General features: G+C 42.6%; 6 protein-coding genes across 9 annotated transcripts in view; 3 read left to right on the top strand and 3 right to left on the bottom strand.

Moving 5' to 3' along the window:
• Nucleotides 1–29060: 29060 nt before the first annotated feature.
• Nucleotides 29061–45077, top strand: LOC124144234 (isatin hydrolase-like). 3 transcript variants are annotated; one of them, XM_046513539.2, is made up of 4 exons: nt 29070–29265; nt 36807–36894; nt 40892–41083; nt 42524–45077. In XM_046513539.2, the coding sequence occupies exons 3-4, from the start codon at nt 40917–40919 to the stop codon at nt 43185–43187; spliced, it is 831 nt and encodes a 276-aa protein (XP_046369495.2). In that variant the 5' UTR covers nt 29070–29265; nt 36807–36894; nt 40892–40916; the 3' UTR covers nt 43188–45077. The 3 variants fall into 3 exon arrangements, with proteins under 3 accessions (XP_046369493.2, XP_046369495.2, XP_046369494.2); XM_046513537.2 differs by lacking the exons at nt 36807–36894; nt 40892–41083; nt 42524–45077 and adding exons at nt 33412–33602; nt 34262–35580 and having other exon boundaries at nt 29061–29265; XM_046513538.2 differs by lacking the exon at nt 36807–36894.
• Nucleotides 45078–52307: 7230 nt separating this feature from the next.
• Nucleotides 52308–60934, top strand: LOC124144235 (isatin hydrolase-like). Its single transcript, XM_046513540.2, has 3 exons — nt 52308–52574; nt 58457–58641; nt 59930–60934. The coding sequence occupies exons 2-3, from the start codon at nt 58475–58477 to the stop codon at nt 60591–60593; spliced, it is 831 nt and encodes a 276-aa protein (XP_046369496.2). The 5' UTR covers nt 52308–52574; nt 58457–58474; the 3' UTR covers nt 60594–60934.
• Nucleotides 60935–64179: 3245 nt separating this feature from the next.
• Nucleotides 64180–81880, bottom strand: LOC124144236 (multiple epidermal growth factor-like domains protein 10). The gene is made up of 11 exons (XM_046513542.2): nt 81644–81880; nt 78948–79403; nt 76530–76667; nt 76121–76252; nt 75572–75706; nt 73187–73321; nt 72249–72386; nt 69752–69889; nt 66761–66847; nt 65706–65778; nt 64180–64728 (listed from the first exon to the last, which is right to left on the bottom strand). Exons 1-11 carry the CDS (start codon nt 81792–81794, stop codon nt 64563–64565), a joined length of 1749 nt encoding a protein of 582 aa, XP_046369498.2. The 5' UTR covers nt 81795–81880; the 3' UTR covers nt 64180–64562.
• An 11109-nt stretch (nt 81881–92989) lies between these two features.
• On the bottom strand, nt 92990–98021 carry LOC124144237. The gene is made up of 4 exons (XM_046513543.2): nt 97830–98021; nt 95208–95283; nt 94418–94447; nt 92990–94133 (listed from the first exon to the last, which is right to left on the bottom strand). Exons 1-4 carry the CDS (start codon nt 97860–97862, stop codon nt 93508–93510), a joined length of 765 nt encoding a protein of 254 aa, XP_046369499.2. The 5' UTR covers nt 97863–98021; the 3' UTR covers nt 92990–93507.
• Nucleotides 98022–106159: 8138 nt separating this feature from the next.
• LOC124144238 (limulus clotting factor C-like) lies at nt 106160–127251 on the top strand. 2 transcript variants are annotated; one of them, XM_046513545.2, is made up of 16 exons: nt 106160–106316; nt 108824–108977; nt 109869–110029; nt 111958–112047; nt 112435–112593; nt 113333–113404; nt 113762–113878; nt 114832–115021; nt 115660–115776; nt 116523–116632; nt 118586–118646; nt 121183–121388; nt 121874–122160; nt 123017–123314; nt 125491–125601; nt 126213–127251. In XM_046513545.2, the coding sequence occupies exons 1-16, from the start codon at nt 106310–106312 to the stop codon at nt 126356–126358; spliced, it is 2286 nt and encodes a 761-aa protein (XP_046369501.1). In that variant the 5' UTR covers nt 106160–106309; the 3' UTR covers nt 126359–127251. The 2 variants fall into 2 exon arrangements, with proteins under 2 accessions (XP_046369501.1, XP_046369500.1); XM_046513544.2 differs by lacking the exon at nt 106160–106316 and adding an exon at nt 106475–106511.
• Nucleotides 127252–136345: 9094 nt separating this feature from the next.
• LOC124144239 (protein-serine O-palmitoleoyltransferase porcupine-like) overlaps nt 136346–137635 on the bottom strand; it is a 30484-nt gene continuing 29194 nt past the window's right edge. The window contains exon 13 of the mRNA XM_046513546.2: nt 136346–137635. This exon is cut by the window's right edge and continues 346 nt beyond it. The gene's annotated coding sequence lies outside the window, so the exon portion shown is untranslated.

The following is a 137635-nucleotide window of genomic DNA, read 5'->3' as shown; positions in this document are numbered from 1 at the left end:
TGACATCATGAGCATCGATTTCCGCAACTGGGATTCGACATTCATCAACCACCCTATCCCGTTTGTTGCCTCTTACGCCAAGTACAGTCGCCTTTTACGGCAAGCATGGGTTGCTGAAGACCTATTCTATCCCGGATCTTCACGGGTCCCGTCGGCTTAGAAAGTAATGGAGACCAAACATTGTGATTGAAGAAGTAAACACGAGAACCTGTTATTCCATCCTTCACGGTCAGATACGTAGTTGTGACGTCACCAGTGCGAGGGGGTAACCGGGCCTCTCTGACCACAAGGAGGAACTTCCTAATGTAAGTAGCAAGATGGTCTGGTCAGAGTGGCTTCTCCTGACACTTTGATGTGGTGACGTCATCAGCGTCTCGTGACAATAGCGCCGATGTCGGCACACGGCACGACATTTCCCAAACATTTCCTTCAAAGACGTCGCCTCTGTTCACACACATATTTCAGATGATCGTATAATTCCTGTAAATCAACAACCTCGCGATACTGCCTGTTATCTGCAGACGCTCACAGACACGACAGACACTCACAGACACTGTAGACAAGTGGACATGCGCTCTTTGCAGACAGTGTGCAGACAGTTTATCTCTCAAAGCGATCTTCTACATAGATTTACGATTGTCATAGCTCTAAGACTGCTTTGTGGAACGATGACTGGGGCACTGATCAAGAAAGCAAGCTTAGTACTAAGATGGTCGTAACCTTGATTCTGTAAGATGCACTGACCCAGGTCAAGAAAGCAAGCTTAGCATTAAGATAGTCGTAACCATGATTCATTAGGATGTACTAACTGCTTGTACTAGTACGGACTGATGCCGATTTATAGTGCTAGCTCACTGAGATACCATGCCGCAGTTTAACATGAATACCCCAATCAGACACAATATGCTGACTCCGGGCCGACCAGTCCTTGTTTTAGCCCCTTAATGCCGATCGTCAGACAGGGTAACAACAAGTACCATCTTTTAACGGCTTTTGGTATGACGCGGCCGGGGATATATATTAATGTGATATCTTTGTTTGTCTAAGTATCGTCTCATACGGACATCGATCCTTAATTAACCTTGATTTTCAAAACCCGGCAAGCCATAAAACATAAAACATGTATAAAGTGTGTTAATTAAGTAATAATATCGGCAATATCCCCCTCTACAAACAATATTTTGATGTTCTATACCTATCAATCACGGACATAGGTGAAAGTTCCGTATCCTATACCAACACTGCACCGGAGTCCTGCCGGCTATTCAACCAATCATAGTAGATATTCGTATTTTGTTGACCAGTAGAATATGACGCGCGACAAGGATGCAAGCCATCTGGCGATAAATCACCTTGTCGTGTCATTGAGGAAACACATGTTGTGAAGGTTGATTCAGTGATATTCCCTTAACCTTGTAGTGTCAATTTTTTCACATAAGTTAGGTTGTTAGACATACTACGTTAACTCTTGGATGGGTACTTTGAAGTTTGAACCTGAAGACACGAAGCTTTTATGTCTTTATATTTTTTTTATTGTTTGTTTTGATTAAATGCTTGACAACAATAACCAGGCTTGATGTATAAACTTCAGACGCAATCAATCGAAGCCTTTATGGATAACAACTTCTTTATTCGATTGTATTGACATTGCGTGGTTATTTCTTGACTCGGGGCGGTGGGATAGCCGGGTTGTTAAAGCGTTCACTCGTCACGCCGAAGGCCCGGGTTCGATTCCCCACATGGGTACAGTGTGTGAAGCCCATTTCTGGTGTCCCTTGCCGTGATATTGCTGGAATATTGCTAAAAGCGGCGTAAAACCATACTCACTCACTCTTGACCCGTTTTCGGATAAATGCATCCATGTACGGGTTCGAATCTTGGTCTTGACGAGCAACGTTACAACCACGAGGCCACCATACTCCCAACCAACCAATACACGCACGCACACACTTGTACATGTCTTCCCCCGCTCCCGTGCCAATCAGACACCTGCAGTAACTGTACATACATTTACCTGGACGGTGGATACACTGTGCTGCTGGGGGGCACGGGTGGCCCAGTCGTCTAAGGCGCCGCGATTCGCTGTGCAGAGTTGCGTCCCCTGGGCACGCCAGAAACCTATGATTGTGGGTTCGAATCCCGGTTCGCCCCGATTATATTTCTAGGTTGGTCAGCACCATACCTGTGCTCGTGGGTTTCACCGAAGTGGTAAACGTCTGAGACCTGCATCACTTCGGGCTTTCCTCCCACATTAAGCTGACATGCCATGATATAACTGGAATACTATTAAAAGCGGCGTTATACCCAACTCACTCACTGTGCTGCTGATATATGTTCAATTAACCTTGTCATTATATCTCCAAACATATTTTTTATTGTTTGTTTGGATTAAATGCTTGACAAAAATAAACAGGCGTGCTGTATAGCCTTCAGACGCAACCAATCCACATGACTGTAACTCAGTCATACAAAGCCAATCTGCGTGCCTGTTGCTCAATCATGCACAGCAAAATCAATCTGTTATTGCGAAGTTGGGTCGTACGTCATACGTTGCGCACGTGGGGTCGATCCACGTGGGTCGTGATTTAAGGTGAGGTGAGGTGAGGCGAGGCGTTAATTATTGCACTTATATAGCGACGTGCATGTGTGTGTGTGTGTGTGTGTGTGTGTGTGTGTGTGTGTGTGTGTGTGGTCGTAACCTTGAATCTGTAAGATGCACTAACCAAGGTCAAGGAACAAGTCCTTGTACAAGTCCGGACTGATGCCGATATATAGTGCTAGCTCAGTGAGATACCATGCCGCAGTTTAACATAAATACCCCACTCAGACACAATATACCGAAACGTCTATGGCATGCAGTAATTTGTTCTGACACGTCAAGGTACAACTGAAATGTCATTCAAAGCGGCGTTAAACACCATTCACCATTGTCGCATAGCATGCTGGGAACGACGACGGATATTTAGAGACACTGATACTATTACCAAAAGAAGACACGATTACGTGAAAATAATTTTACTGTTTCCTCTATTTTTATTTTTTCACATTTTTTATGAGACATAAGTACAGTTTTGACACTGACATTACGACGGTAGAAAAATGCGCATTCCCCGGAAAGACTTCCTCTTGGCTGTAAAGAAATTAATCCTTATGACCTCATCTCATAACAATGGAAAGAGATAATATGATAAATGCCCTATGACTGTCCAAGGTATGCGTGTTTTCGTGTCACAAGTATGTCACATCACTTGAGGCTGCGCAAAACGCCTGGGCTACCTCAGCCGTGTAGACCCGTGAAGATCCGAGGTAGAATAGGTCTTCAGCAACCCATGCTTGTCGTAAAAGGCGACTATGCATGTCGTAAGAGGCGACTAACGGGATCGGGTGGTGAGGCTCGCTGACTTGGTTGATGCATGTCATCGTATCTCAATTGCGTGATGCCCATGATATCAATCACTGGGTTGTCTGGTCCAGATTCGATTAGCTGTCTGGAATATTGCTGAGTGTGGCGTTACAAAACAAACAAACAAACAAACAAACAAACAAACAAACAACAAGTGTGAAGTTCTATTTATCAACCAAAATCATTCTTCCAACTTTTCAATTTGTAAATAGTAATAACCAGTGTCTTGGTGTTCAAACTGACAGCTGACCTGCTTCAGCGGCAGAGAGATAAGTGATGTAATTTGATCGTGACGTCACCAGGCGATTTATCTTGTGGATGTTTTGGATTGTACACCTAAGTCTAAACATCGTATTGTTGAACAACCTTCATTCGTTAATCAAGCATCACTTAGGGGTGCCATGACCCATGACCCATGACCCATGACCCATGACCCTTGACCGTGGGTTCGAATCCAAGAGTCACACCGAGTAAGATCTTTGTTTTGGGTTCGAATCCCAGACTCGCCCTGATTAGGATAATTACTTCGTCAGCGAAATACCCGTGCTCGTGGGTTTCACCAAGGTGGTAAACACTGAGACCTGCATCACTTTCCTCCCACATTAAGCTGACACGCCGTGATATAACTGTACGACTGGGTGCCGTTGTAAAAACTCACTGCCCTTTACCAACCTGGACGAACACTGAGATCTGCAAACAAACTACAGCTTGCTGTTCCACCAACCAGCAGAACAACATATGGCGACAGAACCTTCCGAAAAGCAGGTGCAACTCTATTGAATGCACTGCCCATTGATGTCAGGGGATCTGAAGATGTCAACACCTTCAGATCAAAACTCAACACCATCCTCTTCAAAAGAGCATACGACTGAGCGCTCTTGAGTAGGCAGTATGTCTGGATAGGTAGCGCTATATAATGCGTAATTTGAATTAATTTGAATTAAAAAGCAACCTCACCGCTATGACAGTCGGAAGTCTATGTTAAGGTATGGGAGTCACGATCACCTTAGCTCTAAGACCGCTTTGTACAGTCTGTGGTTTCTTAGTCTGTCATACAGACCCTGATACAAATATATCAAATACAGCCCATGCAAGTCTTTACTGTTGGGCAAGTCTAGATTTCTGCAGTGCGAGGAGCGTTCAATAAGTTTTGCAACTTCAATATCAGACCAAGTCGCAGAATATCTTTTGCACTTTCATTTTTTAATATAATCTCCATTCACCTCAATACACTTATTCCATTTGTCCTTCAATCTTTTAATACCACTTTTATAGAAATCCGCAGATTGTCCCTCTAACCACGCCTCCGTGGCAGCCTTTATGTCCTCGTCATCCTGGAAGCGTCCTCCACGTAAGGCAGGCAGCCACTGGGGGCTAAGTCTGGGCTGTAGGGTGGGTGATTTAACTGTACAGCCCAGACATATCCCCCCAGTGACTATCCCACATGAGGTGGTGAGGTGAGGTGAAATGGGGTTTAACGTCGCCTTCAAGATTATTGCACTTATATAGCGACGACACACAAGTCCAGACTGATGCCGATTTATAGTGCTAGCCCACATAGGTACAATGCAACATGACATGAATACTCCACTCAGACACAGTATACTGACTCCGAGCCGACCAGTCCTTGTTTTAGCCCCTTAATGCCGAGTGCCAGACAGGGTGACAACAAGTACCATCTTTTAACGTCTCTTGGTCGGGGATCGAACTCCGGACCTTCCGCTCTGCGGGCAGATGCTCTACCACTAGACCACGGAGTCGGTTCCTTTCCAACATGAAACTGATTCGCCGTGATATAAATGGAATACTGTTCATGAGTTTAAACCCAACTCACCCACTCACTCACTCACTCATTCACTCACTCATTCACTCACTCACTCACTCACCCTTTGAATAATTTCGACCCGTGAAGATTCCGGGGTAGAATAGGTCTTCAGCAACCCATGCTTGCCGTAAAAGGTGACTATGCTTGTCGTAAAAGGCGACTAACGGGATCGGGTGGTCAGGCTCGCTGACTTGGTTGATGCATGTCCTCGATCCCAATTGCGTGGATCGATGCTCATGATATCAATCACTGGATTGTCTAGTCCAGACTCGATTATTTACAGACCGCCGTCATTTAGCTGGAATATTGCTGAGTGCGGCGTTAAACAACAAACCAACCAACCAACTTTGTATGATTGACATTTGATATCGGTTAGTTTTCATTGTCTGGTGTAACGTAGTACACACTCATGTTGTGAAGGCCGAGTCCATTTCTATTACGCATGCTTATCAGCTTCAAGTTTCACTGCGTCGTTGTTGATTTACACGCTATTCACTTCACAAAACTCGTACATGTAAATCAGTTCCAGCCCGTGGCAGCCGGTGCCCTCTCCTATACAACTGTGATATCAGCATGCGGAATATACAGCCATTGGTCAGAACTTCTCTCCTCGAGAAAGATACCTCAATATCCGGGTTCAGTAGAACGTGAACTTATTCTCCCTTCTGATTGGCTGTACGTCAATGGGAGCGCGCATCTGATTGGTTAATCAGCAGGAAACAGAACAGTAAGCGAGCACGAAAGCAGGAGAAACACGTGGTCACACTTCTGTTTCCGTGTTTGTGTGAGTTATTTCCACTGTTGTGAAAAGGATTTGTTTCCGTGTTTCTCATACTGAGAATTAATCACCAATTTTCAGTAAATGTTCAAGTTATTATGGCAAATGATTGAGTAGGGCGTGGCTCTTGCGTGGCTTCATATAAACAAATACAGATATTTAGACTACCGCGCTACAGGGAATGACGAAATACTTGACCCGAGTGAATTGTCTTTGTAATATATTTCAAAATTATTTTGATAAAATATTACCTTGGTTTTTTTTCGAAGATATCGAAGAAAAATGTATGTTTCTCAATGACAAGTGGAATGTATTTTGCTAATATGGTCTATAATGTCACTACCAGTGAATGGTGCCATTTTCAAGAATTTTAACCAATGCACTGATAGGACGTCGCGTTTCCGCGGACTGCTATTCAAACAACGAAAACTGAAAAAATACATTGTCTTCTAAATTTCTTTAAAAAATAGTTATGCTTTGAAAACACAAGAAATCCACCCACCCACCCCGAGTATATCAAATGGTCGGTCCCTAATGCATGCATTAATTAATATACAGCTATTGACAACCGCCAACAGTGTACAGCAAAATCCCCATTACCCCGAAGTCATTGGAACATCGACTGTGTTTCGAGCTATTTTGAGACAAGCACTGTGCTAAGACCTTGTACCCAAGGACCATTAATATAAAATAATCGTTTAAAATATATATTTTTAATCTCACAATAAAGGCATTAGCGTGACAATGGGCTACGAATACTGAGTAATATCAGGTTTTAAGGTAATTAAAATAAATTTAAAGAAGTATTTAATTTTAAAAAAAATAATCGAATCTCTTTTTCGCATTTAGCTTCGGCATTACACCTCAAAACACATGCATATTTCCAGATGGCGATTTATATTCCCATTGACACAGTAATCACATGCATGGTCGTAATCAAATGTGACGAATAAAACATGCTTTGTTTTGATGCCTGCTGGGAGTGAGCAGCACCTGCGCAACCCCGCCATCTCGACTCACCAGGAATACCTCGCACATTCCCGCATACTTCTCACTTAGTCATCGGTATTTAAGATAAAAACAAGTCCCACGGATGAAGCAGTCGAGACAATGCCTCAGGCTGAACCGCTCAGTGAAGATCACTCACGTCAGTGTCATGTAAACTATATTAGGGTTACTGACCTGTGTCGTGCCATAATACCTCAGTGCATTGTGTGATCTGGGTATGTATATGTGTGTCTTAATACCTCAGTGCATTGTGTGATCTGGGTATGTATGTGTGTGTCTTAATACCTCAGTGCATTGTGTGATCTGGGTATGTATATGTGTGTCTTAATACCTCAGTGCATTGTGTGATCTGGGTATGTATATGTGTGTCTTTATACCTCAGTGCATGATGTGATCTGGGCATGTATACGTGTGTCTTAATACCTCAGTACACGATGTGATCTGGGCATGTATGTGTGTGTCTTAAGACCTCCGTGCATGATGTGATCTGGGCATGTATGTGTGTGTCTGAATACCTCATTGCATGATGTGATCTGGGCATGTATGTGTGTGTCTTAATACCTCAGTGCGTGATGTGATCTGGGTATGTATATGTGTGTCTTTATACCTCAGTGCATGATGTGATCTGGGTATGTCCCCTTGTGTCTTAATACCTCAGTGCATGATGTGATCTGGGCATGTATGTGTGTGTCTTAATACCTCAGGGCACGATGTGATCTGGGAATGTATACGTGTGTCTTAATACCTCAGTACACGATGTGATCTGGGCATGTATGTGTGTGTCTTAATACCTCAGTGCGTGATGTGATCTGGGTATGTATATGTGTGTCTTTATACCTCAGTGCATGATGTGATCTGGGTATGTCCCCTTGTGTCTTAATACCTCAGTGCATGATGTGATCTGGGCATGTAAACGTGTGTCTTAATACCTCAGGGCACGATGTGATCTGGGAATGTATACGTGTGTCTTAATACCTCAGTGCATGATGCGATCTGGGAATGTATACGTGTGTCTTAATACCCCAGTGCATTGTGTGATCTGGGAATGTATACGTGTGTCTAAAGACCTCAGCGCACTGTGTGATCTGGGCATGTAAACATGTGCCTTAATGCCTCAGTGTATTGTGTGATCTGGGAATGTTTATGTGTGTCTTAATACCCCAGTGCATTGTGTGATCTGGGAATGTATACGTGTGTCTTAATACCTCAGTGCACTGTGTGATCTGGGCATGTATACATGTGCCTTAATATCTCAGTGCATGATGTGATCTGGGAATGTATACGTGTGTCTTAATACCCCAGTGCATTGTGTGATCTGGGCATGTAAACATGTGCCTTAATATCTCAGTGCATTGTGTGATCTTGGCATGTATACGTGTGCCTTAATATCCCAGTGCATGATGTGATCTGGGTATGTATATGTGTCTTTATACCCCAGTGCATGACGTGATCCGGGCATGTAAACATGTGCCTTAATACCTCAGTGCATTGTGTAATCCGGGCATGTATACGTGTGGCTTAATATCCCAGTGCATGATGTGATCTGGGTATGTATATGTGTGTCTTTATACCCCAGTGCATGACGTGATCCGGGCATGTAAACATGTGCCTTAATACCTCAGTGCATTGTGTAATCCGGGCATGTATACGTGTGCCTTAATATCCCAGTGCATGATGTGATCTGGGTATGTATATGTGTGTCTTTATACCCCAGTGCATGACGTGATTTGGGCATGTAAACATGCGCCTTGATACCTCAGTGCATTGTGTGGTATACGTATGTATCCCTCATACCGGTATGTGTATGTCACAGTACCCCAGTGCATTGTGTAATATGTACATCATAAAGGGGGCTTTGTGCGATCTGTGCATATAACCGTTATACCGACCTGTGAATACCTTAATACCCGACTGTAGTAAACGAATTGTATCTCTGATACCAACCTGTATGTGAGTGAGTGAGTGAGTGAGTTGGGTTTAACGCCGCTTTTAACAGTATTTCAGCTATATCGCGGCGTGTCAGCTTAATGTGGGAGGAAAGCCCGAAGTGATGCAGGTCTCAGGCGTTTACCACTTCGGTGAAACCCACGAGCACTGGTATGGTGCTGACAAACCTAGAAACATAATCGGGGCGAACCGGGATTCGAACCCACAATCATAGGTTTCCGGCGTGCCCAAGGGACGCAACTCTACACAGCTAAACGCGGCGTCCAACCTGTATGTAGCTGATCTGTGCATTTATCCCTCATCCCGACATGTGTATAACTTAATACCCGTCTAGTCATAGAGCGTCCGCCCGGAGAGCGGAAGGTCCGGGGTTCGATCCCCGGCCGCGTCATACCAAAAGACGTTAAAAGATGGTACTTGTTGTTACCCTGTCTGGTGCTCGGCATTCAGGGGCTAAAACAAGGACTGGTCGGCTCAGAGTCAGTATACTGTGTCTGAGTGGGGTATTCATGTTAAACTGCGGCATGGTATCTCAGTGGGCTGGAACTATAAATCAGTCCGGACCAGTACAAGCAGCCACACACACACACACACGTGCATGCACGTCGCTATATGAGTGCAATAATCTTGAACGCAACGTTAAACCCCATTTCACCTCACCTTAATACCCCACTGCAGTGTGTAATATAGTCATTCATCACTCATGTGTACACATTTTGTACCAGGGACACTACATATATTTAGGGGGCGATCGGGTAGCCTAGTGGTTAAAGCGTTCGCTCGTCACGCCGAAGACCCGGGTTCGATTCCCGACATGGGTACAATATGTGAAGCCCATTTCTGGTGTCCCCCGCCGTGATATTGCTGGAATATTGCTAAAAGCGGTGTAAAACCATACTAACTCACGCACAAAAATGTAGTGACCGACCCGTGTACATATCACTTAACGTTCGCTTAAAGAAGCCTGTTGCAATGGCCTTTTGGATGAAACTAACTGAATATCCGGACACTGCAGTATTTGTTGCCAGTGTCTACGTATCACTGGATACATGCACTGTTGGAGAGTTTAATATTGGTTCAATTAGGAACACGCCCCCCTCTCTCTCCCATCCTCCCTCCGTCACTCACTACCCCTCCTAATTTATGCACTGGCTGCACTAGACTACACTAATGCGCGTCCCCCCATCTCCCCCTACCCCCACCCTCCTACCAACCACCCCTATCTGCCCTCCCCGTGCACTGGCTTCCCTCCATGCTTCACGACCTTCAAGTACATCCAGCCTCCGCTCCATCAAGTACAAAGCGTGCAACTGTCTGATGCTGCGGCAGCTCGGTATCGCCCGGGACTATTTTCTGCTGATCAATAGAGCGTTGCGCGGTTACTCGGACGAACAGCCATACGGCACTCAGCTGCATCGTTCGTTCGGAAGACCGACTTTTTTTTTTATATAACTGCTGCCGCTTGAACTTCCTCAACCGATTTTCCATCCTCTTCCTGTTAATGCTTCTACTGCTGCGGTACCGACAACACCGTAACTACTACTACTACTACTATTACTACTACTACTACTGCTACTACTACTACTACTACTACTGCTACTACTACTGCTATTACTACTACAACTACTTCTACCACCACTACGACTACGCCTACGACTACTACTACTACGACTACGACTACGACTACGACTACTACTACTACTACTACGTCTACGACAACGACTACGGCTTCTATTACTACTACTTCACCCACCACTACTGCAGTAAGCATCAGCCTGGAGCGCGAAATTTCGATGGTTCAATCCCCGATCGCGTCAATTTTGGTATTTCCTGAATATTCTCCCAATTCCCACGCCCATTATCTATACCCTTTCTTTCATTGCAGATTGCCATATCTCGCCCACTTTTGGATGCGATCGTTCGGCAATTGCGTTTATCTGCGTTGCTCAGTTACATATAAAGGGAACAACACACTACCCTCTTAAAACTAGCGACGTCAAATTTACGACGTGGAGAGCGTATGTTCAGAAATGACGTCGTGATAGAACAGTGTTTTATAATGAAATAAACCACGCCTTGTTCTGTGCGATTTATCGCCTAGCTATCTCATGTAGGATGTTAAAAGATGGAACTTGTTGTTACCCTGGCTGCCTCTCGGCATTAAGATGATATACTATGAATGAGTTGGAGACTCCTTGTAAGGCTTCGGCAGTATCTCAGCGGGCTATCAGTATAAAACCGCACGCACGCACACACGTGCATGCACGTCGCTATAGAAGTGCAACAGACTAGAACGCGACGTTAAACCCCATTTCACCTCCAATCGCTCCTCCCGGCAATTCATCTGCTTCTGCTACTTTACTTCTAATACTACGCCAACTTTTGCGTATTCCAATTGCGTAGATTGATGCTCATGATGTCAATCACTGGATTGTCTGGTCATGACTCGAATATTTACATACCGTCGTCATATAGCTGGAATATTGCTGCGTGCCGCGTAAAAAACCCAAGCAAACAAACAACTTCTGCGACTGCCCATTCTGCTGAAGAAGCAATTTCACTTGCCACATGTGTGATATCCACAACTTATGTCATCACACTGCCAACCCCTAAAACATTAAAACTAAAACAAAAGAATGTCACGTTGGTGCAAAAAAACAGAGGACGTGACCACGTCTCGTGACGTCGTGACGTTGACGTGGTGACAGCTCAGATGAGACAGGGCACCTGCACAATAATCGTGAACGCGAAAAGATATCTGTAGAATTTGTGTATAATAATTACCCCATAATTGCCACAAAGGAATGCATTCCCTCGGGACATCTATTTATAAATGGCAATAAAGATCGCAGCCTAGACACTCCGGGTCGCTCGGTGTGAAGCAGTACATCGTATGAAGAAAAATAACTCCGTAATGATATAATACATAATATTCAAACACGTCAACGTGGCGGCAGTCATCGTGCAGCGTGTACACGCTTTTTGTTAAATAGTTCAAGGGATTACTTTTTCTCGTCGTCAGTTAACGTCTCCGTTGCCAAAGCTGAGAAACTTGACACGTAAACGCACCGACTTGTCAGAATGACAGGAATAGATGTTACAGTATGTCTTTGACTTTGATTTGTTCCAACACCAAAATAACCTTCACCTTACGGGAAGGACTGGACATGCTTAGCCAATTGAAGAACACCTGGTGTCATTCAGTGTTGATGTGTGACAGTATTTGAAATGTCTTCTTAAACCAAGAGGGTTGGCTTCGTGTTACAAGAATTCTTATAACTATCGTGATCACCAACACGATCCATACTTGCACTTATTAACACATGAACATATAAAATGGGTTGCTTTGGCAGATATAAAAAACATGCTCATCATAATTTCAAACATTAGCGACCCGTGAAGATCCGGGATAGAATACATGTAGGTCTTCAGCAAACCATGCTTGCCGTAAAAAGGCGACTATGCTTGTCGTAAGAGGCGACTAACGGTGTCGGGTGGTCAGGCTCGCTGACTTGGTTGATGAATGTCATCGATCCCAGTTGCGTGGATCGATGCTCATGATATCAATCACTGGATAGTCTGGTCCAGACTCAAATATTTTAATAATATTACAGCGTACATGTCAGCGTGGGCGCAAAGTGGTCTGGTCCTAGACATGAATGTCCTGCATTGTGTTGACGAATCAAGAATTATAACCAGGACGAATCTGGGATTCGAAACCAAGATCATCGGATTCTGGTCCGTCTAAGGAACGCAACTCTGCACAGTGCCATGCAGCACCATGTCTCCCGTGTTACAAGGCGAGGTGTGGTGAAATAGGGTTTAACGTAGCGTTCAAGACCATTGCTCTTATATAGCGACGTGCATGTCAGTGTGTGTGTGTGTGTGCGTGCGTGCGTGCGTGCGTGCGTGCGTGCGTGCGTGCGTGCGTGCGTGCATGTGTGTGTGTGTGTGTGTGTGTGTTTGTACTGGATTAATGCTTTATAGGGCCAGCCCACTGAAATTACCATGCCGCCGTTTGACATGAATACCCAACTGAGACACAGTATACTGTCCTTGCTTTAGCTTCTTGTGTCGAGCGCCAGGTAGGGTAACAACAAGTACCATCTTATAATGTGTTTAGGTGAACCCACGACCTTCCGCTCTCCACAGAGGAGGTCGTATTTCAGGGATGGTCGCGAGAAGACAACGGTTATATATACTTCTGTAATACTTATACTGAACATAATGATTATATACCCAGACATGCTTATATCGGAGATGCAAATATGCATATGTTAATGGTAATGATGATGATTGTATTAATAATAATGGTTGTGTACATGTAGTTGTGTGTATCAGTGATATTGGTTATATACACCAGAGTGCATGTATTGGCTGTAAAAGTTGTTTACATCAGGAGGTTTATTTCGATGATGTTGGGTGTGAATAATTAGATGCCTATTAACGTTAGAGCACAGCAGGGTGACACGTATCTGTGATATTTATAACTTGATAAAGTTCCTGTGTTTTATCGTCTACTCGGTTTCCTGTATCCCGCCATTACGTCTTCATCAGTGTCGGGTCATGTTGGCTCCCACTGTCAGTCTAACCCAGACTCACACTTACAGCACTGTATAGCTTCACACTTACAGCTCTGTATAGCTTCACACTTACAACACTGTATAGCTTCACACTTACAACACTGTATAGCTTCACACTTACAACACTGTATAGCTTCACACTTACAACACTGTATAGCTTCACACTTACAACACTGTATAGCTTCACACTTACAACACTGTATAGCATCACACTTACAGCTCTGTATAGCTTCACACTTACAACACTGTATAGCTTCACACTTACAACACTGTATAGCTTCACACTTACAACACTGTATAGCATCACACTTACAACACTGTATAGCTTCACACTTACAGCACTGTATAGCTTCACGCTTAAAACACTGTATAGCATCACACTTACAGCTCTGTATAGCTTCACACTTACAACACTGTATAGCTTCACACTTACAACACTGTATAGCTTCACACTTACAACACTGTATAGCATCACACTTACAACACTGTATAGCTTCACACTTACAACACTGTATAGCATCACACTTACAGCTCTGTATAGCTTCACACTTACAACACTGTATAGCTTCACACTTACAACACTGTATAGCTTCACACTTACAACACTGTATAGCATCACACTTACAACACTGTATAGCTTCACACTTACAGCACTGTATAGCTTCACGCTTAAAACACTGTATAGCATCACACTTACAGCACTGTATAGCTTCACACTTACAACACTGTATAGCTTCACACTTACAACACTGTATAGCTTCACACTTACAACACTGTATAGCTTCACACTTACAACACTGTATAGCTTCACACTTACAACACTGTATAGTTTCACACTTACAACACTGTATAGGTTCACACTTACAACACTGTATAGCTTCACACTTACAACACTGTATAGCTTCACACTTACAACACTGTATAGCTTCACACTTACAACACTGTATAGCATCACACTTACAACACTGTATAGCTTCACACTTACAACACTGTATAGCATCACACTTACAACACTGTACAGCTTGACGCTTACAACACTGTATAGCTTCACACTTACAACACTGTATAGCTTCACACTTACAACACTGTATAGCTTCACACTTACAACACTGTATAGCTTCACACTTACAACACTGTATAGCTTCACACTTACAACACTGTATAGCTTCACACTTACAACACTGTATAGCTTCACACTTACAACACTAATTGGGCACATCCTCTCAAGTGAGTGAGTTTGGTTTCCGCCCATTCAGCAATATGCCAATAGCATCAGGTGGGGGACGCCAAGAATGGATGACACACTGTAGCCAATAGGGAATCGAGCCTGGGACATTGGGGGCCGTCAAAGGGTTGAACGATGCAGTCACAGCTGGAAGATAGTAATCAAATAAGCAATGATCTTCACTACGGGTACGATGAAACACAATCAGCCACTCCCCTTTGCTTTTAGCAGTATTCCAGCAGCGGGGGACGTCGGAAATGGGCGTCACACATTGTACCCATGTCGGGAACCGAACCAGGGTATCCGACTTGACGAGCGAACGCTCTAACCACTAGGCTACCCGACCGCCCCTAATAATACTGTAACTAAGTCATTTGGTGTAATGTTTTCAACAAACTGCAATTCATGGACAGATTTCGGTTGACAAAAGGAACGATTTATTTCTATTCACTTTTAACGTTTTAGCTTTGACAGGCTTGGTGACCCGGAACTATAACGGGATAATAAAAATATAAGATACAACTGATAGTTTTGAAATATTTCTGCAATTTCCATGAGGATATTGAGAGGGCATCCCGACCTTGGGCACTGCTCGGTGCTTATATCTGCGGAACGTATCTACCACGTGTCCAAAACATGCACCCGCTCTGTCATTATCTGTGTTATCTTCTTGGTGGTGGTGAAATCAGGATAGGTCACTTAGTAAATATCGAAATACGAATATTTGTGTAAGACAAGATGACCCACGAGAATGACAAACAAAACATGCACCTCAGGTATTTACCACATAGCCACATGTGTACATATAGATATCACACAGCACACATATATGCAGACATCACCCACTACACGTGTGTACATATAGATATCACACAGCACACATGTATACAGATATCACACACTACACGTGTGTACAGACATTACACACTACACGTGTATACAGACATCACCAACTACACGTGTGTACATATTGATATCACACAGCACACATATATACAGACATCACACACTACACTTGTGTACAGACATTACCCACTACATCACCCACTACACGTGTATACAGACATCACCCACTACACGTGTATACAGACATCACCCACTACATCACCCACTACACGTGTATACAGACATCACCCACTACACGTGTATATAGACATCACCCACTACACGTGTATACAGATATCACCCACTACACGTGTATACATACATCACCCACTACACGTGTATATATACATCACCCACTACACGTGTATACAGACATCACCCACTACACGTGTATATAGACATCACCCACTACACGTGTATACAGACATCACCCACTACACGTGTATACATACATCACACACTACACGTGTATACATATATCACCCACTACACGTGTATACATACATCACCCACTACACGTGTATATATACATCACCCACTACACGTGTATACAGACATCACACACTACACGTGTATACAGATATCACACAGCACACATATATACAGAGATCACCCACTACACGTGTATACAGACATCACCCACTACACGTGTATACAGACATCACCCACTACACGTGTATACAGACATCACCCACTACACGTGTATACAGACATCACCCATTACACGTGTATACAGACATCACCCACTACACGTGTATACAGACATCACCCACTACACGTGTATACAGACATCACCCACTACACGTGTATACAGACATCACCCACTACACGTGTATACAGACATCACCCACTACACGTGTATACAGACATCACCCACTACACGTGTATACAGACATCACCCACTACACGTGTATATATACATCACCCACTACACGTGTATACAGACATCACCCATTACACGTGTATACAGATATCACACAGCACACATATATACAGAGATCACCCACTACACGTGTATACAGACATCACACACTACACGTGTATACAGACATCACCCACTACACGTGTATACAGACATCACCCACTACACGTGTATACAGACATCACCCACTACACGTGTATACAGACATCACCCACTACACGTGTATACAGACATCACCCACTACACGTGTATACAGACATCACCCACTACACGTGTATATAGACATCACCCACTACACGTGTATACAGACATCACCCACTACACGTGTATACATACATCACACACTACACGTGTATACATATATCACCCACTACACGTGTATACATACATCACCCACTACACGTGTATATATACATCACCCACTACACGTGTATACAGACATCACCCACTACACGTGTATACAGATATCACACAGCACACATATATACAGATATCACCCACTACACGTGTATACAGACATCACCCACTACACGTGTATACAGACATCACACACTACACGTGTATACAGACATCACACACTACACGTGTATACAGACATCACCCACTACACGTGTATACAGACATCACCCACTACACGTGTATACAGACATCACCCACTACACGTGTATACAGACATCACCCACTACACGTGTATACATACATCACACACTACACGTGTATACATATATCACCCACTACACGTGTATACATACATCACCCACTACACGTGTATATATACATCACCCACTACACGTGTATACAGACATCACCCACTACACGTGTATACAGATATCACACAGCACACATATATACAGAGATCACCCACTACACGTGTATACAGACATCACCCACTACACGTGTATACAGACATCACCCACTACACGTGTATACAGACATCACCCACTACACGTGTATACAGACATCACCTACTACACGTGTATACAGACATCACCCACTACACGTGTATACAGACATCACCCACTACACGTGTATACAGACATCACCCACTACACGTGTATACAGACATCACCCACTACACGTGTATACAGACATCACCCACTACACGTGTATACAGACATCACCCACTACACGTGTATATAGATATCACACAGCACACATATATACAGACATCACCCACTACACGTGTATATAGATATCACACAGCACCCATATATACAGATATCACGCACTACATCACCCACTACACGTGTATATAGATATCACACAGCACCCATATATACAGACATCACCCACTACACGTGTATACAGACATCACCCACTACACGTGTATACAGACATCACCCACTACACGTGTATACAGATATCACACAGCACACATATATACAGAGATCACCCACTACACGTGTATACAGACATCACACACTACACGTGTATACAGACATCACCCACTACACGTGTATACAGACATCACTCACTACACGTGTATACAGACATCACCCACTACACGTGTATACAGACATCACCCACTACACGTGTATACAGACATCATCCACTACACGTGTATACAGACATCACCCACTACACGTGTATACAGACATCACCCACTACACGTGTATATAGACATCACACACTACACGTGTATACAGACATCACCCATTACACGTGTATATAGACATCACCCACTACACGTGTATACAGACATCACCAACTACACGTGTATATAGACATCACCCACTACACGTGTATACAGACATCACCCACTACACGTGTATACAGACATCACCCACTACACGTGTATATAGACATCACCCATTACACGTGTATACAGACATCAACCACTACACGTGTATACAGACATCACCCACTACACGTGTATACAGACATCACCCACTACACGTGTATACAGACATCACCCACTACACGTGTATACAGACATTACATACTACACGTGTATACATATATCACCCACTACACGTGTATACAGACATCACCCACTACACGTGTATATAGACATCACACACTACACGTGTATACAGACATCACCCACTACACGTGTATACAGACATCACCCACTACACGTGTATACAGACATCACCCACTACATCACCCACTACACGTGTATACAGACATCACACACTACACGTGTTTACGGAAAATTGCTTTCAGTTGATTAGTCATGAGACTGTACTTTGGGATATTAGGAGATTAAACTATTCTCTCCCATATATATTTGAGGTGTTCAAAGTTAGTTAGAGCAAGTTGCAGTGTAACGTCGTATAGAAACTCAGAATTAAAGGTAAGGGGCCCAACTGCTGTTTATGCGGTCTATGTATATTTGTAATAGTTTGGTCACTCTTGTAAGAATCAACATGGTGATAAACCAAAAGCCATTCCAGTAAAGACCCTATCTGGTGTGGGCACTACTGGTCTGGTTGGTACTAGACTAACATCTAGTCTCTGAAATGAACATATCGTACATAAAAAAAAAGTTGTTCAGTTATATTAATAAAAATATAATAAAAAGGAGCCCAGTGACTCTCTTCATTTTCAGATACTGCAGTGATCTGGACTTGCCAAACATTATAGACTTGCATGGGCTGTATTTGATATATATTTGTATCAGGGTCTGTAAGACAGACTAGGTTGGTACCTGCAGCTCAGTCGTCAGGGACGATGTTACAATGTCTTTATCACCTCACAGATGGAGATTGTACGACCGCTTCCATCAGAAATGACTTTACGCTGAAGAAGGTTTGGTTGACCATTTTAGCGAACACCTGGTGTCATCACTGATTTTAAGAGATTCATTTATATAATTTTCACCACCAATTTGCCTCTTACAGCCAATGGATCATGTTGCTTTGCATAAGCGAGACTGGTCATTCTCTGGCCTTGTCCTTTTATATTTGGTGAAATGCTGCTTCCACCTTTACACATAGTTTCTTTTTGTTTTGTTTTTTAACGCCGCACTCAGCAATATTCCAGCTGTATGACGAAGGTCTGTAAATAATCGAGACCAGACAATCCAGGGATTGACATCATGAGCATCGATCCAAGCAGTTGGAATACGATGACATGCATCAACCAGGTCAGCGAGCCTGACCAACCGATCCCGATAGTCGCCTCTTACGGCAAGCACAGTCGCCTTATACAAGCATCAGTTGCTGAAGACCTGATCTACCACTTTTACACAAAGTCATCTTATCTAACGAGTGATGTTTATGTTAAAGAACAAAATTATATGCCATAGTTAAATGTAATAATTCTGGGTTTCTAGTGGCATGAGGCACCATACATGGGAATCTTCATTTAAAGACAGAGGTTAAAGTACTCTCCACAAGGCATACAACGAACGCTGCTTTTCGAAATTCATTTCCTCATGCACTGCCCCAGTTGCTCTAATGCTAGACGGTCCCTGATACAACTAGGTTAGTCTGTCATACACACCCTGATGCAAATATAGCCAATACAGCCCATGCAAGTCTATTATGTTTGGCAAGTCTAGATTACTGCAGTAATGAAGAGAGTCTCTGGGCTCCTATTTATTATATTTTTATTCAGATAATTGAACAATTGTTTTTTCTGTAAGATATGTTCTTTTCAGAGACTAGATGTTAGTCTAACAACTAGGTTTAAAATAAAAATGCCATTACTTCAAAGCGGTTAAGTTTAAACCTGTTTAACGTTATACAAATGAGAAACATAACTATACATAAATATAATAAAGATTGACAATTATACATTATGACGATGATAATAATGTTATTAATTCATATGAATAATGTATCGTGATGATACTTGAGTCGAGTGTCTTTCAATGACATTTCAGAAGCAGTAAAATGGTCAATGTTTCGAAACCTGCTATACGCTAGATGTGCTGTTATTGATGTGTGATTTGGCAGAGTCTAAACTAAGTGTTGAGGCTGTGGTAGTAGCCATCTACATAAATAACTCGTACATTAGCCCAATATCTACTTAAAGATCAAGTACATTTGCTTCAATATCCACATAAACAGCGCGTACGTTTGCGCCAATATCTACATAAACACCACGTCTATTAGGACAATATCGACATAAACATCACGTACATTAGCTCATTATCTACAGAAACATCACGAATATGAGCTCCATATCTATACAAACACCTTGTACATTAGCCTCAATATCAACATAAACACCTCGTACATTAGCCAAGAGACCATATAATATAATCTATTACATGGTCTCTGATTAGCCTCAATATCACACAAACACCTCGTACATTAGCCTCAATATCTACATAAACATCACGTATTTTAAGAAAATATCGGCATAAACATCACGTTCATTAGCCTCAATATCTACTTTAACATCGCGTATTTTAGGAGAATATCTACATACATATAACATTCATTAGCCCCAATATTTACACAAACATCGCGTGTATGAGGACAATATCTACATATATGAATCATAATGTCTTGTCTTTTAAAATTGCATCTGTCCCGTAATGGAACGTTTCTGCAATAAATATTATCTTATCTTATCTATCTTATCTTATCTACATACACATACACATGATGCACATTAGCCAAATATCTCCATAGACACATCGTACATTTGCCTTAATGTCGACATAAACAAAATATCGAGTGCTCCACGTCTTGCGTACTGATATCATCACTGGTGATATTGTTCGTATTACTAAACTAACATTTAGTCTCTGAAATCTTATTTTACACAATATCCTTCTTGACTCTAAAAATAAAAAAGAATTCCCTATGCTGATTTCAGAAATAGAACAGGAACAGCGTCAGATTGAGCTGGCTAGACTTCCTTTTGTATGCATTTCTAGTTGTTGTTTTTTTTCATAAAATAAATATGTTCCACGGTCATGGTGCAGGACTAGTTAGGTACATGCGTAGGAACAAAAAACATTAGGAGCACGCGTACTAACACAAAACATTAGGAGCATGCGTACTAACACAAAACATTAGGAACACGCGTACTAACACAAAACATTAGGAGCATGCGTACTAACACAAAACATTAGGAACACGCGTACTAACACAAAACATTAGGAACACGCGTACTAACACAAAACATTGCAACCGCCCGGGCGTTCTGAACAAAGCCGAGTATTTCGTCGCACATTATTTGACAAAAGAATGTGGCACCTTTTCCTTTCCTGCCTGGTAGTTGGCCAAACAGGTATCTGTAGCCCCGGGGTCGTGAACTTTAATTCTAAAAGTAGCCTCGACTCCAGAAGCCTAACCTGGACTGAAAGCGGTCAGTGGGTCACACAAATCGGACACTGAGATGAGCTGACCATGAACTGACCGGAGGAAGTGTAAACAAACGCGGGATCACCTCTCCTCGTCTTGGTCGTGGTGGCGATGGCGGTTTTTGTGATGAATGTGACAATCATGCCCCCGTGTCCTCGTTGTTCGAAATCTGAAACCGCTCCTAGATTGCCTCGATGGAAAATGATCTCACTCCATGCATACTTGCATCAAAACCATGTTTAGATAAGAAAACATAAGATATATTTATTAAAGAAACATTTCATTGCGGAACAGAGGCAATTTTGTGGACATTAACATAAATCAATTGACATAAACATACATGTAACTTTTAGGAAGTATTTACAATACGAAAGAAAGAAATATATGTACATACATACACATACATAATTTTATATATATGTATCCATCTATTTTTATCTATATATCTATATATCACTATATATCTTGTTCGATAGTTTGGCACATTACTGTCTGAACTTGAAAACATGTTGACAGATATTATTTATGGTGTTGAAGTCATTATTTGCTAAAATATATAAGAATAAATCATTTTCGTCATTTTGCCGAATTGTTTTCTCTTCTTGCACTTTATAGAAAGAAAATGTTATAACATATCTTCAATAAATCAAGAACTGTCCCCGCAGTATGAGATACAATGAGATAATATTTATTGTAGGAAACATTCCATTGCTGAATTATATGAGTTTGATGTTGATTGCGTGCGTGCGTGCGTGCGTGTGTGCGCGTATGAGTAAAGCACTCACTCACTCACTCACTCACTCAATCACTCTACACTAAAACCATTCACCCACTGTTGACTGTTTCATTTGAACAGACCATCACCAATAGCGACGTAGCCTTGACCTGTCCACACGTTTATCCCTCGGCCAGCTGGCGACGATTTTCCGATATTGCAATGGTATTTTACAGGCACATCATTCAATATTGAACAAATCATATATTCTTAAAACTACAAACACCTGGTTTCGGGGGGACACCGCTCTGAGTATACACGGTATATTAACTTAGAATTGGCTTTTTACGGTGACCGTTCAAGCTTTTAAACAGCACAAATACTGGGTGTAACCTGGGAGATTCAGTCCCTGTGGTTAATTGCAAAGCAATCCTAAAAGGAATTCAAACACAACTTACTTCCGGACAATTTAGAGCATTGGAGTTGTAAAGGAGGAAGATTCCTCACCAGATAAAGCTAATAGGATTGGTGATTATGGCGACACCGCAAAACGTCGGCGTGTTAGGAGGGAAACAGCTGACCACGCTTCTCCGCAACGCTGCAAATGTGGAGAAACGACAGCACAAACCATGAACTATAGCTAGGCTACATGTGTCGCCAACAGGCTGGTCAGGTATTTGAGTTAAATTGGCTGGTTGTATACCACGAGACGGAAGGGGGTTAATCTCCAGATGTGTGTGTGGTGTGTGTGCACGTGTGTATGTGTATAAGATAAGATAAGATAAGATAAGATAATATTTATTGCAGAAACGTTTCATTACGGGACAGATGCAATTTTAAAAGACAAGACATTATGATTCATATATACATATATACAGACATACATAATTTACATTTCTGTAGACACATACAAAAACAAAACAATCAATGTTACATATTTGATGATATTATTATACATAAAATGTCAACGGTTGATTATGAAGGGGTATTTATTGTTTGACATGGTAGATATGGAAACAAATGCAGTTGATATTGACTGCTTCATTATTTGACAGGATGTAGTGAAATAATTTGTCTTCATGACTGTGGACATTTACATTAACATTTTATCTGGATAATTTTCCAAAGAGTATATTGCTTTCTTGAGTGTGTTTAATACAGTGAAGTATGTAGTGTTTTTCGTCATCAATGGTTGAATATGTGTGGTTTGTGTGCGCGTGTGTATGTGCATATGCGTGCGTGTGTGGGTGTTGAGAGTGAGTGAATATGGTTTTACGCCGCTTTTAGCAATATTCCAGCGGGGGACACCAGAAATGGGCTTCACACATTGTACCCATGTCGGGAATCGAATCCGGGTCTTCGGCGTGACGAGCGAACGCTTTAACCACTAGGCTACCCGACCGCCCCGGGTGTCGATCGAGAGAGCTGAAGGAGCGGGGAGAAGGAGACGAGTATTGTCACGTGTGTTATGTTTGTTTGTTTGTTTGTTGTTTAACGCCGCACTTAGCAATATTCCAGCTATATGACGGCGGTCTGTAAAATAATCGAGTCTGGGCCAGACAATCCAGTGATTGACATCATGAGCATCGATCCACGCAATTGGGATCGATGACATGTATCAACCAAGTCAGCGAGCCTGACCACCCGATCCCGTTAGTCACCTTTTTACGACAAGCATAGTCACCTTTTACGGCAAGCATGGGTTGATGAAGACCTATTCTACCCCGGAATCTTCACGGGTTGACGTGTGTTATGACGTGTATGATGACGTGTATGGTGTATTGTGACGTGTGTGGTGACGTGTTTGGTGAGAGGTCTATGAAGCCTGCACATCCAGCCGTACTAGGCTTACGAGGCACAATGACATTATATACACTAATAAAACATTACAACATGTATAGGTCACAATGCGCATATTTGAAAATAAAATAAACAGTAATTTGTCCTCGCAAATGCTGAGAGAAGTTACGGCCGCTCCCCCACACGCAAAGTGCAGGACTGTCGCCAGGCAGTGCTTGGTCTTTTACACGTATAACTAGGTGCGTTCCATGTTAAAACTTTGAGTGACCTGAATCACCCTAGATTACCACATGTCTGGCAACCAGGGTTGATTAGATTCAACCTGAGTTAACCTGTGTTAATCAAAGATAACTTATGGCAGTGCCTGATTTAAAACTCACAAAATAACCCTTAGATGCAATATATATTACAATACAATTGTCTGCCAGGAGAAGGAGAAACAACAGCAATGGGTGGTGCCATGAGACCTCGTGCTCGTGTTGACAGAGACCGAGATGCAAGGATCGAGAGACTGAAGCAGCAGCTTGCTACTGGCAGAAGATCAGTGATCCAGTTTCTGAATGCAGTTGGACATTTCATCAAATTACAGTAATTTTGCTAGTAATGATGTAGTGCTAATGTTATAAAACACGAAGATGATGGATATAAATGTACAGTGCTATGATAATACATGTGTATTTATGATATTTGATGTTGGGAAAACATTTGAGTTGTGAAGATGATCTCATATACGAAATGAAATTACAGTATCAAAAGTCATTTACATTCTTTGTTATCTTGTTGGAAGAGTTCATTTTACTTAAGGGATAAGGGTACAAGTGTGATGTGCACTCATCCATAACTTTGTTTTGATAGTAGTGTAGGCGATATGGATGAGGACAGGCCATGTGTATTGCTATAGCACACAACTATTGGAGGTTAACAAGTGCTGCATTACTCGACAAAGCTGTCATTGTACCTTTCCTGTTTAACGCTTATGAAACTGCAAAAAAGTTAAAAACAACGCTCATAACATCAAACCGTAAAATCAAAGGTTGTGAAGTGTTTATATCAACAATCGAAAGTAAATTACCCTCAGAAAGCACGTATACTACCAATACCTAAATATTTATATGCATTAAAATGCTTTAATTCGTGACCGAATCAATAATGAAACTAAGTGTCTTGACCGATGACGTCACTAACCAGAGTACCGTTCCCCAGGGGTTAAGCAGGTATGGGCAACTGAGGACAACCCGAGTATGACGTAAATCAGTTAAGATGAACCAGCATTGGTCATAAAAGGTTGAATTTGGTTAAACAGTAAACTACGTTTATAACGAACACGCTTATAACGAATTGACGGATATAACGAACATATTTTTTTCCCGGTCACTCGCTGTATATATGTTGTATATATGCCTATAACGAACTACGGTTATATAGAACTAATATCAGTGGTCCCTTTGAGTTCTTTATGACCGTAGTTTACTGTAATATCAGTGGTCCCTTTGAGTTCGTTATAACCGTAGTTTACTGTAATATTAGTGGTCCCTTTGAGTTCGTTATAACCGTAGTTTACTGTAATATCAGTGGTCCCTTTGAGTTCGTTATAACCGTAGTTTACTGTAATATCAGTGGTCCCTTTGAGTTCGTTATAACCGTAGTTTACTGTAATAACAGTGGTCCCTTTGAGTTCGTTATAACCGTAGTTTACTGTAATATCAGTGGTCCCTTTGAGTTCGTTATAACCGTAGTTTACTGTAAATTCAGTGGTCCCTTCGAGTTCATTATAATCGTAGTTTACTGTAATATCAGTGGTCCCTTTGAGTTCGTTATAACCGTAGTTTACTGTAATATCAGTGGTCCCTTTGAGTTCGTTATAACCGTAGTTTACTGTAATATTAGTGGTCCCTTTGAGTTCGTTATAACCGTAGTTTACTGTAATATCAGTGGTCCCTTTGAGTTCGTTATAACCGTAGTTTACTGTAATATCAGTGGTCCCTTTGAGTTCGTTATAACCGTAGTTTACTGTAATAACAGTGGTCCCTTTGAGTTCGTTATAACCGTAGTTTACTGTAATATCAGTGGTCCCTTTGAGTTCGTTATAACCGTAGTTTACTGTAATATCAGTGGTCCCTTGAGTTCGTTATAACCGTAGTTTACTGTAATATCAGTGGTCCCTTTGAGTTCGTTATAACCGTAGTTTACTGTAATATCAGTGGTCCCTTTGAGTTCGTTATGACCGTAGTTTACTGTAATATCAGTGGTCCCTTTGAGTTCGTTATAACCGTAGTTTACTGTACCTTGGTCAACACGGGTTCACCTGGGTCGTCCAGGGTTATCAAATCACAAGCTCTGATGCCTGACATGTTCTCTCAGTGAAAGATGTCTTCCATATGTGGAAGATGATTTCTAAACATGTTGTATATAACTTGTGTTGTGCATTGCTAATTATATGTGTCTTTTGTATTACATATAACGTGTCTCGTGTACTGTGTGTCCTATGTGTGAGTTAGTTTACTAAATATCAGCATGGGTTGCTGAAGACCTATTCTACCCCGGATCTTCACGGGTCAGTTTCGTATTAAGATTCATTTATATGGTCAGGACATTCTAGATATATTTTACATCTTTATATACTGTATATTTGACGCCTGACACCAAACCACGCCCTTTGTGTATGTGAGGAGAAATACACACCGGCAAATGTCTTTACATTAACAAAAGGAAGTGAGGCAACTGACGTCAAATTATTCACTTATTCAAGACAGTTTTCATAGGGTACAGTTGTTTCCTGTTGAGAAAAACATTTGTCAACCTCAATATAATAAATAATGTAGTAAATGGTAAATCAACCTCTTTTCGAAGTTTGAAACCTCTAAATTTTCGGAGTTTGAAACCTCCTTATTTGTCGGAGTTTGATACCTCCAATTTTTCTGACCTGAATATAATAAATAGTGTAAATGGTAGATCAACCTCTTTTCGATGTGATACCTCTAAATGGAAAACAGTTCGTCACAAATGAGTCTCTCTACGGGGTAGATTCCAACTGTGACACGATTGCTGACAAATTTGTTGAAAGAACCAGTCTGTCCTTCATGGAGCTCTCTGTAGTTTGTGACAATTCGAGGGCGAAGTTCCATGTTTTAACATTTGGCGAACTGATGACTCACACCAATGGGATTCAACACGCTTGTAGAGCTTATTCTTTCAATCCAATTGAACACAACATAAACAACATTTCAGTGCTTTCATTATCCCCTATATCATAACGAGGATAACAGTACACATAATGTTGTCATAGAAATTAGAGACGGACAGGTGTAACTCTAATGGACCAAGTCATGTTTTCATATCAATAAAGGATAGTGTAGGTACACATGATATATGTACATGTATATATAAATTTGAAGATTATCAACATTTCCTGGCTAAATGAACATTGTTTGGAATGTTAAAAACGACAGCAGTGGACATTAATGGTTATGATACTTTGTATGAAGGTCTTATAGACTGGTTTTAGAATGGCTCAGACGACGCAATAAATACAATCGTTGCTGTGCCTTTTGTAAATGTAATCTGTATTAACATTCAATGTTAGATTGGGATCAGGCTTGTTTCATTTACCTCATAATCGTTTCTTTGTTCCCTAAACATTCAAACGCAAATAGGTTTCTTGACACCAATTCAGAAATTATTAAACAGTTTAGTTGAGTATGCAACCTGGTATTATCAATAATATAGCAGGAGTAGAATTTTATTCATTGTTATTTTTATTCCACTACCAATACAATGTTTTCGAGAACTAAATGTAACCACAAGCTCCCGTGATGAAGCACACTGCAGGGGTCTGGTCATGGGCTCTTGGTCCTAAGCCAAACCACATGTGCTGTTGTCTATATTGAAGGGCATTAAAATAATCAGAGGGTAGAACCACGCTTCTTATGACAAGACGAGTAACATGCCCTTGTTTGTACGGTTGGTTGCACATATGTGTGCATGAAGCGCCAAGTGAGCCATGGCACAAATAGTTGGACATGCCATTCTACCTCGAGAAAGTGAGAAAATATACGTGAACTTTTTTTTAATAAGGGAAGTTTAGCGCCTACAGTGAGTGAGTATGGTTTTACGCCGCTTTTCGCAATATTCCAGCAATATCACTGCGGGGGACACCGGAAAGTTGGCTTCAGAACATTGTACCAATGTAGGGAATCGAACCCGGGTCTTCGGCGCGACGAGCGAACACCAGACTACATCACCACTCCAGTAGCGCCTACAAGCTGACGGAAATAGCCGATAGTGAGATAGGTGTTGATTTTACCGAATTTCGCAACCGTGAGCGGGCAATTTCAGTTATATCAGTGTGTCTCTTTGGTGTGGGAGGAAAACACGAAGTGCTGCAGGTATTAGCTATTTAACAGTTTGGTGAAATCAACGAACACGAGTAGGGTGTTGACAAACCTAGACACATAATCATTGCTCGTTGTTGCTCATAATATCAGCCACTGGTCACAAAGCAACGTTGAACGCCGTCGGTCCAGAAACGAACGTTACAGACCGCTGATTGCAAAACTTCTGATTGCGACTTCAAACAACATACTCCTCTCTAAACCGATTCTGTATAGGAAATCCATGAATCCATTTTTTTGTCTTGTACGTAGAACGCGCAGCGCGACCTTGACCCTTGTCCCTCGCGCTGAGGAGACCTGCCACCATATATATATATTCATCTGACAGTTGATACCACCCTGTAAACACAGCCGACAACGCGCAGCCGGTCCCCCGTCGCATATTCAAGGCTAGAATACAGCGTCCGGCCGTGAAGAGTCGGTATCGAGTTAGAAGGGAGTTTTGGTAGTGTCCGAGCACTGACCTTGACCACACCCGCCTTGCGTCTACATCCCGGAGGTGATAAACAGCATCATCAGGTAGGTGAACTGCACGTGAATGTATTCTCCTATCAGAGATAGAAAGGAAAGTGGGACTGGCCTTTTTCAAACATTACGCAATTTTATCTCAGGCATAAACAATGACTCTGATATGAGCAGCGTTGAAACTCGTGGTCGTGGTGTTAGGAAAAGTGTGAGTCTATGAAAGCATGGGAGTTTCTCTTGTCATCAAAGCGTATTGTAGGAGACAAGTACACGTGTACTTATGTTGTCATCAAAGCGTAATGAAGGAGACAAGTACACGTGTACTTATGTTGTCATCAGAGCGAATTGACGGAGACAAGTACACCTGTTGTAATGTTGTCATCAGAGTGTATTGTAGGAGACAACTACACGTGTGTACTTATGTTGTCATCAGAGGGTATTGAAGGTGACAAGTACACCTGTACTTATGTTGTCATCAGAGCGTATTGACGGAGACAAGTGCACCTGTACTTATGTTGTCATCAGAGCGTACTGAAAGAGACAAGAACACCTGTACTTATGTTGTCATCAGAGCGTATTGTAGGAGACAAGTGCACCTGTATTATGTTGTCATCAGAGCGTATGGTAGGAGACAAGTACACCTGTACTTATGTTTGTCATCAGAGCGTATTGTAGGAGACAAGTGCACCTGTACTTATGTTGTCATCAGAGCGTATGGTAGGAGACAAGTACACCTGTACTTATGTTGTCATCAGAGCGTACTGAAAGAGACAAGTACACCTGTACTCATGTTATCATCAGAGCGTACTGAAGGAGACAAGTACACCTGTACTTATGTTGTCATCAGAGCGTATGGTAGGAGACAAGTACACCTGTACTCATGTTGTCATCAGAGCGTATTGAAGGTGACAAGTGCACCTGTACTTATGTTGTCATCAGAGCGTATTGTAGGAGACAAGTACACCTGTACTCATGTTGTCATCAGAGCGTATTGTAGGAGACAAGTACACGTGTACTCATGTTGTCATCAGAGTGTACTGAAGGAGACAAGTACACGTGTACTCATGTTGTCATCAGAGTGTACTGAAGGAGACAAGTACACGTGTACTCATGTTGTCATCAGAGCGTATTGTAGGAGACAAGTACATCTGTACTCATGTCGACATCAGAGCCTATTGTAGGAAACGTCTATATTTCCTCCACTACTTTCGGAGAGTACAAGGACAGAACTACATACGAGTATTAACATGCACTTTTTACTCGATGACCTGTTAAAGATACGGGATAGATTGCAGCTGCCATGAGCTGATTTCCTGCGCCACGATGTTGATTAATTGTCCCCACGTATCAAGCGACATCCCGTCCACAAGGGGTGTAATACCACGAAGCAATGTCACAATCTATACTTCATGGTCATCACAGTCTTCTACTTGAAGGTACTGGTTTAATGAGAAGTGGTCAAACAGTTTTTCATACAGAATATTCCGATGTGCTGTGATCCTATCACAGTCCACAAGCTGGTAATACACAATGTCAGCACAGTCATTGTCACCCATGTGACAGACGACAGATGTAACAGGGAGAATTCCAAGTTTAACTATAGCATATATTCGTCTATTATACATATTGTCCATCTTACATATGTTCCATAGTCGGAGCTAGTCGTTCATGTATTTTGCAGAATCGTTGTGGATCCTGGCATCTTGATATTTTCTCTGTCTGGTTCCGGGCTTTAGCCCTCCTGGTGGATTGTTCACAGTTCTCCTCCATGTCGACCGCCTCCGTGGTCTAGTGGTAGAGCGTCCGCCCGGAGAGCGGAAGGTCCGGGGTTCGATCCCCGGCCGTGTCATACCAAAAGACATTGAAAGATGGTACTTGTTGTTACCCTGTCTGGCGCTCGGCATTAAGGGGCTTAAACAAGGACTGGTCGGCTCGGAGTCAGTATACTGTGTCTGAGTGGGGTATTCATGTTAAACTGCGGCATGGTATCCCTGTGAGCTAGCACTATAAATCGGCATCAGTCCCGACTAGTACAAGCAGCCACACAAACACACACACGTACATGCAAATACAAATTTCACCTCACCTTACCTCTCCTCCATGTCGCCTTTGTAGGGAAATGTCCGTCATTAATATACGCTTCAATTACATAAAACAGTCCATACTGTTTGACTACGTTAAGTAGACCATGTATCACTGATGTTTTGTTTGTTTGTTTGTTGTTTAACGCCGCACTAAGCAATATTCCATCTATATGACGGCGGTCTGTAATTAATCGAGTCTGGACCAGACAATCCAGTGATTGATACCATGAGCATCGATCCACGCAATTGGGATCGATGACATGTATCAACCAGATCTGCGAGCCTGACCACCCGATCCCGTTAATCGCCTTTTACGACAAGCATAGTCGCCTATTACGGCAAGCATGGGTTGCTGAAGACCTATTCTACCCCGGAATCTTCACGGGTCGTATCACCGATGTACGATGGATGTCTTTCCTCACGTATTGTGTCAATCTGAAGTAAAACAAGGTCTTGATGAAATGTTGTGATTTAGATATACATAATCTACCAATGTAAACCAGCATGCATTTGTCCATCACAGATTCTACTGTTCATAGACCAAGCGTTAGCGTGGTGACGTCATCTGGCGATATTCTGTGGAAGTTCTGCACTAATCCGGCGAAATAACATTGTGATACGTCTTGCTCATGTAGCTCCTCTACAGAGGAGAATAACTCAACGCCATATTTGAACGCAGGATACAGGAGTTAGGCCCCCCTGCTCGGAGTCCAATGTCTCTTAGAGAGCCAAAGGTATGTCTGTAATTGGAACATGCTCTTGTAGTTCTCTTTGTGTGTAGGCATTACACATCCGGCGTATACAGTGGTGGTATTAACTTGAAGTTTCGTTCTGTGAAGTTTGAAAACAATCTGCTCTATGGCTGCCAGTGTAGACAAGACCACAACTTTTCTTCGCGTTGTATGATAGTCTCCACTGACAGGTATATTCATGAACTTCATCAAGAAACATCTGCATTTCTATCTGTGAAGATCTAATCAGTGTTGTAACGTCTACTATCAGCACAGTAGGAGTTTGTTCCCCTTCAACGATGTCTTGTATTGGCAAAGTCGAGGTCAGCAATAAATCCATTAAATATAAACTAAAAACATCCGTGCTGATAGAACTCGTCGTTGCCAAACACCCTGACGAACTTTGAAGAAGTCACTTGCATATCCGTCATATTTGACACATGATGTAGCGCCTTTATATGAATGTGGTATCAGGTTTCAGACTCGACCATATATTCCGCATTCGGACAATTTCAGGAGTAGGCCATCGTGTCAGTACTGCAAGACTGACTCGGAACTTTCTAAACCAGCAGAACGTTGACGTTTTGCCCTGGCCTGCCAACTCACCCGATATGAATCCTATTGAACATATGTGGGACCATCGTGACAGACATATTAGAGCACGCCATCAGCCTCCCGTCAACAGACAAGAATTGCAGCAGGCCCTGAGAGACGAGTGGCAACGGATTCCAGTCCACGTCATCAGAAGACTGACGTCATCGATGAGGGGACGTAACACAGCATGCATTGAGGCAGCTGGAGGTCATGCACGCTATTGAAGGCAACTGTGTCGACAATGAACTTATAGTGTGTCTGACAAGTTTTTGGTGACATTTCAGCCAACTTTTGAAAATGAAATTTCTTACCCCACCATCGTTTACCTTGAGCTTACATTACCTGTGATTGCACAATTTCATTCAAACTGTGGTTGATCAATCATTTGTTACCCCTCCCTAGATTATATTAATTTTATATATTTATAATTCCCAACAAAACCTCTTCTTGTTATTTTTATCGATCGTGGAACTGGACCTATACTTTCTTTTGCCGCCCAGTTTAGATGGATAGCAGTTGTGGCGCCATGTTCCTTTCTAAAGCCGCATTGAAGTTTATTTGGGAAGCTCGGATTTGACACTATTTGAGGATTATCCGTTTGAATAACTCTACAAATACACCTGTAATTATGCTGTCATCAGAGCGCATTGTCGAAAACAAGTACACATGCACTCATGTTGCCATCAGAGCGTATTGAAGGAGACAAGTACACACGTACTCCTTTTGTTATCAGAGCGTATTGAAGGAAACAGGTACACATGCACTCATGTTATCAACGACATGTGTTGTAGGAGATGTATATACGTGTGATGTTGCTGACGCTGGCGCTATGCTGTCTGTGGTTTCCGGTTTGTGCCGTCGTCGACAGTGACATGAAGTTCGTGGACCTGACCCACCCAGTGGGCGATCGTGAAAACCCACCGGGGAGCCCGCCATTTAATCTCACACGCATCCTCACCATGAACATTCGCCCTGGAATAGTGTAAGTATGGGAAGTTCACCACATATTGATACTCACGGATACAGTATATAATAAGACCTGCAGTAATGTCGCAGTTAGAAACTGAGCTCCACAAAGTTTATAATATTTAATCCATTCGAACCCTAGTGTCAATTTCTGGAACGATTTCAGCTTGCAAATGGAGTTAATTAAAGGATGGCCTGCCTCGGGCTATTCAGTCCTAGCAAGTAATTATGAACCCACGTATTTGTCTGCTAACTCAAATTGTGTGATGTGTTACACCAATTATAAGTTTTATAAGTTCATGATCGATCACATTTACTAAATTTACATGGAAATAATGTGACAGTTCATAGTAGGTATGTCTACACACAAACTGTAGTGAGTGAGTGAGTATGGTTTTACGCCGCTTTTAGCAATATTCCAGCAATATCACGGCGGGGGACACCAGAAATGGGCTTCACACATTGTACCCATGTCGGGAATCGAACCCGGGTCTTCGGCGTGACGAGCGAACGTTTTAACCACTAGGCTACCCGACCGCCCCCACAAACTGTAGAGCAGACTCCTCTATTAATAGTGTAGTTTTTTAGTTTTGTCGTTTTCATCCTCATTTCTTTTGTCCTCCTTGTTAATCAATATTAATGACATTAATCTATCATGAGCTCATTTTCCACCAGAGCCGAGGCCAATGCGTTCAGTACCCCCGAACACCCCGGCACCCACATCGACGCCCCCCTTCACTTCTGCCCGTCGGGACTGCCCGTCGGGGACATTCCCATCCAACAACTCAGCGGACCTGGTTTCGTCCTTGACCTTACAGCGGAAGCGGAAGCGAACCCGGATTTCCAGGTCACCACGCAAACCTTGACAAACTTTGAAAAGGTGCATGGTCGCATTCAGGATGGTGCTGTAGTTTTATTTAATTTCGGCTGGGACAAATTCTGGCCTGACATGAATCGAGTGTATAATTCGGAATCAATGTTGATAGGGACATACCACTACCCAGGTCTGAGTCCATATGCGTCAAGATGGCTGACATCCAACAGGAAGGTCCATGCTGTGGGGAGTGACACCCCCTCCATTGACTACGGCCTGACGACCTTGTTTGAAACTCACGTGAACCTATTGTGTGACAATGGCGTCATCATATTGGAAAATGTGGCTAATCTAGGAAACATGACAGCGACAGGGTCACGTGTATACATCGGCGCCATAAGGTTGGAGAGGGGGAGCGGAACACCCGCTCGGATATTTGCCACCCTGGATTCAGGTTCCGAAGCATCCCTCGCACCTGGTCCTGCTGCTGCTGTTGTGACGCTTGTCGTGTTCGGAGTGTTACAGATTTCAGCGTAGATGTCCATGTTAGGATTGTGGGCTATAAAGTGATATCAGTTCCAGAGTATCATAAATTGTATCATAAAGTCGTAGAGATTGATCGCTTTTGAAAAGTGGTGACGTTTATATCTTGTCCGCAAGTTGTATCATCACTTTAGTAACGGCTATGTTCTCGACCCAATACTGTATACTGTCCCATCGTACAAAAGTACATATCAACGTCATAAAGATGAATTGTTACCATAGCAATGTATATGTATCCTTTTTAGAAAAGTAAATTGTCATCATAGGAATTATATATATATATTCTTGTCAGAAACATTGTATGTCACCATAGCGACGGATACATTATTAGAAACCATTACCTAGATTAGTCACAATAAACGGATTTAGCCTTTTTTTTATCATAGACGGAACTTTGTTTTTAGACAGTGCCTCAACTACTATATAGACCAAATTTAAAAAAAAATTGTTAAAGATAATTTAAAGCACAAAAATAGCTTCGTCAGTGATCGTCTTTAGCGGCAATCCTTAGGTCCGCTTGCTATAGTCCGTCAACCATCATTTGACACACGTTTTTTCAGAATCATTTTCCATTAAATACACATTCACGCAACTAAAGTTAGTTATTATCTAATAATAAAAAATACCTTACTAGAAATACCTGTTTTGTAATATTTCATGTCCGAATACAAATATTTCCTTCTTTGTTATCATGTGAGTTTGTTACCGCCGGCGTGGCACTGTAGTGGGGGAGAACACAGACGATTTACCGTCTCACAACAATGGCATAATGTGTGCTAAACATCCTTGCTGCATGCATGACCCAAGGCCTCGTCCAATGGAAAAACCGCATCGTTGTAAACTTCACATTAAAAATCTCAACTTGCACAGAAAGCAGATGACCGCGAGACAGTTATTAAAGTTGGGCATAATGTGTCCAATATTATTTTTGGAATACTATTATGTTTATTTTGTTTGCAGCAACATGTCCAGTCCAGAAAATACTACTGATATTAAAAACATCGAGTAAACTTACCTTGCCGGTACCTATGTAATATGACCTAGACGACCGACAAGTATGTATCTCACCGTGCTTGTAAGTGACACTCTTCTGTTAACTCACAATGAGAACACTGAATAGTGACAGTTTAAATCTGCCGCATATGTAGGCATGACAGCACGGGTCCAGAATGTGCCATAGACTTGAGAATCCGCAATTGAACAACTGCCTTATTAATCTGCCACTAGGTTTGCCACATTAACACGAACTGGTCAGTTATGTTGTGTTTTGACCAGTTAGTAGTTTGCACGAGCAAATGTTAATATGGTTAAGCAGCAGAAAGATGCAGGTAATGGTAGACGTATGCTTGATAAAGATGCTAGTTCCAAAGGTCACAATAAAAAAGCATGCTAATCAGACAGTTACTTGTCATTTAATCAAAGCATATTTTCGACCCGTGAAGATCCGCTGTAGAAAAGGTCTTCAGCAACCCATGCTTGCCGTAAAAGGCGACTATCGGGATCGGGTGGTCAAGGTCACTGACTTGGTTGATGCATGTAATCTTATCCCAATTGCGTGGATCGATGCTCATGACATCAATCACTTGGATGTCTGGTCCAGACTCCATTATTTACAAACCGCCGTTATATAGCTGGAATATTGCGTTAAACAAACAAATAACCAAGCAACCAAGCAACCAACCAACCAAACAAACAAACAAAACATATTATCAGGGAGTCTATTTAGAGTCTCCCTGATGTTATGAACCTTAAAACAAGATTAAGCTCCACTCCCAGCAGTTTGATACAATGTGGATTAAATTAATGAGGTTCTTGTGCAGATGTGTAAGTCCTGGTGTGACAGTCGTCTGCCATGTGTTTCAGCAAAGGGGTACGTCTTCTCACTATCTTCCCACAAGGATACGCCGAGATATCACTCACTCACTCACTCATGCACTCGTCAGCACTCAAGGTCAGCATACATAATTCTTCGTACAAAGCATTTCTTAAATAGCAGACTGAAAATAAGATTATTTACTGATTATAACGCAAATTAACACTGTGCATTTGACATTCCCATGTAGATTACAAAACCAATTTTGATGCGATACACCCCACAATCGTTGAGCAAAAGAAACTGAAAATACTTGCCTGTTTCCAACACCCTGGTTTAACCAAACAAAACCATACCCAAGTTCAAACAAAATCCGATCCGTTTGCCTTCCGGCATTATCTGGGGAACCTATGACATCGCACGAACAACAATTTTATACAGTGGGATATACATTGCACAACATACAATAGGTATACAGTGAGTACCTTCCTAATTCACGAAGTTCAGCAGCATTGCTTGTTTTACCAAAATGCCCCAAAATTCGGTTACAAAAATATAGCTGTTCCCTTTCATTACATGTTCAATGTTGATATCACTGAACGTCAGATGCTTTCATTATAATAGGTGCACTCATTCTGTCAAACAAGAACATTGGTGTATTTACAGTGAGCTTATAACTAGATATGTGCTGTATTACCCTAGAATACCACGACATGAAATACTAATAAATACGTATCACAATACGTTTGAAAAATACCGTTATATTGTGTTTTTTTCAAAATCATGCATATCTTCATCAGATAGAAATCTTTACACAAGCATGTGATAAGTGACAAATCGAATTCAATAATGAAAATAAAGGAATAAACAATTGTTTTCTGTGATCGAAAAGGCGAAATTATTTGTGACTGGTTTCCTGTATATGATGTGTGTATTACGCATGTTTTGTATACAGACACTGCAGGGACGATACACTAGGAGGGGCGCGGCTACTCTGGGAACGCTTGTAAGCGTATGTTGAAGCGATTACCTCTAATGTACACACATACCCCTCCTGGATTTCTACCAAGTGTACCTTTCTCCTCATAAGACGAGAAACAAACATGATCCTTACAAATATCTTTTCACTTTTCTTATGATATCTTATCTGTAACCCGACCATGATCCAAAGACAGCATCCTGCACCATCCGTATACAGACAGTCCCTGCTAGGACACTGGTAACAGGGGCGTCTCCTCATTCTATCTGGCGTTTCCAATTTCAGTAATGGTGGCTTCTTCTGTGCCACATGTGTATCTCTCCTCCCCAACAAACAATTTACAGGACTGGATATATACCAGGTGAAGTGAAATAGTAGTTAGGTAAATATTTGAAGAATGACCCGGTTTAAATCTTTGATGAAGTTAAGGGTCAGTTACATACAACTGATAATGGTAAGGGTTTTTCATTTATCATTGATAAGGCGAACGGTCAGCTATATATCATTGATAAGGCGAGCGGTCAGTTAGAAATCATTGATGAAGTAAGCGGTCAGTTATGTATCATTGATAAGGCGAGGGGTCAGTTATATATCATTGATGAAGTAAGTGGTCAGTTATATATCATTGATGAAGTAAGGGGTCAGTTATATATCATTGATGAAGTAAGGGGTCAGTTATATATCATTGATGAAGTAAGGGATCAGTTATAGATCATTGATAAAGTAAGCCTTAAGTAAAGGGTCAGTTATATATCACAGATGAAATATATCAGTTATGTATGATAGAAGAAGTTTAGGGAAAATTATATATAATTGATAAGGTAAGGGGTTATTTATATATCACATGTGAAATAAAGGGTCAGTTAAATATGATAGAAGAAAAGGGTCAGTTATATATCATAGATGAAATAAAGGGTCAGATATATATGACAGAAGAAAAGGGTCACTAATATATCACATATGAAATAAAGGGTCAGATGTATATGATAGAAGGAAAGGGTCAGTTATATATCATAGATGAAATAAAGGGTCAGATATATATGATAGGAGGAAAGGGTCAGTTATATATCATAGATGAAATAAAGGGTCAGATATATATGATAAAAGGAAAGGGTCAATTATATATAATAGATAAAATAAAGGGTCAGATATATATGATAGAAGGAAAGGGTCAGTTATATATCAAAGATGAAATAAAGGTTACATATCACAGAGAAGGTGTAGGGTCAGTAATATATCATTGATAAGGTTAAGGGACAGTTACATATCAATGAATTGGTAAACGGCCGTTTTTCATGACAGAATAAGTAAAGGTTATATATAATAGAGAAGACATAGGGTCAGTTATAAATCACCTTTTTTACAGGATCAGTTATATTTTTGATCACTTATATGGTAAACGGTCGTTATATATGATAGAGAAGACATAGGGTCAGTTATATATCACCTTTATGGTACAGGATCAGTTATATATCACTTATATGGTAAACGGTCGTTTTATGTGATGGAAGAAGTAAAGCGTCAGTTACACATCACAGTTGACGTAAAGGATTATGAATGCAGAATAGTTGAAATTATATCTTAATATTCATGTTCATATTATTATTCAAGACTGCGCCCAGAGTGGTTTATTCTCCCTGCAGTGTTTTATTGTACGGTAAACAACGACAACGAGTCGTTTATTTCTTATATGCGATCTTAACATTATGTACCGCCTCTTTAAGGATGTTGATAAAATGTACAAACTTTAAAAATATTTACCCAAATTTCAATAATGATGACTTCCTGAATAGAATCCGACCTGTTTTACGAACAGGTGGGTTAAGTTTGGTATTTCTCGCATATTCACTCTATCTGCACGTCGATTATCTGGACCTTTTCACCCAATACCGATTGTCATATCTCTCCCACTTTTGGATGCGATCGATAGGCCACTGCGTTTATCTGCGTTGCCCAGCTACATCTATAGGAAACAACTTATTAGACACTTCCCTCGAAAAAAATAACGTCGTCTAATATATGACGTCATCCAATTGCGAACGCATATTTGAATCTCTAGAAATGATGTCATGCTGGAAAATATTGTATCGGGAAATAAACCACGCTTCGTTCTTCATTGTTCTTTGCGATTTACCGCTTCGCTATGTTATATGACCTGATAAAATGTCGAAATTTAATGGAACTGGGACAAACTTAAATAAGTACCATCACACCCAACACAATGTAACAATAGAGTGATCACACGAACGGTGAGTGAGTGAGTGAGTGAGTGAGTGAGTGAGTGAGTGAGTGAGTGAGTGGTGTTTAACACCGCTTTTAACAGCATTCCAGTTATATCACGGCGTGTCAGCTTAATGTGGGAGGAAAGCCCGAAGTGGTGCAAGTCACATACGTTTAACACTTTGGTGAAGCCCACGTGCACGGGTATGGTGCTGACAAATCAAAATCATAAGGGCGAACCGGAATTCGAACCCACAATCATGGGTTTCTGACGTGCCAAAGGGGCGCAACTCTGCATCGCGAATTGCGGCGCCTTAGGCGACTGGACCACCCGTGCCTCCAAAGCAGGGAAGAGCTTCTGAACCAGAAACACAGGAATTGTGTATTAATAATAAAAATGCAACCATTGTTAATAAGAGTTATTAGCACATATAAATCTACGTCTTCATATAAATGAAACTGCCTCCGTGGTCGAGTGGTAGAGCGTCCACCCGGAGAGCGAAATGTCGGGAAGTTCAATCCCCGGCCGCGTCATAGCAAAAGACGTTTAAAGATGGTACTTGTTGTTACCCTGCCTGACGCTCGGCATTAAGGGGCTGAAACAAAGACTGATTGGCTCGGAGTCATTACTGTCAGTACACTGTGTCTGAGTGAGTTATTCATGTAAACCTGGCATGATATCCCAGCGAGCTATCATTATAAAATCGGCATTAGTCCGGACTAGTACAAGCACAACACACACACACACACACACACACACACACACACACACACACACACACACACACACACACACACACACACACACACACACACACACACACACACACACACGTGCATACATGTCGCTATATAAGGGCAATAATCTTGAACGCGGCGTTAAACCCCATTTCACTTCACTTTATGTAAATCAATATTCTTCTCCTTTTGTTGCAGGTTTCAACCACGTGTTGGTGTAGACATGAACGTCTTCTGTATACTTGTAAGCACGTGCCTGTGCCTCGGTCTGGCTGAAGATGAGATCATTGACCTCACTCACACGTTCGGGAAAAGGACGATCTACTGGCCGGGAAATCCCCCGTTTAACTTTTCCAACGTCTTCCTGATAAATGTGTCCCCGGGAGTTGTGTAAGTGTGTGGGAGGATGAGTGAGGTTGATGTCAGCTTATTGTGTGAGGAAAACCCAAGCTTACGCAGGTGCACGTAGGGTTATCTGAGGGACATACCCATACTTTGTGAGGTATCGGCTCAGACACTGAGGGCGGTATTGATAGAGTTATACCAAATTCAGGGTCTTAAATGGTTAACCGGCAACTTATGAATTGAAGGCGAATTTCACAAAAGAAGTTGAATAAAATATAGCAATTTTAACACTGTTACAATTGCAAAGGGCGCGCAGACAGGTTGTTGTCACGTGGCTATAGGTACCCCCATCTATATCGTACTGATAGCTATAGGTACCCCCATCTATATCGTACTGATGGCTATAGGTACCCCCATCTATATCGTACTGATAGCTATAGGTACCCCAATCTATATCGTACTGATGGCTATAGGTACCCCCATCTATATCGTACTGATGGCTATAGGTACCCCCATTTATATCGTACTGATGGCCTTTTCTCTTTGCTATTCGTGATAATCTTGACATGACTGTTTTTGTTTTCGTAAATTCCGAAACTAAATGTCGATGTTAGATGACTTTTATACGCTTATACGGATGGAGATAGTTCTGCATTACATTTGCCATTGTTAAAGTCATTTCTTACGTATTTGAGCGATGAAATTAACTTTTTCACAAACTGCCATGTTGGCTGCGTTTGGTTGAAGCTTTATATTATGCAGCGTTTTTTCAAATGTTGGGACATTAAAATAATTTGGTAACGTTTCTTTGCTCGTCAGTTTATGTGTACCCGTGTTCGAATTGGTCTCCAAGTACCGTACTTGCTGGTTGTAGGAAAGGGTTAAGTTGGATAGTAAGGTCAGTATTTGACTGAATGCTATCTTGCCCCTACTGCTTGGGTTGTTGCTGATGTTGCCTGGTCCAGAATAGATTATTGAGTGGCGCCGTGATGAGGATGGAAAGTTGCTCACTGCGGCGTTGAACAACATTAGCTCGATAATTCTGACATGTATTTAGAATTGTGATCTGCTTTACCAACTTTTCACAAACTGCCATGTTGGCTGCGTTTGGTTGAATCTTTATATTATGCAGCGTTTTTTCAAATGTTGGGACATTAAAATAATTTGGTAACGTTTCTTTGCTCGTCAGTTTATGTGTACCCGTGTTCGAATTGGTCTCCAAGTACCGTACTTGCTGGTTGTAGGAAAGGGTTAAGTTGGATAGTAAGGTCAGTATTTGACTGAATGCTATCTTGCCCCTACTGCTTGGGTTGTTGCTGATGTTGCCTGGTCCAGAATAGATTATTGAGTGGCGCCGTGATGAGGATGGAAAGTTGCTCACTGCGGCGTTGAACAACATTAGCTCGATAATTCTGACATGTATTTAGAATTGTGATCTGCTTTACCAACGGGTTGTTATAATGTGTTTTTTTTTGTGTTATGCAGAGCGGAAGCCAATGCGTTCCAGACAGCCGAGCACAGCGGGACTCACATGGATGCCCCCAGACACTTTTGTCCCAAGGGGAAGCGTGTGGAGGAAGTTGTCATGGATCGGTTGTCAGGACCTGGGGTCGTCATCGATGTCAGAAAAGAATCAGAATCCAACCCTGATTTCCAGGTCAGCGAGCAGACTTTCACAGACTGGGAGGCGATGCATGGCACCATTCCAGACGGAGCGATCGTACTTTTCAACTTTGGCTGGGACAAGTTTTGGCCTGAAAGAAAGCGTGTCTTCAACTCCGATGATGTCATGAATCCATCAAGTTTCCACTTTCCAGGGTTGAGTCCCGATGGAACAAAATGGTTGACGAGCAACCGCCGAGTGCACGCGGTGGGGGGCGATACTCCATCTGCCGACCCTGGTCAGACAACTTTATTCGAGGCACACGTGATGTTGCTGTGCGATAATGAGATTATAATTCTGGAGAATGTAGCTAATCTAAACAGTATGCCAGCTACTGGAACTAAGGTATACATTGGCGCCCTGAAGCTTGAACATGGGAGTGGAACACCTGTCAGGCTGTTCGCTGTTCCTATGTCTAATGCCGCCGTGTCCGGGTGTTCTATGTGGCTGTTCACGTTGAGTATGCTGTTACTAGCATTGCTTTAATCAACCGGTGTTCCGGTGTACTATGTGGCTGTTCACGTTGAGCATGTTGTTAATAGCATTGCTTTAATCAACCGGTGTTCCGGTGTACTATGCGACTGTTCACGTTGAGTATGCTGTTACTAGCATTGCTTTAATCAACCGGTGTTCCGGTGTACTATGCGACTGTTCACGTTGAGTATGCTGTTACTAGCATTGCTTTAATCAACCGGTCTTCCAGTGTACTATGTGGCTGTTCACGTTGAGTATGTTGTTAATAGCATTGCTTTAATCAACCGGTATTCTATGTGGCCGTTCAAGTTGAGTATCTTGTTAATGGCATGGCTTTAATAATCCGGTGTTCCTGTGTTCTATGTGGTTGTTGGCATTGTTTGTAGGAAGACCTTAATGCCTGCTTCGTCTGACACTCACACCACTGTTTGGTGTTCCACGTATCATGCCATTGTGGCTTTGTGTTCTGGTCCAATATTCGAGATTTATTGCTGGAAATAACAGCTTCAATGAAGCCTCCTTTCATTTCACACTTAGCAGCACTGATCGGTGATCCGTATCTAGTCTGTGTGTTCTATTCCAATATCCGTGGTTTATTGCTGGTAGGAACAGCTTCACTGACACTTCCCTTCCCTACTGGCACATCAGTAGTCGGTGATCCATATCTAGTCTGTGTGTTCTATTCCAATAATCGCTGCTTAATGTTGTCGATAAAAACAGTGTGTTCTATTCCAAAATTCGTAGTTTATTGCTGGTAGGAACAGCTTCACTGACGCTTCCCTTCGTTCGACACTGGCACATCACTGCTCGACGATCCGTACAGCTTCACTGACGCTTCCCTTCGTTTGACACATGCACGGCACTGCTCGGTGATCCGTATCTAGTCTGTGTGTTCTATTCCAATATTCGTAGTTTATTGCTGGTGGGAACAGATTCACTGACGCTTCCCTTCGTTCGACACTGGCACGGCACTGCTCGGTGATCCGTATCTAGTCTGTGTGTTCTATTCCAATATTCGTAGTTTATTGTTGGTAGGAACAGATTCACTGACGCTTCCCTTCGTTCGACACTGGCACGGCACTGCTCGGTGATCCGTATCTAGTCTGTGTGTTCTATTCCAAAATTCGTAGTTTATTGCTGGTGGGAACAGATTCATGGACGCTTCCCTTCGTTCGACACTGGCACAGCACTGCTCGGTGATCCGTATCTAGTCTGTGTGTTCTATTCCAATATTCGTAGTTTATTGCTGGTGGGAACAGATTCACTGACGCTTCCCTTCGTTCGACACTGGCACGGCACTGCTCGGTGATCCGTATCTAGTCTGTGTGTTCTATTCCAAAATTCGTAGTTTATTGCTGGTGGGAACAGATTCATGGACACTTCCCTTCGTTCGACACTGGCACGGCACTGCTCGGTGATCCGTATCTAGTCTGTGTGTTCTATTCCAATATTCGTAGTTTATTGCTGGTGGGAACAGATTCACTGACGCTTCCCTTCGTTCGACACTGGCACGGCACTGCTCGGTGATCCGTATCTAGTCTGTGTGTTCTATTCCAAAATTCGTAGTTTATTGCTGGTGGGAACAGATTCATGGACGCTTCCCTTCGTTCGACACTGGCACGGCACTGCTCGGTGATCCGTATCTAGTCTGTGTGTTCTATTCCAAAATTCGTAGTTTATTGCTGGTGGGAACAGATTCATGGACGCTTCCCTTCGTTCGACACTGGCACGGCACTGCTCGGTGATCCGTATCTAGTCTGTGTGTTCTATACAGCTTACTTAATAATGCCCCATATCTGCACGAGATAAGCATCATATTAGGGTCCCCCTGAACTGGTAATTAGTGATGTAACTTACACTCTAATAATGTTCATATGGAGTCAAATAAACCATAAAATCCCACACATCTTTGTTCTCATGACTTAAAAACGATCTTTGAGCATCACCGTCTACATCGATCGTCCTCTGTGACGGATGTGTTGTACAATCAACGTCCGTAATTAGGTTTGTAATTAAACTTTGAAAACAGATATTTTTTTATTGGTTACGCAAAAAAGGCAAAACGAATATTTTAAGTTGCCTTCCACAAACCATCCAAGACCTTAGTTCATTTAGTACACGTGGTGAAAGGAATTCGCGTTTATGACCAGAAAAGACAGCCCTTGTCACATTCAGGTTAATTTTTCCAGCCTCTCAAAGACCAGGAAATGTAATTTGACGTCGGATGGATGAGTGTTAGAATACAATGAAAACTTTTAGCAATAAGCCAGTAATATCACGGCGGGGACAACAGAAATGTTTTTTTACGCATTGTACCCATGTTGGGAATCGAACCCGGACCTTCGGTGTGACGAGCCAGCGCTTTAACCACTAGGCCACCCGACCGCCCCCGATAAAGACGGAAGCATAACAATATGTTATGGGTCAATCGGGTCAAACCATGGACGTTGTATGTTGACTTCGATGACACAAGCAGCCAGGTCACACATTGAAACAATTCGATCAGTATTAGTCAATTCCTAGACATGCACTGTTTACTATGGGTCTAATGTTAGTGGATTCTATTCGTTCTTTGGGAACTAGTTGATAACTCGATGAAGGGACAAAGGTTTCCAAAAGGTCTTCAGCAACCCATGCTTGCCCTCAAAGGCGACTATGCTTGTCGTAATAGGCAACAAACAGGATCAGGTGGTCAGGCTCGCTGACTTGCTGGATGCATGTCATCGTATCCCAATTGCGTAGAACGATGCTCATGATATCAATCACAGGATTGTGTGGTCCAGACTCGATTATTTACAGACCGCCGTCTCATAGTTGTAATATTGCTGAGTGCGGCGTTAAACAAACAAACAAACAAACAAACAAACACTGATTAGTGTGGGAGCAATCTGCGTAATATTGGTGCAAATGAAGGTTTTCCACAGACGCGTGCATTATTATTCAGGGAATCGAGCATCCTCTTACCTCTGATATGCCTGACAATCGTGTTACCTTTCCCTTCCCCTTGTAAGTTTTATCTTGAGTTAGTGAGTGAGTTTGGTTTTACGCCGCTTTTAGCAATATTCCAGCAATATCACGGCGGGGGACACCGTTAAACGGCTTCACACATTGTACCCATGTCGGGATTCGAACCCGGGTCTTCGGCGTGACGAGCGAACGCTAACTTTTATCTTGATTAATTACAGGTATGTGCTGGACACGTGTATCTTGGAGGTATTTTTCTGTAGCTGAGACATCAGATGCTTATTTTATTGTTGAACTCACCTCCTCTGTCTCTCACCAATTGTATATTTTTCAAAATGTAGTTTTTTTTCTTATCACAAAATTAGTGAAATTTAAATATTGTTTTACATTTGTATACTTATCCTGCATAACCTTTCATTAGCAACGATTTACTAGCTTGCCTAAGACTTTGTTAGATAAATAAGCCATACATTTGTAAGAGGCGAATTCTGAGACTGAGACTGTATCGACGATATGGATATACAGGTACTTAGTTGTTTTTAGAACGAACGCAGAACGAGTGTTTTTTCCGTTAACAGTTGAACGGCAGTCATTCTCTAATGAATCAAATCTGATCATCAGTCTGTAAAAGTAATATACATGTGCTTTGCAGTTTACAAATTTCAAAGGCGGTATTAGCTCATATTGAAGACGAAGAATGAGTTGCATCATTTATTCTGTAGTCAGTAATAAAATAAACAAATACAATTGATAATCGAAATAAAGTCGAGCGGCGGTTCCAACTCTACCGCTCCAGCAAGCAGGCGTATCCTATTCGCGGCTGTGCATACAGGTGTAGTCGGAATATCAGACTAACAGTTGTTGTTGTTGCTTTAAGTGTTTAAGAGGTCACCTTCTGCCTAAGCTATTTCGGCAGACCTGTCCCTCTTTGGGACTCCTGTGTGTGAGTAGGGTACACATATCTATTGCGAGTTTCTATTTTCATATATATATATATAATTTCAGTTTTATCTTTGGCTGCTCCGTTTATATAAATTACGTTCGAGTAGCTGTCCATCTCTCAGTAATAGAGTTAGTTTGGCCTTCGCTATTGCATCTCTTGGCTTCAGGATATCTATGACAGATAACGGGTCTAACTGAAATACTTGATTTAACCTAGCCCGGGCTGGGGCATGAACTTGACATTCCAGTAACACGTGAGCAATGGATTCAGGTTGATTGCAAGATGGACAAACCTTGTCATGTGCTTTTTGTGACCGAGTCTGAGGCGTGAGATGGCAATTTCAGCTTTCCTTTCATTTGAGTATGAGTTTGGCTTTTGGTGGATCTTGGGCTGGATTTTGTAAAGCCATCTGCCGATCTTACTTGCGTCCCATTGGGCTTGCCATCTTTGTGCTATGGAGGCTTTGATTTTGCTTTTTATCTCTAGTTTACTAAAGGGCATAGGCTGTATCTCCGCTTTGTTTAGAGCTAGTTTCGCCAGTGTTTCTGCTTTTTCATTTCCATGAATATCTATGTGAGAGGGGATCCAACACAGCTTCACATGTTGCCCTTGGTCCGATAGTTTTGTATATTCGTATAGAATATTGTTGACTGTGTTTGGCCTGGAGTTTGAGTTTCTGCCGCTGATGACCTGAAGTGCACTTAGCGAGTCTGATAGGATGACTGCCTTTCCTTCCGGTAGTTCCGGTATGAGTGTGAGTGCATGATGAATTGCCTCCAATTCAGCCGTGAATACTGACTGGCCATCAGGCAGGCGAACCGAATGTGCTTGGGGTTTGGAGCTGTGGATATGGATCCCATAACCAGCACTGTTGTTGATAGGGTTCTTGGATCCATCAGTGTATATATGGACCCAGCTGTCCCAGGTAGTTTGAATTTTAGTGATAGTGACTGATCGTAGTAGGATTGGGTTTTCTTTTTTTAAGTGATTTCTGATGTTAGTGAGTGAGTGAGTGAGTTGGGTTCAACGCCGCTTTTAACAGTATTCCAGTTATATCGCTGCGTTTCAGCTTAATGTGGGAGGAACGCCCGAAGTGATGCAGGTCTCAGACGTTTACCACTTCGGTGAAACCCACGAGCACGGGTATGGTGCTGACAAACCTAGAAACATAATCGGGGCGAACCGGGATTCGAACCCACAATCATAGGTTTCTGGCGTGCCCAAGGGACGCAACTCTGCACAGCGAATCGCGGCGCCTTAGACGACTGGGCCACCCGTGCCCCCTTTCTGATGTTAAAACAGTGTCAACTTTGGGAGTTCTTAAAGTCCAGGGACGGTGTAACCCTTTGTAGTGACTTTCTGAAAGGCTGAATGCCATCACAATTGTGACTTCGGATGAGTTCACGTACTTACGTCCCAGATGGTTTTAGTGAGAGATTTTTTTTCGAGCTAGGACTTCATCACGAGTGTTTTTGTCTTGCCATATCTTTTTAACCAAAGGGTTTGATGTTCGTCCCCAGAACGATAATATTACCTGCTCTCTTCTTAGTTTCAATGGGGGTTCTCCCGTTTCTACCGGTAGTGCTTCTAGTGAAGTGCATGTTGCTGCGCCTATGACCAGCATTAGGGCTTTGTATTGTATTCTGTCGAGGCGGTTCAAGACAGCATTTGATGCTGAGTGAAAGGCCTCACAACCATAGTCCATTTTTGATCTAATAAGTGATTTGTAGAGGTCCATGTGAGTGTCCCTCGATGTGCCCCAAAATGTGCCTGAAATTGCCCGTACTACGTTCAGGTCTTTTTGACATCTGTTTTCCACATATTCTATATGTTTGCGCCAAGTGAGGTGTTGATCAAGGATCGCCCCAATAAATATAGCGGATTTTTCGAATTTGATTGGTTTGCCTTTTATGGAGACACGGGGTATCATGGCAACTTTTCTCAGGCGTTTGAATAGAACTCCAACAGTTTTTTTTTCACTTGAAAGGATGAAACCCAATTTATTGGACCATTTATCTACTCCGTCCAGGGCTGACTGGAGTTTTTTTCTGATTTGTGAAATATCTCTGTGTTTTACTCATATTGCTCCGTCATCAGCGAATTTGGAAGTTTGGGTAGGAGAGGTGACATGTTAAAAAAGATCACTGATCATGATGTTAAACACAAACACCTGGGGCTAATTTTACAGCAAGATGGCTACTGGTCAAATCATATAGAAAATATAGTAGATAAAGTAAGCCCAATGATTAACTGCTTTAGAACTTTCAAATACCGCCTGTCCAGAAAAACGTTACAGAATATATATATATCATCTATTTTACCAATATTCAACTATTGTGACCAAGTATGGGATAACTGTTCTCAAGAACAAGAGTTGGTATTGGAAAGGCTACATTGAGACGCACTGAGACCAATATGTGGAGCTACTCGTGGTACCATCCACGAGTCTCTATACTCTGAAACTAACCTTACACCCTTATCCAAAAGACGGCAATCACATAAATAAAAAATATTTTACAAAATGGTTAACAAGTTGGCCCCTGAATATCTATGTAATCTTGTTCCTCCTAATGTTTCAGCGGGCTCACGTTACAATTTAAGAACTTCTTCACAGCTACAGACTGTAAATGCTAGAACAGTTAACTACCACAAATCATTTTTACCCGACACAGTGCGAATGTGGAATGAATTACTGGATAATGTTCAGTCAAAATATACTGTAAATGACTTCACTAAATGTATCACCAAGACAGAAAATCCTAAAATATTTAGCTTTAACTTAGACTATGGTACCCGTTTCTGTGATCTAAATGCACACAAATATCATAGACATATTCATGATTCTACCACCTGCTCCTGTGGATATCATAATGAGGACCCTACACATTACTTCTTTTCATGTCGCAACGACTGTAATCTTCAGATAATGAACAATATGTACCACTATATAAAGGGATATGACTTGGATTCAGTATTATATGGAAATGCTACACCATCTACTGATACTAACCTTACTATTGTACAATCTGTCAATTTGTTCATTGCAAAATCAAAAAGATTTACAATCTAAATATGTCTTCATAACGATTACATAACGATTACATCGGTCAAATAGTTGTTTGTATGTGCTGGTATGCTGTTTGTTTATGTACCGATATATGTATTTGTGTATTTATGTGTGACTTGTATATCATCATAATATTTGCAACAGTAGGCACAATCAGTCTAAATTTATTATTTTATGTACAGTTTACTCTTATTAATTGTTAGGTGTTCTTTGTAGGGAGAGGTGTTTAAATCGGTTAGACCTGTCCACCAATCCAATTCCTTTTTCTTGGAAATAAATATTGTTATTCCCTTCTACTCCATTTTGTGCTAGTTTTGTGAGGAGTCCGTAATACCATACCATGTCGAAGGCTTTGCTGAAGCCCAGAAATACTGCGGCAAGGTATTGTCTGTTTAATTGAATTTTTTTTAAATTTCATTTTCCAGTCTTAGAATATGATCTAGACACGAGTGTCCCTTCCTGAAGCCACTTTGGTCAGTTTGATGTGGTTGCCAGTTTCAAGGTGATGCATGAGTCTTTTCGTAACGATGGCGTCCATAACTTTGCACATGTTTGAGGTGAGTGAGATCGGTCGTTAAGAGTTTGGTAGTGCTTCGTCTTTCCCTTGGTTTAGAAGCGGGATAACTGCAGCATGTCTAGCTTTTGGTTTGTTCAGGTAGGTTTTTCAATATCTCGTAACTGGTTGTGTCAAGACCAGGTACTGTGCCTTTTCGATGATGTATCGCATCATCAAACTCTGTCACAGGAAATGCATGGTATATTGTATACCAGATGCTTGCTTTGCGGCTGTTTTGATATCCTAAGCATAAACATTTTTACCTATTTGAATTCTTTGCTGCTATTTGTGTTGCTGCTGACAGATGAGAAGTGCTCGGCCAGAATGTTGGCCTTTTCTTTGACTCTATGGGCGTTGGCTAACTTGGGAATTTTTGTGGGTTTACGCTTACCCCTGATTGCGTGTATTTTGCTCCAGACTGTTTTAGCATTTGTGTTCTCATTGAGGGATTTGCAGAAGGTCTGCCATGAGTCTTTTTTAGAATCGTCTATGAGTTGTCTTACTTTTGTCCTGGCTGCTCTGACTTGGGCTTCCTTTCTCACTCTCCCAGCTTTTGCTATTTCCCTGTTCCAACATGGTACCGGAGTTTTGCCAGTTTTGTGGTCTTTTTGGGGGAATTTTTTTTTCAGCTGCGGCAATAATTGCTGAGGTGAGATTTTGGCACAAAGGATCAGGATTATCTGAGGCAATTTCTGAGGCAATTTTTATTCGAATGATATACATTCCTTCCTGAATTTAGGCCAACCAGCCTTTGCATAGTCCCATGTGGGCTGAGGATTGGGCTGTTCCTCTAATTGTGGTGGGCTACCTACGTAGGTGAGTATAGGAAGGTGATCGCTTCCCCAAGTGTCACCATGGACTTGCCATTGGCAATGTGTGGCGAGGTTGTTGGTGGCAATTGTGAGATCAATTGAACTCCACGTGGTGTGGACTTGGTCATAACGTGTGTGACTGCCGTTGTTCAGAGTTATGAGATTGTCGTCCTCAACCCATTTCTCTTTTCCCAAAGAGGGCTGAGGCATTTTGGTCTACTATTTGAGCTGGTCTTGTCAGCTCTTCCATGTTCGTTTCATGGGTAACCCTATGGTATGTTCGCATTAACGAAACTCCGCATTTATGTCACCAAAACGACTATCAACAATAAGAAGGCCTCACTACACACTTTGGACAGCGGAAATACCAACTTGAATATAAACACTAACACGGTTTTTTGAGCAGCAGTTGTAACAAGTGTATAACTTTGTCATTTAAAGAATAGGAATTACACAACAGGCATCCGGTGAGTTATCACAGCTGGGGTCAAGAGTTCTACCCACTCGTGTCAAACTAGGCATCATTGACAACTCCAATAAATGAACTGTTATTTTATTGCCTTTGAACTTCCTTCATGCCTATCAACATAATAAACATATAAATTGTGTGTTGTTGGGAAATCTCTGTTCGTTGTCATTACGGAGTTGCTTTACTCAGTGCTAATAGCGGCGCTATTTGATTGGCTTAAGGTAAGGATGTGTATCATTCCATTGTACAGTATTTGCTTCAGGGGCAGACTCGGACCCCTCTTGCGATTGTGGTACCGCCCATGGCGTTTATCTAGTAGCGCTAGCATCGCTAAGTGGGACGAGGCCAAGCTTCTATTTTCTCCCTGTATAGTTACACCGTAGATCTGTTGAAGAACACCGCTACCTGTCAAACGCTTCCCCAGCGAGGTGGCAACTCTGAGAACAGATAAAAGTCTGGGAAGACGTCCCGCCAAGACAAGCTGCCACTACCAAGGGGACCCCGACAGAATACAGCCGGCTCGTTCCCATTCAGTTGCTTCGAGATCTCACCGGTAGCAAAGGTTGGCAAACCCCAGGAACAGTACTGGTAATTATGCTGAATGCTTTGTGTATCTTTCTTAAGGCGCCATTTTTACACACCGTGCATGTTTATGGTCATGAACATGACGAAAATTATATAGAGATAAAAAACGAAACTTGTGAACATTGTGTCAAGGTCATGCGACCTTTCGTACTGTATGTATACTGGCACGTATAAAAACGCATATTCGATTGATTTTTTTACAAAATGTGTGATATATTTTGTGATTTTTGGCAAAATGGACACAGAATCAGTTAAGTTGTTCTGTGTATTTAGGCCTGAGATAATCAAACACAACAATGTCGTCGTACATTCGGGTTCGAATCTCTTTAGATTTGTTTCGAGATGAAATTGAGCCCCCAAACGCATCTTTTCTGATTTCTAAATATAGCTGATTATGCGTTTTAAAGTGTTTTAGTATATATTGTTTCTGAAAAAATAAAGGGTATGGTTCATTGGTAAGTGAGTCGTATTAGGTTAAAAAAATTATTATACATGTTTTGTGATCGTCTATTCTGGTCGTCAACCGGATGTCGTCATACTATTGGCATGACGTCAATACTGAATATCTATCTATTTTCATTTTGTATGTTGTGCTGTGAACTTGGTTGAACAACATTCAGTGTCGATATAGACCGATGGCGACTGTCTGTAGTGCCATGTATAGAGTACTTGTTGGGGGTTGAGTTCCGTCCGGGATTCGAACCCGCACTTGCCAGAGTGAGGCACCTAATCGCCAGTACACAAAGTCAGCGATCTAACCCACTCAGCCACCGAGGCTTCCACCAAAATGAAAGTCTGACAACTGGTAGTCTAGGTCATGCACTTTGTGTACCCTTCTGACAAGTGTAAATTGGCGAATAGTGTGCATCACAGGAAACATGCTTACCCCTTTACTAGGCATGGACTTTTTCTGTTTGGAAGTTTATGCATATTGTGTTTACAGAAACAAATAACAAATACGTAATGTATATAATGACCTACTCCGTGCCTGTTATCTATTTGAAAAGTTAGATGATTTACTTTTCGCGCGCAGCAAATGAGTTGAACATGCGGCATTGAGGTAACTTCTCCTTATGAAGCAATGTGAAAGAGAGTTGCCTGGTATTACCATGACTAACGCTTAGTCAATGAAGACATGTCTTTATACTATATTTTTCTTTGAAAGAGCATTTCCTCTTCGGCTGTTTTCATATGTGACTTGGTTAGATTGAACTAGACTTGCCTATTCTTTAGTAAAGAAAAATACCTAAAAAAGTATAAATTCCACTGACGCGATGCAGGACTAGGCATTGTTAACAGCACAGAGGAGCAGGTTGTCTGGTATCATGCTGAACTTATTACCTTTGATCACCGGTCAGTGATGGGACAGTAGTTCCGTTGAAAGATATGTTAGGGAGTCGGACAGGTTGTTTATCAGGGAGAGCATGCGGTCGACTGGCCTGGCCCGGTACATGTTCCAACTAGAGATGAGGGAGTGTATGTGGCGTGGTACATGGTCCACGGGAGAGCATGTTGTCGACTGGCCTTGCCTGGTACATGGTCCAGCTTAAGACGAGGGAGTGTATGTGGCGTGGTACATGGTCCAGCTTGAGATGAGGGAGTGTATATGTGGCGTGGTACATGGTCCAGCTAGAGATGAGGGAGTGTATGTGGCGTGGTACATGGTCCAGCTAGAGATGAGGGAGTGTATGTGGCGTGGTACATGGTCCAGCTAGAGATGAGGGAGTGTATGTGGCGTGGTACATGGTCCAGCTAGAGATGAGGGAGTGTATGTGGCGTGGTACATGGTCCAGCTAGAGATGAGGGAGTGTATGTGGCGTGGTACATGGTCCAGCTAGAGATGAGGGAGTGTATGTGGCGTGGTACATGGTCCAGCTTAAGACGAGGGAGTGTATGTGGCGTGGTACATGGTCCAGCTTGAGATGAGGGAGTGTATATGTGGCGTGGTACATGGTCCAGCTAGAGATGAGGGAGTGTATGTGGCGTGGTACATGGTCCAGCTAGAGATGAGGGAGTGTATGTGGCGTGGTACATGGTCCAGCTAGAGATGAGGGAGTGTATGTGGCGTGGTACATGGTCCAGCTAGAGATGAGGGAGTGTATGTGGCGTGGTACATGGTCCAGCTAGAGATGAGGGAGTGTATGTGGCGTGGTACATGGTCCAGCTAGAGATGAGGGAGTGTATGTGGCGTGGTACATGGTCCAGCTTAAGACGAGGGAGTGTATGTGGCGTGGTACATGGTCCAGCTTGAGATGAGGGAGTGTATATGTGGCGTGGTACATGGTCCAGCTAGAGATGAGGGAGTGTATGTGGCGTGGTACATGGTCCACTGGAGAGCATGTGACCGACTGGCCTGGCCTGGTACATGGTCCAGCTAGAGATGAGGGAGTGTATGTGGCGTGGTACATGGTCCAGCTAGAGATGAGGGAGTGTATGTGGCGTGGTACATGGTCCAGCTAGAGATGAGGGAGTGTATGTGGCGTGGTACATGGTCCAGCTTAAGACGAGGGAGTGTATGTGGCGTGGTACATGGTCCAGCTTGAGATGAGGGAGTGTATATGTGGCGTGGTACATGGTCCAGCTAGAGATGAGGGAGTGTATGTGGCGTGGTACATGGTCCAGCTAGAGATGAGGGAGTGTATGTGGCGTGGTACATGGTCCAGCTAGAGATGAGGGAGTGTATGTGGCGTGGTACATGGTCCAGCTAGAGATGAGGGAGTGTATGTGGCGTGGTACATGGTCCAGCTAGAGATGAGGGAGTGTATGTGGCGTGGTACATGGTCCACTGGAGAGCATGTGACCGACTGGCCTGGCCTGGTACATGGTCCAACTAGAGATGAGGGAGTGTATGTGGCGTGGTACATGGTCCAGCTAGAGATGAGGGAGTGTATGTGGCGTGGTACATGGTCCAGCTAGAGATGAGGGAGTGTATGTGGCGTGGTACATGGTCCAGCTTAAGACGAGGGAGTGTATGTGGCGTGGTACATGGTCCAGCTTGAGATGAGGGAGTGTATATGTGGCGTGGTACATGGTCCAGCTAGAGATGAGGGAGTGTATGTGGCGTGGTACATGGTCCAGCTAGAGATGAGGGAGTGTATGTGGCGTGGTACATGGTCCAGCTAGAGATGAGGGAGTGTATGTGGCGTGGTACATGGTCCAGCTAGAGATGAGGGAGTGTATGTGGCGTGGTACATGGTCCAGCTAGAGATGAGGGAGTGTATGTGGCGTGGTACATGGTCCAGCTAGAGATGAGGGAGTGTATGTGGCGTGGTACATGGTCCAGCTTAAGACGAGGGAGTGTATGTGGCGTGGTACATGGTCCAGCTTGAGATGAGGGAGTGTATATGTGGCGTGGTACATGGTCCAGCTAGAGATGAGGGAGTGTATGTGGCGTGGTACATGGTCCAGCTAGAGATGAGGGAGTGTATGTGGCGTGGTACATGGTCCAGCTAGAGATGAGGGAGTGTATGTGGCGTGGTACATGGTCCAGCTTAAGACGAGGGAGTGTATGTGGCGTGGTACATGGTCCAGCTTGAGATGAGGGAGTGTATATGTGGCGTGGTACATGGTCCAGCTAGAGATGAGGGAGTGTATGTGGCGTGGTACATGGTCCAGCTAGAGATGAGGGAGTGTATGTGGCGTGGTACATGGTCCACTGGAGAGCATGTGACCGACTGGCCTGGCCTGGTACATGGTCCAACTAGAGATGAGGGAGTGTATGTGGCGTGGTACATGGTCCAGCTTGAGACGAGGGAGTGTATGTGGCGTGGTACATGGTCCAACTAGAGATGAGGGAGTGTATGTGGCGTGGTACATGGTCCACGGGAGAGCATGCGGTCGACTGGCCTGGCCTGGCACATGGTCCAGCTAGAGATGAGGGAGTGTATGTGGCGTGGTACATGGTCCACGGGAGAGCATGCGGTCGACTGGCCTGGCCTGGCACATGGTCCAACTAGAGATGAGGGAGTGTATGTGGCGTGGTACATGATCCACGGGAGAGCATGCAGTCGACTGGCCTGGCCTGGCCTGGCCTGGCCTGGCCTGGTACATGGTCCAGCTTGAGATAAGGGAGCGTATGTGGCGTGGTACATGGTCCACGGGAGAGCATGTAGCCGACTGGCCTGGCCTGGTACATGGTCCAGCTAGAGATGAGGGCCATGCGGCGTGGTACATGGTCCAACTAGAGATGAGGGAGTGTATGTGGCGTGGTACATGATCCACGGGAGAGCATGTGGCCGACAGGCCTGGCCTTGTACATGGTCCAGCTAGAGATGAGGGAGTGTATGTGGCGTGGTACATGGTCCACGGGAGAGCATGCGGTCGACTGGCCTGGCCTGGTACATGGTCCAGCTTGTGATGAGGGAGTGTATGTGGCGTGGTACATGGTCCACGGGAGAGCATGCGGTCGACTGGCCTGGCCTTGTACATGGTCCAGCTAGAGATGAGGGAGTGTATGTGGCGTGGTACATGGTCCACGGGAGAGCATGCGGTCGACTGGCCTGGCCTGGTACATGGTCCAGCTAGAGATGAGGGAGTGTATGTGGCGTGGTACATGGTCCACGGGAGAGCATGCGGTCGACTGGCCTGGCCTGGTACATGGTCCAACTAGAGATGAGGGAATGTATGTGGCGTGGTACATGGTCCACGGGAGAGCATGTAGCCGACTGGCCTGGCCTGGTACATGGTCCAGCTAGAGATGAGGGCCATGCGGCGTGGTACATGGTCCAATCATATATAAATAAAAAGGAATTCAACTTCTCTAAGATTCTTTCAAACATACCCTTAAATAAAATAGACCATCTATACAATTCACATCAAGTCTGCAATAATATGGTAAGTCTACATTTCTTCGTTAGATAAGATTCTCGGGGCTCCTTTAAATTATTTATACTGTCTACAGACTTTCATACATACAATATTTGACTTGTCTACTTCTCATTTCAGAAACAAAATGTACGCCTCTCATTTATACCGTTTATAAGGCGTCTGTAGAAGGCTTCGAAAACGTAGAGCGACATACACTAACTATTTATGTATTCGTAGACAGTCCCATGTCGCAAGGGAAGAAAAGGTCACTACAGTCATACAATTTAGCTTCAGGAAGTGTATCAAAACATTCAAGGCTACCGTGAATGCACAATCCTACTCCCATCACAATTGCGTGGGTCGATGCTCATGAGGTCTCTCATTTATACTGTTTATAACGCGCCTGTAGAAGGCTTCGAAAACGTAGAGCGACATACACTAACTATTTATGTATTCGTAGACAGTCCCATGTCGCAAGGGAAGAAAAGGTCACTACAGTCATACAATTTAGCTTCAGGAAGTGTATCAAAACATTTAAGGCTACCGTGAATGCACAATCCTACTCCCATCACAATTGCGTGGATCGATGCTCATGATGTCAATCACTGGATTGTCTGGTCCAGACTCGATTATTTACAGACCGTCGTCATATAGCTGGAATATTGCTAAGTGCGGCGTTAAACAACAAATAAGCAAACAAACAAACAAACAAACAACATAAAATCCCGCAGCTAAAATCACATCCGGATTTATCAAAATACCCATGCCTCCTTTCTTGAAATCTTATCAGCGACCATTCCGCGTATCCAATCTGATAATACCCCCCTCCCTCCCACTTCCCTCGACATGACCCTTAACCCCAAGCTCGATTAATACGCAGCCGAAAACCTATCTAACGATGCACATGTCCGTTTAATTGTTGATACAAGGCAAACCAGATCTTCGCGAATTGTCATTGAAGAATTGATAGATAAACTGAATTACTGGATACACTTCTAAACTCACAATTCTGTGTTTACATGTTCATACTGATTTATAAAAGACTGTTTATTTAAATGAAAGTTCTTCTGTTGTTGCAGGCACGTGTCGGTATTAACATGAACGTCTTCTGTATACTTGTAAGCACGTGCCTGTGCCTCGGTCTGGCTGAAGATGAGATCATTGACCTCACTCACACGTTCGGGAAAAGGACGATCTACTGGCCGGGAAATCCCCCGTTTAACTTTTCCAACGTCTTCCGACTACCAGGGAGTCCTGGATATGTGTAAGTTGTGTGTTAGTGAGTGAGTTCAACACCGCCTTCAACAGAAGGTCAGTCACATCACGGCGTATCAGTTCTAAATGTGTCGCTGCCTTATCGGAATGTACAATGGACAATGGATTGCTGAAAAGGGTTTTGTCGCTTGTATTGAAGAGTGAGTGAATGAGTGAGTTGGGTTTAACACCGCTTTTAACAGTATTCCAGTTATATCACAGCGTGTCATCTTAATGTGGGAGGAAAGCCCGAAGTGATGCAGGTCTCAGACGTTTACCACTTTGGTGAAACCCACGAGCACGGGTATGGTGCTGACAAACCTAGAAACATAATCGGGGCGAACCGGGATTCGATCCGATTATTGAAGAAGAGGCTCAACCAAAATTCTGTCTCTGTCAGTACTGTACCTACATTTTATGAATCCTTTGGGTTATTTTGCAATATTTTTTACTGTGAAGTTTACACGGTATACGGTTTTTCCATTGGACGAGAGGGCGGCCACCTGGCCGCGAAATTGACGTTCATAAGTGCATGAACGACACAATTTAACTTTCATACGTTCTTTATGAGACCATATTCTTGAAATGATGTAATAACCGACGGACTGCTTTCACATTATACCATATGGTATTATACCATATATGGTCTCTGACTTGATGTACATCTATTACAACGCACTGTCATTCTGACTGAATACTGAGGTCGTTCTTAACACACCTTTCTAATCAAATGATATCATTTGTTGTAAACAAACCACAACAGATGTTGCTGTGGAGCATACCTACTCTCAAGTCACGTCTCTTTTTGAGGAACTATTTTCTTCCTCGACACAGCTGGTTTTCGAATGGCTGTCAGTGTAAACATGAAGTCACATGCACGCTCCGACGTTCACAGTTTGACCTTTACTCTGTAAAGGTTCACACTCCAATGAACTCACACAAAGCGAAAGTCAATTCTTTATTTATTAATATGCATCAACCAAGTCAGCGAGCCTGACCACCCGATCCCGTTAGTCGCCTCTTACGACAAGCAAAGTCGCCTTTTACGGCAAGCATAGGTTGCTGAAGACCTATTCTACCCCGGATCTTCACGGGTCCTGTGCCATAGTAAGATGATCTTGTTATCAACCTCTGGTGTGCCTAACCAAGGCTCGACTATTTGAAAGCCGCCGTGATATTGCTGACAGCGGCGTAAAACAATATTATTTGTTTTAAGAATGCAAAAAGGAAGTGAAACAAAACGTTACGTGAAACAAAACTAATTGCTGTGGCTTTAATTATGTTTTTGTGTTATGCAGAGCGGAAGCCAATGCGTTCCAGACAGCCGAGCACAGCGGGACTCACATGGATGCCCCCAGACACTTTTGTCCCAAGGGGAAGCGTGTGGAGGAAGTTGTCATGGATCGGTTGTCAGGACCTGGGGTCGTCATCGATGTCAGAAAAGAATCAGAATCCAACCCTGATTTCCAGGTCAGCGAGCAGACTTTCACAGACTGGGAGGCGATGCATGGCACCATTCCAGACGGAGCGATCGTACTTTTCAACTTTGGCTGGGACAAGTTTTGGCCTGAAAGAAAGCGTGTCTTCAACTCCGATGATGTCATGAATCCATCAAGTTTCCACTTTCCAGGGTTGAGTCCCGATGGATCAAAATGGTTGACGAATAACCGCCGAGTGCACGCGGTGGGGGGCGATACTCCATCTCTCGACCCTGGTCAGTCAACTTTATACGAGGTACACGTGATGTTGCTGTGCGATAATGAGATTATAATTCTGGAGAATGTAGCTAATCTAAACAGTATGCCAGCGACTGGAACTAAGGTATACATTGGCGCCCTGAAGCTTGAACATGGGAGTGGAACACCTGTCAGGCTGTTCGCTGTTCCTTTGTCTAGTGCCGCCGTGTCTAGGTGTCCTATGTGGCTGTTCACGTTGAGTATGTTGTTACTAGCATTGCTTTAATCAACCGGTGTTCCGGTGTTCTTTGTGGATGTTCACGTTAATAGCAATGCTTTAATCAACCGCCATACATTGACTTAACACCGTTCGCTCTTCCATGGAAGCTAGATGTAGTAAGGTGTCCATGGCCGTTCGCATGGTGTATATTGCTTGAATGAACTCCATACTTAAAGCCGTTACTTTGTCTAACATCTGCATCTGATTCATGTAAACAAAATAGCTTAGTGATGGTCTTGGGTTTCTGGGCAACAGCTACTCCGGACTATAGTACAGTGCAAAAGCATCAACGCTGCTCAATAAAACTAGCACTGCCCACATGTATGCAAATAAACCATACAAACATGCACAAGACTTTGTTCTGAACTTTCCAAGAAACCTTTGATCGCCGTGAATCTGCTTGCTGCCATTACTCAACCTTTCTTCAAGGTGAGGTGAAATGGGGTTTAACGTCGCGTCCAAGATTATTACACTTATATAGCGACGTGCATGTACGTGTATAAGTGTGTGTGGCTGCTTGTACTAGTCCGGGCTGATGCCGATGTATAGTGCTAGCCCACTGAGATACCATGCCACTCAGACACAGTATACTGACTCCGAGCCGACCAGTCCTTGTTTTAGCCCCTTAAGGCCGAGCGCCAGGCAGGCTAACAACAAGTACCATCTTTTAACGTCCTTGGGTATGACGCGGCCGGGGATCGACCCGCGGACCTTCCGCTCTACCATTAGACCACGGAGGCGGTCCATCCTTTGTTCAAAATAAATGAATGAGTCTACATGTAGTTAGAAGTGGGGAAAAAACACATCATTTCCGTTTGTCCTTTATGGAAATTTGACCTTGGTTTGATATTTGCGGATTCTCCCCAAATGGATTTTAATCTGGAAACACTGGAACGAAATGTGGCAGACAGTATGTCCAATATGGCAGACACAACAACAGTATTGAGATATATTGATAACCGTTATTCGGTCATTTTGTTTATAAAACTAACGTTATTGGTCAATGTGTAGTTTGTACCTTTTTCTCAATATGTTTTCTTTCCAAACCTTTGCGTTTTGGCCATGCCCTAGAAGCATTTTGGCTGTGAACAGCTTTGAGTGAGTGAGTTGGGTTTAACGACGCTTTTAACAGTATTCCAGTTATATCACGTGTCTGCTTAATGTGGGAGGAAAGCCCGAAGTGATGCAGGTTACCGACGTTTACCACTTTGGTGAAACCCACGAGCACGGGTATGGCGCTGACAAACCTAGAAACATAATCGGGGCGTAACGGGATTCGAACCAACAATCATAGGTTTCTGGCGTGCCCAAGTGACGCAACTCTTCACAGCGAATCGCCGCGCCTTAGACGACTGGGCCACCCGTGCCTCCTGAACAACTTTGAAGCTGTTTCTTAACTGATGACATCACATATTGCCATTTTGTTTGTTGTTAGTTTAAGTTAATATAAAATAAACTTCCACGCAAAAAAGTTCAAGAACAACTAGGCGTAGAGAAAAGTGAACCAATGTGTACACGAAAATGGGTGGAATAAATTTCTAGTCATGATGAAATACATTTAACTTCGTTTGACGCAGACAATGTTTTGTTTGTTTGTTGTTTAACGCCGCACTCAGCAATATTCCAGCTATATGACGGCGGTCTGTAAATAATCCAATCTGGACCAGACTGTCCAGTGAATGCCATCATGATCATCGATCTACGCGATTGGGATACTATGACGTGCATCAATCAAGTCATGAGCCTGACCAGCAGATCCCTTGTTTGCCTTTTCCACAAGCATGGTCTGCTGATGACGTATTCTAACCAGGATCTTCACGGGTCCGCAGACAATTTAGCAAAACCAAGTTTGTATTTTACTCAGAATAGGTATAACAATATTCAATGTCTATTTCCATAATGAGGTTGAAATGTTATGAAATCTACAAAATATATAATTTACTTGATGAAATGTTTTTGTTACAGCTTCGGAAACAATATTGCAATGTAGTTTCATATTTATCAGTTTTTATCAGTACTTAAAATATGTGTTTGAATATGAGTACTTACAGAAACTCTTTTAAATGGCTGTCTTTTTTTATGTACTGCATATCCTGGTGAGCTACAGTGCCTTGATGTTGGACAGCTGAACACAAAATGGTTTCTGTACAGGTATCATATGACATGATAAATATTTATTCCAATCCTAACGTATCAATTTTAAGCTAAAACCACACAGATAAAACAACACAATTGGCCTTAAAAGTTACAACTAATATTCTGAATAGAAGATTGAAGATTGTCGCTTAATACGGCCCCGAGGGTTAATATTTAGGATAATGAGATTTCCTTATATAATGGTTGACACGATATAACATTGGGGATGTTGGCCACGGGTTTTATGACATAGCGATGGAGATACAAGGTGACATGTCACGGACTTTTGTGGACACATGGACCATTACCGGCATGCTAGGCGACTAACGGGATCAGGTGGTCAGGCTCGCTGACTTGGTTGATGGATGTCATCGTATCCCAATTGCGTGGATTGATGCTCATGATGTCAATCACTGGATTGTCTGGTCCAAATTCGATTATTTACAGACCGCCGTCATATAGCAGGAATATTGCTGAGTGCTGCGTTAAACAACAAACAAACAAACAAATATCGTGTTTCAAAACCTTTGAAATTTTTTAATATCTTTATCCTGCTTTATTTGGTCACAAGTATCATTTTTCAAGTGAAAGACATCAGTAACTAAACATAACGGAGCGCAAGCTTTTGGAAAACAGTAAAACTTTATTTACCGTTATACTGATGGCACAGAGAGTTTCCTTGCCTCAAATGTGGTACTTAATGTTAACTCTCGCAAAGGTAATCAGAGCATGGGCTTTGAACTAACGAGTGAGTGAGAATGGTTTTACGCCGCTTTTAGCAATATTCCAGCAATATCCGACCGCCCCCTTGAACTACCGAAACAATTTCTAACCCAATCTTTTGATGTGAACCTCCTGCATGGCGGAGGTCCATCTTTTTCTCTGTTCACGAAATACCATGCAAAATACACAAATATGGACACATTATAGGTCAGACTTAGTGTGTTACAAATCAGTATATGATATTTACTAATATATATAAAAAAAGGATATAATACATCATGAAATGATAATTGTTTTATCCACATCTTCACTGTGAATGTAATCAGGCTTCTTTGATATACCTGCACTCCATACGACTAGAACATGTTCATGTAACACACTACTTACTCAAAGGCAACAGTAACTGTGATCACGTCCTTAATTATGATAATGTGATGTTTCTTTGAAATGTATTTGCTTTGAAGATTTAAAATACACTATTTTTTGGTCGAAAGACGGGACTTCTAATACAAATATTTGTATACATCTAAAAAAATAACAATATAAAAATTGTAAATTAAAATTCTAACGATATAACAATATTTCATTTATGTCGGAATGAGTGAGTGAGTATGGTTTTACGCCGCTTTTAGCAATATTCCAGCAATGTCACGGCGGGGGACACCAGAAATGGGTTTCACACATTGTACCCATGTCGGGAATCGAGCCCGGGTCTTCGGCGTGACGAGCGAACGCTTTAAGCCGGACTAGGCTACCCGTCCGCCCCGCTTAATGTCGGAGGAAAGCCCGACGTGATGCAGGTCTCAGACGATTATCACAATGGTGAAACACACGAGCATAGGTATGGTGCTGGCAAACCAGTTATCATGATCAGGGCGAATCCGGGAATCGAACCCACGATCTCTGCATCACCTACATAACTCACCTGTGCACTGGTATCATCCCTATTTGATAGTGATTTATTACACATATGCTTATGAGACAGTCGGAATCGTACAATGGACTTTTAGTGGAGATTTCTTATGATGATGGAAATGTTTGTGTCGTTTTCATATAGACGGCGTCACCTACACCACTGAAACAGCTGTACACAGTCCAAACAATTAATCGTCATCATTACATTTGAGGAGTGGTGTCTGAAATATTGAGGTATCCAGCGTTAGTGAAAGCGCTCGATGTCGATTCATCGTGGCTAGCTGGAATGTCGAGCTGAACAGGCTTGGAGTCGCAGCGGTTGTTGTAGTTGGCTCGATATTTGCTTTCATGGCGAGTCACGGCACGTCTAAACAGAAATACATGTACCCATCTTCATTTGTGGCTACTAAAACATTCACAGGCTTACTGAATGAATGATTTTACGCCGTCTTTAACATTACTCCAGCATAATCACGACGGGGGCAACAAGAATGGGCTTTACATATTGTACCCATCTGGCGAATGGAACCCGGATCTATGACGTCATAAAGGGACGCTTTAACTTTTGTTCTACACCACAGTACCTTATACTTGTAATTGATGTGGTCACGCGGTGTTGACAAAATTGTTCAGTCAAAATTTAACAAATTGAATGCATAAGAAACCAAACAAGCATAATTTAACAGTCAGGCGCCTTAATCCGAAGAATGAGTGAGTGAGTTGGGTTTAATGCCGCTTTTAACAGTATTCCAGTTATATCACGGCGTGTCAGCTTGATGCGGAAGGAGAGCCCGAAGTGATGAAGGTCTTTGACGTTTACCACTTTGGTGAAACCCAAGAGCACGGGTATGGTGACATACCTAGAGACATAATCTCATGATGTCAATCACTGGATTTTCTGGTCCAGAACTGTATTTACAGACCGCCGTCATATAGCTGGTATATTGCTGAGTGCGGCGTAAAACAACAAACAAACAAGCAAACAAGAAACATAATCAAGGGGAACAGGGATCCGAACCCACTATCATATGTTTCTGTCACTCTACCCTCCCCCCCCCCCCCCCCCCCCCCGCCCCGCCCCGCCCCATCCCAACTCCCCCACGTCATCCTAGGATGAACAAGATGATATATTACTTTGTATAAATAGACTGTACAGGGATAAAACAGGTCGAACAAAAATAGTTGGTAGCAAACGTAACCTGAAGCGTGAACCTTTAGCCTGAAAACTGTGGCTTTATAACGCGCACACCTCTTTTCTTTTGCCAATACAGTCTTACCTCCTCAAGACGAAACAGGTGATACGAACACATTGACACCAAGATGGTGCAGGTGTGGAATACGTACCTCCACAACAGCGTGAAAATAACTCCCATCAACAAGGCGATGCATATTCCGAGGATTATTGCGGCAATTGTGTCTGTGAATTAAAGTTAGCATCAAGTGAAAAAGCGTAAAATTCCAAATTCTTATTTGTGTGCAGTCGGAAAGGGAAATCTCCCATCCTCCCGTATCGTTTACACTCTACAGCTTTTATACAAATTGGTGTTTTATGCTTCTTGTTTTTTGTCGTTTTACGCCGCACTCAGCATTTTCCAGCTGTTGTGTATGACGACGGATTGTAATTAATCGAGACTTGACCAGACAATCAAGTAATTCTAAGCCAGGTTACCCCCGTCCAGCCCATCACTGAAGTGTGATCAAAGTTTTGGAGCTTATTAAAGCCACTAACACAATCATCACACACATTTTTACGTATCAAATAAATAATGTAATTATATAATATCTAATTATGATATAAAACTTCAGAATAATGACCACTTATCTCAATTTTCCACCGAAACAGATTCCATCGGATGTAAAAGGAAAGATAGTGGTGAATTATTACATTGCTTTTGCCAATAATGATAATCTTTTGTTTTCAAACTAATTTAGTGAGAAATATATCTGACCGAAACCCGTTTCATGAATACACATATATGCCAAATCAGTTAAACGTATTGATACATATACACATCAAACATCGTGTATATAGGCAACGGACGTTTAAAACACATGTATTTGAAATAAATACGTTGTTATACAAGTGTCTGCGATCGTGCGTGTCACTGAATCCACTCGTGAAGATCCGGGTTAGAATAGGTCTCCAGAAACCCATGCTTGCTGTAAATGGCAACTATGCATGTCGTAAGAGGCCTAGGCGATCAACGGGATCGGACGTCAGCCTCGCTGACGTAGATGATTCATGTCATCGTATTCCAATTGCATGGATCGATGCTCATGATGTCAATCACTGGATTGTCTGGTCCCGATTCGATTATTTACAGACCGACGTCATATACCTAATTGCGGCGTTAAACAACAAACAAACAAGTGTTGACTGAATCGTTAGTGCCACGTACCGACTCGGAGTGACCCCGGGACATACTGGTCATCCACCTCAGCAGGAGTATTTTCTGTCGAAATTCTTATTTGGTTGGGCACATCGGCTGAAAAACAAATTAAACTGAGATGGTCAGCTCTGAGATAGTGGCTGTGGAAGTTGAAGTGTTATCATTTAATAATGAAAGTCATTCGTCACCACTCGTCCCTTTCCGTAACCTGCAAGAAGACTCGGCTTGTCCCAGAATAACACGAGTTGGTCACGAAGGAATGAAAGTACGAAAGAACCTGTAATTTGAACAATATTTTAGTTTGGATATCAGAAGCTTATTTTTAAATATAGTTTTATTCTTAAATGCTTAGTATTATCAAAATAAGCATCTGGTGACATGGAGATAGAACATTTTTCCAAAAAACGAATAATCCTAATCTAACTTCCAGAAAGTACTATACACAAGTTTCAGTGATAGATGTGGATATGCAATGAAAAGTTTCATATAAAACACTGTTTTGCACACGGAGTTTCAAGGCACAACGATACACTACATAGTAAAACATCATAATTCAATACAGAACAATATTCATTAACAATTTGGAAGTATCTAAACCAAACTCATTTTTGCCCATGAAGCTGCAATGTGAAATGTTCTCTCGTGTAACTCCCTACAAATTCTAGGCATATTTTCAATGATTTCATCATTAGTCCACGAGTACATCGAAAGAAAGAAACGTCAAGATGCAAATAAGGATTTCAATTGGCGAAGACGCACGTGTATTACGTAAGACAAAAAACACACTCAACATTATCCCTGTATTTGGGGCCCAAACCCGCACATCACACGACATTTCTTACTTCACGCTACCAACTCGGCCACTGGGGAAATCTCGGATAAATCATTATTAGATTCCTGAAACGGCTCTTCCTCATCCTACACATTTGAATATATTAAAAAATATACGGAATTGACAGATTAAGCGTCGAGATTCACGTTATGACAAGAATAATTCGTGCTGCACGTGCGGAATTGAAATGACCCGTCCAGCTCGCGCAAACCAGTGTGAAACCGCTCGCACAAGTGCGTTCATTTAGAATGCTGTGTTTCAGGACAAACCCGTTGAGAAATTTCAAAATAAATAAATCAAATATCAGACATCAGTTCTTTTTATGTATCAATGTCCAATATAATAAAAACTCATATGCCTTTGCCAATAATGATCGTCTTTCGTTTCCTAATTGATGAAGTAAGTAAATAGAAGGGGCAGAAACACGGTTACTTTATAAGCACACATGCAAACATATCAACAAAACCTATAAATAAATATTAAATCATTTGATTTACTGCTTTGTTGCATTACGAGTTTTATCAAAGATGTTTAAGGACACTTAATTTTATATTAAAACATATTATAATACATGTAGTTGAAATAAATTCTTCGAGCTTTCGCGTTCACGTTGTGACAAGGGACGTAACTCCTGTTATCGCACATAGGGGAGCCATGGCCTCAACTGGTTAATTTTGAGTTCCTATATACAGTCCGTTTGATTCCAACTGAGACCGATGAATTGCTCACTAACTCAAAATCTAATAATTGCAACAAAACCAAAATGTGCCAAGCGACATGAATTGGACAGACCAACTCTGATGGTTTGTCTCATAATTTTGGACACTTGAATAAAAAAATTGTTTAACAAACGATCATCATATTGTTGACATTTTTCGCCATCCCATACAAGGGAGGACCAGTCGCTCATAGAACAGCCAGGTGGGCGAGTTTCATGTGCGAAAGTGACGTAAGGCTTGCTGAGCAAACCATAGATGCGTGATTGCTATACCTGAGACAATGAGAACATCACTCGACGCGAAGTCAATTATTTGCAACGTCTTCAATTTTTTTAAAAAAGAATGTGAAAGTGGTAGACCACAATATGCTTAAAAAAAGTATCGTTTACGAACTGCACGTGCAGTTTGGATAACAGAAGGGAAGTTAAAAACTATGTTAAAAAAGTGTACTGATTCAACCTGCAGTGACACACCTGAGGGGACCATCTCAAAACCCAAGCGATGTTTTAAAGTCGATTCATTTCCACAGGAGATGGTTAGAAACGCCATTAAGACTCTGTATAAACAAAATATCTATGTCTCTCTCCGAGACAAATCATTCTTTGACCATTTCAAAATATCAGTTATGGAAATTGCTACACCAATTTGGTTTCCGTTACAAAAAAGTAGGCTCCGAAAATAGACATGCATTATGCGAGAGGTCTGATATTGTTCGACTAAGGAACCATTTCTTACGCACAATACGAGAAAAACGTTACGAGGGTTATGAGCCCGTATACTTGGACGAAACGTGGGTAAACGCTTCCCATACCACAGGAACACAATGGTTCCCTAGCTCCTCTTCTGATTTCTGTGCCAGGAAATTGCCACTTGGCAAGGGTGAGCGGCTTATTGTGCTCCATGCTGGCTGCAAGAGTCAGGGATTCCTACCAGGCTGTTCGCTGGTCTTCAAGGCAAAATCCAAGGACAACCGAGACTATCATACCGAATTGAACGGAGCGGTATTCCTAGAATGGGTTAAAACTCAACTGGTACCGGTATTGCCCCCCCCCCCCCCCCCCCCCCCCCCCCAAGAGTCTGGTTGTCATGGACAATGCTCCATATCAGGGCGTTCAGGTACCTAACACAAAAGACCCAACGTCTAACAGTAGGAAGGGCGATATGATAGAATGGTTGACACACAAAGCAATACCGAATCCACAATAAGCAACGAAACCTGTTCTGTATGATATTATAAAGTCTAATAAAATACAACATTCAAACTTCGGGATGTACAGAAACTGGTTCAACAATCAATAGACACCATCACGCAGGAAACGTGGCAACATTGTGTTGAGAGTGAAATAGAGAGACATTATTGGGATCATAGTGGATTGGACCATGCCACAATCAAGCCAGTGATCATCAGGGTAGACTCGGACTCGAGGGGGGTGGGGGGGTTACACTTACGCCGAATACAGTCATGACCCAGCCAGCCGTCTTCGCAACCGTCTGCACATGCGCCAGAGGCGGGGTGACACTTGGATCCTTTGGCGCAGTGCCCGCACCTGTACTGGCAGTCCTGTCCGTACGTCAGGCCAGGGCACCCTAGGACACAGACAGACAACGTTATGTGTTTAATTGTACATGCAGCAGGTGAGTGAGTGAACGTTATGTCAGTCTCGTCCGTGCGTCAGGCCAGGGCACCCTAGGACACAGACAGACAACGTTATGTGTATAATTGTATATGTACCAAGTGAGTGAGGTAATGTTGTCAACACCGCAGTCAGCAATGGCCCCGTTCCACAAAGCGATCTTGTTTGTTTGATTATTTGTTGTTTAACGCCGCACTCAGCAATATTCCAGCTATATGACGGCGGTCTGAAACATATTTGAGTCTGGACCAGACAATCCAGTGATTGACATCATGAGCATCGATGCACGCAATTGGGATACGATGACATGCATCAACCAATCAGCGAGCCGACCACCCGATCCCGTTAGTCGCCTCTTAAGACAAGCATTACAAAGCGACCTTAGTGCTAAGGAGATCGTAACTCCAATACTTTAACTTGCGTACGTAGTGATCATCACAGAGCTCCAGATAAGCTTTTGGTGTTGTGGGTATTTTACCCATGCATTTTAAAATCATTGGGTATCAGTAATTCTATCTGGGTATTCAAATTTCTGTTACCCACTAGTTTTTACACATGTGGGTATTTAAGTTAAATATTAAAAACACTATTCATCTAGTCCCTGCAAACTGGTGTCGTGTGGGTTCGAGAGCTTTATAGGACTCAAAAATACCACGATACTTCCACAAGAAAGTGTGATGGCAAATGATCATGATGTAACTGTCATCGTGGAGTTTGGCAAGGTTGACGGAATGCCCGTATATAATTTCAAAATAAGTTGCTGATTTGCTAAACGAATACACAGGGTTACTTCACAATATTTTGATGATACGCACAAGTTTTTGTAGTTTTGTAGCCTATCTGTAATGTTCGTTGCGTATTTGATACGCTTGGATTTTATTTTACTGCGTATTTCTGCATTTCTGATGCGTATTTTACGCAGATACGCAGCTTATCTGGAGCTCTGTGATCGCTTCTTGAACTTTATATAACAAGGCCCAGGGTCCACGCAGCCAGTTAATAATGCCACGCAAACCGGGGAAGACGAACAACGATCCCCATTTAAGTCGGCTGTTACTAACATAAAATAGTGGGGATCTATTCTGACCGGGAATACGATCGGGGTGTGACAAGTGAGGTGATTAGACTCAATTAAACATATATGTAATGAAAACGGACTGATGTCATTTGAAGAACTGAAACTAAAATATAAGATAAAAGGTACAATATTAGACTATAGATATGTAATCTTCAATATACAAGAATCATGGAAAACAACAATCAAGAAAACAAGAAAAATAACTTTACAGATTTTGTATATAAACAGTTGCTAAAGTGATCTGACGAAGCCTGTAAAAGGCGCTAGAATCGTTCATGATAAATTAATATCAAATGAAGATAATCTTAAAGTTTGTGATAAATGGCAATCAATTTTTCACTGTGATTTTAATTGGAAAACGATATTTACTGTTTACAGATATAAACTGAAGGGTGTAAAACTTTTAGATTTTCAATACAGATTTCTACATGGAATTTTCTACACAAAGAAGGAACTATTAACAATGAATCCTGTGGACAGCAGTGTTTGTAGCTTTTGTAATGTTGTCAATGAGGACGTCAGCCATGTCTTTTTGGGAGTAGAATGAAACTAAACAATTTTGGAATGATGTCGAACTTTGGCTTAACAGTTATCTTTCACAAAAAATTAAATTGACAAAAATCTTATTTGGTTTGGTTCTAACTACTCTAATACTTTAATCAATCATGTAGTTTTATTGGGAAAAAGGCATATTCGTGTAAGTGGAATTAAAGGAATCAAACCGAAATTGGATATACTTTTGAAACTATATAAAAACATATATTCAATCGAGAAATTTATTGCTGTAAAAAAGGATGACAAAAATAACTTTAACAAAAAATGGTCACCTTTATTTTCAGCATTTGATTCATAACTCCCTGTTGATACATGCCATGTTTGAGTCTGATTGTGTGTTGCAACCGTTTTGGTTTGAAATAGGACAAGTTTGTTTCCAGCCCTTTAATTTTTTAAAGAGTGTATTGTGTCATTCTATGCAATCCGAAATAAGTCTTTGAGGGAATACTGTATCAATTTACAACTCTGGGAACAATAAAAAAGTTTTAAAAAAGTGTAGTGATTAGGGTAGTGAGTTTTAACTGAGGAATCGCACCAGCAGTGTCTTAGGCCTGACGAGTCGAAGCTTTAACCACTAGGCTACCACACCAACCCTACATAAAACTACCTGTAGTTGTACCAACAGGTGGGAAACCATCGTATTACATATAATATTCCACCCGTAAGAAAGGCTACTTACTCAAATTGCATCTCGATCCCAGCCACCCGACATTACACCCGGAAGGGCAGTCACCAGTCACTTTGTCGCATTGGCCTGCGGCAAGACATTGGCCACACTTGGAGTCACAGTTGGGACCATAAGTTAGTGACTTGCATTCTGCAAAATACAGTTAATACCGAGCATATAGTGTTATTATATGTACAGTCAGTAATTTGAAAGATAACATTTAGGGTCCCAACAGGTTAAAGGGCAAGTTCACACGGAAATGAACCTATTTTCCTTGTACTTTTTCCACATTAAAAGTGTTAACCTAGAAGTGTCATAGAAAAAAATATAAAAATATCACAATTAATTAACATATTTTTCGCATTAAAACTATTTCAAACTAAAAACTAAGTGACTGTTCTATTTCCATAACAAAAACACCATGGCTTATGCCCCTTGCAATATGACGTCATTGGTGCCAATTGATAAACATTATGACGTCATCATGCTTTTTTAGAGCCGCTTCACGTGGTGTGGGTACCGGTACAGTGTGTGATTCTTGCGTCTCAGATGCCAGCAAGCATAGTGTTATGCTGAGTCACCACTGCGCCGGAGTGTGTCGTAGGCCATGTTGTTTTACCGCAAACTGGTACTTGATATCTTTTGCGTTGAGAATAGACAGGGACCCAGTTGAATTGGCACCAATTACGTCATAATCTAAGGGGGATAACTCAGGCCTGTTTACCTCGAAAAACGAAGGCCTCATAAAGGCATATCATTTTCACACTATTGTGATCTTCCTACTTTCACTGTGAAAGAAATGAGTGTATATTTTCAAACACAGATACTAACTAATTCTAAAATTGCGTTTTGTTTAGAAAAAGAAAGAAAGTGATTTTTGCGTGTACACTTCCCCTTTAATGGACATTTCATACTTGATGCGTTTACCGTTGCAACTTTGAAATACTGACCTGTGTTGCACATGGGACCTGACCAGCCCGGGTCACATCCCGATGGGCACTGTCCGGTTTCTGGGTCACAATCCTCCACACCCATGCAGTGGCCGCACCTCGTGCAGTTCTCCCCGTAAGTGTTGGGGGGACATTCTGCAGGAGAGATTGTTCAAGGTGTAGATGAGGGTAGTGTCATTATGTGTCATTAATTTTAGTGGTGGTAGAAACGGTTGTAAATATATTTATAGTAATTATCAGTGACAGCACATGATTGAGCTGCTGGTAGAAAAATCAAGTGCTGTCGTGGCCAGATTTGAATCGCAGTGAACAGCGGTTTGAACTTTCCAGAATATTAGGTGTTATGGTTTAAGGGCGTCGTGGGCCAACAGAAGGCCCATGTGCACCCAGCACATTGACTTAACTTTATAAGAATCACAAAGTATCATATTGCAAACAACCATCACGAAATCGTTCAGATAACATAAAGGAGACGTCAGTATAAGTAATATTCATTTGGAAACACGTATACATTGCACATGGGAATTAATGATAGGAAAAAGAAGAGAAAAGACAGAAGAATAACCTTTGCTTCATGACATGGATGAAAACATAGACACTTTTATTTCTGAAGCATGGAATACTCGTTCAATCAAAAAGCAGTAGACCAACATGATAGAATGTTGAAATGATTTTAAAATCATAGAACTAAATCTGTTTAAGCCATTTGAGAGCCTATCTAAATTACGTCAGATTTTCCAAATGACAAAATCTAAAACTGCCCCTGATACGGAGCGTTACATGATCTTGGGGCCCAAAACTGTAACTAAAAATGCATCAATAAACCTCAAGCACAGTTTGTCCTATGTCATATCCCTAGAGCATTTAGTTGGCTGGTGTTAATACATTTTCAGGCGTCAAATAGCAATTGCCAAACTTAGAAGCAGAATGTTTTTGTACTAGAATAAGAGTTATCTGCCCTTGTTGTACACATGAACTTGGTTGTTTCCAGAAGGCTAGCTGTCTATAATATCGACAAGTGGGAGATTCGAGGCCTTTTTCGACCTGAGTTGTTTCTAATCTAATTGCCTGAGCGGTTTGGATACCTATTTGGAAGACCCGTGAAGATTCCGGGGTAGAATAGGTCTTCAGCAACCCATACTCGCCGTAAAAGGCGACTATGCTTGTCGTAAAAGGCGACTAACGGGATCGGGTGGTCAGGCTCGCTGACTTGGTTGATACATGTCATCGATCCAAATTTCGTGGATCGATGCTCATGAGGTCTCTCATTTATACTGTTTATAACGCGCCTGTAGAAGGCTTCGAAAACGTAGAGAGACATACACTAACTATTTATGTATTCGTAGACAGTCCCATGTCGCAAGGGAAGAAAAGGTCACTACAGTCATACAATTTAGCTTCAGGAAGTGTATCAAAACATTCAAGGTTACCGTGAATGCACAATCCTACTCCCATCACAATTGCGTGGATCGAAACTCATGATGTCAATCATGTCAATTGTCTGGTCCAGACTCGATTATTTTACAGACCGCCGTCATATAGCTGGAAACAATTTGGAAACAATTCCTACCAGCTTCCAACACTGTTCTGGATTCAGGAACTGAGACAGTGACAATGTTCTAGACGTGCCTGAGTGCACTTTCCGTACATTAATTCTGGGACCTTTTACTTTTCTTTTGTATAATTCATTTGCCTTTTAAGTTTAAACCTAGAACTTTGTGTTAAACTACACATTACTATTTATTGATCTTGTGGAGCCTTTTACTGATTTGTTTTGTTGTATAACGTCGCACTCAGCACTAATCCATCTATATGACGGCGGTCTGGACCAGACAATCCAGTGATTGAAATCATTAACATCGATCTACGCATTTGGGATACGATGACATGCATCAACCAAGTCAGCGAGTCTGACCATCCGATCAAGACAAGCATGGGTTGCTGAAAGACCCGGATCTTTACGGGTCCACTGATGGGAGAGTGAGTGAGTGAGTGAGTGAGTATGGTTTTACGCCGCTTTTAGCAATATTCCAGCAATATCACGGCGGGGGACACCAGAAATGGGCTTCACACATTGTACCCATGTCGGGGTGGAACCCGGGTCTTCGGCGTGACGAGCGAACGCTTTAACCACTAGGCTACCCGACCGCCCCCACTGATGGGAGAGATTGTTCAGGGTGTATATCAGGGTAGTTGTTTTACGTCTGGAGATAGGCACATGTACTGTGCTAGTGTTGAGATAGTTTAGTTGATGGTGTTTATTACACAATGTATGTCAAACACATACGGCGTTTATTAGTCGACAAGCAAGTACAATGGTGTCGATGAGTGAGTGAGTGAGGCTTAATTTTTTAATATTTTTACTGGACTTTCGTTCCCACTTACCTATATCACACCTTTCTCCTGTCCACCTTTCCTCGCACCTGTTTGGACAGTGTCCAGTCCCGACGTTGCAGGTGTCCCCTTTCCGGCACTGACCACAGGGTGTACAGTACGGGCCGTAGGTTCCTTGAACGCACTCTGAAACAACATGCCGTATCTTGGTCATCAAAGGTAGAAGTACAATACAGACATTCACTCATCCGTGAAGCTTCAACGCATATACCATAGATAAGCTGCCACTACGTAGTAGAGATTAAAGAACGCAAACAAATACCGCTGGTTTCGAATAACCGACACTTTGGTATTTTACGAGCGCTTCTAGTTTATGCTGATTTCGCACTCGATTAGTAAGGCGGAGAGCAACACCCCATAACCATAGTTACACAATGTATAAATAACCAGTTCCTAGAGATCTTAGTACGAAGATTGGCGTAGATTCTATGCTCTAACATTAACAACACATCGTGAAATTACTGTCAGAGCAAAATGGCATTTCTTACTCAGTAGCAGTGGAATGGTGTAACTGTATTCTCTGCCCGACATCTCCCTCACCTCTGTCACACCTGTCGCCGACCCAGCCAGACTGGCATATACTCTGGGGGCAGCGTCCCGTGTCCACGTCACACCTTTCACGACATCGTCCACAGGGAGTACACTCCGCTCCGTATGTGTTGTTACTGCACTCTGGGAAGAAGTTAAATATCACTCAGATGGCCTATTGATTGAAGACTTCGCTCGCCACGCCGATGACACGGTTCGATTCCCCACTTGGGTACAATGTGTGCAGCCCCCAACGTGATATTGCTGGAATATAGCTTAAAGCGGCGTAAAAAGTAACTCATTCACATGTTTTGGTACATTTGTGTTTCGGCATTTACGTGTGTACTTTTACTGTGATGTTTACTAAGACGAGCATGAACGTATGATTGGCTGCATGTGCTTGTAAAAGAACCTATCTCACCCTTGACACAGAGTGGACCGGCCCAGCCAGTTTGGCATCCGTGCGGGCATTCTCCACTGTCCGGGTCACATGATAGCCCGAATCTGCAGTGACCACACACCGAGGTGCAGTTGTCGCCATACGTGCCTCCACCGCAGGCTGCAAAACAAAAGTAGGGTTGAAATTGTGTCCACATAAATGTCCCGAGCAAGCTATCCTTTATAATCCCGACTGTCTTCACTGTTTCCACAAAAGATTTCTACCACAAACCGACTGTCAACGCTGTTTCCACAAATGATGTCCACAACAAACCGACTGTCCACGCTGTTTCCACAAATGATTTCCACCACAAACCGACTGTCCACGCTGTTTCCACAAATGATTTCAAACACAAACCGACTGTCCACGCTGTTTCCACAAATGATGTCCACAACAAACCGACTGTCCACGCTGTTTCCACAAATGATTTCCACCACAAACCGACTGTCCACAGCTGTTCTCACTAAAGATTTCCACCACAAACCGACTGTCCACAGCTGTTCCCACAAATGATTTCCTCCCACATCCCGACTGTCCACGCTGTTCCCACAAATGATTTCCACCACAAACCAACTGTTCACAGCTGTTCCCACAAATGATTTCAACCACAGACCGACTGTCCACAGCTGTTCCCACAAATGATTTCCTCCCACGTCCCGACTGTCCACGCTGTTCCCACAAATGATTTCCTCCCACATCCCGACTGTCCACGCTGTTCCCACAAATGATTTCCTCCCACATCCCGACTGTCCACAATGTTCCCACATATGATGTCCTTTCTATCCCCGACAGTCTCCAATGTTCACAAATATAATGCAATTCTAACCCCAACTATCCACAATGTACCCATATATGGTGCCCTTTCTAACTCCTGGGGGCACGGGGGGCCCAGTTGTCTAAGGTGCCCCCAGAAACCTATGATTGTGGGTTCGAATCCCGGTTCGCCCTGATTATGTTTCTAGGTTTGTCAGCACCATACCCGTGCTCGTGGGTTTCACCGAAGTGGTAAACGTCTGAGACCTGCATCACTTCGGGCTTTCCTCCCACATTAAGCTGACACGCCGTGATATAACTGGACTACTGTTAAAAGCGGCGTTAAACCCAACTCACTCACTCACTCACTCACTTTCTAACTCCTCATTAAGGTATATATGATCAGGTCGGATCGAAACCGACTCCACTGGAAGCACTCGTAACATGGAAACATACGTTCCACATTTCCGGATTCCCATTATCCTCATAGATCCAGGGGATGATATCTCCATTCTTTTGTGATAGATACACCTGGACCAATACGCAACCATGACTCCGTTTAATTCGGTTTGAGTGACATGACGCTGAACACATAGCGAGTAAAAATACACCACTGAGCGGGTTAAATGCTGTGCTGAGTTAGTGATAGATAAGGGAGTTTGTGTTGGTTGGTTGGTTTGTTGTTTAACGCCGCACTCAGCAATATTCCAGCTATATGACGGCGGTCTGTAAATAATCGAGTCTGGACCAGACAATCCAGTGATTGACATCATGAGCATCAATCCAAACCATTGGAGAGGGTGTGTGTGGTGGTTCACTTGAAACAAGGCTATAGTGGCAAGTGAGTCCACGTTTTTATCATAATGGACTGGAGATGCTCTGAATGATAGAAGATGGAGTACCATATTAGCAAACTGGTGCCTACGAAAAAAAAACCTCAACCGGAGGTTAAGAGAATCTGTTTTTTTAAGTTGACACCTTAATGTACCGTTATCTAGAAGATCTTTCTTACACTTATCGGGAAGTGACAGTTACGAAGATGTACTACATGTATTTGCAAATTTCGATGGTTAGATATACTCATTTGAGGTTTAATACGTACGAAGGTGAGTTTGACTCGGTAGTTAAGATATACTCATAATGTGGTTGTACTTACGAAGGTGGAAGTGACACCACAGTTAAGATGTACTTACGAAGGTGGAAGTGACGCCACAGTTAAGATGTACTCAAGAAGTGGTTGTACTTACGAAGGTGGAAGTGACGCCACAGTTAAGATGTACTTACGAAGGTGGAAGTGACGCCACAGTTAAGATGTTCTTACGAAGGTGGAAGTGACGTAACAGTTATGTTGTACTCAAGAAGTGGTTGTACTTACGAAGGTGGAAGTGACGCCACAGTTAAGATCTACTCAAGAAGAGGTTGTACTTACGAAGGTGGAAGTGACGCCACAGTTAAGATCTACTCAAGAAGAGGTTGTACTTACGAAGGTGGAAGTGACGCCACAGTTAAGATCTACTCAAGAAGTGGTTTTTCTTACGAAGGTGGAAGTGACGCCACAGTTAAGATCTACTCAAGAAGTGGTTGTACTTACGAAGGTGGAAGTGACACCACAGTTTAGATCTACTCAAGAGAATTAGTTGTACTTACGAAGATGGAACTTGAACTCGGCAGTAAAGTTGTAGGATGTGACCTGGAAAAAGTTGATCGGATACTTTTTCTTTCCCTTAAACTGCAGCAGGGGTTTTGTTCTCTGGTCCCCCTTCATCCCAATGCTGACTGACCCCTGTCCATCCCACGCCACCCAGAACGTGTTGTACTGTGTGCAGTTCAACACCGTCTTAAGCTTGTAGTTGTGGAACGTATTGCAGGAATAACAACCCTCGATGATGCCGGAGATTCGGTGCGAGTCGGTGACACCGAGCGATATGAAGTAATAGTTCCCTTTCCTGGACGCCACCTTGATTCTCTCCGTCAACAGGACGTACACGTTGCCACAAGACTTCACTTGGAAGGTCAAGGATGTGTGGCCGCCGACGGGGACGCCGTAATCGTTGCCGAGAACAAACTTTGCCCTTCCGTCCGTCGTGGTGGTAACCAGGCGAGCTGAAACTCAGAAGTTCAATGCAGTCAAGGAAAAACTTCATATTTTCACTTCTACCTTTATTTCTACCCCTTAACCCAATCGCATTAAATCAGACCTTAGTTCTCGCTACTGCTAAACAAAGGTCTGAAGACATCCCATTAGGGGTCACGTCAGAACGACCTTTCATCCGACCAATCAGAGCGTCGCTTACCAGAATATGAAAGTGACAGTCGAAATGTTATTTCTTATCATGCAACTTTATTCCGAACGATAGTTACGGGTTTAACGACTGAACCCATACAATCTAGCCCATCTATTAGCCATTCCATAATGTTCTTTTGTCCAGGTTTCAAATTTGTAATGGAAAATATGTCAAAATATGTTTCGAAGCGTAGTCGCCAATTTGAAATTAGTGCCGCAAAGCACGAGAAAGCTGCCTTCTGATTGATCATTCCATTGTTCGGTCAAAGTTCGCGCAAGGTCGGTCTGACGTGACCCGTAATGGGATGTCTTCAGATCTTTGTATAGCGTAGCGAGAACTAAGATCTGATTTTAATGAGATTGCCCCTTAACCATGACTACGATCACGCTTTACGGCTCCTCTGTTCTATCTCGCCACGTTAAAAGAGGTTTAAAAGAAGGCAATAAGAGTAGGTTAAAGTTAAAGCTGATATTAGGTGAGTGGGTGAGTGAGTGAGTGAGTGAGTGAGTTAAAATTTAACGTCGCATCGGCATTATCCCAGCCATATAGCGACGAGACCAAGTTTATATATGCACAAGTGAGTCATTTATGCAAAGTTATATTTAAAAACACATTACATCAAACACATGTGGGCATATCAATCATACAGATTAAAACACGGGCTATAGGCCACCAATAACCAAAACTTATATTAGGTATTCAGTCTGATATAACATGCCTTCGGGTTTTCCTCCCACATCAAGCTGATACGGCGTGGTATAATTGAAATACCGATCAGACGACGTAACGCCAAATTCGCGCTCACTTGCTTGCTTGCTGATATCAAATGCCCATGTGTCCAGTATAAATGGCACAAACACCCGCTTTGCACCTACTCTATACTTGCTTTCCTCGGGGTCAATGTAAAGCACATTTCAGTGTAATTAAAACACCGGAACACACCTAGTCTGTCACACAGACCATGGAACAAATATATCCAATACAGCCCACGCTAATCTATAATGTTTGGCAAGTCTAGATTACTGCAGTATCTGAAAATGACGAAAAGTCTGGGCTCCTTTTCATTATATTTTATAACTATAACTTAACAACGTTTTTTTCTGTAAAATATGTTTCATTTCAGAGACTTGACGTTAGTCTAGAACATGCCGTTAGATGACATTTGCACGAGATAGTCATGTTTCGGCGCATTGCACGAAGATAATATTTAATATCATTGATCACTCTCTGAACGATGCACTCTGCAACCACCATTCGGCACTATTTTTGATTATTATATTATTTTACTACTTAAATAGTTTTAACAAGAATAATATTACATCTATGTGAAACAAAGAGCTTGTCTAAACCTGGTATATTCCGTATGACGTTTATGGAAAAAAATAATGTTTAATAAATACAGAGACTTGACTTTTGTTTTAAAATAAGAAAAAAGACTTCATGTTTATTACGTAACACATAATTAAATGTACAATTCACAAGTACAAGTGCACAATATATATATTATACAATATACACATGCGTATAATGCACACATGTGACTTATATATTGATATCAATCACTGTATGGTCTGGTCCACACTCGATTATATACACACCGCCATCTTATAGCTGGATTATGGCGGCCTTAATTTTAACAACAAACAAACAGACAAGTATATAATTTTTCATAATTATTCAGATATGACCAAAAGCAGGAACACCACCTACCGTTACGATCAACACTGTCGTCAAGCTTATATCCTGTCTTGTTTCTGACATTTTGAGTGAGTGAGTATGGTTTTACGCCGCTTTTAGCAATATTCCAGCAATGTCACGGCGGGGGATACCACAAATGGGCTTCACACATTGTACCCATGTCGGGAATCGAACCCAGGTCTTCGGCGTGACGAGCGAACGCTTTAACCACTAGGCGACCCGACCGCCCTCTGACATTTTGATCTGGCCCTAATTGTAAATGTTCTGTAGCTCACCCTGAGGTTAGTACCCAACAGTTCACGTCGTGGTTAGTACCCAACAGTTCGCGTCGTGGTTAGTACCCGACAGTTGCTAACTCACCTGCATGTAAGTGCAGCAAAAGAATGTCAATGACGACGACATACGTGGCCACCGACGACACACACACCGACGACATGCTCCCGCGGCGTTTTCCTGCTTTACAACAGTGTAGATGATATTTGAAACTAGTTTTCAATAATGCATGGACCATCGACTGTTTCTAATGCCAGCAGGTCAAATGAAGGCTTGACTTCCACGTGATAGCATCGTCTTACCACGTGAGTGAAACACTGCACGTATACTGGAGTGTTTCGACTGGTCCTGAGTATTTGTGTCGCCTGTCTGGACACGGGTATAGCAGGCTGTGTTCAGAATCCGTGCTAGAAGTTGATGACCAGTACTGTATGTACTTCACCATGCCTCGCTGTTCTACTCGAATTGTAAGTACTGGTCTATGGCTCGGGACTCACTATTGTTTCCTTTGTGATGCTAACTAATGGCTTATGTCAAGTAGTGTTTCCGATCACGTCGTTTGACAGCTTCACCGTGTTAGGTAGTAAATACCTGAATGCCGTTTTAGCTTTTGTGGGTTTTTTGGTTCTCATGAACTGCTGTGTTGAATTAGCGCTGTATAGGACTATATAATCGGTAGAGGAAATCATTTCGTGGTAAATCAAATGTATTCTATGGGGTGTAGAAGACCACCCCCAACTCTTTCTAAAAATATTTGCTAATTTTGGAATTATATTATTTTTGATGTTGTATACACAAGTTCCCCGTCCAAAGAGTATCGCAGGTCAGGTACGATGACTTGAAATTGGCTGATTGCTTATTCTGGCACCTCATGGCGAGGGTCGCTGCTTTTTTCAATCACTGGTTTGCTTGGCCCTGTCTAGATTTGTACGTGTCATAGTGATAAAGATAGAATATAACTGACTGTGGCAATAAACAACATTCACTGACCTACTCAACAAGTAACTGGGAAAATGTATTCTTAATTGCATTCACAATTTGATATGTACAGCAAAGCGGAAGTTGAGGTAGCTTTCTTGTTTATCTCTAAATTAAAAAGAAATCCAACATCATGCTTCTTATTTGTCTTTGTTGTATGTAGAGTTGGGAGGACGATCAATTTGTTAGGCAAGTTCATATCAGTAGTGAGAAATATTTGCTGGGCGAAATAATCCAGTGATCGATATTGTGAACAAATCCATTGGTATGCGATGACGTACACTCAACCAAGTCACCAAGACAACTCGATCCATTACGTTGCCAAATATTGAAATTAATTTATATATATTCCGTCATTCACCTGTTCATGATGATTTGTGACAATAACAGCAGAACATGTTAAATATATACTTCGTTGTTTTCTACAGGTTGTGATATGTGTATCTATTTATATACCCATTACTCAGCCACAAGCAATACACGTAACACCTGCCGCACGCGAGAACAACACAACTTCCGATTAGATCACTTCTGACACATGTCAGGTGTATCATGTGTTTTCATGACACATACCCGACATATACAGTCCCTTGACACATGTCAAACACAACAAACTCACGCGCACAGAAGCACGCAGGCACGTATATTGTCATCACGTATAGTTTGACAGTACAGGTTTACAGGTACATACCTGTATGACCCTTTCTTGTACAAATCACATAAACAATCGTGACCAATGGAGTTTGGTGTAAGTGCAATCCCGCAAAATGCCGACATGTAAATGTTGTAAAAGCCACATTGCTATAGTGCTTTACATCACAGGGTCTGCCCAGATGGGCTCACCGACCTTTCGCCTGTAACCCTTGCACTCCAGGCCCTGTAGACTTGCACAAGCAGTGTTCGAAATAGACGTCGCCCTGGAGGCCCGTGGCCGACAGATTTGCTCTCGGGCTGATGGTTTTAAATTTCAGCAGGCCCTTACGGCCTGCAGTTTAGTTTAAGCTGTAAACATGGTAAATGAATCACAACATTGAGATTGCTTGGTGAAACAGGGTCCAGATTTAAAATACGCCGCTCGTTAACTTTTTTAACGCCGTAGGCCAGTGTACCGGCCACACCGGAGCTACGCCAAAATAATATATATTTTCATGAACCTACCTGTCATATGGTTCATTTATTAAATCAGTCACTTTTCAAAACGTCCGAAATTATTTTGACATTATGAACTATTTCCCGCAATGTTACCGAAAAAATATAATCTGAGAATACGGGTCCATATCGAACATGTCAAAGAGCAATATAAGACGTTTCATGCAAAGCGTAAATAAAGTAATAAATAAGATGAAAAAAAAATATTTATAAAAATTATCAAACTTATATTACATCTAAGCTACTAAGTTAATATTTCAATCTTTTCGGGCGATCGTGTAATGTAAGTCAAATGGCAAAGCGGCATTTGTCGCCTCGATTTTTTAAGCTCGGACACCAAAATGCCAATACCAAAATATATGCATGAGAAATCTTCGTCACAGGTCGTAGCTTAGCACGATATGTCCACGAAGTTCCATGTGTTAAACATAGATCGCGATTTACTGCTTAAAACGTTTAAAGTAACACGATCTAACCAAGACTTTCTTTCTAAATATATCATACACGAGGACGGTATCTATTGCTCAACTTGATGGGCTACCTTTGGTCATGTGCTTGATTTTGACCAATCACGATTCTTATATTCGATTACGAGCAATGCGTCATTTGAAATCAATTTCTATCCAATTTACTCCTGGCGAGTTTACTGTAATGTTATTGATGTTCAGAGCGAACGAATGTTCGCACGTGTTAGTTACACAAAGCTTCGAAAACGGAGGTATTTACTCATGTCCCTGAGTGGAAAGCCACTGTTATCAGGAAATATTTGATGATAGTTCGTACTTAAAATTCTTTTTATCATCATTTCTCCATTACTTTAACCATAAAAAAAATAAAAAATAAAATTGCCGAAAATGGCCTCTTATTTTCTCTTCCTAACTTGCCTAAGTTGGACATTATGACGTGTTAGCTTATTTTTTTATTTAAAACGAACTTAATGAAGTCATAAATGCATTATTCAAATAATGTGATAAACATTACGTTCATAGTTATAAACAGTACGATTAGACCTCTCAAATGAAATATGGCATGTAGTCGCAAAGATGCTTTACAAGCTGATAATTTCCTGGATAAATCTAGGCTTCATCTATCATCTCTAGGAACTCGGTGTGATGGCAGTAAAAGCTTCTGGTTGACTGGTTGTGTTTTGTAATTTATATTGCAAGAGTATGTCTCCCTAAAATGTTTGGGCCTACAGTTTTTCCCCTGGGCCTACATTTTTTTTAAATGTGCAGGCCCTTAATGCTCTCAGTTTACACTTCTGAGTGTCGGACACTGTGCACAAATCTCTCAGGCAATTATTAGTTTTAATCATATGTTCTAGATTATGTATTGGAGAAAACACGCTTACGAGGTTTTGGTAGACAGAGCATGCCCAGGGGAGAGGGCATGCTCTGTCTACCAAAACCGAGGGAGAGTGTTTTTCCATACTTATAAACCGTCTTAATTGATTAAATGTTATAACGAGCATCTATAAATGAGGCGCTTCATTATAGCGCTTCCTTGAAGACGTGATATCATAACTTGCACGTGAAATTCGCTGACTTGCCAGGCGTCCAAGAGCACTTGGATGTGTCAACAACAAAACACAACTAAAATACTTACTTTTAAATGAAAGTGAAATCTTCGGTTTCTAAATGTTTGTGTTGCAATATTCCACTTCTTTTAAACCTTTCAAAACGAAAATTCGCAAATTTTAAAGGTGTTTTTTGCTCTATAAGATTTTCGACTTTAAACAATCCAACCGTTACATAGAGGTAGTTGTGACGTAGCGGCTAGCAGTTACTGCACGTGCAAATTGTGCAGCATTGATAAGCGCTTGTTTAAAAGCATGTGTTTTGAAACCTTGCTGTCCTTTCACCAGAGACTCTGAAGTGATGTCGCTTTTAAATGTCCACGCGGAACTGTACACCTGACATTCAATTTTAATTGAATTAAAATTTTGAATTGCTACTTGTCATTTTTTCAGTTACTTGGTTAAACCTGGGATTTGAGGTTTTACATTCGAAGTAAAACCTGCCAAACGAAAATAAAAACCTCATAATAGGTTTTACTTTGAAAGTAAAACCTCTTAACGAGTTTAACTTTGAAAGTAAAACCTCACAATAGGTTTTAATGCCTATAGAAAGAACTCTCTTACTTAATAGAGATCCCAATGCATGAATAGGTTTATAAGTAAATAATAAGAACAAGTTGTCCCCATTAGAGACTGGGGTCCATACTGTCCACGTATCTAGACTTGCCTTTTAGGACGATAGAATTACTACACATCCATGGACTTTTCTTTAAGTACAGCCTTGGGGCAAGGCTAAGGCCCGTGCACCACCGCCCGCCCTGCCCGTAGAACATGCCCAGCTGGTAGCTCTGAAAATATAAGTGAGTCAGCCATTCCTCCCCGCAAAGTAATTCTAAACATATCAAAGCATCTGTAAGAAAGTGTGAGATTAATTGAATAAATGAGCAGCTAGAGATAAAACCAGGATAAAAACGAAATAAAGTCTTGAGCTAACACAGGCATTAAACAGATTCAGGTACGACTGAAATAAACTTAATCTATTTTGGAATGTGCGGACTCCGTCAACATCAAGCTCCACACAGCACCTATCTCGTAGTACAGCGAGTGTACATGCGAGATAAGGCTGCAAGGAGCTGCCGGTATGGCGTGACACTTCTGATACAGTACTGGGCACCCCGGATATGTTATTGCATGTGTTACCGTGGTTACAGAAAGACCATCTGGAAAATGATGGTGTCACACACAGGATACATCATACCCGCTCGTCTGGATAATTTACGCAAAGGTAGCTGTACAAGTACAGATTAGTTTTATACAAAACATCTAACAAAGAGATTGGTTTCAATTTTTAAAATAAGAATCTGCTATTTCGTTGTTGTTGTGAACATGTGACTTCTCCTCGCTTTTAGAATTACTGTGAAACTATCAACCTTTTCACACCAAAAAACACATCTAAACTGCCGGGAGAAAGATACGAGTTTCCAAAGTTGTGTTTTAGAGTGAGTGAGTGAGTGAGTGAGTATGGTTTTACGCCGCTTTTAGCAATATTCCAGCAATATCACGGCGGGGGACACCAGAAATGGGCTTCACACATTGTACCCATGTCGGGAATCGAGCCCGGGTCTTCGGCGTGACGAGCGAACGCTTTAACCACTAGGCTACCCGACCGCCCCTTGTGTTTTAGACGCTACGTTTGCAGTGTTTCGGCGACTGTTTCAGCCTAGTAACGTTATGAGAACGTTTGTAATTGTTTGGTCAAATCCAAGTTCACGTCAAATATTCAGTATTTTGATATGTACCATACAGCTTGTATTATTTTACTCTGATTAGGTATGATCTGTGTTGTTGATGAAGACGTATACCTTCCAGGTCCGGCACTTTTCTTCAAGCTTAATGCAAAAAGAATTTGGTAATGTCGCTTTTGGAATGCACATGGCTACAGCTGTCTCGCTGTCTAGCTTGCTTTATCGGACAGATTTGACCTGATAGTTTCTCCCCGTGCTTTAAAGCAGACGGTTACGGCAGTGTGGAACTCATCTGAAGTCTTATTGGATCACGCCGGACGTTTACCACTTCGGTGAAACCCACGAGCACGGGTATGGTGCTGACAAACCTAGAAACATAATCGGGTCGAACCGAGATTCGAACCCACAACCATAGGTTTCTGGCGTTCCAAAGGGACGCAACTCTGCACAGCGAATCGCGGCGCCTTAGACGCCTCCCGTAAATAATTTTCACCGCGGTGGAAATAGTTTTCTGTATTTTCATTTCAGTTTTTGACATTTTCGCTTTTGTTTTGACATTTTCGTTTTTGTTTTTGACATTTTCATTTTAGTTTTTGACCTTTTCGTTTTTGTTTTTGACTTTTCCATTTTAGTTTTTGACATTTTCGCTTCACATTTCAGCGATTCTATAGCTACTTGAAAGTACATTTTCCATGTTTTCAGTTGTTTTTATACATGATTTATCAAATATTTGTATGACAAATTGTGTTAATTTGCAAAAGGTTACGATAAAAGTAAGTGAAACATCAAAATATTGAAAAACAGACTCCATATCCCTTATGGGCCACCGTACACGCGCTATTGTATTCGATCGTTTGACCATCGCGTTTAGCTGCTTTACCAATCTTCATCTATGGGGAACAACCAATCTCATTAAAATCAGACCTCAGTTCTCGCTACCGCTAAACAAAGATCTGAGGACATCCCATTAGGGGTCACGTCAGAACGACCTTTCATCCGACCAATCAGAGCATCGCTTACCAGATTATGAAAGTGCCAGTCGGAATGTGGTTTCTAATCATGCAACCTCGAAACTTTAACTCCGAACGATAGTTACGGGTTTAACGACTGAATCCATACAATCTAGACCATCTATTAGCCATTCCAGAATGTTCTTTTGTTCAGGTTTCAAATTTGTAATCGAAAATTTGTCAAAATATGTTTTGAAGCGTAGTCGCCAATTTGAAATTAGTGCCGTAAAGCACGAGATAGCTGCCTTCTGATTGGTCATTCCATTGGTCGGTCAAAGTTCGCGCAAGGTCGGTCTGACGTGACCCGTACTGGGATGTTCTCAAATCTTTGTTTAGCGGTAGCGAGAACTAAGATCTGATTTTAATTAGATTGGGGGAACAACTCACTAAACACTCCCCTCTCAAAAATAACGTCATCAAATATATGACGTTATCAAATTGCGAACGCATGTTCAAATCTCCAGAAATGACGTCGTGGTATAACAAGGTTTTATCGTGAAATAAACCACTGTTCGTTCTTCATTGTTCTTTGTGATTTATCACGTAGCTATCTTATATATACGTATATACTTCTTACTTTTAAACTCTTTAAGCCGTCATATAGCTGGAATATTGCTGAGTGCGGCGTTAAACTACAAACCAAACCAAATCTTTAAGTCTGGAAAGATAAAAAAATAATATCTACAATACGCATTGATTGGCCTCATAAATAATAATTATTCTTGTCTCTCATCACCTTTCCTAATTCCATTATTTATTTCGATTTCCAAACCACCACAAACTAAGTTAACAAGTTTAGTAAACGCCGTTTTTAGCAATATTCCAGCAAAATCACGGCGGGGGACACCAGAAAGGGTTCACAAATTGTATCCATGTGGGGAATCGAACCAGGGTTTTTCGGCGTGACGAGCGAACGCTTTAACCACTAGGCTACCCGACCGCCCCGTTTAGTAAACAAAATAATGACACTAAGAACTAGAGCATATGTGTGTGGCCTTATGATTTAATCTGTAGTGGTGTTGTTGGTCGTCAGGACAAGCACAGCACTATGTAACTGATATTCTATACCAACAACCTCTCAGACGAGCCACGTGTGTGTTAGTATAGACTATTAGATCCGTGACAAGTTACATCTGCAGATTCTACCTCCGAATGAGTGAGTTGGTTGGGTTTAACGCTGCTTTTAACAGTATTCCAGTTATATCACGGCGTGTCAGTTAAATGTGGGAGGAAAGCCCGAAGTAATGAAGGTCTCAGACGTTCACCACTTCGGTGAAACCCACGAGCACGGGTATGGTGCTGACAAACCTAGAAACATTATCGGGGCGAACCGGGATTCGAACCCACAATCATAGGTTTCTGGCGTTCCCAAAGGGACGCAACTCTGCACAGCGAATCGCGGCGCCTTAGACGACTGGGCCACCCGTGCCCCACCTCTGAATGAACCCAGGAACCCAGTTACATGATGAAGTCGGTTGGTGATAGGTTAAGATATTCTTATAATGTACCCTGTTGTTTACTTTGTGTTTCCACTCGATCTAAATCTCCAAGGTATATTGTGCTTATGTTGATTAATGCAGGTTTTTGTAAACACGATATTGATAACTGGCCGTCCCAAGGCCTCCCGACGATTTTACTGCAGCTTCGAAGATAATGTCTTAATGTACAAACAGTATCCAAACAGTTGAGAGCTTCATCATCATCAACGACGATAACGGCGGAGTTCCTGAAGTAAGACGAATTCTATGGATGAACAACTTCTTTATTACAATTAGTGAGACGTTTCGGTGTAGATCCTAACACCTTTATCAAGCAAGTGATGAACAACTTCTTTATTACAATTAGTGCGACGTTTTGGTGTAGATCCTAACACCTTTATCAAGCACTAATTGTAATAAAGAAGTTGTTCATCCATAGAACTCGTCTTACTTCATCACACCAACTTCTAAATGCCACTGAAAGAAGTTAGACGTAGTTTCTGGTTGTGTATGGAGAGGTCAGTTATAAATATCCGCTCAAATCTCAAAGTTTATAATGACTCACATGTTGACAGCGGCCCAAATTAGATACAACTGGCCTCCATCTATCAACACTAGGAAGCCGGGTTCCGTCAGTGCGGGGGGTTCGTGAACAGCTATTTCGCAGCGCGAGTGAGTGAGTGACTTGAATTTCACGGCATAATGGCTTTGGTTTTCTTGTTTTCCAAAGGAATTCTACTCGTCAGTGAACATCCTCAGTATTCATCGGATGGATTAGCCACCGTCAGAAGTCGACCTCTTCCCAATTTTGTTGGAAAATAGTTAGCTATTTTTCAGCAGGCCAGCATTGCGACATTTTCAGGTTACCATGGCGACATCTTCTTGTTAGTATGGCGACATCTTCTTGTTAGTATGGCGACATCTGCTAGATAACATGGCGACACCTCCTGGTCAACATGGTGACACCCGCTGGTCAACATGACGACACCTGCAGGTCAACATGCCGATTCCCGCTGGTCAACATGGCGACACATGCAGGTCAACATGCCGACACCTTTTGGTCAACACTGTGACACCCGCTGGTCAACATGGCGACACCTGCAGGTCAACATGGTGACACCTTTTGGTCAACATGGCGACACCTGCAGGTAAACAAGGCGATACTTACAGGTCAACATGGCGACACCTGCAGGTCAACACGGCGACACCTGCAGGTCAACACGGCTACACCTGCAGGTCTACATGGCGACACCTGCAGGTCAACATGGCGACACCTACAGGTCAACAAGTCGATACTTACAGGTCAACATGGCGAAACCTGCAGGTCAACAAGGCGATACTTACAGTTCAACATGGCGACACCTTCAGGTCAACATGGCGACACCTGCAGGTCAAAATGGCGACACCTTCAGGTCATCAAGGCGATACTTACAGGTTAACATGGCGACACGTGCAGGTCAACATGGTGACACCTGCACGTCAACCTGGCGACACCTGCAGGTCAACATGGCGACACCTGCAGGTCAACATGGTGAAACCCGTTTGGTCAACAATGCGACACCTGCTGGTCAACATGGTGACACTCGCTGGTTAACGTGCCGACACCTGCAGGTCAACATGGCGACACCTGCAGGTCATCATGGCGACACCTGCAGGTCAACATGGCGACACCTGCTGGTCAACATGGTGACACCCGCTGGTCAACATGGTGACACCCGAAGGTCAACATGGCGACACCCGCTGGTCAACATAGCGACAGCTGCAGGTCAACATGGCGACACCTGCAGGTCAACATGGTGACACTCACTGGTTAACATGCCAACACCTTCTGGTGAACATGCCGACACCTGCAGGTCAACATGGCGACACCTGCAGGTCAACATGGTGACAATCGCTGGTCAAGATGCCGAGTCCTGCAGGTTAACAGGGTGACACCCGCTGGTCAACATGGTGACACCCGAAGGTCAACATGGCGACACCCGCTGGTCAACATGGCGACACCTGCAGGTCAACATGGTGACACCTGCAGGTCAACATGGTGAAAACCTGCAGGTCAACATCGCGACACCTGCAGGTAAACATGGCGACACTTGCAGGTCAACATGGTGACAATCGCTGGACCTGCAGGTCAACATGGCGACACCTGCAGGTCAACATGATGAGACCTGCAGGTCATCATGGAGACACCTGCAGGTCAACATGGCGACACCTGCAGGTCAACATGGTGACACCTGCTGGTCAACATGGTGACACCCGCTGGTCAACATGGTGACACCCGAAGGTCAACATGGCGACACCCGCTGGTCAACATAGCGACACCCGAAGGTCAACATTGCGACACCTGCAGGTCAACATGGTCACACTCGCTGGTCTACATGCCTACACCTGCAGGTCAACATGGTGACACCTGCAGGTCAACAAGGCGACACCTGCAGGTCAACATGCCGACACCTTCTGGTGAACATGCCGACACCTGCAGGTCAACATGGCGACACCTGCAGGTCAACAAGGCGACACCTGCAGGTCAACATGCCAACACCTTCTGGTGAACATGCCGACACCTGCAGGTCAACATGGCGACACCTGCAGGTCAACATGGCGACACCTGCAGATCAACATGGTGACAATCGCTGGTCAAGATGCCGAGTCCTGCAGGTGAACATGGTGACACCTGCAGGTCATCATGGCGACACCAACAGGTCAACAAGGCGACACCTGCAGCTCAACATGGCGACACCTGCAGGTCAACATGGCGACACCTGCAGGTCAACATGGTGACACCCGCTGGTCAACATGGTGACACCCGCTGGTCAACATGGCGACACCCGAAGGTCAACATGGCGACGACCGCTGGTCAACATGGCGACACCTGCAGGTCAACATGGCGACACCCGCAGGTCAACATGGTGACACCCGCCGATCAACATGGCGACACCCGCTGGTCAACAAGGTGACATCTGCAGGTCAACATGCCGACCATAAAATGAGGGTTTAGATGTAGCATAATGCCCACATGTTTGCATATTCGATGCTCCATTTTACAATGTACTCAACTCGTTACTCCACTATGTACTCAACTATTTACTTATCTATGTACTCAACTCGTTACTCCACAATGTACTCAACTATTTACTTATCTATGTACTCAACTATGTACTCAACTCTGTACTCCACTATTTACTCATCTATGTACTCAACTATGTACTCAACTATTTACTCATCTATGTACTCAACTCTCTACTCATCTATGTACTCAACTATGTACTCAACTATTTACTCATCTATGTACTCAACTCTGTACTCCACTATTTACTCATCGGCTATAAATCGGCATCAGTCCGGGCTAGTGCAAGCAGCCACACACACACGTGCATGCACGTCGCTATGTAAGTGCAATAGTCTTGGACGCGGCTTAAACCCCATTTCACCTCACTCACCTCACACCCTGACCCTGACGTACGTTCCCTGACCCTGACGTACGTTCCCTGACCCTGACGTACGTTCAGTTATTCATCCCTGGTTCACTGAGCAGCATCGAAGCATAACAGAATATTTTGTAATATGTACAAGTAATTTTATTAAAACACCAGTCTTCAATTCATATAAGTGTTACAACACTATGTGTTCCAAGAAAGGTATAACAGGACATGATGTAGAATGTGAACAACGTATAAAGTAGAGATGTGATACGGTACAGATGGTGATTAGCTTGGTTTGCTGTTATATCAAAACTACCTCAGGCCATAACTCGCTAATCACTAGTAATATATACAGTCGCATATGTCACAAACAGTTGTACTCTACGTCGTAGGACACTAGTGGCGCTGCGTTTCTTCCATACATTCCCATTTACCATCACAAGGCGCAATGTTGGTTCTTGTCGATTGCCTGTCCGTCCACAGGCAGGGATGCCATTAGTGAAGGCCCAGTAAGAATTGCAGTACTTTCTTAAATATACACCATAAAAATTTCACATATTGCCTCTCAAAAGACCACGAACCTTATGAGGCATGACGTGGAATCAGTCAGGGTATGAATGGATGAAAAGTACAAGTTTGTTGTATTTGTCTTGATTTTAGAGTTGATGTACTCCTGGTGGCGCTGACAGCCCTCCGTACTTCCTGTTCCTCCTGCTCCGCCTCCTCAAAGAACTGCTCCTCTGTTCCCGATTTTGTTTGCGACTTCTCCTGTTCCCGGATCTTCTCCTAGTCCAGGTCTTTGGGGCTCTCCTCCTCCAGTTCCTCCTTTGGAAAGCTCTTATCATCTGGCTCGGCACATGGACCCCCGGGGGGGACGGGACAGACCCGGGCATAGAGCCCAACGGGGAGCTGTGTCTCCGGCTGTACCAGCGGCTGTTCTTGTGTCCTGGTGGGAGAACGTCAGTGTCCTTCATCATATTGTCAGAGCTGATCCCTGGGGGTCCAAAATGAGACCCCGGGGGGCTAGGAGGGTGGCTCTGGGCCCACCCCCCAGGTGGACTTCCTCCACCGGACCAGCCAGGGGGGCTAACCATGATGTTTAAGGGGCGGGGCGGGGACGGAGGGAGGGACATTGTCTCTGGTTGACTTCGGGATAGAGCCAGGTATTCTTTTTCCGTCATGATATCTAGGCACTGACTGCGACTGAGAATGGTATCCCCGATGCGGCACCTTTCTTTGTCATCTACCCAGGGTGGACAAGGGGGGAGATCTGAGAATGCTCCTGAAATCAGAAAACGCTAACGGTTTAATTGTATGTACTCATGACTCTTTATATTGCATTACGTATTTATATTGTATAGTACGCGGGTCTCTGACGTCACTTTCAACAGTATATCAGTGATTTCGATAAGGGGTTGTCGAAAGTCCAAGTGACAGGTGGTAGGTGTGTACTACTTTCAACACGGATAGTTTGATGAACGACCGAGATCTGCCAGCCCATTTCAAGGCTCAAAAATGGAGTGGAATAAGTGTGGAAATGGTTTAGTTTCAAAGGTTGATACTGACCTCCCATGACCTCAGCTCCTTGGACACAACCTGAAAAGACGATCATACTTTGAAATTTGAATATCACGAATAATGTCAGACTTACCTTTAGTCTCTGAAATCTTATATTACACAATATCCTTCTTGACTCTTAAAAAAAGAATTCCCTATGCTGTGGAATAGAGTTAGCCAGAGCTGGCTAGACTTGCTTTTGTATGCGTTTCTAGATTATTGTTTTCCCCCATAAAATAAATATATTCCACAGTCATGGTGCAGGACTAGAATAATGTAGGTAAGGCGTTATATATGAACAACATGAATATGGTATGTTTTACATTTCATAAGAGTGAGTGAGTGCGTGCGTATAGTTTTACGCCGCTTTTAGCAATATTCCAGCAATAGCACGTCGGGGAACACCGGAAATGGGTTCACAAATTGTATCCATGTGGGGAATCGAACCAGGGTTTTCGGCGTGACGAGTGAACAACCCCCTAAAATAAAAACATCACGCAGATTGCAATTCTGACACCAGAACTATCTTGTTACTCTTAAAATGTAAATACAAGCAAAAAAAATATTTTAATAATCATTTGAAAGCTCGTCCATTGCACGATTCCGACTATACCATGAGCACGTGCTGAGCTACCCGGAGAGCAGGACATGCTCAACCTTTTCGCGAACACCTGGTGTCATCACCTATTTTCGGTGATCCTTTTACATGTTTTATTTCCACAACTGTTTTGCCTATTATGGCCAATGGAATATGTCAACACTAACATGCGGCAGTCCCTGGGATGTTACGAAATCCTACCTCTGGACCTCTCTCCCCCTGGACCCTGCAATCTGACTGCCGAAGGACCCGCGTCGCCACACAGCACACAGTAGACCTGTAGGTGACAAAGTGAGTGAGTGAGTAATTTGTGTTAGTGTGAAAGGCGTGTGAGAGTGATGTGTGTGAGTGAGGGGGGAGGCGTGTGTGAGTGAGAGAGGCGTGTGTGAGTGATGTGTGTGAGTGAGAGGGAGGGAAGCGTGTGTGCACATTGCACATTGGCTGAAGCTAATGCCAGCGTGTTATACAGTTCCGTTATCTCCACAAATAATTAAGCATTTGGAATACAGACCGTGAAACAAATATATCAAATGAAGCCCATGCAAGTCTATAATAGTGGGCAAGTCTAGATTACTGCAGCATGAAAATGAAGAGAGATTCTGGGTTCCTTTTTATCATATTTTATAAAGGTAATTTAACAACTGTTTTTTCTAAAAAAAATTCATGTCAGACTAGATGTTCAGAACCATACGGAAATCAGCCTCTACATAATTATTAGTGCATGTGCTTGACGAAATAAATACATGCATGTGCTTGTCACAACTGACCTTTTCATAATATTGTAGACTTAACGATTAAAACACTTCAATAAGTTAAATCCAAATATCGAGGTCAGAACTCTTGGCAGAGAAAACATCCCACACAGTCAAGGAACACAAAGCTGATGGCACATGGCGCCCAGGTGCACCCTGTCTATAGAGCGCTGCCTCCTCCCCCCCCCCCCCCCCCCCCCCCCCGCGCCCCGTCAAGGGCGGAACAGAAAACAACTGAAACACTTTCTCCGTGCCAGCATTTCCTGCTCGCGGGTTGTAAACATTCTACATCAAGCGTCAGACGTGCTTATGAATGAATAATGGCATCAGAAAAAAGAAAATATCAGATTCCTTCTGATGGTAAGGTAGGTGTCTGTGCACGCGTTATAATATGAAATACAGGTGCAGAGAAAACTTGATAAACTCGAGTGATGTAAGCCTTTGAAACTGTCTGTCTCTGGCAGACTTCGCATCGGTACTGTGGTTGACCGTACACACTCTCGAACTACCTTTATATCAAACTTCCGAGGTCCCTTGTATTTCGAATTAAAAAGAGAGTGAGTGAGTGAGTGGTAAACATGTTTACTTAATGTTTCTTAATTTCAGTGGCCGATACAAGTACACATCTTAAAAGAGTGAGTGAGTGAAAATTGTTTCACGACGTATCAAGTTCTTATTGGAGTGAGTGTAGTTTTACGCCCGTCTTAGCAATATTCCAGAGCAATATCACTGTGGGGGACACCATAAATGGGCTTCACACATTGTACTCATGTCGGGAATCGAACACGGGCTTTCGGTGTGGCGAGCGAACGCTTTAACTACGGGGCCACCCCGCCGCCCCTTATTATTGGAGGATGAGGCCCAGAGTGGCATAGGCTTCAGCCACTGAATCCTACGAACACGGGTAGGGTGCTGACAACCCAAAGATCATAATGGAGCTAATCTTGGAATCGAAACAACGAACTACAGATCCTGGCACGCCTAAGGGACGCGACTCTGCGTGCTAATCGAAGAGTCGTAGATTACAGGCACACCCTTGTCCTAACGTCTTAAAATGATAGTAATAGAGTTTGAAATTATTTCAATGGTTTAATATCTGTGCCTCAAAACAACGGGAATACATTAAATTAAAATTCATGCATCACGCTACTTTTAATTACCCATTTCAGTATTTAATAAACTTTTGAAAGACACAAGAAACAAAACGTAGTCATTGTCACCATCGTTCACATACATGTATAGTCCCTACGGTCATACGCCCCGTGAAGATCCGGGTTAGAATAGGTCTTCAGCAACCCATGCTTGTCGTAGGAGGCGACTAACGGGATCGGTGGTCAGGCTCGCTGACTTGGGTAATGCATGTCATCGTATCCAAATTGCGAGGATCGATGCTCATGGCGTCAATCACTGGACCGCCGTCATATAGTTGGAATATTGCTGTGTGCTTCGTTAAACAACAAACAAACAAACAAACTAGGGTGATATGTCACGCCCGCAAAGTCTGTTTGTGTCCAAACCACATCATGTATGCATAGTATGTGTTTAAAAAAGAACATCCCCGACGTTTGAGGAAAAACAATATCAATGCCTATAAACACACGATAAACAAACCACAGAGTACTGGTTAAAAGCAAAAGTACATTAAAAGCAAGGAACATCATTTCTGGTTAACGCTCGTTACATGACTCTAGTAGTGCGCACTTTGTTGAGACAATTTGACAGACACATAAGAGACAATTCAGAGTGCATGATTAGGTAATTAAAACGTCACTCTTCTCAGAATAGCTACATGTACGCATGTATGACACCACACATACACACATCACTCGGAGAAACAAGCGAATCACACACTGTTCACATGAGCAAACAAACTTCGGTTACATTAGATCGTGTAGTAGAAACTCTTAAACAAAGGATACCACGCACTTAAACACTTATCACGCACTTGAATGTAACCTGCTCTACAGAACCCATAACGTTGTAGTTAAACATACCAGTATCCACGCCCCCTGAGACTAAATGTTGACTCAACAAGTGATGTAAAATATGATAATTATCAAAGTATACTTACAGCCACAAACGCAACATTGATTAAGAGTGTCATTCCAACACACTGCCGAGTACGCAAGACCTTAAAGCACACCACGGTATGACTCGGAATATGAGGAGCGGGTTCCTGGTAATTTAAGAAGAATATATAGCAAGCTTTTGCGGCGAACTGGCCATTTATAAATCCCCTCTGCCCACTTATCGGAAATGACTGCATTCCGGTTACGTGAAACACGCATGCGCCAGTATGTGAAATATTTAGGCCCATGAATGAAATGTCAAAGTTGAAATGATCAGTTGATTACAGCACAACTTTTGACTTGGGAGAGAGTTGAGAAAAGCGTGGTTTAAGTTGAATAAAGCTGTCCAGCTATAACAAATAGTTTCATCAATTATAATTGTTCAGTGTGCTAGATTTACTAAATTATGTAGGTTGTGATGAGGATGCTAGATGGCGATGAAGTGTTTTAGTAAGAGTCATATGATGTTGGTAATTATTTTGCACCTTAAGAAAAAAGTCATTTAAAAGTAATAATATTTGCACCTTATCTTATTATTTGAAATATGTCTAGCACATCGGATATAATGTATTTAACATAAATATACGAATAAACACAAATACTATCACCGAAACAGCGTAATTAACTTTTTCACCAAACCTTTAGCAAATATTGCCAGTTGCATTTTGTACATGTATGAAAAACCGAATAGAGAATTATTTCAAATATTTCCTCTTAATAAACTGTCATAATGTTCATTTCCGAAAATATGATTCATATCTAATATGTGAAATTGTGTTGAAATAGACACGGAACATCGGAGTTTAGTCGCCATGAATTTCATATTTTACAAAATTACAAATGACCAATCACTGATACACGAGAACGCAGATGTTCTTCATTTTCTAGCTATTCTTCTGCTACATCGTCTCACCTGCAGCAGCTTATCTTACAGCGTGTTCGTGAACACGGCCGGATCGTTGTCTATACCTAAATAGGATGTACCGGAATGGCAATTCACACGGTACGTGGCGCCGCCCGAAACGCCAAGACATCATTGTACGGGGGCTGGAATACCAGCATCAGGAAACAGATTCCTTGAGGAATGAACGTATTTCACAATGACTAGGACGTGACAGCGGAGTTTAATTCTACGGCGTATGTGCTGTAACAGTATCCTTTCAGAGGAAAGTCAAACAATGCATTTCAGTGAGAGTCCAACGTGACATCATTATAGATCAAAGTTCTGCATTCTGGTCTGGTTTCAGTTTGGGGGAAGAAACAACTATATAGTGGACACGCCTCTTGAGGACACGTCCGCCTCTGAACGCCCTACACAGTCGTGTACCGCCCTGTGTTAAACGTGCACATGAAACTGTTTTAATCAACAATGTTTTACCATATTTTTATGGTTAGCTGTCGTGGATTTATTCTTTTCGCTTTTTGACACTCTTGCGTTCACACACTATTTGGCACATTCCAGGAATCATAACCTTTTTAATGTTGCATTTAAATAGACAACAGTTAATAAATGATATCAAAATAAGAACTTGTTTTCGAGTGAGTGAGTGTGTGTGTGAGTGAGTGAGTGAGAGAGAGCAAGAGAGAGAGAGAGAGAGAGAGAGAGAGAGAGAGAGCGAGAGAGAGAGAGAGAGAGAGAGAGAGAGTGTAGGTGTATGGTGTTGCTTAATATTCCAGCTATAATGACGGCAACAACAACAACAACAACTAATACTAATAACACTACTACTACTACTGCTACTACTACTACTACTACTACTACTACTACTACTACTACTACTACTACTACTAAAAATACGATCTGGAGTGTGTCCGATTTTTCCACTCAGAATACAGAAAAACAATAGCAGCAGCAGCAGCAACAACAGCAACAACAACAACAACAACAACAACAACAACAACAACAATAACAATAAAAACCTGAGGCGGAAACCTGTGCGTTTGTTTCTATTCTCAACAACAATAAAAGGTCTAAAGATAATAATATAAATGTAACAGCTAGAAAACGTTTGATATACTAGTTTGGTTTCAGAGCGATCCTCCAGACACACTGGGTTTGTTCCGTTTTTGTAGGAGAAGCCTTACATACGCACTTGCTGTTGGGGAACACTTCGTGTGAACTTCCTGCTTCTAGTGCATCATCTATCCAATACAACAACTCAAAGTGCAGGTTTCCTTTTAGCGTCAATATTGTCCATATGGCGAGATTCTTCAAATGTCGATCGTATGTTGATGTTAGACATATACGTCGTACGTGTAGGCCCACAGAACCAGGAAGAGTGCAGCCCAACTTTGATGAGCTATAAGTGTTTGTTTGTTTGTTGTTTAAAGTCGCACTCATAGTATTGTAGCGGATGATATTTGAATGAGTCTATGTAAAAAATTGAAATAGATATATACTTCTTAAAAGCAGTTAAAGACAACACGATTCATTCATATTAACATTGGTGGACATTACACAATAGATCAGTGATGACACCAGGTGTTCGCGAAAAGGGTAAGCATGCCGTGCTCTACCGTAACTCTACACGTGCTTATGACATAGTCGGAATCGAACAACGGACTCTGCTTCTTGCATGGATTTTGTCGCTTTTATTTGCGGTTTAAGAGTAAAAAAAATTTGAATTAACATCACACCTGTCTTATTGATGATGTTTATATTTAACATTAGGCATACCGTATTCATGATGTTTATAATAAACATTAGGCATACCTAATTCATTATGTTTATATTAACATGAGGCATACCTAATTCGTGATGTTTAAATTTAACATTAGGCATACCTTATTCGTGATGTTTATATTTAACGTTAGGCATACCGTATTCATGATGTTTATATTTAACGTTAGGCATACCTAATTCATTATGTTCATATTTAACATTAGGCATACCTTATTCGTGATGTTCATATTTAACATTAGGCATACCTTATTCGTGATGTTTATATTTAACATTAGGCATACCTTATTCATGATGTTCACATTTAACATTAGGCATACCGCATTCATTATGTTCATATTTAACATTAGGCATACCTTATTCGTGATGTATATATTTAACATTAGGCATACCGCATTCATGATGTTCATATTTAACATCACGCCTGTCTTATTCATGGTATCTTTGAAGTCTCCCAAACACTGCAGCCTTCCTCATTATTCAGGTTGTCAGAAGGGCTGTATTCCTGGCAACAAACCCGGATGCTCTCCAAATATCAGTCAACAGATTAGGAGATACAAAGCCCTGAGGCACCGAGAACGATGGGGAGTCGGACAACATGGTACTTGGGATGCAAGGATGACATTTCGAAAACAAGGTCCGCATATTTGCCATGTTTTACCTACATCCTGTCAATCCCATTAGTGACAAGAAGGGACAGAAAAAGGGACATTCAATGATATAATTTATTTCATTAGATTTATCAAAAAAGACAAGATCGGGTTATTATTATTGTTGTTGTTGTTGTTGTTGTTGTTATTATTATTATTATTATTATTATCATCATCATTGTTGTTGTTGCCTAGGTCACCCAAACCATAACCAAACAAGACTACTCAGTAGGTATATATATATATATACAGATGGTATATAAAACATAAACAACATATATCGTTCAGGTGAGCTTAAACTTCAGCTGCACTGTCCTCTTAACTGCAAGCTCCCCTTTAAATAAAATGACTGTCCTCCAACAGGAACCTACTTTGAGTACTTGGGTTTATTTCAGATCAACGGTTACAGAATTAGCTAGACAGGGTCTAAGGCTGCACACAGGGGACGATTATTGGGTCAAGTTATAACTCTGGTTGTCCTAGTTGTCATCTGCGCAGAGGTTGAATTATCATTATGTCCACATTCGTAATGTTGGGTTTCTTGGGTTTCAAAGGTTAAACTTGACGTTAATGTACATGGGCGTTACCATTTCGATTGAAAGTTAAAACTTGGCCACAGCGTGCATAGGCGTGCTGTCCTGTGGAACTTGGCTACAATATGTATTTGTGAGATGACGATAACAATATGTTGGGAGATGGCTAGCTAGTTAAAATGTACGTCGATAGGCTAAGCGTAAAATTTTTCACCAACTGTGAATGATTTATATCGGTAGATACATGTACTACTCAAAGTTTGCTAAGGATCAGGTTTAGATTTAAAAAAATCATCCAACAAATAAATATTGAACTATTGCACATGGTGCTCTAAATCATTTCCAGAGAGCACAACATCATTTGCTACTAAGGATTACAACAACTAAATGCGCTTATGCCCCTCGGCGTCAAAGACGTTGTTTGACGACCGACAAATTTGGCAGATGCATAGGCATGCTTAATATTGGGTCAACACAGCGTGAAAACACGTTTTTCATGATTGCAGTAAGAAGTCATCACTTTGTGACTGCCACCACACTCAGAAATTACATGGCGTTAACGTTTCTACTCAGACAGTGCGTAATCGTCTCCGTAAGTCTAAAACCCTACTAAACACATGTGAAACTATCTGCAGATCGCCCTCTCACGACGCCATGTCCTTCCGGAAGCAAATCTACAGAAACTCGGCAATGCTGTTACTGAAGAATGGAACGAACTTCCCTTTGCAACCACCCAGACATTTATTGGGAGCATGAGACGACGGTAGCCGGCTGTAATGGTATCACGTGGATCACAAACGCGCTACTGAGAGTTTTTTTTACAAAACTGATTTTCGTGATCTTTTCACGTTTCAATTTTGGTCAGATACTGTCATTTTGACGGGTGATCCTACTGATTATCGGTCACATGTCGCTTGGTCACTTTTGTTCATTAATCATGTCTTCACGGAATATTGTCTTTGGCTATTTCAACAGATGAACATAATTTGACGTATTACCTGTGTGGCGATCCTTCGCGAACGTTGCGTAGTACATATCCAGGGCTTTGCGACAAACCAATAAAAACTCCGTGTGTGCGCTTTGGGTTTTCACATGTCGTCTTCATATATACCCGCTAATATTTCCTGCATTTGATCCCAGTGGGCTATTAACACACATTACTTGTATTCGAGCTCCTTACTTTTTGGTTTCACGTGCCTTGATATATTGCTGTCATACAGCTTCAGCGTTAAAACACTCACTCACTTACCCAAACCGTCTATCCACCCACTCACTTACCAAGCCACTCACTCTCACACACCCCCGTGAACGGAAAGGAAATGCATAACTATTAACATAAAGAAAAGCAAATTTACGACTGTCAAAGTGTGTGTTCATTCAAGGAAATGTAAATACAATAATAACAACGTAACAGGGTTTTCCATTGACCTCGTTTCCACGCTGACCTCTTTTGTACTGATACGTAGTAAATAACAACCTTGAAAAAATATTTAACACCCATAATGCTCTCTTTGAACCAGCTCTAAATAAAGATCCAAGGACAAGGAATGTCACAGCGGTCTTGTCTTGCAATAATGCGTAGTTTCTACGGCCTCCAATTGGACAGGCACCTGAATGAATTAAGGAAATGTAGGTCACGTGGTGTCAGGTGGGGCCGGCCACGTGACGGCGAGAATCACGTGATGCAAACCACGTGACGTATACTTGAGTAGGGCGTGTCAGTCCGTGTGTCATGGCGCACCAGGTTATATTGATTGTCTCCGGAGCACGGTGGCACCAATCTCGTGCGCATTGTAAAACATATTGATTTAGGTTAGGTAACCTTCAGGTCAATTCCTCGGAAATTCCAGTTCTCGCAAACTGTCGTTATCAAGAGCTTTTCTCGACGCTTGGTTTCCCCTTCAGCCTATAGTCTTACATACAGGATGCGAGTTTATTGATTCTGGTAAAATCTGAGAATTATCATTGAATGTATGTCATCGTGTCTGGCACTGTGCATTGGGGTGTTTGATGTACACACGATACTTCGCCTCCTTGCTTACAGCGATCTTAATGTAACTAAGACAATAGTTAATACTGAGAGGGGCGGTCGGGAAGCCTAGTGGTTAAAGCGTTCGCTCGTCACGCCGAAGACCCGGGTTCGATTCCCGACATGGGTACAATGTGTGAAGCCCATTTCTGGTGTCCCCCGCCGTGATATTGCTAGAATATTGCTAAAAGCGGCGTAAAACCGTACTCACTCACTAATACTGAGAGATATAAATAGTATTAAAAGCGAGAAAACCCTTACCATTATTCGTAAGAGATCTCTGTTAAAGACAATTGTACGATTCCGACTACATCATGAGCATGTGTTTATGAACCACTATCAAAAAGTGATGATACCAGCCGTTCGCGAAAAAGGTGAGCGTATCCTGCCCCACCGGAGGCACCCGTCACAAACACATACAAAGGCAGGTCAATTGTTCACCTAAAAAACACGGGAACATATGGTAAAGTCTAAATAGGAAAAATCATTAACAGTAACTGCTATTTTGAAAAAGATCATTTCATTTGAATGAGAAAAGGACGAACCACGGATGACAATATTTCACATGTTGGACGCAGCGTTTATTTGTTTGTTCGATGTTTAAAGCCGTATTCCAATCATATGAGAGCGGCCTCAAAAATCGAATCTGAAGCAAACATACCCGTGATTGATATTATGAACAACGTCCCACACAAACTACCATGTCACACAGCCTGGACACTCATTGCATTAAGTCACATTTCAAGACAAACACAGGTCTTTGTGCACCAATTCTAGTAATATGAACATGTTCAATCCAGAATAACGTACTACTGTTTAGGTCTTTACTATTGAACACATAGGTATCTTCTATAACCCTGTCCTTGAAATTGAGATTATAACAGACACAACTAAAATATCTCCCTCGACAATAAGGTTTTGAAAAGACCGAGACTCCTGAAGGATTCCTGGCCCATGATCCCAGACTTAGACGTTAACACCTCTGTACAGGAGGATTCCTGATCAATGATCCGAAACCTGATCAAGAAGGATTCTTGATCAATGATCCGAAACCCAGACGTTGACACATCTATGCACAGAAGGATTCCTGATCGATGATCCGAAACCTGATCCAGAAGGATTCCTGATCAATGATCCGAAACCCAGATGTGGACACATCTACGCACAGAAGGATTCCTGATCGATGATCCGAAACCTGAGCAAGAAGGATTCCTGATCAATGATCCGAAACCCAGACGTTGACACATCTACGCACAGAAGGATTCCTGATCGATGATCCGAAACCATGATCAAGAAAGATTCCTGATCAATGATTGACATATATATGCACAGGATTCCTAATCGATGGTCAGAGACCTGATAACGAAGGATTCCCGATCAATGGTTGGAGATTTAGGCACTTACTCATCTCGAAACAGACGGATTCCTGTCGTTAGACAAAACCGTTCTCCGTAACATCAGTTATCGTCATTATCCAAACAAAACGCCACAGGAGGTGTTTCATTCATCGTATCAAAATCGTCCAAAACAGTATTAATGGCATAAGACGAATTACATTCAGATTAAATTTTGTGGAGTCTTTCATTAGTATTTCAATGTACCATCAGCATAAACGTCATTTGATATATCGGTAACTACAGAACGCCTCAGCAGTGCAGAGGGTGGAGATACTTGCGATGTCTCCGATGTAGGGCAGTAGCTGATATAAGTGTCTATCTCACGCGAGTCTCCAGCTGTATCCCTTGAGCAGCATCCGCCATCACTGGTGCGTCTGTGATGGAAAGGTAATAGTGAGTGAGTGAGTTGGGTATAACGCCGCATTTAACAGTATTCCAGTTATATCACGGCGTGCGTACGTGTGTGTGAGCGAATGCGTATGTTGAAGTAAACTATACGTTATCTTTATTTTAACTGTTTATGTGTTGTTGAAATATGTCATTTGTAGTGGGGGCACGAGTGACCCAGTGGTCTAAACTGCCGCGATTCGCTGTGCAGAGTTGCGTCCCTTGGTCACGCCAGGAACCTATGATTGTTACTGATTAAGGTGAGCCAAAACATCGTAAAAATAAATACGTCGATGTCTCAGTAGATAAACCCGGTATTTCGTATTTTCTTTTCATAAAAAATCATATTTACGCACTGACACATTTATGCTTGTTTCGTTTGATGACGATTTGTCAAGAGAGTACAATAATACAAGTACCTCCCCGCGATTAAACCTGCCCACTAACAGGACTTCGTTTACATGTATGCACTGTGTTAAATAAAGATATACCATCATTTTAATATTGTGTATTTAATTTTTTTTAAAGTTACAAAAAAACTTTACCGGTTTTAAAACTCGTTTTGAAAAGGCCGGAAAATACATTCATGACCCTCCTAATAATGAAACCTGTTTCCGGTGTGTGAGTTACCATACAAAGCAGCCTATAGATAGGACCCGGCAGGTTCGGAGCTATTGATCTCACCACAATATAGGGAGACTCCTGTCTACTTCCTCCTTTCCGTTTCACTCTGCTACGTCCCAGGCGAGGGAGCTGATCACGGGCTGTCGGGTGACAGCAACTCCTGGTTTCCTGGTGTCCTAAACATGCTCTGTAAGTACTCATCAACACTTCCATCTACAGATGTTTGGTCAATCATATGCCTGCAATTGCTGATACATATACTGTGTTGCGTCGAGTGTATGAAGGGCTGTGTATACACAGGTGTGATTATGTGATTCATGCGGGGTGACGAAGTGAATATGTAGTGATTCGTGTAGGCCTGGATGAGGTATCTACCCATGTTTGGTAGGATGGTATTCCTGTGTTACCTTATCATATCATTATTACCTTATGCCAGTCCTGTAAGGAGTCTTTGCTTGCAGGTATATGTAAACAAATATATTGAAATGGGTTCACAAGGGTCTATACGACGCTTAGAAGGATGTTGCGTGTATAAAAAACCCGTCAGGTAATTATGCATGGAAAGGTTTGAATGTATCCATACAAAGGTGAATATGCAGAGAATATAGGGATATGTGCAAAGATGGATTCCTGTGTATTCACATAAGGATATGTGCAAAGATGAATTCCTCTGTATTCACACTGGGAAATGTGCATAGATGGATTCCTGTGTATTCACACACGGATATGTGCTTATATGGATTCCTGTGTATTCACACAGGGATATGTGCATAAATGGATTCCTGTGTATTCACACAGGGATATGTGCAAAGATGGATTCCTGTGTATTCACACAGGGATATGTGCAAAGATGGATTCCTGTGTATTCACACGGGGATATGTGCATAGATGGATTCCTGTGTATTCACACAGGGATGTGTACATAGATGGATTCCTGTGTATTCACACACGGATATGTGCAGAGATGGATTCCTGTGTATTCACACAGGGATATGTGCATAAATGGATTCCTGTGTATTCACACGGGGATATGTGCATAGATGGATTCCTGTGTATTCACACACGGATATGTGCAGAGATGGATTCCTGTGTATTCACACAGGGATATGTGCATAAATGGATTCCTGTGTATTCACACGGGGATATGTGCATAGATTGATTTCTTTGTATTCAGACATTGATATGTACATAGATGAGTTTCTGTGTATTCACAGGAATGTATTGAAAATTTCACACCAAGTTAAATATGCATAGATTGTTTTAAGTGAATTCACACAGGGTTAACAATGCATATGTTGGTTTAAGCGAATTTACTCAGGTTTGAAAACGCCTAGATCGGTTAAAGTGGATTCACACACAGGTAAATATGCACACAGTGGTTGACGGAGGGTTTATTATGCACAGATGGGTTTAATGGAATTCACATATGGTACATGTATTTATTCAGGGTAAATATGAAGAGATGGGTTCTCATGTATTCATTCAGGGTAAATATGAAGAGATGGGTTCTCATGTATTCATTCAGGGTCAGTATGAAGAGATGGGTTCTCATGTAATCATTCAGGGTCAGTATGAAGAGATGGGTTCTCATGTATTCATTCAGGGTCAGTATGAAGAGATGGGTTCTCATGTATTTATTAGGGGTCAATATGAAGAGATGGGTTCTCATGTATTCATTCAAAGTCAATATGAAGAGATTGGTTCTCATGTAATCATTCAGGGCAAATATGAAGAGATGGTTTCTCATGTATTCATTCAAGGTCAATATGAAGAGATGAGTTCTCATGTAATTATTCAGGGTACATTTAAATAGATGGGTTCTCATGTAATCATTCAGGGTTTATATGAAGAGATGGGTTCTCATGTATTCATTCAAGGCAAATATGAAGAGATGGGTTCTCATGTATTCATTTAGGGCAAATATGAAGAGATGGGTTCTCATCTAATCCTTCAATATAAATATGAAGAGATGGGTTGTCATGATTCATTTAGGGTAAATATGAAGAGATGGGCTCTCATCTAATCATTCAATATAAATATGAATAGATGGGTTCTCATGTATTTATTCAGGGTATAAGAAGAGATGGGTTCTCATGTATTCATTTAGGGCAAATCTGAAGAGATGGGTTTTCATGTATTCATCCCGGGTAAATATGAAGAGATGGGTTCTCATGCATTCATTCAGGCTGCAAATCCAGGGCAATGTGCTAGTTGACACATGAAAGTAATACTGCATGTATTTTTATGTTGATGCTTCATTGCTAATCTCTTCATCTCCTAGGGGCACAGTGACCAAGTCGTCTGAACCGCAGTGTGCAGAACTGCATCAGTTTTGACGTGCCACAAACCTACAATCGTGGGTTCGTCTAAGGCGTCGCGATTCGCTGTGCTGAGTTGCGTCCCTTGGGCACACCAGAAACCTATGATTGTGGGTTCGAATCCCGGTTCGCCCCGATTATGTTTCTAGGTTTGTCAGCACCATACCCGTGCTCGTGGGTTTCACCAAAGAGGTAAACGTCAAAGGCATGCGTCCCTTCGGGCTTTCCTCCCACATAGCTGACACGCCCTGATGTAACTGAAATACTGTTCAAAGCGGCGTTCAACCACCAAGACCGTCTCCTTCTCCCCCTACTGAGATACTGCGTGTTGTTTACCATGTGACGTGTATATGTGAGTGACCTCTCTGTCGTCCACAGTCCCGGTCTCCGGTTGCATCTGCTTGTTGGGACTATCTTGTGTCGTCAACGCTTCCGCCTTAGCATTTCCCTCTGGCGCGGAGAAATGCTCGGGTGGGCACGTGACTTGCAAGTGTGGTCAACAAAGGGAGAGAATCAGGATACCAGTCAGAAGGTATGGCTAATTTCATCAGACATTTTAAGACGTTGAAGTGATTTTATGTCTCAAATACTTATCCATGGTCAGACGTCAATCTTCTCTGATCGGTAACCATCAGATATCAATACGCCTATAACGGTATCCGGTCGAATCCGGACTAGACAAACCAGTGGTTGGTATTTTGTCTACTTCGTAACTACAGAACTTGCGTACATGACAAACTAGGTTCGGATCTTCGGATCTTCGGATCTCTGGGGGTCAGCCACTTCGCATGGGCAAAGACAATGCATAAGCACTTGGAGATAATTACCACTTTTTACAACTTCTCGGCTTGAAGAAATGTCCTTTCGTAATTACTACAGCTGTAAATATCCAACAATTGCAGAAACGTCTGTAATGATAATATCTAATGCTGTAAAGAATAACATTGGTATGCTCCTCTAGTCCGCCTGCAAGCATCAGTGAAAACAGGGTCGACATGGCTTCCTACTGTACATCTATGTCGTACGCAGCTGTTGATTACTTGCATGATATATGTTCTTCTAGCACCTGTACCCACGCGTGGCATTGAAACAGTAAACAAGTTGGAATCCGTAAGTCAATCCTGTCTTCATTGATGCAGCAGCTTCTTCATGCCACTCACAGATGCTGTCTGTAACTATCGCTCTTAACAATGATGATGATGTTGATGATGATCATGATGATGACGATGATGTTGTTGATGATGATGACGATGATGATGTTGATGATAATGCTGCTGATGGTGATGATGTTGTGGTTGATGATGATCATGATGCTGACGATGGCGATGATGGTCATCATGGTGAATATGAAGATTATGATGATGACGACGATGCTGCTGCTGCTGCTGCTGATGATGATAATGATGATGTATTTTCGACTCAGGTGTAGCCTGTTTGATGGATTCAACTCCTACTGTGACTACTGCACGCACCGCCGGAAACTGAAGCGGCTCCTGTGCCCTCGGTATCGTCATTGCTCCACGTGCAACAGTGAGGGGTGTGGCACCTGCCCCCCAAACAAATATGGCCGTCGATGCACTAAAGGTGGGTGTGGCTGTTCAAAACTGTTACTAGAGAGAGCTGTGGCATTTCCCTGTAACATTGTTTAATGAGAGACATGGTTTTCACTTAAAGTGTCTAATACCCCGTTCACATGCACAACAATTACTCACGTGTGTATTTGTGCACATGTGCAACTATACATACGTGTGTACATGTAAATGCACTATACGTTCACCTGGACATTCACTCAGGTGTGTAAATGGTGTATGTACATGGTGTAAAGCACATATTTTTATCAGTCGGTTCACGTCAAGGTTGTTTTCCAATCAAAGTCGAATGAGAAGAGAGTCACTCTACTAAAATCTTCGAATGAACCAACATGTGTTTGATTTAATATATACCCAACGTTTTGACTCCTTGAAACCCAAAGAAAACATTGTCCCTCCATACCTTGGTGTTAAAGTTTGTATTGCTCTGTACTGAACGGCGTCAACTTCAGGATACAGAACTGTTGCCAATTTGTTTGGTGTTGGAAAATGAACAGATCTGTTATATAGATCATCCCCTGGCGTTGGCATAAACGTTCACGTGACAACATACATAGACTGCACATGTGCACTCGTTTAAATGTGCATGGACACCTGCTCCAGACATGTTGCAAATGAGCTCCGGGTGCAACTATACACACCTGAGTGGGTTGGGGTGGGTGGTGGTAGATGGTGGTGCTAGGATTTTAGTATTGAGATTAAGTATTTTTGTCAGCTACAGCTACACAGTTAGATATATTTTTAAGAAAAATCACGTCGCGTCCAAGATTATTGCACTTATATAGCGACGTGCATGCACGTGTATGTGTGTGTGTGGCTGCTTGTACTAGTCCGGACTGATGCCGATGTATAGTGCTAGCTCACTGAGATACCATGCCGCAGTTTAACATGAATACCCCACTCAGACACAGTATACTGACTCCGAGCCGACCAGTCCTTGTTTTAGCCCCTTAATGCCGAGCGCCAGACAGGGTAACAACAAGTACAATCTTTTAACGTCTTTTTGTATGACGCGGCCCGGGATCGAACCCTGGACCTTCCGCTCTCCGGGCGGACGCTCTACCACTAGACCACGGAGGCGGTCTTTTTACACACATATGTATGAAGGTGCATATGAACGGGAGAGCACTCGTTGTGAAGCTGCTTGGGTGCCCATGTGCCACTGCTTGATGCAGGAGCCGAGTGATGTGAATTGGATGGTTACATTATGTCAGCGTGACTTGCCTGATTGTGTCAGCGTGACCTGATTGTGTCAGTGTGACCTGCCTGATTGTGTCAGCGTGACCTGCCTGATTGTGTCAGCGTGACCTACCTGATTGTGTCAGCGTGACCTGCCTGATTGTGTGTCATCGTGCACCGTGGATCGTTGCTCATACAGTCAACCATTCGTTGCCTGTCTTTATTTACAGGCCGGTATGATAAAAGTGGTATATTCGCTCACTTACTCACCCCTAAACGTGGATATAAAAAGTTGGTTGGTTGGTTGGTTGGTTTGTTGTTTAACGCCGCACTCAGCAATATTCCAGCTATATGACGGCGGTCTGTAAATAATCGAGTCTGGACCAGACAATCCAGAAATTAATATCATGATCATCGATCCACGCAATTGGGATTGATGACATGCATCAACCAATTCAGCCAGCCTGACCACCCGATCCCGTTAGTCGCCTTTTACGACAAGCATAGTCACCTTTTACGGCAAGCATGGGTTTCTGAAGACCTATTCTACCCCGGAATCTTCACGGGTCGGATATAAAAAGTACACCTGTACACTGTTATAGACATATTCGTGAAAATGAAACGTAAAGTTAAAAAAACAAAAACAATAATGACACTGTAAATGCAATTATGCCATCATTGATCATTCACACACACGTGCAGTGTGTAAGTATTGATGTGATTCTCCCTGCTTTGTGCCTCCAGACTGCAGTTCGCTGTGCTTCAACGGAGGTACCTGTATCGACCGCCGGTGCCAATGTCCTGACGGTTTCACTGGGGATCGATGTCAAACAGGTACTGTTCTTTACTTTATTATGTCAAACCGTGTCGCAATGTCATCTGCTGTATAATGGAAGCCTATGCCCTAGTTAATTTAAAGGTGATCTGTCATGTCTTCGTCTAAAGTGCGTCGTTTTGTCCAAACAATCTCATGATATGCCTATTCTGCCTTCATCTACAGCGTGTCGTGTTGTCGACAAACTCTCATGACACTATATTCCCTGCAGACAAAGGCCTTGTAGGAAAAAGCACCGTGCAGCCCGTCACACGTATCCCCTTTCAAATATTGTCAGGTTGCCCTGAATTGCGTGACCATGTTCCCTACCTAAATCACTCACGTGACATCCGTACACCCTTTGGAATATCAGTTGCCATGGCTAAAACCTATCCATTTCCCTACAGGTACGGAATGTCGTATCGTCACGAAGCCCGCTCACGGTGATGTTGAGGTGTCGGGGATGACAGCAACGTACACCTGTTCCCATGGTTACAGCCTAGTAGGTCAGCATATCCTGCAGTGTAGACCAAATGGCACATGGTCATCGGAGTCTCCATATTGTGGTAGGTACCATACGTCACACATACGTCATATGACGGACTATGTTGTAGGCTACATACGTCACACACGCCATGACGGACTCTTCGGTAGCTACATAGATCAAACACGTCGTGACGGACTCTTCGGTAGGTACCATACGCCCCACACGTCACGACGGACACTGTGGTAGGCTACATACGTCACACAAGTCATGACGGACAGTGTGGTAGGCTACATACGTCACACAAGTCATGACGGACAGTGTGGTAGGCTACATACGTCACACAAGTCATGACGGACAGTGTGGTAGGCTACATACGTCACACAGGTCATGACGGACTCTGTGGTAGGCTACACACGTCACGACGGACTCTGTGGTAGGCTACATACGTCACACACGTCACGACGGACTCTGTGGTAGGCTACATACGTCACACACGTCACGACGGACTCTGTGGTAGGCTACACATGTAACACACGTCACGACGGACTCTGTGGTAGGCTACACACGTCATGACGGACTCTGCGGTAGGCTACATACGTCACGACGGACTCTGTGGTAGGCTACACACGTCATGACGGACTCTGCGGTAGGCTACACACGTCATGACGGACTGTGTGGTAGGCTACACACGTCATGACGGACTCTGTGGTAGGCTACACACGTCATGACGGACTCGTGATACATAAGCAGCTGTAAGCTACCTACATATTTAAACGACCAATGGCCAGTCACCATGTGAATTTCTCATATCATTGCAGAAGCAATCTGCAAGAACCCCAATGCAAGTGACCACATGTACTTTGTCAGGGACAGACTGGACCAGGATGAAGGTGAGATGTTTTGACGACCCAGAGATATTTTGCAGTACGTCGTTAGGGATAACTGTTACCGGTTAAAAAAGCATAGACACAAATATACTCTGAGTCGAATCACCTTACCCAAAGCTTTTTGTCACACAGCAGACGGTGTTCAGTTACTGACCTCAGTACACTGTGTAAATTTTCTTGGCGTGCTTGCGTGTCAGTGTGTCATTTACCGCTTTGATCGAACCCACCAGCACACCACGTCTGAGGAGACCCTGGGATTAGAACCTGGGACCAGTGGATGCTGGCATAGTTAGGAGTCGCATCTAAAACGACTATCCAGCACTGAAAGTAAGACATAATTCATGTGCCTTTTGTCTTCAGCTCCCTTCACTGCGCTGGCCAAGGTGAAGGTGAAGTGTGACGACGGCTACAGAGTGGTTGGCGCACGCTCCATCTACTGCAAACTTGACGGCATGTGGTCCTCGGTGCCCAAGTGTGGTATGTATAGTCCATGGTTTCCACAAGAAGATGGAGTAAGCATACATTATACAGCTGAATTAATTTAAACAAATTATTTTGATTTTTCTTCAAGATGTCATTTTATTAGGTTTGATTCTTCAGATATTACCGGTCACCCAAAATATGATTTTTCCTCAATACATTATACTTTTCTTAATCGATCCCAATGGAAGGGGGCATCATTTTGGTGACCTTTTAAGTCACCACCTGGTCATACCAAAAACCTTGGCTACATTCCTTACAAGAACGCATTCACAGTGTCACTCGCAATGATATGCTGGATGTTGCTGAAATCTCATTCGCTTGCTGTTATACACTGAACTACTGCTAAAACCTCCCATCCTCCATCGGTATCGCTTGCTGCTACTAAAGCCTTACTCACTCTGCAGATGTTTCGCTCGCCGTCATAGGCTGGACTATTGCTAAAACCTCACTCACTCTCCGGCGTTATCGCCCGCCTTGATATACTGGACTATTGCTAAAACCTCACTCACTCTCCGGCGTTATCGCTTGACTTGATATACTGGACTATTGCAAAAACCTCACTCACTCTCCGGCGTTATCGCTTGCCTTGATATACTGGACTATGGCTAAAACCTCACTCACTCTCCGGTGTTATCGCTTGCTTTGATATACTGGACTATTACTGAAACCTCACTCACTCTCCGGCGTTATCGCTTGCCTTGATATACTGGACTATTACAAAAACCTCACTTGCTCTCCGGCGTTATCGCCCGCCTTGATATACTGGACTATTGCTAAAACCTCACTCACTCTCCGGCGTTATCGCCCGCCTTGATATACTGGACTATTGCTAAAACCTCACTCGCTCTCCGGCGTTATAGCCCACCATGATATACTGGACTATTGCTAAAACCTCACTCGCTCTCCACAACGATGTACGTTATAGATGTTGGCATGTCGTGTTTCAGAAAAGCGCAAAACCTGCTCACCTCCCAGTATTGTGGCGAATGGGATCCACCAGACGTTCGAGGAGGTGCGTGACGACAGGTACTACGAGGGGACGGAAGTGATATACGAGTGTAACCAGGGCTATGTGTTGGACGGCCAGTACTCGCTGGTCTGCGGAGAAGATGGAGAGTGGAACCACTGGACGCCCAGGTAACATGTTCCAAATATCGCAAACAGCATATGTGACTCTAAACCGTTGATATTTTCCACCAACGGTTATCCTTTCAGTCCGGGGACGGTGGGGTAGCTTAATGGTTAAAGCATTTGCTCTTCCTGAAAAAGGTACGGGTTCGATTCCCCTCCTGATATGAAGCCCAATTCTGGTCTTGACCTCCCTGCTGTTGCTGTAATATTGCTAGAAACGACATAAAAGCTGACTCACTCACCAAGCCAGTTCTTAATACAAACATGGTACCCGTGAAGATCCGGGTTAGGATAGGTCTTCAGCAACCCATGCTTGTCGTAACAGGCGACTATGCTTGTCTTAAGAGGCGACTAACGGGATCGGGTGGTCATGCTCGCATACTTGGTTGATGCATGTCATCGTATCCCAATTGCGTGGATCGATGCTCATGATGTCAGTCACTGGATTGAAAAGTGGCGTGAAACAGCACTCACTCACTCACTCTGCATGGGCCATTGTGTCTCCTTCTACGTGCCGTCTTTTTGCTGTTGATCACAGTTCCACAGCGGGATTGTTACAAGCGTTTGTATGTCGTCATGGAATAAACCTGCATGAATTCGCCAACATTTGCATCGCTCCATAATAACCATGTGTCGCTCCACAGGTGTAAGGAGGTGGAACAAGAACCCAAAGTCACGTGTCCTCCGCTGACCGAGCTTGTTCACGGATCGCTGACCCAGGGCCCTGAGTCCCCCACTAACAAGAACGTACCCGGCATCAGGTGAGCTATGAACTAGAGGCCCGCGTTACTCACAAGTACGTGTGTATATCACGGGAATTGTGAGTACGATGCCCGTTTTCCTTGCAAAGTACAGTAAACTACGGTTATAACGAACTCAGAGGGACCACAAATTTTAGTTCGTTATAACCGTAGTTCGTTATGAGGATTTCGACTAAATTTCCTCTGTAGTCGTCGCATTTAAAGACAGAATTTGTATGTGTTTATTATCAGGTGAGCTATAAACTGGAATCCCGCGTTCTCCACAAGAAGTACAAGTGTCGTCTCCGAGTTTGCTTATATATTCACAACAGTTACTTCACTTTGCCGAGTTTTTTCTTTCTCTATTTTTCTAGTTTGACAAGTTTATTCAGGTATTTTGCCACGATTTGACATTAATGTACTTTCATCCTGACGCTGTTGGAGGTACCAGGGTAGGTTTCTATTGCAAAGTGTAGCAAACAAACGGTTAACGTTATACGTTGTAAATGCATGTTCAAATGGTTTTTTTGTTTTTTTTGCAATCATCAAAATAGAATTTACGGCGGGTGTATGAGGAGAATATTCTGAGATTCCTTAACCTTGACCATTGCCACTTCCAATCCATGTAGCTGACGCCAACCAGAAGGTGTCTGACGCATTGGTCAACAGCGATTGGTATCGCATTCTCTACTTATATTCGAGCGTTAATGGCCAATCAGATGTATGTGCACCTGTCGTCTATATGCTCTGCTACCTATCTCCCACAGGGTCATTTATGAGTGTGACGTGGGGTTCGTTCTTCACCCCAACATACCTGAGCGTTACTGCCACATCGACGGGGCCTGGTATCCGCCGGTCCAGCCTCAATGCGTCTCAGGTAAATCAAACAAAAAATAACATCTTGACTTGAGCATAAATAAAAGTTTCATACACAATGAGCATCAACGTCAGATCCCAGCCTCCCCACTGGGGATTCGGGACAGAATGTCCCGGGGAACTATGATGGTATGTCCCCAGGAACGTGTGATGGCCTGTCCCCAGGAACGTGTGATGGCCTGTCCCCAGGAACGTGTGATGGCCTGTCCCCAGGAACGTGTGATGGCCTGTCCCCAGGAACATATGATAGTATGTCCCCAGGAACGTATGGTGGTATGTCCCCAGGAACGTGTGATGGTATGTCCCCAGGAACATATGATAGTATGTCCCCAGGAACGTATGATAGTATGTCCCCAGGAACATATGATAGTATGTCCCCAGGAACGTATGGTGGTATGTCCCCAGGAACGTGTGATAGTATGTCCCCAGGAACGTGTGATGGCCTGTCCCCAGGAACGTGTGATGGTATGTCCCCAGGAACATATGATAGTATGTCCCCAGGAACGTATGGTGGTATGTCCCCAGGAACGTGTGATTGCCTGTCCCCAGGAACGTATGATGGTATGTCCCAAGGAACGTGTGATGGCCTGTCCCCAGGAACGTGTGATGGTATGTCCCCAGGAACATATGATAGTATGTCCCCAGGAGCGTGTGATGGCCTGTCCCCAGGAACGTGTGATGGTATGTCCCCAGGAACGTATGATAGTATGTCCCCAGGAACGTGTGATGGCCTGTCCCCAGGAACGTGTGATGGTATGTCCCCAGGAACATATGATAGTATGTCCCCAGGAACGTATGGTGGTATGTCCCCAGGAACGTGTGATTGCCTGTCCCCAGGAACGTATGATGGTATGTCCCCAGGAACGTGTGATGGCCTGTCCCCAGGAACGTGTGATGGTATGTCCCCAGGAACATATGATAGTATGTCCCCAGGAATGTGTGATGGCCTGTCCCCAGGAACGTGTGATGGTATGTCCCCAGGAACGTATGATAGTATGTCCCCAGGAACGTGTGATGGTATGTCCCCAGGAACATATGATAGTTTGTCCCCAGGAACGTATGGTGGTATGTCCCCAGGAACGTGTGATTGCCTGTCCCCAGGAACGTATGATGGTATGTCCCCAGGAACGTATGATAGTATGTCCCCAGGCACGTATGATTGCCTGTCCCCAGGAACGTATGATGGTATGTCCCCAGGAACGTATGATGGTATGTCCCGAGGAACATGTGATAGTATGTCCCCAGGAACGTATGATGGTATGTCCCTAGGAACGTATGATGGTAGTCCCCAGGAACGTATGATAGTATGTCCCCAGGAACGTATGATGGCCTGTCCCCAGGAACGTAAGATGGTATGTGCCCAGGAACGTATGATGATATGTCCCCAGGAACGTATGATAGTTTGTCCCCAGGAACGTATGATAGTATGTCCCCAGGATCGTTTGATGGTATGCCCTTAGGAACGTATGATGGTATGTCCCCAGGAACGTATGATGGTATGTCCCCAAGAACGCATGATGGTATGTCCCGAGGAACATGTGATAGTATGTCCCCAGGAACGTATGATGGTATGTCCCTAGGAACGTATGATGGTATGTCCCCAGGAACGTATGATATCGATGGTATGTCCCCAGGAACGTATGATAGTATGTCCCCAGGAACGTATGATGGTATGTCCCCAGGAATTTATGCTGGTATGTCCCCACGAACGTATGATGGTCTGTCTCCAGGAACGTATGATGGTATGTCCCCAGGAACGTGTGATGGTCGTAAGAGGCGACAATATGGATCGGGTGGTCAAGCTCGGTGACTTGGTTGAACGTGTGTCCGCCTACCCCGACGGCGTGGATCTTTTATCTGGCCCACATCATATAGCTGTAATATCGTTGAATGCTGCGTTCAACAAGAAACTCAGCAGTATGAGAATGTGTACATTTGTGTTACCTTTATTCAGTGGTAACCTGTCCGAACCCAGGGACACCAAAGAAAGGGATACGCTGTTTTGGAAACGGATGGTAAGTCCTCATTATTATGTCAATATGATCGCCTTTCATAGAGAGTCAGGGTTATTAAGTGCATAGGGTATGTTCACATTTTAAACAGCACTGAAAATGGTGCAGCCAGTTTAAACTAGTCCCAATTTCAGATAATTTTAAATTTATTCGTAGGTGTTTATGCACCGTTTTTCTTATTTACTTTTTTTTCAAATTAGCAATTATCATATAGGCATTGCGGCTTAAAAGAGTGAGTGAGGCGGGTTTTAGCCAAGCTAGACCAAGGCGGGGAGACCTATATTGGGAACTGAACCAACCTTGGTCTTTTGTGTGGCTCACGCTTTAACCAATAGACTGCCTCACCACCCAGTCCATTTAGATCCGGATTAGGATTGATCTTTAGCAACCCATGCTTTTCGGAAGAGGGGACTAACGGGATCGGGTGTCAAGCTCGCTGACTTGGTTGATGCATGTCATCGTATCCCAATTGCGTAGATCGAAGCTCATGATGTCATGAAAAAACGAGAGGCAAAATCGACCCCCTCCCCAAACGAAAAACAAAAGCAAGTAAATGGTAAATATCTCACAAAATATGACACAACTAATTGGTGAACTCTGTTCAAATACACTGTACTGAGTTAAACAGTTTAAACGTATATTAATGAGTGGGTTTGTTGGTTGGTTGGTTGTTTTACGCCGCACTCAGCAAAATTCCAGCTATATGACGGCGGTCTGTAAATGATCGAGTCTGGACCAGACTTTACGTGCCCTTTTAACGTATGCATTAAACAGTATTTATATAAAAAATCGGAAGTTAACTATAGGTGTCCCTGTGCACCATACAAAGTCACATTAAAATAAAATTGCCATGGAACTTTCAATTGCACGTCCCTCCCGTTCACTGTAAGCAGGGCGGTGGGGTAGACTAGTGGGTAGAGTGTTCGCTTGTCACGACGAGACCCGGGTTCGATTCCCCATATGACTACAATGCGTGAAGCCCATTTCTGGTGTCCCCCGCCGTGATATTGCTGGAATATTGCTAAAAGTCGCGTAAAACCATACTCACTCATTGCATGCATAAACTCCTACGAGCCGAGGGTTAGAATTTCGTCCCACATTCACAGTAGACGTGGGACCGAGTCAATTCAAACACAGAGTAAATCGTTAAAGTGTTTTAACTGTGAAAAGCAACTTTCTTGACGGTCAAACCTCGTAAACGCTATGCCACGTCTCTCTGAAAATGAGAGGTTGCGTGCAACTGGAATGCTTGGAACCGGAATTGCACAAAACGTTTTGCAAGGCATTCTGGTATTCATCGTAACATCATACAGTAGCTCTGAGGTGACTGCCAGGGACCGACCACGCCCTAGACGTTCACGAGTAACGTCAGCAAGATAATCATATCCGCCTGGTCCACCAGCAAATCGAGTAAAGACTGCAACATTGACAGCCTGCAGCATCCTTGGCTTACGTCCGATAACTGCAACGACTGTATGGATTCGTTTCGAGCGCATAACGTCCGACCACGATGTCCAGCTGCACATCAAATTTTGTTGCCACGTCATTGAACTGCACGCCTGGCATGGTCAAGACAACGTGTGAGGTTGAGGTTACAGGACTGGAGATGAGTCCTCTTCAGAGATGAGCCCAGGTTTCATCTTGACAGCACTGATGACCGTCGGCTTGTATATCACAGTCGGGTGGAATGTTACGCCGACGCGTGTGTTGTTCAACGTTCTGCTTTCGGTGGTGGGAGCGTAATAGTGTAAGGAGGCATCACTGGACATCATAGAACCAATAAAGTGGTCATCGATGGCAATTTGGCAGGTGTACTGTACCGCGAGGAAGTTATCCGCCCTGACCTACACCGCGAAACGTCGTTTACGCAGACTTTCACTTCAACTGGTGACGTTGGTCCAGCAACGACTGGCCTTGGTCCAGATCTTGAATGACATCCCACAAGCCTTCCCCAACCATCTTGTGTCGTCAATGAAGCGCCGTTGTCAAGCTTGTGTCGCTGCGAACGTTGGACATACGACCAATCCGATATTGACTCTCGTACCCGATTTTGACTTGTGAAACTGCCAGTTGAACCCACGCCATTTTCAGCCTGAGAAGACGTTTACAGAGAACATGTGTTGAAACTGTCGTGATGAATTCACGTTTCATGGACAATATATTGTTCTGTTGCAAAATCGTTCTCATGTTTGCGTATATGTTTTTATTTCCCTTGACAGTCATTGATGCACAGGAACGTTTTCCCGCTTGTATATAAATTATACTTTCAATACATGGTTAGTTCACCAAATGCTTTAATTCATGACTGAATCAATAGAATGAAAGTTGTTATCTTTACCGATGACATCAGAGGGAGGTAGCTAACCAGGTGTTAAATAGACAAAGGAGACTTTGGTAAATCAGTCAACATGTGCTAACATTGGTGAACCACAGTTAACCTGGGTCATACGTTGGTCAACGCGACTTCTCCAGGGTCGATCAGTGTTTCAAATTCGAACGGGAGCACTTATAATCTATGTTAACTTGTTTTATTCTTCAGTAACCCGGGGTCTCGCAACTCCACGTGCCCGTCATCATCTCACGTGAGAGTTGGGAACGAGACTGTGTTCCTCCCTGAGGGCAACTACGGCGAGGGCGCGCGCGTCTACTACAAGTGTAATCAAGCTTACAACATGATTGGGCCGAAGTTTAGACGTTGTCAGGAGGACGGTACTTGGACGGCGAGTCTTCCGCACTGTATTCCGGGTAAGAGGGTCCGCTGTAAAAAAAATATTATTATTTGGAAATGGCACCTCCAGACATTTTGTTTCTAGCATGATCCCTTTATGTCAGCGAGGTAGGTAAACAGAAAGATAGTTTATTACCAACCGCTATATTGGCATATATTTGTTTAGCTGTAATAATGACTTTATACCAGCGTAAATGAAAATTCGCCAGAGCCGCCTTTTGGGATTTCCTGATAGGAGCGACCGACAATTTCATGATTTCTTTTATAATTTTTAAATATTTTCCCACAATATGAAGTTATATATCTTATTTTTTAGGAAATTTCGGGGACAACTAACTGTTTTCGAGATAATATCCAAGTCCACCATCCCCCCTCGCCCCAAACACCCCACCCCCCCACCCACCCCACACACACACGCACACGCGCACGCGCGCACGTTCCATACACAACACACAATCAATGACTAATAGGGTAATTTGCACAATCATCAATTCTCTGTCAGAGTGCGGCAAACCAACACAAGGTAGCACTGCCCTCATCTCAGGCGGCACCGAGTCCAAGAGCGAAGACTGGCCGTGGCACGTTGTGGTCATGAAGAAGACCTCCAGGAAGGAGTGGCGTCCCGTCTGTGGTGGCTGCCTCCTCGGAGACGCGTGGGTCATCACTGCCGCTCACTGCGTCACAGAAGACCAGACAACAAACCCGCTTGACCCCTCGGACATTGTGGTGAAGTTTGGAGTGACGCACGTCAACGACTCCTATGGAGATCAGCTCATTCAAAGCAAAGGGGTAAGAGTAAGCGAGTGAGTGAGTGAGTTTGTTTTTCCGCCGCTTTTGACAATATTCCAGTTATATCACCGCGATGAAGCCCGATATGTTGCAGGTCTCAGACATTTACCACCTAGGTGAAACCCACGAGCATAGGTATGGTGCTAACAAACCTAAAACTTAATCAGGGGGATTCTTAGATTCGAACACAGATTCCCATGAAGAATTACAGAAGCTGGTACCTCGTGAAATACGGCGCCTGCCCCCAAGATGGAAAACAACACGACATATCACCTGGCATTCGAGGAACAGTTTAAGCGTTGGTCACAGATTTGTCCTCACCTTTCTCCTGTCTGTGGTGGACAAAATGGTAAAATGATGGATGGCTTTCGTAATGATGGTAGGATCGCGTGGATCGATGCTCATGATATCAATCACTGGATTGTCTGGTCCAGACTCGATTATTGACAGACCGCCGTCATAAAGGTGAAATATTGAATATTGCAGAGTGTGGCGTTAAACAACAAACAAACTACAACCATACATCTTTGTTAGGGCAATAGATATGGCAACAACTCAGTGAATCTCTGTCCAATTTCACTTTCTTAGTCAATCAGCGGCGGTGGGGTAGCCTAGTGGTGAAAGTGTTGGCTCGCCCAACAAAAGACCCGGGTTCGATTCCCCACGCGGGTGCAATGTGCCTCACGGTTTTGATATGGCTTGAATCAGGTTAGGAGTGGTGCAGCTAACTACTACTCGATCAAAGTCATTCTTGATGGGATTCCGGCTCAGAATTCGGAGTCAATTGTCCTCCATTATTCAATGTAGTTCTGATGGTTTAGCTGCCTTATACACAAAAACTATGTTTCCTCTTCAGATTACCCAAATCTACGTGAATGCCAACTACGACTCTAGGACATTCGACTCCGACGTTGCGCTTTTGAAACTGAAGAAATCCGTGACCGTCAACGCCAGGGTTCAGCCTGCTTGTCTTTCCAAACAGCGGACTTCTAGCGGCAACCAGACCAATCGCTCTGATCAGATTCTGCCCCGCTATGTAGTGACGGGGTTCGGCAAGGTGGCCAATACCGAATACTCCCAGACGCTGCGCTCAGCTGAACTCAAAGTTGAGCCGAACAACGGACACTGTGAGAAGGTCCTGCGTAGAGACGGAGGTAACACTGAAAACTGAACAGTTTCACAAACATGGTTATCCTACTCTGCATCCCATGCTCTGCATCCCATGCAAAACAACACTAAGGGACTGGCCATTTATCATAGTGTTGGGTGGGTCCCAAACGTAATACACTTTTTCGGGGGGTCATGAATTAATGGACAGTTTATAATAAAACTTAGTACATTTGCATTTTGTCTTCCAAAGGGAGGGTCATGAAAAAGTACTGTAAAAGAACCTGGTGTGGGTCTTCTAAATATGACAAGCATTCGGGGAGGATAATTATTTTCTGTACATTAGTGCCTCAGAAAGCTCGGACCCACCACACCTGTAATAAATGACCGGTCCCTAAATGTTACATAGCATTACCGAGTCTGATCCCAGTTGGTTTTGCCTGGAAAGACCCGTGAAGATCCGGGGTAAAATAGGTCTTCAGCGACCCATGCTTGCCGTAAAAGGTGACTATGCTTGCCGTAAGAGGCGACTAACGGGGTCGGGCGGTCAGGCTCGCTGACTTGGTTGATGCATGTCATCGTATCCCAATTGCGTGGATCGATGCTCATGATGTCAATCACTGGATTGTCTGGTCCAGACTCGATTATTTACAGACCACTGTGATATAGCTTGAATATTGTTGAGTGCGGCCTTAAACAACAAACAAACGAACAAAGAAACAAAAATTGAACATTATTTCATGCACAGATAATCCTTTATTCCGAGTTGCGAGTAGGATTTTTCAATATTATATCCATACTAATAGATTTTTTTCTGAAAACATGTAGAAACATACAAAACTCAGCTGAAATTATTGTTGGAACGACGTCACATAAAACCTATAAAACAATGAAACTCAAGTAGGTGAACCAACCACTCAGCATCAACACAAATTACAATGCTGGGGTGGGGGTGGGGGTTGGTCTAGGTATGAGTAGTAAGTAATAAACTGGATGACGTCACTCATGACCATTTCGTTATGTGTTTCATGCGTCACTGCGATCATGAGAATAGACAAAATATACATCGATTCGATGCTAAAATGACGCGATTTTAGGATGATTTATAAACAGAATACTTCACTCATGCATGCCTGTATCTTACAATTCGTTGTTTCATAACATATCAAACTAACGATTTCGCTCTTTAGCCACGTTTAGAAACAACTCGTCTCGTTGTAAGATAAATGGTATCTGACAGACACTTGTTTAGTAATCTTTGCGTACATAACGCTTCGTGGACGAAGAAACTCATGATTATTGCATTTCACAGGGACGTAACTAGGGGAAATTATGTAAGCAAACACTTACAACGCTAATCAAACACAAGAGCAAACAAGAAGGCACTTACAATTTATCAACAACATAGATATCACAAATATGTCCCAGCCACGTCCTTGGACGTTATAGAGTACAAGAGTGGAACAATCGATCATTGTGATCAAACGCAGATATCCTCACAAACTAATTCAACAAGCATACACAACAATATTGAACTGAACCAACTCATCCACGACAAGGTTTACACTGGCAGACATCCTGTAAACCAAAGATCATGTTACTATAACAAACGACTGAACGAAGAACATATATAAGTACATTTACAAAAAAAATATTTCGGATTGTTTTTAACGATCTACACAAGTGAGTACAAGGCCTTGCTTTTTGTGCCACGCAGTAGCCACGCCACTGCATGAGAAATATATGACCTATCAGGAGAAATGGAACGTTATGAGTGCAAGCAAACAATTGTGTTGTGACGTCAAAAAGAGGGACGTTTGACGTCAACTTTCTTCCGTTAAAAAATGTCCATGTGTGCGGACTGTACGAAAATAATTTTTCTCTCGTTAGTTCGTAATGTAATAAAAACATTATTTCAAAACATTTCAGCATACATGTCTACGTTAAATCATTCAGACATTAAAAACTGCAATTATTACATAAACAGTTATAAGTCTGAAAATGGGACTCTGCAGAAAATGAGTCCAAATGTTGGATGTCATGTATCTCTGTAGTAAATATAAATTGAAGCTTGCGAATTGTATATTTGTGTTCCCAACATACTTTAGTCTTAACATACAATGAGAAATGAAAATGTGACTTTTCACTTATAAGGTCCATTTTCACTTTGTGGGTCACATATGATGAAGCCAACCATGGCCAACACATCCTTTGTCTTTGCAGTGAACAACAGCGTCACAAGGAACATGTTCTGTGCGGATAATATGGCTGCGAACAAACACCCGTGTGCCGGGGACTCCGGGGGCCCGCTGGTCAGACAGAGCAGTTATGGACGTAAGTCAAAGATACTCATGACCGAGACCCGCGACCCTGAAGATCCGGGTAGAATAGGTCTTCAGCAACCCCTGCTTGCCGTAAGAGGCGACTATGCTTGTCGCAAGAGGCGACTAACGGGATCGGGAGGTAAGGCTCGCTGACTTAGTTGATACATGTCATGGTATACCAGTTGCGCAGATCGATACTCATGATGTCAATCCCTGGATTTTCTGGTCCAGATTATTTACAGATCGCCGTCATATAGCTGGTATATTGCTGAGTGCGGCGTTAATGGACAAATGGTTCTTAAACACATTCTGACACTGCTCCTGTTTCAGAGGGGGGTTCACGGGTGGCCCAGTCGTCAAAGGCGCTGCAATTCGCTGTTCACAGTTGCGTCCCTTGGGTTCGCAATAAACCTATGATCGTGTTTTCGAATCCCGTTTCGTCCCGGTTATGTTTCTAGGTTTGTCAGCATCATACCCGTGCTCGTGGGTTTCACCAAACTGGTGAACGTTTGAGACCTGCATCACTTCGGGCTTCCCTCTCACACCAAGCTGACACGCCGTGATATAACTTGAATACTGTTCAAAGTGGCGTTAAACCCAACTCACTCACTCATGTTTCAGAGCGACGCTGGTATCTGGAAGGTATAGTCAGCTGGGCGTCTGAACGTCCATGTCAGGGGCGGTCCAGTTACAGCGTCTTCACCAAAGTGGATATGTTTCTTGACTGGATCGAGGAAACGACATCGCCTGACCTGTCCTACTACTGAACCGTATCCATCCTCGGGGTTCCAGGGCATACTCGCCTACTTTCCCCGGGAACAGCTTTGATGTTATGAGTATTATTTATACCTAAAAATGCTATGCCCTGTCCACTACCATCCTCGGGGTTCCAGGGCATACTCGCCTACATTCCACGGGAACAGCTTTGATGTTATGAGTATTATTTAAACCTAAATATGCACGTGTAAATCATGTAGGACGAACCTGCATTTGACACAATTGTATACCGGATTTTACCTAAAATACGTGTATAGCTATTATTCAATGGGTCTGTGTTTCATACTAATTTTGGGAGACGAGTATGTAGTGTGAGTAGAATACACACGCGTATGTAATAATGTCTTTATTAACCACACTTGGTAATTAGCCGTTCTAGTGAACATGTAGTGTCCATGATATGGCAAATATTTTGATGTTTCACTTACTTTTATCGTTACCTTTTGCAAATTAACACAATTTTTCATACAAATATGTTATAAATCATGTAACAAAACAACCGAAACATGGAAAATGTACTTTCAAGTAGCTATTGAGTCGCTGAAATGTGAAGCGAAAAAATCAAAAACTAAAATGGAAATGTCAAAAACCAAAACGAAAATGTCAAAAAAAACAAAACGAAAATGTCAAAAACTAAAATGAATACAAAGAAAACCATTTTCACCGCGGTGGAAAGAGTTTTCTGTTTTTTTTTTCATTTTAGTTTTTGACATTTTCGTTTCGTTTTTCAGCGATTCAATATCTTCTTTACACATGATTTATCACATATTTGTAAGACAAATCGTGTTAATTTGCAAAATATCAAAATATTGAAAAACAGACTCCATGTCCCTTATGAGCCACCGTAGTTTTGTAATTTAATTAATAAAACGCATGTATGAAATCTCGTTAGTGCTGTATTGATTTACGGACTATTTTCCACCGAAACGCAGTAATATCAGGTCAGTTCCATGAAAGTAGAACTACAATTAATAATATTATAATATTAAAACAATAACAGGCCCTTGTGAACAAAAACAAAGTATTACTTGTGGTCATGTGGTGAATATTTAGATATGTTCCTGTCTTGTTTCATCCATCTCTGAACCATAGGGGAGCGGTCGGGTAGCCTAGTGGTTAAAGCGTTCGCTCGTCACGCCGAAGATCCGGGTTCGATTCCCGACATGGGTAAAATGTGTGAAGCCCATTTCTGTTGTCCCCCGCCGTGATGTTGCTGGAATATTGCTAAAAGCGGCGTAAAACCATACTCACTCACTGAACCATGGTTGGAGGATAGTGACATCTCATTTGTCCTGCCCCTTTTATCGGGGACTCCACATTTCGGACAAGAGTTGTCGGGAACGCTTACATGTATACAAAGGACATTATTCTGTACCATGCACCGTGGAATAAACGTGGTATCGCCACTTTTCGGATTAACGGGGTTTAACTGTATAAATTTTAACTACACTTTGCGGACGACAATGGTTGGTATCGAAATATTATATATGCAAACATTCAAATTCCATATTTTGTCTACCCCATAAAACATAAGTATTCATATCTAGACCTCGTACTCATATATGTTCATTTCCTTGGATTTAGTCACAGGGGTAGGCACAAACATTAGCAGCTACGTGGTCATATAGGGTCACTGCCGGGGTCTTATTACTATCGTGCCAGGTGCCATGGTTCTACAGCTGCTATTTTCACCTTACAAGCACCTGTGGAATTTGCAACCACTCTCTTGCAATCTTAGCAGAATCCGTGAGTGAGGTTTCACGCCGCTTTTAGCAATATTCCAGCAATATCACGGCGGGGAACACCAGAAATGGGCTTCACACAATGTACCCATGTTAGGAATCGGCACAGGGTCTTTTGTGTGACGAGCGAACACTTTAACCACTAGGCTACCCGACTGTATCCTCAGCAGCATCAGATTACAGTTGTTTCTGGTATTGGTTTAGCTTCATACACCTGCTTCACTAAGTTGCTTTGTATATTTCTAATTTCCTGTTTTTTTTAAATAGATTTTTACCCAGGCTTTTTTTTTATCCCTATAATGCTTGTCGTAAGAGGTGACTATGCTTGTCGTAAGAGGCGACTATGCTTGTCGTAAGAGGCGACTATGCTTGTCCTAGGAGGCGACTAATGGGACAAGGTGGTCAGGCTCGCTGCCTTGGTTGATGCATGTCATCGTTTCCCAAATGCGTAGATCGATGCTCATGATGTCAATCACTGGATTGTCCGGTCCAGACTCAATTATTTATAGATCGCCGTCATATAGCTGAAATATTGCAATGTTAAGAACTTCTATTGTACACATACTGTCAAGGATCAATAACATACATTTCAACAATGATTTGTTCTTGCCTCATACTTGTATCCAATCGTCCTCACAAATTATTCTTGATGGCGCTTTTATGTAGCCTCCTTCAATAGAGAAGGTGTTTCACTTCAAGTAACAGGGCATGCATGTGAGGGCGGGGAGGGAGGAGTTAGGTCTAACCTCCTTTGAAGAATATTGCAATATCACCACTTTGATGACAGGAATGGTGCCCACACACCATAATTTGGATTCGAACCCAATACCAGCAGATCCTGACATGGCTAAGGGGCATAATCCTGCAGAAAATGCAGCAGTGGTGCCTAAGACCACTGAGCATCCCAGGGTGGCATGTTCTCAGATTTGATTGTATTAAATGTACCACTTCCGAGGCGAGGGAGTTAACTGACTATGAAAGTCAAGTTTCCAGAATGAATGAATGAATATGGTTTTACGCTGCTTTTAGCAATATTCCAGCAACATCACGGTGGGAGACACCTGAAATTGGCTTCACACATTGTACCCATGTTGGGAATCGAACCCGGGTCTTCGGCGTGACGAGCGAACGCCTTAACCACTAGGCTACCCGACCTCCCCAAGTTTCCAGAAAAAAGGAAATGTACCTACAGAAGGACATAGTTTATTTGACACTATTTTGTATTGACATGATTTTGTTTGTATTAGTGCAACATATTAGTCCATAGGGATTGGAAATTTATTATGGGGTTGTGTTTTGTGTCTGTGTGTGCCTGTGCCTGTGCTTGCATGCGGGGATGAGACTGTTTCTTCATGTGAAAAAAACCAGAGCTGTCATTTTTACATTGCTCACCCCCACTATAAATGTGAAATGTCTTTACCCATCACCACCCCCCACCAAACCCACCCCCAACACAAACACACACACACGAAATGGCCCGTGCCCTCTGTGTCTGCATAAACCCCTTTTTTTTCTCAATGGCGAACTGAAACAAAATACACAAAACACTGAAATAGAAAATGAGATTCCTCTTTATTATCCATACCAGTGGCACCCATTCAACCTCATACCCTCAACAACATGAATAACATCACATACGACTGGACATCATGAATAACCTCAAGTACCCACACAAATTCAAATAACCTTGTTCCTTTGGTATTATGGACAACCACCTACTCAACACAATCATGATTAACGTTGCCACCCTCGCAACAGAGCAAGTGAATATGGCTTACCGTTTTTGCAATAAGCCAGCATATTAACCACACGTGAGGGTCTTCACAGAATGTACCCATTTTGGTTTCCGAACCCAGGCCCTCGTGTAAAGCACACGAGAAACTCACTGGACTACCACGTCTCGCCCATAACATCATGAATATCCTCACCTTTATAGATACAATGTGACCTGGGCCCTGTTTCACAAAGCGATCTTAGCGCTAAGATGATCGTAACTCCCATACCTTAACATAGGCTTCAACATTCTTAGCGCTAAGATCACTTTGTGGAACGGGAGTCTGGTCAGCACCCTTCTATTGCCAGCAAAACTGTCTTGTAAACTCCCTTACAGGACAGGATACCTCTCATGTTCAAATCTGTACATTAGGAGGGATGTCAGCATCAGAAGAAAAGAATGTCTTCCTATTGCCCTTATTAGGCTGGTTAGTCAGATTTGATACCTCTTGAAATAAAATCAGATCTATGGCTTGTGTTTATATAATGTCTCTATGGTGACAGCAAATATTAATAAGTTTCAAATTACCAGTATGAATTAGGAAAGATGAGCTTATGACAAGATAGATGATTCATCATTGCCCACTTTTGGGATGGAGAATCTGCACAAGGTGTTGAGACGCTTACAAATGTGGGAGAGTGAATGTTGTTTTATGACCCGGTCAGCCGTATTCCAGCCATATCACAGTGGCCTGTAAATAATAGTGTTAGACAAGCAAACAATTGGTCAATAAAGGACGTATATACATAATGACCACGCGATCCACCCTTTAGTTGTAATAATAGCCAAGGGATGCTGAAACTGGTCACAGTTCTCAATGGAGGGAACATGCATACCAAGTTTCAGCTTCATCCGAGGAATACAGGCAAGGATGACACGTGATGGACAGGAACTCATCGACTTTAGTTCAGGTGAGCTGAATCATGATTCATAATTCATAACATTATTATTGGTATATATGATCACTCGTTGCAGCTGGTAAACAAAAAAGCTGAAACACACAACAACTCTAAAACGGGGATTTTTAGATTCATTATATACCTATCACAATAAATAAAATAAGAATAATAATATTAAGAAATATAATATTTTTTTCTAACAAAGATAAGTTAGACAATAGTAACATGAAACATGTGATAGGTAGCAAGGAGAATTCAAAAAGGGGCAAAACGATTCTGCTAAAAATATATATTTTTGACTCTTATTCTTAAGAGTGATGTACAAATTTGCCCAATGGCCCAAAAGGTCCACCTACGATAAGCCATGGAATTCTCCCTGCTGGGTAGGTTGTTCATACAAGAATACATGTCTCAGTACAGCACAAGTACAAGAACGCAAACATCATACAGCTTTCATTACAAACAGGTATTATACATGGAGGTCCATGCATCACATTCCTTAACATTTGTCAACTCTGGCTGGCACATGATGCAACAATGTTTTAATAACACTTCACAACGATGATATACCTACATAGAAGCTGACGCACATTGATGTAATTCAACTTAAAGTAAGATAGATTGGTCTATGCCACACTGATCTGAGCAAGTCATATAATAGCTATATATGATTGGTCCAAGTGAGTGATCATTCAGCTACATACATACAGCTACATGTATATCACACAGGTGAGTTGGCAATATTACAGCTATATCACACTGGTGAGTTGGCAAATATTACAGCTAAATCCCACAGGTGAGTTGGCAATATTACAGCTAAATCCCACAGGTGAGTTGGCAAATATTACAGCTATATCACACTAGTGAGTTGGCAATATTACAGCTAAATCCCACAGGTGAGTTGGCAATATTACAGCTAAATCCCTCAGGTGAGTTGGCAATATTACAGTTATATCACACTAGTGAGTTGGCAATATTACAGCTATATCACACAGGTGAGTTGGCAATATCACAGTTATATCACACTGGTGAGTTGGCAATATTACAGCTAAATCCCACAGGTGAGTTGGCAATATTACAGCTATATCACACTAGTGAGTTGGCAATATTACAGCTAAATCCCACAGGTGAGTTGGCAATATTACAGCTAAATCCCTCAGGTGAGTTTTAATATTACATCTTTATCACACTGGTGTGAGTTTCAATATTACATCCATATCACACTGGTGTGAGTTTCAATATTACATCTATATCACACTATCACACTGGTGTGAGCTATGTCATCCACACCATACTGGTCTACAATTCTAATTATGCTTTGAACAAGTAAAACAATGCTTGACAGTTTTCAAATCATAATTATTTCAGGCAGGGGCTACATACCATTATTATGTGGATATATTTCCTAGTACATTTAAACCCTACACATTTTGAATGGAAACTGTTCCTCATACATCTACCCACAGAAGACATCCATATTGTCCTTTAATTCACAAGTCAGACAAAACAGAAATGAGTATCTGAATCAGAACACTTATCAGCAGTTCACACACCATGTAAATAAAGCAAGATTGAAACAACATAATACCAAAGCTCTCCCAAAAGACTCAAACCAACGTTAGCATCATACCCAGTTGTAGTTGTTGACTTGAACTGTTAAGTATTTAAATAACCACAAAGGAAAAGGATTAAGAACAATTTGTTCCAGGTAATAATTAAGACCACACTTCTCTAATTTTGTTTTTACAGATTTATTCCAGCTTTTCCATGCAAGGTCGGTCGGTCGAAATAAAAATAAAAATAAAAAGCTATGTCAATCATTTATTTATTTATTTATTTATATGAAAGTCATTCTGCTGTTGAGTTTAAACTGCAGCTAGCTTCTTGAATCACTGACCTGATAAGGACATGGTATTCATATATAATATTATATATCATATAAAAGGGTCAATATTACGATAAGGAGACAAAATAAAAATAAATATTTTTATGTTTATTTCTTTTCCAGCTTCTTTTCAGTAGGGGCAGCGGGCCTGTGATATGAAAAATAAAAAATGTGTGGCCTAAACTAGTTTTTGATGCTTCCTTGTTTTTCAACCGAATCTAATCAGTAAATCAGTTTGGACGCTTCCAAATTTTTGGGTACAAGCAAGTGATGCATTCAGAGCATATATATGTCGTGTATCTTGCAGAGATATGTAAACAGGATGTTCCGGATGGAGAAAACTAAAGACTGCTGTACAGGAACTTTTCTTTGGTTTCATTTTTCGAACACCAAACATCCAGTCAGCCACATCAACTATGACATACATCCCTACAGCCCCTTGACAATGTCCTCCACACCCGATATACATCCAGTCAGCCACGTCAACTATGACATACATCCCTACAGCCCCTTGACAATGTCCTCCACACCCGATATACATCCAGTCAGCCACGTCAACTATGACATACATCCCAACAGCCCCTTGACAATGTCCTCCACACCCGATATACATCCAGTCAGCCATGTCAACTATGACATACATCCCAACAGCCCCTTGACAATGTCCTCCACACCCGATATACATCCAGTCAGCCACGTCAACTATGACATACATCCCAACAGCCCCTTGACAATGTCCTCCACACCCGATATACATCCAGTTAGCCACGTCAACCATGACATACATCCCAACAGCCCCTTGACAATGTCCTCCACACCCGATATACATCCAGTTAGACACATCAACTATGACATACATCCCAACAGCCCCTTGACAATGTCCTCCACACCCAATATACATCCAGTTAGCCACATCAACTACTGAAGACAGACCAAACACAATGACCCCACACAAAGAAACAAGCACATAAAAACCATTGCATGTGGATCTCGGAGGAAAACCCATATAGGAGATAACACTGTTACAAAATGTAGCATGATGAACCACAGGTTCAATGTTTGAAGCATTCGTTGGGTCCTCAGATGCTAAAAGAAGCATTGACTCACTCACCCTGGACTAACAGTGCTCCAGGCACTACCATCCAACAAACATTTGAAACATTGCCATGTCTAAGCAGCAGAATATTAGTATGATTATCAAAACAATGGCAGTTCAATGCCTTGTAAGTCAGTAAGATAAATGAGCTCGTCAAAACAATTTGATTCAATGGTGTCAGACATATGTAAAAATAGCACCTTGTATATGCAATATCAATGTATAGTGTCAAAGTACATAGTTTATCATGAACGTCATCACTCTCAAGACTACACTCTGCTTCTTAGGATAACCATCCAACCAAGCTGTCAGTGACCAGCAAAGCCTTCATCACAGATATTAGTGAAATCTAAATGCATTTAACAATGATATACTTACCCTGCATTACACCTGAATGCATTTACTGCTTTCTTTTGACTAAAAGCTGTGCGAGGTCCAGCTGAAAAAGAAGTTGTTCCAACCTGTTGTATGCAGACCCCATCACGCAGCACCTACGGAAGTGATGACGTCACATGCCTGCACATTACTGCTTGATCGTACCATATTAAGACATTGTGGGGAGGTTGCTCTGTGATGCGTATGCCCGTAGATTTAGTAATGCAGGAGAAGTATACAAATTTTAAAAAATATTTTGATTTTACTTTACTAATTTCTTAACATATCCTGCATTATTCATCAGGGCATCTGTATTGGACAGTACAGAGGTGGGCATACCTTCAGATGTGATCCTCAAGAACCCTCAAAGATGTCCCGATCCAGTGCAGTTATTAGCGAAGATCGGCTGCCTAAGGACCAGTCCTGTCCAAGCAAGAAAGAGAGAGTGAGGAAATCCCGGTAAAAGGCAGCAATAGAAAATAGCGTATGCTAAGGTCTATAAACTGACTTACCAAGCCAATGCTTGTAGCGTAAAGCCCCCATGTGCGAGTGCTGCAAGAGTCGGAAAAGCCTTTTCAGGACAACTGGAGATGTCAGTGGCGTCTGGGATTGTGACCTGCTGGGTGATGACAAGAGGGCCAAAACAGTGCACGCGGGTAAGCATCCTGCAGGTCGAGACTGACCAGGAAATCCCTGGAATTGATTCTGGTCCTGAGCAGTCTCAAGGTGGTCATGGGGAAATATGGCGGGCATTTTAGGTATGGCTCGTTGAAATTGGCGGGATTGTGTATCATCCTCAACTTGTCCGGGTCCTTCTTGGGGATGAGGAAGACTGGTGAGTAGAAGCCTGGTGTTATGACGTTGTCTGTCAGAGGTCGATGTTGATAACTGGGAAAGACCCAAAACCGTCTGTCAAGATGGCCCAGTTCTGCCCAAACAGATCTAATCTGGTTCCGCTTCCACTTCCGCTCTCCACCACTGCCCAGGTACTTGTCCCGGCGAGGCTGGTAGTTACCCTGAGATTTCCCTCTTCCATGACTCTTGCCACTCAAGGACGGCTTGGCTGCAGCATGCTTGATGGAGGGATGTCTGGGACGGTAGTTTCCTGCTTGAAAGGATATATTCGCCAGCATCATGGATACATGTTCTAATGCCTTTAGTGCTGATAAGTCATAACTGGAAACCATCGAATGGGTGTCAGAGATCTGTCCATTGAACAAACAGGTCGCAGAAAAGGTTTGGCACAGGAATCTCTGTTTGAATTCAGAGTCCCAATCTGTGAGGGCTAGATAGCCAAGTCGATGAGTGGCAGTGCTCTCGGCCAGGACCGTCATTACATGTGATTAATCTGTCGGTGTTGGTAATATATCATGGTTTGCAGATGATCAGTCCTGTTTGGGTTTGTCTCAGTCAGGTCTTGGTCGATGGCACGGGAGGAGGATGCTAATGCCAACAATGGTTTCAAAGACCGCCGGATCTCCTTTTCTATGAATGTTATACAGGTATCCAAGACCTTGAGACTCATTGGTTTAGACAAACCAGTCATGTGCTGAAGGTCTTCATGAGGTGTGAGCCGTATCAGCTACTTCGAAGGCGTGGACAGGGAAGTCCTCTTTCTTAAAATGAGGTGACTTGAAAGCAGGAGTAAGCGATAGTTTGGCGAAGTCCTCATCAAGTGCCTTGATCATGTCCTTCAACATGGTATTCGGTGGGACGGTGGTCGGCTTAGACCAGATAATGTCCTTCTAGGCCACCCAAGGGCTCGGGGAGGGCGCAAAAGTGCCATGGCATTCTGCCATCCAGTCCAAGACTTGGTATAAGCGTAAGTGCATGTCCAGTTCCGATGGAAATCCCTCAAAGTTAGCGATAAAGGCGCCCTCGGATGGCGCCCTGTGACCAATGGACAGGGGAGTGGCTTCTGGATCTGGAAGACTCGGAGCTTTGTTTAGACAAGGAGCCTACGGGAGTATGTCTTGGCTGAAGGCGCAATGATCGCAACATGGATCCCGGGGATGAGGGACTGACATCTTAGCGTGACAAAGAGAATGTTGACTAAGACGCTGTCGAATACCTTCTGTTACTCATTGAAACATGAGTGAGTGAGTGAGTATGGCTTTACGCCACTTTTAGCAATATTCCAGCAATATCACGGCGGTGGACACCAGAAATGGGCTTCACACATTGTACCCATGTCGGGAATCGAACTCGGGTCTTCGGCGTGACGCGTTGAAACATGAAGAGCAAAAAGAACACTTTCTCTTCGCTGAGCACAAGGCAGTTCAGTCTAAACACAAAGGGTGTGGATCCTTGAGCAACTTCTTGCCCCGAGCAACGATGGAGTATAAATCTATCATTTAAGTCAATTTGAAATCACCACAAAGGGATAATAATTCAATGATTTTAAAACCAACATTAATGGTGGTTAAAATATTAAATTTATATACAACCAAGTGAGAAAACCCTACCTTTAATACCAATAAATAGTTGATAGAAGGTAATAGACAACAATAACCAAGCCGTGCAAGAGAATAAGGAGCATATGCCACGATGAACGTGACCACGTAAAATAATCTAGATGGCGGATTGGAACAACAAAGCAGATGTAAAATTCCTGTGACAAAAAGCCACTAACCCTGTGCAACCACAAAGGATGAACACAAGTAGCTGGAGGAGTTTATTGAATACAGCCTGTCATCCAGGCGACAAGCAGTAATGTGCAGATACGTGACATCATCACTTCTGTGGTCACGTGGGTGCTGCGTGACAGGGTCTGCCTTACAACTGGTTGGAACAACTTATTTTTCAGCTGGACCTCACACAGCTTTGTTTTCTGTCAAAAGAAAGCAGTGTATGCATTAAAGAGTAACGCAGGATAAGTAAAAAAATTCATTTTTTCTCATTTGTTGATTTGATGGATAGGTAAACCAATTTTTAAAAAACGTATTACTGTATTAAGAGAAAAGAACATGTTAAATCAGACTAGATCACCAGCATTCTTCTGAGCCTCTTATGTACACAGGTATATATATTATGAAATGTTTTCTTTCATGGAAACTATTTAAGACAATTTTTTTCTATTTCAGCATGTCCTTTTATAGCAAATATTTAAGAAGCGATTTTCTATATTTCAGCATAAAAAGCCCCAATGAATTGTGAGAATGCAACAATGTCTTTATCATATCCCAACACATGTTCTTGGGATATTGATTAGAAACTCAGGTCTTTTTAATCACACAGCACTTCATGACCAGATCCCTAGACAGGCATGGTTGTACTATCCATCTAGCCTGCCAACCTTATCAAGGTATTCTGGTCCTATTCTCTCAGCAACATTTGCTTTTCTTTCCTCCAATGTAAGTTAGCCTGTACCAGATACGTAAGTTACACACTGAACATGTTCAGCAGTTGTTAAGTTATACACCTTGCGCAGACTAACTGCCCCTGTCAGAGGAGTCTGTTGATTGGTATTCTGACTTGTACCAGAGTTATAGCTTTT

This window comes from Haliotis rufescens, unplaced genomic scaffold (genome assembly GCF_023055435.1).
Source record: "Haliotis rufescens isolate VD_foot unplaced genomic scaffold, xgHalRufe1.0.p SCAF_16, whole genome shotgun sequence".
In the NCBI taxonomy this organism is placed as follows: Eukaryota; Metazoa; Mollusca; class Gastropoda; order Lepetellida; family Haliotidae; genus Haliotis; species Haliotis rufescens.
Note: the sequence above shows the minus strand (reverse complement) of the source record. Positions and strands in the feature narration are given on the sequence as shown.

What these genes read in the sequence shown, in the direction of transcription:
- LOC124144238 (XM_046513544.2), top strand. Translation starts at nt 106,490, where the DNA reads ATGAGGTATCTACCCATGTTTG. An exon ending in CAGACTGGACCAGGATGAAG is followed by an intron (nt 113,405 to 113,761) that starts GTGAGATGTTTT and finishes TTTTGTCTTCAG; the next exon opens with CTCCCTTCACTGCGCTGGCC. An exon ending in GTCCTCGGTGCCCAAGTGTG is followed by an intron (nt 113,879 to 114,831) that starts GTATGTATAGTC and finishes GTCGTGTTTCAG; the next exon opens with AAAAGCGCAAAACCTGCTCA.
- LOC124144235 (XM_046513540.2), top strand. Translation starts at nt 58,475, where the DNA reads ATGAACGTCTTCTGTATACTTGTAAGCACGTGCCTGTGCCTCGGTCTG. An exon ending in CCAGGGAGTCCTGGATATGT is followed by an intron (nt 58,642 to 59,929) that starts GTAAGTTGTGTG and finishes TGTGTTATGCAG; the next exon opens with AGCGGAAGCCAATGCGTTCC.
- LOC124144237 (XM_046513543.2), bottom strand. Translation starts at nt 97,862, where the DNA reads ATGACACTCTTAATCAATGTTGCGTTTGTGGCT. An exon ending in AGGGGGAGAGAGGTCCAGAG is followed by an intron (nt 94,448 to 95,207) that starts GTAGGATTTCGT and finishes TCGTCTTTTCAG; the next exon opens with GTTGTGTCCAAGGAGCTGAG. An exon ending in AGGAGCTGAGGTCATGGGAG is followed by an intron (nt 94,134 to 94,417) that starts GTCAGTATCAAC and finishes TTCTGATTTCAG; the next exon opens with GAGCATTCTCAGATCTCCCC.
- LOC124144236 (XM_046513542.2), bottom strand. Translation starts at nt 81,794, where the DNA reads ATGGTCCATGCATTATTGAAAACTAGTTTCAAATATCATCTACACTGT. An exon ending in AGGTCCCATGTGCAACACAG is followed by an intron (nt 72,387 to 73,186) that starts GTCAGTATTTCA and finishes TGTATTTTGCAG; the next exon opens with AATGCAAGTCACTAACTTAT. An exon ending in GGGATCGAGATGCAATTTGA is followed by an intron (nt 69,890 to 72,248) that starts GTAAGTAGCCTT and finishes TCTGTGTCCTAG; the next exon opens with GGTGCCCTGGCCTGACGTAC.
- LOC124144234 (XM_046513537.2), top strand. Translation starts at nt 33,415, where the DNA reads ATGTATATACGTGTGATGTTGCTGACGCTGGCGCTATGCTGTCTGTGG. An exon ending in AACATTCGCCCTGGAATAGT is followed by an intron (nt 33,603 to 34,261) that starts GTAAGTATGGGA and finishes ATTTTCCACCAG; the next exon opens with AGCCGAGGCCAATGCGTTCA.